The 139428-nt window shown below is 41.7% G+C and overlaps 1 protein-coding gene across 5 annotated transcripts; it reads right to left on the bottom strand.

Annotated features, from left to right (window-relative positions):
- Positions 1-15931: 15931 nt before the first annotated feature.
- Positions 15932-111541, bottom strand: LOC108704606 (disks large-associated protein 4-like). Of its 5 annotated transcripts, none has more exons than XM_041577581.1 (13): positions 111191-111541; positions 84317-84369; positions 83187-83246; positions 76122-77181; positions 75712-75923; positions 72446-72560; positions 69921-70605; positions 29640-29716; positions 24194-24282; positions 23093-23466; positions 21402-21493; positions 18444-18596; positions 15932-17439 (listed from the first exon to the last, which is right to left on the bottom strand). In XM_041577581.1, exons 4-13 carry the CDS (start codon positions 77121-77123, stop codon positions 17215-17217), a joined length of 3024 nt encoding a protein of 1007 aa, XP_041433515.1. In that variant the 5' UTR covers positions 77124-77181; positions 83187-83246; positions 84317-84369; positions 111191-111541; the 3' UTR covers positions 15932-17214. The 5 variants fall into 5 exon arrangements, with proteins under 5 accessions (XP_041433515.1, XP_041433514.1, XP_018096722.1 ...); XM_041577580.1 differs by having other exon boundaries at positions 29364-29716; positions 111191-111540; XM_018241233.2 differs by lacking the exons at positions 69921-70605; positions 72446-72560; positions 75712-75923; ... (2 more) ...; positions 84317-84369; positions 111191-111541 and adding an exon at positions 48178-48317.
- Positions 111542-139428: the final 27887 nt, after the last annotated feature.

The following is a 139428-nucleotide window of genomic DNA, read 5'->3' on the forward strand; positions in this document are numbered from 1 at the left end:
TTAAAGTCATATACCAAACCAAAGTGGCTTTGAAACCACAAATCCAAGCATTCTCTGCACATTTTCCAAAATACCAAGGGTTAAAAAAGTTCTCTCCTCTTCTCATTGTTTCTACAGTATCTGGGGTACTCACTTACATGTGTTGTGTATAGTAAGGCAAAATGGTGTCACGGAATGAGCCAAACCTGAGGGATTGTGTATGTCATATATAAGTTATACGTGTCATAGGGCAGAGGCCTTTAGCTGAGCTTTCCTGCAGAGCAGACATATCAATCTGTATTAGAGTTCTGTATGGGGTCAGATAGCCTGGCTCCTAATTAAATCAACTTGTCTAATGATTTGTTTAAATAAGTATATTGGAAAAATATTCTGCATCCCTCGGAGATCACAGATTCCTCCCTCGGAGACAGATTCCGACGTTCCTCTCCCAAAGAAGAACTGCTTGGGGCAGAGGTAAAAGTGTGTAGGAAACAAGTAGGATCAGTTTGGGTAACACCGGTGGTGTAACTAAAGAGGAAGCAGACCCCGCAGTCGCAGGGGGGCTCGAACTGTGGGGTCTGCTTCGTCTATAGCTAATAAAAAAAACCCTCCTCCCCAGCCTCTCTCTCTTACTGGCGAGGAAGGGGGAAGCGAGTTGGGGCGGGATGTGGGTGAGACAGAGGTGGGGTGGGATTTGGGTGGGACAGGGCGGGATGTGGGTGAGACAGGGGAGGGATGGGGGTGGGACAGGGGAGGGATGGGGGTGGGACAGGGGCGGGATATGGGTGACAGGGGCGGGATGTGGGTGGAACAGAGGTGGGGCGGGATGTGGGTGGTGAGATGGGAATCAGAGTGCGCCTGGCCCGGCACACTCTAGTTGCACCACTGTGTAACACAGTGAATTTATACATACGCACCTTCCCCATATATTTCTGGGATGTAGCAGCATGCTAACCTGGATGGCAACATGTTATCGTCTTAATGTTATTGTTTATTAGAACCAAACCAGGTTATAAATGATTTTTGGCAGCAGTTAAACCTCCTTGTTTCATATCATGGACTAAACCAGTGGTATTTACCAGGCTGTTTCCCTTAAAGGACCACTAACATCAGTTTTAATTCCGTGTGGAATTAAAGCCATATACCAAACCAAAGTGGCTTTGAAACAGGGCCCGAACTACAAATCCAAGCATTCTCTGCACATTTTCCGAAATAAAGGACCACTAACATCAATTTAAAAAAAAAAAAAAAAAATTGTAAGTATAGAATGAAAAAAAAACACAAAGACAAATTAAATTTTTTAAATCGGTAAGTCTTTATTAAGAAATAACCGAAACTCTGCTGGTGCTCCTCTTCAGAAAAGGCGACACGGCGACGATCCATCATGCAGCGCTCGATTTCTCCTCCCTGGCTATCTCCTATAAGGAAAGCAGGGAGGAGAAATCGAGCAACGCACAATGGATCGTCGGAGTGCCTTTTCTGAAGGGGAGTGCAAGTGGAGTTTCGGTAAGTTATTTCTTAATAAAGACTTAGCAATTTAAAAGTTGAATTTGTCTTTGTGTTTTCTTTTTCGTTCTATGCTAACAAATTTTTATTTTTTTTTAAATGATGTCACTGGTCCTTTAATCCCTTGATGAATGCTGCCAAATGGGCTGCTCCCTCCCCAGTGCTTCAACACCTGTAGGAGAGGTAAGATCTCTGTCACAGTTTTGTTCATGAAAAAGTGTTGTATTCAGGTCTAAGCATTCATTTGTCCTCTGCAAGAAGTTCTGTATCCACCGATATAAGCATTGTTTGCTCTGTAGCAACTTTACTGACTTTTGCATTGCATAATAGCTGAAGTTTTTTTTAGTGAAGCCCTGCAGGGCACATGGTGCATTCCAAGATGGCTGCTGTAATCTCCACAGGCTTTTTTGTTGTTAATGGATGTTTAATGTATTTTACCTTTTACTGAATGATTTTAGGGTATAAAACTCCTGTAATATGCTGTATATGTTGTAATAACTGCCTGTTGTAAAAACTGCCTGTTGTAATGTAGGTGGGCTGGTGGCCTTGCAGTATCTGGACAGTCTGCTTCACAGGTATGCCATTTGAATTATATTTATTTTGTATATTTTGTTTTGTATAGACTGTGTATCCACCACACAATCACTGGTCCTGTTCTGTTAAACCAAGTGCATGATTTAGATCTGTGGGAAAGGAGAGGCTTGCAGTTTTACTTGGCAGTGTGTTTCCCTTCTAGTGTACAGGGCTCCAGCCAAATGCACCCCAACTTTAATAAAAACCAAGAACATCTGTTTACAAATAAAGCCGTTTATTCAGCAACTATGTGCCCATATGCTAAAGTTACCTGATTTGGAGATTAAACAAAAGGAACACCAAGAGCCCCAATAGTGTAATATGTATTGGTAAGGGATAATGAAATAAGAGTAGATAACATATACTCACAAAACAGGGTTACCAATAGGCAACCACTGAAAAGGCAGGTGGGGAGATTGTCCTGACCCCACTCAGGATTAAGAAGTCGCTCTCTGTAGATAGAAAAAGGGTATCAACCCTCCACCCAGGGTGGACTTAGTATTGTATAAAAAGAACAGAGGCGCCAAAAGAATAAAAGGATATAAACGAGTTTAAAAACCAAAACTTGGTAATCAGAGGAGGCAGTAGTGGACTTACCTCCTCCAAGCAGACACAAAACGACTGTAATTAAGCAGTCAAAATTTATTAACGAACTCCAATCAGTGCAACGCGTTTCACGGGCTCAGACCCGCTTCTTCAGGCAATAAACATAGGAGTTACAGCATATGGCAGTAGTATACACACTTAGCGCCTCTGTTTTGGAGATTGGAATCTGGGGACAGATGTCAAGAATCAGTACAAAAAATGGTGTAACACATGCCTACTCTCCACCACACACACTTCACACCACAGCCACATATGTTTTTCTTTGTGTATTTCCCAGTCACAGGTACAATACACTGGCACAGTGCGACCCATCCCCAGGATTTCATAATAGGAGCCCCAGCATTTCATGACACAAATATTGTATAACTGACACCTTGTGGTCCCTAGAATTTCACAATGACTGACACAGTGTGGCCCCTAGCATTTCAGAGCACAGATGTCAGACCAGCATTTTATGACACAGCCTGGCCACCAGCATTTCATGTCTGTAGAAAAAACCCAATGGCACCCAGGACTGCGTGAATACTTCTAGTATTTATTAAAGCGCAGTGCAATGCAGCGTTTCGGGGTAAACTCCTTTGTCAAGCATACGTTGCATTGCACTCCACTTTAATAAATACTAGACATATTCACACAGTCCTGGGTGCCATTGTATATTCAGTTCCTTTTTCTGTTTATAAAACAATTCTTTGCAACGATCATCTACTGTGGGGGCCCCACTTAAGGGAAGTTCATTATCACCAACCTCTTCCAGTATTTTAGCAATTTCTTGATCGCTGTAGGCAAAGGTAGATGTAATACAAGTATGTGGGGTGGATTCGGTAGCCATACCTGTAAATCCACGAACCACTTGAAACCTCTTGGACGTAATTTAAAGACAGAATAGAGTGGATTCGACCAGACTGTTCAATCACTAAGCCTCCGTCCAATGAAGCCAATATCAAATAGAACAAGAAAGTGATGAATTTCAGTCCAACGCAGTGGGTTGCTGCAAAATCAGTGCTTTATTCGACACAACAACTATACTGTGGGCACATGTGTAGGGCATTATAACAACTTTATATCATTTTATTAAGGTTCCCTTGCCTTGTGTAGTGTAATGTATTTGCTGCAATATATACGGGCATTGTACTTGCACGCTGTATGCAAATTAGCCAACGCTAGCGTAACTTCGAACTGCTGAGCGTAATTTCGCTAGCGTTCGTTGGCCTGTGCGCATTTTCAGATCTTCGTAAATTACCATTGTCCAGGCGAATTTACGTCTGGCAAAGTGTTGTGGCGATGTGCGCCAAGCCAGCGATGGCGAATTTTCACTGGTTAGTGAATTTGCCCCATTGAGCAGATTTCTGTACTTATAAGCAGGCCGAGAAACAGCCCATTGTGGAAATTTGTCTGTTTCAGGAATGTGCACTGAAGTGAATATGTTTGCTATTGGTCTATTGCTGGTACAGACAGCTCAGAACACCTATGACTTGAGACTTCAAAGTAAACTTTATTGTCACCTCAGCAATATACGAATACACAGTGAGACGAGACGACGTGGCTCCAACTAGTACATATCAGAAAAAGGCACTTAGAATTCACAACAAATATGTAAACATTTGAAATGTGCAATATATTGTCAGAAATTGGATATATACATGTGTAAACCTTTAGAATTGTGCAAATAAATTAACAGTTCACAAAGTTAAATTCACAGTTCAGGTGTGTCTGGAATGTAGTGGGAGGGCAGGCAGTGAGTTGAGGAGTCTGATCGCTTGCGGAAAAAAGCTTTCGCGCAGCCTGCTTGTTCGGCTTTAATGCTGCGAAAGCGTCTGCCGAATGGGAGCAGTATGAACCGTCTGTGGGAGGGGTGTGTGGAGTCCAGTGCAATGCAGGAGGCCTTTCTTGCACAGCGCTTGTGGAAGATGTCCTGCAGTGATGGAAGAGCCGCTCCAATGATGTTGCCAGGGGCGCTCCGCCAATGAGGCGAGCTGAGCCGCTCGCCTCAGGCGGCAGCGCCAGACAGGATTCCAGGGGCGGCAAAAAGCCGCTCCTGCACCTTTAAGAGCCGAATTTCCGGTTTTTAAACCGGAAATTCGGCTGCGCTATTGCGAGACGCAATCGTGTTCCTGCCTCCCCTCGCCGACAGGTAAGTCGGGTGCGGGGGGCGGCATTGCAGGAGCCGCCTCAGGCGGCTCCTTCCCCAGAAACGGCGCTGGATGTTGCCAGCTGCTCTGACAGTCCGCTGTAGACTTTTCTGGTCAGCAACGTCAGGACGCTCTCTATGGTGCCCCTGTAGAACACTGTGAGGGTGGGAGGTGGAAGGCTGGCCCGTTTCAGTCGTCTTAGGAAGTGAAGACGCTGCTGAGCCTTTTTGGTGATGGAAGCGGTGTTGGTGGTCCAGGTGAGGTCATCAGAGATGTGGACTCCCAAGAATTTGGTGTTCTTTACTGTCTCTACTTTGGAGCCATTGATATTGAGTGGTGTGTGAGCAGGGCGAGTTCTCCTGAAGTCGACGATCGTCTCTTTCGTTTTATCCACATTCAGTGACAGGTTGTTCTCGCTGCACCAGACTGCCAGCTGCTGAACCTCATCTCTGTACGCCGACTCGTCGTTGTGGCTGATGAGCCCCACCACAGTCATGTCATCGGCAAACTTGATGATGTGGTTTGAGCTGTGTCTAGCTATGCAGTCATGTGTCAGCAATGTGTACAACAATGGGCTGAGAACACATCCTTGAGGAGCTCCTGTGCTCAATCTGATGGTGCTGGAAACGTTGTCGCCGATACGAACAGACTGGGGCCTCTCTGACAGAAAGTCCAAGATCCAATTGCACAAAGAGGTGCTCAATCCCAGCTCGCTTAGTTTCCCACTCAGCTTTTGAGGGATGATGGTATTGAATGCTGAGCCTATAAACAGCATTCTCACATAACTGTTTTTCTTGTCCAGATGAGTTAGTGAGAGCAGTAACATAACTAGAGGGGGGCAGGCACTGGCGCAGGACGTTCAGCCGGGGCCCCCGCCCCCCCTCTGTATGGCCGGAACCCCGTCGAAGTCAGTGGCGCGCAAGCTGCCGGGGGGCCCTGAGGGGCTGCGGGCCCTGGCCCAATCGCTCCCCCTGCTCCCCCGGTAGATACGCCACTGAGTGAGAGATCGAGTACAGAAGATATGGCATCCTCAGTTGACCTGTTTGTCACTTCAGTGACAATATGATTTAAAAGTGCCGGTTCACCTTTTAAGTTACTGCTTAGTATGTTATAGAATGGGTGATTCTAATCAACTTTTGGATTGCCCTTCATTTTTTTTCTTTTTTATAGTTTTTGAATTATTTGCCTCCTGCTGATTCTTTCAAGCTTTTAAATGGAGGTCACTGACCCCATCTTAAAAAAACGAAAGTTCTCTGTAAGGCTACAAATGTATTGATAATTTGTATTACTTATCTTTCTATTCAGACTTTCTTATTCAAATCAGTGCATGGTTGCTAGGGTAATTTGGACCCTAACAACCCGATTGCTGAAATTGCAAACTGGAGAGCTGCTGAATTAAAAGCTTATATTTTACTCAAAAACACAAATAATAAAAAACGAATACTTATGGCAAATTGTCTCTCAATATCACTCTCTATCATACTAAAATTACATTTAAAGGTGAACACCCCCTTTTTAAAGTATTGCAAAACAGGAAACGGCAAGAAACAGATGATTATTCCTTCATTTGTCTTCTCAATATATCAGTGATTGGTAAGGTGGGTGGTGCAGATGGGGTCAGTGCCTGGGAAATGGGGATGGATCCAGTGCAGGATGGTGCAAAATAAGGTTGGCTACAATTGCATTACACAGCAAGATGCCTTTAACATTTGAATCCCTTGTATCAGCCATGACCCAGATATAGCCGATTTTATTTTGTAATGGGGAGTTCATTTTGTGCAGCTGGGTGCCATAAAGAATGGGGGCTCCAGATTCGCTGTTATACTTCTATGTAAACGCTTGAAAACATATACAGGTATGGGATCCATTACCTGGAAACCCGTTATGCAGAAAGCTCTGAATTACGGAATAGCCATCTCCCATAGACTCCATTTTATCCAAATAATCCAAATAATTTTCAAACATGATTTCCTTTTTCTCTGTTATAATAAAACAGTAGCTTGTTCTTGATCCCAACTAAGATATAATTAATCCAGCCTATTGGGTTTATTTAATGTTTACATGATTTTCTAGTAGACTTAAAGGGATACTGTCATGGGAAAAAAAAATCAAAATGGATCACTTAATAGTGCTGCTGCAGCAGAATTCTGCACTGAAATCCGTTTCTCAAAAGAGCAAACAGATATTTTTATATTTAATTTTGAAATCTGACATGGGGCTAGACAAATTCAGTTTCCCAGCTGCCTCAAGTCATGTGACTTGTGCTCTGATAAACTTTAGTCACTCTTTGCTGCTATACTGCAAATTGGAGTGATATCAACCTCCCCCCCCCCCCCCGCAGCCTAACTGGAAGGTAATGAAATAGCCGCTCCCTAACACAAGATAACAGCTGCCTGGTAGATCTAAGAACCGCACTCAATAGTAAAATCCAGGTCCCACTGTGTCACATTCAGTTACATTGAGTGGGAGAAACAACAGCCTGCCAGAAAGCATTTCTATCCTAAAGTGCTGGCCCTTTCTGAAAGCACATGACCAGGCAAAATGACCTGAGATGGCTGCCTACACACCAATATTACAACTAAAAAAAATACACTTGTTGGTTCGGGAATTAAATTTTATATTGTTGAGTGAATTATTTGCAGTGTAATTTAGAAATAAAAAAATACATCATAAAAATCATGACAGAATCCCTTTCAGGTATGATGATCGAAATTATGGAAAGATCTGTTATCCAGAAAAACCCAAGTCCCGGGCATTCTGGATAACAGGTCCCGTACCCGTGGGCACAGGGGGTAACACCTCCCTCCCACTGGGCAGCTCGACTGGGTGGGGTGACCAAGGCCCAGCTCTGGTGGAAGGTAAGAGACTGACATGAGCTATGGCTTGTGTTTCAGATAAAGGGAGCTCTGAACCTTACAGACTATGCATAAGAGGGTTCCCTCTGCACTGTTTTGCTTCAGGTGCTATTAATGTGCTGCTTGTACTAACGCATATGATTTGGAGTAGCCATTTGTTGCTATGCTTTGATGACAGGGCAATATTTATGTGGAAAGTCACCAACGTGGCCCTGTCAGATTGTGGCGTTGTGCTGACTAGGGGATATACATTGGTTTTAACTGACGTCACAATGAGTGTTTTTTGTATTAAGGTCCAGAGTGCATCAACATTGTGATCGATGAGTACCTTTTCATTCCCCCCTACCCTTTTATATGGGAGCAGCCATTTTAACTAAATAGGAGACTTGCCAGTACCATAAAAAAATAAAAATTTGTTTGTACTTAACGGGAAAAAAAAAACACCAAGACACTTTTCTTACTTTAAAAAAGCAAAGTCTTTATTAAGAAATAACTTACCGATACTCCGCTTGCGCTCCTCTTCAGAAATGGCGACGATCCATCGTGCAGCGCTTGATTTAGACTTCCTGGCTATCTCCTATAGAAGGCAGGGAGGACAAATGGACCGCCGCACAATAGATCTTCGCCCTGTCGCCATTTCTTAACGCCGTTTCTTCGCCCTGTATTATTTCTTAATAAAGACTTTGTGATTTTAAAGTTAAAATTGTCTTTGTGTGTTTTTTTTTGTTTAGTATAAACAAATTTGTTTTTACTTTTTTTTTTGTTACGGGTCCTTTAAGGAAGCTTTAGCTTGATTCACGGAGGAGCAAGCTAAACATTAAAGGGGTGGTTCACCTTTATGTTAACTTTTGGTATATTCTTAAATGTCTAATTCTAAGCAACTTTTCAGTTGGCCATCATTGTTGTGTATAGTTTTTGAATTATTTGCCTTCTTATTCTGACTCTTTACAGTTTTCAAATGAGGGTCACTGTAAGGCTTCTTTTCAGGGTCTCTCCTATTTATATTCCAGTCTCTTATTCAAATCAATGCATGGTTGTTAGGGTAATTTGAACACTAGCAAATAGATTGCTGAAATTGTGACCTGGAGAGGTGCAGAATAAAAAGCTAAATAATTCAAAACCTCAAATAATAAAACATGAAAACCATTTGCAAATTGTCTCAGGATATCACTCTGTACATCATACTAAAAGATAATTAAAGGTGAACCACCCCTTGAACTACTGAGCAGGCAAACCCCGGCTATATGAGGGAAGCTTTGTAAACCAATCAGCTGTGGCTTTAGTTTAATGCAGACTGGGGACCAGGGGGGAGAGTTGTAGGGGGACCCGAGGGTAAGGGGGGCCCGGCCATGCCACACTTACTTGATTAGCCGGGCTCCCCATCTTTCTGAGACTGCTGACTTCGGGAAGGCATGGACGTTTAAGGGGCCCTGGCCACCAATTTTCTTATAATGTGGGGGGGGTGGGGGCCCTGGCCACCAATTTTTTTCTCATGTGGGGTCCTAGCCACCAATATTTTATAATGGGGAGGCCTTGGCCACAAATGTTTTTTTATGGGGGGCCCTGACCACCAATATCTCTTTATTTTTTATTAACATGTGGGAACCTTAGCCACCAATATTTTTTTTGTTTTTTTACTGTGTGGTGGGGGCGGACCTATGGGGTGGGGAGGGTAGGGCCTATCCGGTAAAATACCTGCCCGGGCCGGTATTACAAATTTACTGGCAATGTAGCTACCGGTAATTCGTAATACCTATAACAAAAGCCCTTGGCCCTCCCGCAGAAACCTCTCCTTCGTCTTCTGCCCCTCTTGCGATGGGGCCCCGTCCCCTTTTGCACCACGACACACGCGGCTCCGCTCCTTTTTACGTCACAGCCCACCCATTTACCCGTGGCTCCGCCCCTTCTTACGTCACGTCGTTACTGCCCCCCATCACTGGCCGGTACATTTTTTTAAAAAAGGTGGCAATCCTAGGGGAGGGCCCAGGAAATTTTGTTGTATGGGGCCCTGCGATTTCTGATGGCGGTCCTGCTGGGGACCATCAGCCACAAGCTACTTTTGCTAGCTGGCACTCTCTTGTGCGACACAGAATTTTCTGCCAGTTTTAAGCTGGCACTGGAAGCCTATTAGGTAGTGGGCTTAGTGAACAGGCTGTTGGCTTCCCATTACATAAACCGTATAAAAACGAATGGCTTCTGCTATAAAAGGCAATGATCCGTGCCATATCGCTGCACAAGTTTTCCGACACAGGAAGGTAATGCTAATTACAGCACAAGCATGACTGGCTGCCTGGGGAAACAACCCGCTCTGCAAGATGGGGTTTCTATGGAGATCATTTACATTACCGAGGGCAATAATTAGTACGGTGACTGTAATATTACTCACCGGGCCTCACTACCGACTCCTTTCATCACATGTGCTGCTTTGTTGGCTTGGCTCTGTACTGAGCTTTATCGATTGCAGGTGCATTAAAGCATAATCTTTGTGAGATTCCCCCATTATAATATGATTAACGTGAGCATTACAGGACATTGTTACACACAAGCTGCTGATTGTGATTGCACTGGTTATACTCGCCTCTTACTGACTTAATTATAATGCATATCAGTCACAAGCCTAAAAATCTTCATATACTTGGTCAGGTTGCCACCCCAGCAAATCTTGGCCACCCCAGTGGAGAGCTAAATGGAGACAGCTGTCAAGAGTAGCTGCTCGTGTATAGTATGCTTAACTGTGCTCACCAGTAAGTGAAGCAATAAACATAGAGATATGAAGCGCAGCCGGGCCCTGCTCCCCTCCGTACACGACTGATTTCACTGCCGAGCGGGCTGCCGGGGGGCCCTGAGGGGGGTGCAGGCCCTGGTCCGCTCGCACCCCCTGCTCCCCCGGTAGTTCTGCCACTGGCGAGTTATTATGTATACGACAAGGATCAAAAAATGTGAGTGATCTGCCATGTTTTTTTGCACTATGTCCTTCCAATGAATACAGCACTGCCTCTTTGGTAGCACTGTTATGTTTTGGTAGCCGAGGATGAGTAGAATATAACCGTGCTTTATTAGCAGGTTCATGCCATTACACTTCAACTCTAATACTTTAAAACAGTCTAGAAAGTACTATGTACACAGTATAACTCTTGTGCACAGTGACACCTATAGGCCCTTTGTATAAACAGCACATACTGTATTCATAAAGGATGGGGCACTTAGGCTTGCTGCCACCTTAAAGGGATCCTGTCATCGGAAAACATGTTTTTTTTCAAAACGCATCAGTTAATAGTGCTACTCCAGCAGAATTCTGCACTGAAATCCATTTCTCAAAAGAGCAAACAGATTTTTTTATATTCAATTTTGAAATCTGACATGGGGCTAGACATTTTGTCAATTTCCCAGCTGCCCCAAGTCATGTGACTTGTGCCTGCACTTTAGGAGAGAAATGCTTATTGGCAGGCTGCTGTTTTTCCTTCTCAATGTAACTGAATGTGTCTCAGTGGGACATGGGTTTTTACTATTGAGTGTTGTTCTTAGATCTACCAGGCAGCTGTTATCTTGTGTTCGGGAGCTGCTATCTGGTTACCTTCCCATTGTTCTTTTGTTTGGCTGCTGGGGGGAAAAAGGGAGGGGGCGATATCACTCTAACTTAAAGAGTGATCGAAGTTTATCAGAGCACAAGTCACATGATTTGGGGCAGCTGGGAAATTGACAATATGTCTAGCCCCATGTCAGATTTTAAAATTGTATATAAAAAAAATCTGTTTGCTCTTTTGAGAAATGGATTTCAGTGCAGAATTCTGCTGAGGCAGCACTATTAACTGATTTTTTTTCCCCCCATGACAGTATCCCTTTAAACTTGTGTTCATTTAGACGCAGAAGTTTGAGAGCGTTGGCAAATGCAGGCCACAATGGGGTCCTTTACTTACTACCTGCTGTAAGACAGGGAATTGAGACTTCTGGCGCTGCATTCTACAGCAAGCGCTTTTAGTGTCATAGTAAGTGGCCCCTATAGTTGTATACCAGATCAGGAAATTGAGCAGAAAGGAAAGCTGTATAGTGGAAAAATACTACCATAGTTCATATGAACAAGCTGCTGTGTAACAATGGCAGAAATTGAAAAAAGACTATATGGCACAGGTTAACCAATGGATAACAGATAACACCATTATGTTCTACAGAGCTTATCTGCTGTGTAACCTGAGCTTTTTCTCCTTTGAATGGCTGTCCCCATTAATACACAGCAGCTTATTTATATAAACAATAGTAGTGTTTCTGAAGCAAACACAGCAGTTTTACCAGTGCAGGGAAACACTACATTATATTTTTATTATTTAAAAAAAAAATAGATTTTTTGATGTAAGTGTTCCTTTAACTATTCCTGTGTACATTAGCTCCTGTCATGCTGTACTTCTATGGTAGGCAATCTTAAACATACCCAAACACTGACCATGGATTTGTCATTTTTAGATCGTAAGCCCTGCGGCAGAGATGTCGGGTGTTTCAGTCAACAATGTTATGACCCGTCACAACCTAGGGCCGCCACACAGACTCATTTTTGTGGGTTAAGGGCAGGTCTGCACTAGGGCATAGTTATAGGGGAAAGGCAAAGACTAGAGGGCCCAGAAGCTATAGGGGCTAAGCAATTTCAGTATATTTCTATGAAATATATTGCATTCTCAAAGCTTGGGGGGCCCCTTAAATGATTTTCCTGTGGGGTCTAGAAACCTCTAGTTACACCACTGTATGGAAGTACTTTTGATGTGGATGCTGCTAAAGGCCAGTGAATTAGATCTTTGCCAGTATAAAGCTGCTCTGGATATTATGAAACAAAGTAGAGGGATCAATTTATGGCTACGGAGCCATTCCTCCATCTCTCCAGATTATAGTACCATCAGTGGTGGATTGATCGCAAATCTTAAAGAAACAGCAACACCAAAAAAAGTTTTAAAGTAATGAACATGTAATGTACTTTTGCGCTGCGCTGGTACAATGGGTTTATATAAGAAACATTATTATAATTTATATAAACAAGCTGCTGTGTAGCCATGGGGGCAGCCATTCAAAGCTGAAAAAGGAGATAACGGATAAGCTCTGTAGTGTACAATGGATTTTTATGCACTTATCTGTTATCTACTGCTTGTTATATAAACTATAGCCGTGTTTCTGAAGCTAACACACCAGTTTTACTAGTGCACTTACCATATTTGGTGTTATTCATCCTTTGAAGGAGAAGGAAAGTCATATCTACTTGGGGTTGCCAAAGTGAATGTATTTACTTACCTGACACCCGGGCCAGTGCTCCTATCAACAGAAAACTGCAATGGCCCAGGGTTATTCCATCGAGCTATCATCTTCCCGCTTCTTCTTTCTCCTCGTGGCTGAGCATGCTTTTTAATGAAAAAGTCAGCTATTTCATTCTACTGCACATGCGTCTGCCCCGGGGAATTTGAAGAAAGATTTGGCACCCCCAAGTGGCATAGTAGTTTCTTCTCCTTTAAGGGTAAGGCCAGAGGAGGAGATTCGGGGAGATTTTGTCGCCTGATGACTTATCGCCACTTCTTTTGCGCGACTATCTCCCCGAACTGCCTCAGCGTCTTTTCCCCATAGGCTGCAGTGCAAAATCACCTGCGCTAATGCACACGCAGCGATGCGTTTTCAATAGTCGCCCAAAGTTGCCTCACTGATTCGCCAGGTGACAAAATCTCCCCGAATCTCCTCGTCTGGCCATACCCTTAGTGTCTTTGAGTGTGCCAGAATCCCTAAGCATGGCATAGGTGCTCATGGCATAGGTGCTCTGCCATTGTTTTCAATTAAGATATTCTAAGGTAATCATGTCAGTGACGTCTACAGATTTTGTTCCGAGGGTTACATCAGCAGCAGCAAGGACTTCTAGTATATTGGGCAAGTAGCGATATGTGGGCACATCTGTTGCATGTGGGCACATGATGACTTTGGTACCCATGGTTGACACTAGACATGGATTTTCAGTAGCCCCTTTTTTGAGTAGAATAATAAAACAATGCTACTTAGAAACCAGATTGCTTATTGCGGCACCTAATTATGGAAAGTAACATGCGGCAGCTTCAGAGATACAACCTTTCATACTGTGATTCTATACGTTAAAGGACAAGGAAAGTGTACTGTATATAGAGGGATAGCAATTTACAGCATATTCTAGATGGGACCTTACCTTGCTCTCTACAGTGAAAGATTGACCCTCTCCTCCAGTGAATCAATGGCCCTTTTAATAAAGCTCAAGACCTTATTTGCCCTTGATGCTGCTGACTGGCATTGCTTGCTACTGCCAAGTTTATCATCTACAAGGACTCCAAGGTAGATTGTAGTGAAGTCCCATTAAGGGTATAAGTGGCTTGGATATTTTTACATCCCATGTGCATGACTTTACATTGATCAACATTGAATCTCATTTGCCACTTAGCTGCCCAGATTGCCAGATCCTGTTGCAAGGATGCCACATCCTGGATGGAATTTGAACAGAATGATATGAACAGTTGACATTCAAGCAATGTTAGAGGCGACATATTATGTTATTTGTATGTAAGGTTTTGGTTCTTTAAATAATAGTACACCATTGACCAGCAGCCCTATTTATGCTGTGTATAGTGTATTACATTATTATACACAGGCTGATGTGTACCATTGTAGCAGCTGCCAACTTCCTTGACCAGTAGGGGGAACTCCTGCTATACACCACTGCTTGGAGACTATAGTTTGTACAATAACTGCCCCATTAAAGATCCTATCTATGTCAAGGGTATGTGTTGCACAAGTGCTTACTGAGGCCCTGGTTTTTCTTGGACGCCTAAAGGTATCAAGTTCTTTAGACCGAGTCGGCATCTTATCTGTCGTGTATGGGGCCCTCCAACAGGGCTACCTGACCGATATCTGGTCAGAAATTGGGCAACTGTTGATTGGGCAGATTGATTTTCACTTTGGATCAAGGAACATGTTGGCTCATTGATATGGTCCTCGTCCCCGACAGCCCTTATTCCAATTATTGTAATCCAATTGTTTGGCCCTAGGACCCTTGGTGGGCATATCAGTCCAACATTTGCTCAGGACTGGCTTACTTAATATAAGGTTACAGATATATTAACACATAACATATTATCCAATGAGCTTTCCTTTTCCTATACATATTACTGCTCTTCTGAGCACCAATATCCAACCAATCAGCAGACAGCACTCACTGAATATTAGTACTGCAGCCAGCTTATGTCTGTTATCTAACTAGTGTTCTTAATTACAATTAATGCAAATAACTTCTCCTCCATTGTAGGGGTTTACGGTGTTCTTATTATTAAGTATCATGTTTCATATAGTAAAATATTCTTCATTTCCAGAATTGTAATAATGACTTATATTTAGCGACTTCTTACCGTCCGGAACCAATCAAAACTGCTCATTAGGTCTATTACTATCTGTAATATGTGAGTATGCCTGAGTGGTCAGTGTGGCCGGCTGTAGGTCAGTTGAGTGGCGACTTTGAGCAGGCAGTAGGGCATATTTATTAACACTGGAGAAAAACATCACCCCTAGCAACCAATCAGATCTGTGCTTTTGTTTTCTATCATTGTAGATGACTGTTCAAATCTAATTGTTTGTCACCAATGTTAATAAATACGTCCTGTGGGTACTTCTGTATGAGTAACATTCTCAGGTCAAGCTTGAAGACTGGAAATGTTTATATGGTCCTGTAACCACGGGATTCAGCTTGCATGCAGTTAAACTAAATGCAGACCGTGGCTTAACTAGATGTCATTGGGCCCACAGCTAGGGTTGCCACCCGGCCGGAATTTTTCAATGTAGTTGCCGGTAAATTTGTAATACGTTTAAAAAGACACCTCGGCCCGCCCCCAATCCCCTGGAATTTAACTTTTGTTCTCCTTCTTGAAATGTCTGTGACGCAGCCCCACCCCCATTTACAACATCACCAGCCCCCTTTGACATCACAACCCGCCCCTTTTTGTTCCCGCCCCCTACCAGCCGGTAAAAAATTTAGGAAAAGGTGGCAACCCTACCCACAGCAAATTAATTTTAGGGCCCCCAACATATCCAGAGGTTGTGCTGTTTTAACAATACATGTTGAAATTGTTCTTTATTTGGGCCTTATGGGGCTGCAGGGTTTGCTTCCTCTGTAGTTGCACCCCTGAATGCAGAGGTCTGATTGGTTGCTGTGAGTTAATGAGAACTTTACCCATGTGCAATTTCCTATGAGGCTAGCATAAATGCACTCAATTTCCCCATCGCAGACTGCTTTTATTGGTTGCATCCCTAGGAATAATTTTTTTTCTCCAAAATTCATCAAAACATGTTTCCTTTTTTTTTTTAAATTTATTTTTTGTCCTAAAAATGCTGTTTCCACGTGTGTAATACGTGAAATTCAGTCCTGTTTATTGTCATGTGGGGAAGAAACCAGTGATCCTTAGTGATGTCATCGATCAGCGGGGGCAAGGGAGCTCATGATGTCATCAATGTATACAGATACTCTGCATCAATATACAGCATGAAGAGTTCTTGCTCAGTGTATAAGGACACTCCATATCTTTATACACAGCTAGTGTACAGAGATACTCCACCTCATGTTACAGTGACGTGTGTGCATATTAGTGGTGTAGTAATTGCACGGCATGTTCATTATCAGTGTATAGCAACATGTAGTAGAGTTTGGTTGGTTCATCCGTATAGTTTAGTGGTACTCTGCTTTACTATATAGTGCAGTGTGCTTTATATACCAATTTGGTGCCGGCCTGTCTAGCAGATAAGGGTTTAAAATCACCGATATTCTAACATATTGCAACCAAGTAGAAAGGGGCTGGCCCACATCTTTAATTCTAAGGATAGAACCCTGTCAACCCTAAGCCACCAAAATCAGTATAAAACTTGTGTCTATGTCAAAAATAAATAATCATTATCTGCCAGTAGGGCCAGGAACCTACACAGAGCAGGATGGCTCCATCTTACGCACCTTGGTGCAGAGCATTGGGTAAGTGCAGAACATAACAGGTCACTGCCTAGAGGTGAATGGTTCCAAAATGGAACACTTAGGACAAGATGAGCATTGTATTGCCCAGTACCAATTAATAAAGCCACATGCTCCTTCTCCAATAGGAAGGGCTGGGGGAGTTTCCTTATTGCAATGGGTGCTACTGACACAGACAAATGCTAAAAAAATACGGGATACAGTCCAATACTGGGGAGGGTCAAGGGTACTCTGTATTGATGAGACTTACTGGGTGCCTTATTGCCATTGCTCTGGGCATAGAGAGGACTGGCGGGAGGCTATATCACATGATTTTCCCTCCCACACACTTCCTTCTGAGATCTCTTCCCCACAAAGACCTGATAAGCTCCTTAATATTAATGAGAATAATTAGATAAGAAATAGTCCTGGCTTGCTCTCGAGAGCTCTGCGGTCAGACTGCCAAGCACTAGTGACCTAAAGAGTGCTCTTGTGCCCAACTCCCTGTGTCTCCCGCTTGAGTCTGTCAGTTTCTGGTTGAATACCGCGGCCCCTCTGTTCATCTCACGCAGCTCAACCAAAGCTCGTACACTCAGAGCCGCGTCTGTGCCTCGGGCACATAGATCTCGATGCTGTCCGCACTCTCAGTGGCAGAGTTCTGGCGAACGGAGGCAGCTCGCTTGGCTGCCATTAGCCTCTTCCGTGCTTCTTGTCTCTGCTTGTCACTGTTGGAAGGGCCTGGCGCTTTGTCACGGCTCAGAGGGGGCTTGGGCCGGGCTGGCTTCTTTGGCACTGGGGGAGGGGCCCTCTTTATCTCCTGTGGTTGAAGGAGACAGGAAAGAATTTTACTCGGAGACCCGAAATTCCATAGTTACACATTTTAACATTTTTGTTAAAGGGGAAGTCCAGTCTAAAAAAATAAATCTGTTATATGCACTAACATTCTAATAAGCCTTTTTTTATTCATTTCTGACGAGTCTCACTGCTAGTAACATCTTATATCATAACCACAAAAAATTATATATTCAGATGTTTGTGAAGATTCTTATTCATTCGGGTCATGGTATATGGTGCGGGGGGTGCGACATCTATTGTCGGCCACATACAATGCTCTTTTAGCACCTCTCCCTGGAAGGTTTAATAACACATCAAAGCTCCAATCTTGTTAATACAATCAACACCTAACTTCATGACATCCTTGCGGATTATAATAAACAGATTATGCTGATTGGAGCAACATTCCAGAGGTTATATTTCTGAAGAAAGATCCTATGTACAAGTTATTCTGAATTGAGGAAGCCAGTTTGATGACTGGCGAAATGTCTTCGAGAAAAAACACAGCACGTCCAGTTGATTTGGCACTTTTGCATTTACAGTCATTTTCTATTTTTAGTGGTTTCTGAGACGTTTGCAGTTTTATACTGCTGATATCTGGCCTTTGGCTAAAATGCTCCCTTTGAAGGTGTGCATGCCAGTGAACATAACTGTCTATGCTCTTCCTATATATTCAGTTAATCTTTGATTGCTGACTCTCAGTTGGGTAGAAAATTAATGTAAAAAAAAAAGTCCCCAGAGAAGCTCCTGAGAAAGTCTGCCTGAATTAATATTTTGGATGTAGACCCCTTCTGTTCCAACAGTGACTTAACTAACTGGAAGTCTGAAATTTTTAATTATGAAGTTGCAATGATCGCTATTTTATCTGCCTGGCAGTACAAGGGTGCATTACCATCCTGCAGTCTTGAGCAGATAGCAAACCTGTTCTAAGCTGTCACTTAAGGTGTTATCACGGGCATCAATTCAGCAGCAAGACGTCCCACTCACATTTCTGTCCGGCGTTTCACTCGGTGCCCATCCATTAGTCTTGAGCTGGAAGAGTTCATCGAACTTCATACTGATATCCTCTATGGAGAGCTGCAGCAGGTCCCAGAAACCAGCCAAATCCTGTGCAGAGGGGCGTGGGTTGGAATTTGGATTCTGGCGGTAAAAAAAAAAAAAAAAAGTGTAAATATTTTAATAGGCCATTTACAATGGTAGCCAATGACAGCTGCCCTGCTTAATTTGGACGATTTGGTCAACAAATATGATAGTTTGCACATTTCTTGTCCAAGTCAATTTTATATGATAAAAACAATTTCAGAATTCAATGAACCATATTGGCTACTGGCCATATTTCTTTTACAACGGTGCCAGGGCCCGTGTCCAGTACTCCCTGCTACTGAGCTCTGTGAGCATCAGGTCCGATCCACTTTGAATGTCTGAATGCACAGAAATACATTTAAACTGCCCTGGCACAGCAGTTCATGAGTCATGGCTGAATAGGACATGAACAAATGCTCCACGCTGACTAATTTCCTCCTACATACATAGAGAAATATTCTTGTTTTATACTCATAATACAGACGGTAGGTGTGTTTATCATACGCCAAGTGTGTGCAGATTGTACACCAAAGATGTGAATCCATATATATAAGATATAAGTATTTAAAGGACAAGGAAAGTCTGAAGACAATAATCTGATCAGGGAAAGGCTTACCATAATGCTGTGTATTAATGCTGTCATTTCGCTCTAGTTCCAAGTCATTTAGTAAATCCATAGCAGTTTGTTTCACAAAAACACTTAGTATAGAAAAAGGTAAATCCACAATGCATCGGTCTGTCTTCAAGACCAAGACTGCAACACATGCGCAAACGTACTCTGTTATGTAATACATTGCACGACTATTATGAGCAGGAGTTCGGACGGTGAAATTTCTCGCATGCGCAGTTAGCTCTTTGTGACATAGGTATTTCAAAGATGGCGGACGTGAAGGATCTTGGTAAAGAAAATCTCAAAGGGGAAGTTACTACTTTTAAAAAAGATATTTGTGAAAATAAAGGTAGCAATAAGAGAGCGCAAGGGGGTAGTATTTGAATGATGAAGTATGGGAAAAAATGGTTTCCTTGTCCTTTAAAGGAGAATTCAACCCTTTAAGAAATAAATCCGTACCCTCCATACTTTATACTTACTCCTCGGTACAGATTCTGGCATCCTAGTTCCACGCAGCCATCTTGGTCTTCCTCAGGCGTTTGGGCAATTGCCGTGAGTTTCGCCGCATGCGCAGATGTCGCAGACTGGCAAATTTCTCCAACTGCGCATGCGCCGACATGGCGGTCTCCCACTCAGCTTGCTGAAGACCCGGAAGATGGTTGCGTGGATCTCAGATGCCAGAATTTGTGCCGAGGGGTAAGTATAAATTATGGGACATTTCCCTGGGGGGGGGCTGTTAGCCAGGGGAGGGGGGTCTACGTGGGGTGGGGGTGTGGTTTATTTCTTAAAAGGTTGAATTCTCCTTTAAGAAAGCATTGTTATATCAAGTGATTCAGCCTTACTTTCAAGAATATATCAATTCTCACCTTCACTGAACCTCAGCCTGAACTTTCAGATCTAGCTATGAGACATTCATATTTTGTTCTGCATCTCTCAAGTTTGGAATTTAAATGGTTACTTGGTTGTTAGGGTATCGCTTACCTTCACAACCAAGCAGCAGATTTAATGGCAGACTAAAGAAGGAGTAGGAGAAGGTCTAAATAGAGCAGGCGGGAGCGGAATGTATTATGCAGAGAGATATATATATATATATATATATATATATATATATATATATATATATATATATATATATATATATACATACATACATACATACATACATACATACATACATACATACATACATACATACATACATACATACATACATATATATATATATATACACATACATACATACATACATACATACATACACATTTTTTTTGGGGGGGGGATTGTGTCCCCCCTATAGCTATACTCTAGGCAACTGCCTTTTTTGCGTATCCCTTGTTCAGGCCCTGATGCTTTACCCCACCCCTTTTTGGAGAGATTTGGTTTGCGTTCAGATACAGATAGCCCGTATCAGATATCACTATTGTAAGTAGAACACAGCAAGACAATGTAACAGGAATACAATAATTATAAAAACAAAATCCAAGTAATATCGGTATCAAGTGATAGACTGTATACACGGGGATTTTCTAATAGTTATAAACTTTCAGCGATATTACTGAAACGGGTTGAATGCCAACAGGAGCTGGCGTGGTCCACTAGTCTGTATAAAAGGCCAGCTGAAAGCTTTGGCACTGCCCATAACTAGAATCATGGCTGAGCCTGTCAAGGAGCCACGGAACTAAAAAGGTTCTTGTTTTGCTTTCTGAGGAAAAATCATATGCTACTTTTATTGTTCTTCTTTTGCAGTCTGTGCTATACCAAAACATGGTGTAATAACTCAGGCAAGCCAACAAAGCCAGCCATCCTAAACAAGGGCAGCTAAGGGATGATCCGGGACACAGAACATTTACTTTAGTCAGGAACTACAATTATTATCGGAACAATAAATACATGCAAAGTAGTTTTCTCACTGCAGTCAATGTAAGGCCCATAGGTTGATTAATTCGACACTTGAAATACATCTTTGTGGCCATGTTTCTGCACTGCTCCCCAATACAAATGTCAAGAGGCTGACCCAACCCTAAATTAGGATTTTAAGTTGCCAGCATCACAGTGTCCATGATAGCCTTTCCCCAAGATGGAAAACAGCGCATACGGTAAAAGTTATAGCTGCACTTCAAGCAGTATTACTTATGCTGTTTTGTTTTTACCATATACACATTCATATAAAGGCACACTATAGGGTAATCTATCTTCCCTGCACAGATACAATCAACGCACTGCCTATCCCTGCACCGGCAATCACAACTTACCAGGTTTTGCTCACACAAGCCGCGGAACTGCTGGAATTTCTGTGATGTTAAAAGCTGGGCACTTCCAACTGCACTGAGCACCTTCCCGATCACTGAAAGCAGAAAGAAACCGTTAACAAATGTACTGCTCTTATGTCAATATCCCTCTCTTTTAGTCAGCATAAACAGATGGTGCTACTGTACTCTACTAATGATTAGTCCAGAAACCGGGACAATCAATATAGGATTTCCAATGGTCTGAGCCAACAGTAGCTTATACCTCGCAACATATTTTCTATTGACAAAAAATAAATCCTACTTATAACTGGTATATTTATTTATGTAAAGTCATAATATGTTTTGTAATAAAGATGAGGCAATTTCGTGTTAATATTTTTAACTGCTTAAAGGAGAATGAAACCCAAGGCCCGGTAGAGCCCTTTCTTTCCCACTCATTAATCCCATGCTCATTAATCCTGTCAACTCAGCTCGCTGTCTGGGGGTAATCTTTGACTCCTCTCTCTCCTTCTCTGATCATATTAACACCACTGTCAAAACCTGTCACCTGTCTTACGCAATATTGCCAAAATCCGTCCCTTCCTTTCACCTGATACATCCAAGACGCTCATGCGTGCTCTCATCCTATCCAGACTAGAATACTGTAACCTTCTACTAACTGGCCTCCCTAACTCCCATCTCTCCCCTCTACAGTCTATATTAAACACTGCTGCCAGAATTATCCTCCTCTCATCCAAAAGGGTACAGGCCCCTCCGCTGCTGAAGTCCTTATCATGGCTTCCTATAAAACAAAGAATAACTTATAAACTCCTCCTCATAACCTTCAAAGCCCTTCATTCCTCTGCACCTAACTACATCTCATCTCTTGTCTCTCTATATGTTCCTGCCCGAAACCTCCCCTCCTCTCAGAGCAACTGCTTGGTTGTACCCCCCCCCCCACTACTACTGCTGTTTACCGTATCAAACCCTTCTCTCTTGCGACTCCTTATATTTGGAATGCCATTCCTGAATCTCTCAGGAGAGAATCCTCCTTCAATGTTTTTAAAACAAAACTCAAAGACTACCTCTGGGAGCACCTGGATAACACCTGAACTGGCACTTATATAACAGTGTAACAAACTGTAACCCCCAGCACTTTAATACCCCTCTGAATTGTGTCTGTATGTTACCCTCCCATTTAGACTGTAAGCCCTAAGGGGTAGGGTCCTCTAGCCTTTTGTTTCCTTGACACTGAGCACTTAATCTGCATTGTAATTATATTTTATATTTGTGTGAATTGTATTCTAATAATGCACTTATTGTTACTTTTTATTCCAATGACCCCTTGTTTGTTACTACTAATTTATTGTTTTGTTGTACAGTGCTTTGCCCTCAAGGAGAGCTTTACAAATAAAAATATACATACATACATACATACATACATACATACATACTCCCAAACCGTACCATTTGGGACTCACTAAACAGCAGCTATAACATTTCCTGGCTAAACAGTGATCGCTGATGTTTTGTGAGTTGCCACTAGTGCAGTTCGGGAGAGATGAGGGAGGCCGCTAAAGTCCACCATGGGGTCAAGTGGTCATGGTTTCACGCATAAAGTCCTGCCTGGGTCAGTTGCAAGCTCCCATCCCTTTCGCCTCCCTAAGACAAACACTAAGGTTTAGTTCTCCTTTAACAACAAAAATAAAGAGTACCTTCTTCACACAGGTTGTTATCGCCGGTCTCTCTCTGCATCTGTCTGCACCAGCCATCCAGTCTCTCTGTCTCAGCTTGTAGCAGCTTTAGAAACCAGTGTCCATCCCTGCGGCATGCGGCTACCTGGGCTGGCTCAGAAGAAGGAGGAGAGGCTGCAGAGTCCAGCCATGGATCGGGGGGTGGAAGGGCAGAGGCCTCTGGGTCCCCTCCATCTCCATAGGAGAGGTGCTTCTTAGGAAGGGGAACAGGAGGGCATGGGTTAGGCTGGCGAGGTGTGGGGCAGTCTGTGAGGCTTTTGTCGGAGGAATTACTCGGCTCTTGTGTGTCGGAGTCTGTCTCCTGCTTAGACGTCATGCTGCTAGAGCGGCTGTTTCTGTAAAAAATATAGCCGAGCTAGTAACACCAAAACATTAAACTTTCTTATCAATGTACTCTATAAAAACTAATTTACCATTATACACACACCTTGTTTAATAAAAAAAAAATTCTGTAAGTGCTGCTGTCCAGTATTATAACTTTATAATACACAAAAGCCATGAATATCTTGTAAATGATATCCTTATAAACGGGGAGTTCTGATGTCATCAGTTATAAACGGTGAGTTCTGATGTAATTTCCGTCACATGACTCACTGAAATTTATGTATTATAATATTGTTCCATAAACCAGTCCTTACAACTCATTCTATTGCTCCATAGCATCCTTCCATATTACTTCTTATTACTCCCCATATAATTTCTTATTTCTCCACCTATTGCTCCATATAACCCTCCCTATAACTTCTCCTATTGCTCCATATAACCCTCCCTATAACTCCTCCTATTGCTCCATATAACCCTCCCTATAACTCCTCCTATTGCTCCATATAACCCTCCCTATAATTCCTCCTATTGCTCCATATAACCCTCCCTATAACTCCTCCCATTGCTCTGTATAACCCTCTCTGTAACTCCTCCTATTGCTCCATATAACCCTCCCTATAAATCCTCATATTGCTCCACATAACCCTTCATATAACTTTACAAATATTAGGTTCTGCTGTTACATACCATTCATGCTATCATTTTATATAACCCGACAACCCAGAAGTTTTATTTTACCTCCACTCCTCCTCCACCTGGACTCCAATGGACTGGAATTTGGCAGGTGGGGGCAGCTCAGGAATAGGCACTGGCTGTATACTGTCCACCTGTAGAAAGAGATAATCATCATTATTATATAGCAGAACATGCCTCTTGGTGGAGCTTTCACACATCAATGTTCACAACTATTTGTTATCAGCATTATTCATAGGAAGATACTCCTCATCATATATTGCAAATATATTGTACTATGTAGAATCCTAAGCAAACGTTTATAGACCAATAGAAGTATATACCAGTAGGCTCATATATATAACTATTTATCAGTGTTATCCATAGGAAGATATTCATCATCAGTATATTTTACCATGTAGAATACTAAGCATACATTTATAGACCAGTAGGCTCATATATATAGAATAAATATATTCAGTGTTTCATATGCTTCTGGAACTGCATGGCACTTACAGTGACCCTACACCCGACTTATCCAGAATAATAAGTATGAGGCTAATTAAAATGACCGTCTTTTTTTTCAGATTCAGAACATTTTCCTGTGGGGAGGGCAGACAAACCACAAGCACAGAGTGAGAGAGGGACAAGTATATACGATGCAGTATAGTCACACACAGTGCAGTGAATCTACACAAGCTTGCATGGAGGCACATACACACATATATACATACATACATACACATACATACATATACACATACATACATACATACATACGGTACATATACACATACATACGGTACATACTGTACACACATACATACGGTACATATACACATACATACATATACAGTGCCGTATTAACGTTTAGCGCATGCGGCACTGCTACAGAAAGAGACATCCATGCGTCACGCTGTACGGAGAAACACACAGTTGCGTGCAGAGCGACACACACACATTCCAGACACAAATTCCAATACATGCACAGCGCTGAACACACTTGCAAGGATTTGACAATTCACACAAGTAACCCTAGCCAGATTCAGACTGGGATGCCAGGGGCCCACCACAAAACCCCTTTGACCACCGCCTTTAAATCCGTTCTCCTTCCACATTATCATGTCTCCTCCCTCCATTTCGTCCCCTTGTAATGGGGAATGGTCATTGTTAAGGGTTAGCTCGAGGACCCCCTGACACCTAGATAAGCCCTTCTGTGGTTAAACATCAGAAGCCGCACATACATGCAATACACACAGTGTAACATGCACTGCACTGTGCACAGACATACTGCCGCACATACACTTAGTCTCTCTCTTACCTCTCATGTGGCTCCTACAGTCTGCTCCCTCTTCTGCTCAATTTCAGTTGCCCAGTGCAATGCTGGGCAGCTGGAATCCTTCTGGGTTAAAAGCTTAGTAGGATGCACTTTTGTCTGTGTCCTGCTGCTAATATTATATGAACATGTCATTATTGGGCAGATTGTCCCTGTAGGAACACACCTGGTTCTGTGCTACTGCCAAGGACTAGGCCAGCCATAAACACCTGCCTGACAGTAGGCGACATTCTGACAGGGAATAACAGGTGGAAATTACCCAGGCAGTAAAAATTCCAGCCTTGGGCCATTAGTTATTAAATGGCAGAGAACAATGTAGGGGTTGGGGGATGGATTGCCACTTATTAGCCATACCGTTAAAGGAATGCTGCTTACAGGAAACAAAAAGTCATAGATATTATCCTTGCATAATTAACCCCCCTCTTTCCATTATTCCAGTTTTTACAACATATATAAAGTACAGTTAGTCTCTGCCTAATAAGAGAGATGTGGTTTATTTATTAACTTTGGCTAAACTGTCCGTGATTAGCTTTCATCAGCCAGTAGCAAATAGAACACTGAAAGCAGAAATCCGATTGGTTGCCGCAGGATTCCGCCCACAGGCAAATTTGCCTTGTGTTGATAAACGAGCAGTTATAGGTTTTATTTGCTCATATCTTCCATTGTATCTTCCACTTGAATCTATTAAAGGTGGAGTCCACCCCTTTCAACATGAGCTCAATCAATAAGGCATGGGCAGAACATAACTTTTATCTATTGTTTTAATTAAGATATATCTATGGTTTTTGTTGTAGCCACTTTCAGTTTCTAACGTCTGGTTCTTTTAAGTCAGGTTTTGTGGAGGAGTAGATAGCAAAACAAATAACTAGTTCATAGTCAAGCACTGCGTATAATGTGCTGTTCCTTATATCAAAGCTTTACAAAGGCTGCAGGTTAGGGTGGGTGGTAGTTTGTTTATACAGAGCTCATGTTCAACACATCCTGATCTTATTTTCAGGTGTATATACAGGTATATTATACCCCTACTGTAAACAATGGAATCATTAAAAGGGGTTATTTACCTTCAAGTAACTAGTTGTTTTCCGATAGATCTCCAGAAATAACAACCTTTTCCAATTACTTTCCATTTTCTATGTGTCACCGTTTTTCTAATATTGAAGTCTAAAGTGTAATTTTCCACCTTCTAAAGCAGCTCTGGGAAGGGGTTCACCGACCCTGTAAACTGTTCTAAATTGATACATTTCTTATCTTTGTCCCTGCTGAGCAGAATCTCTGGGTTTCATTACAGGCAGCTGTTACAATTGATACAATAGTTGCTAATACTCCGGAGATGCTGCTGTGAAATGTATCAACTAAATGTTGAAAAATTGTAACCGTTCAGAATTTGCACCTGAATTACTGAGCTGCCAGACTCAAACACCAGAGATACGAACATTCAACTTTAAACAGTAAAAAATAAAAAATGGAAAGTGATTGAAAAAAGTTTTTGTTTTTGGGGAACAACTGAACTGAAAAAAGTATTTGGAAGTTCAACAACCCCTTTAAGGGTAATGGCACACAGGGTCATTACTGGCACTTTTACATTCCAAGTTTTTACAAACCTTTCCACTAGAGGTTTTATGCACTAACCACAGTCTCTTCCTCATCGGCTAATCAAAATTTTAAGCCTGCTTAATTGACAAACGGGCTGATATCTATAGTACACATGTTACAGTCGGGACTGTCAAGCTGTACTTTGTTTCATACAATTGTATCACTATGTGTGGTCAGTTTTAGACTATATGTAACACAATAGAACATATATGACATCAGAAAACAAAGAAAAAGAAGGCCAAACACAGCACCGCTAAGAGCAAACAAACGCTACAGCCTGTTGAAAAATGGGAACACTTAAGGGGGTTGTATACTAAACTCTGAATGCAAAAATCATGAAAAATTTGTGATTTTTTTTTTTTTTTTTTCAAATAAAATCTGACTTTTAAAAAATCACGAATTTTTCGGAATTTATTAAACCCCGAGGATGGAAAAGTCCGGATCAGAAAATTCGGCATCTCAGACCTGTAGAGGGTGGATATAAGTCAATGGGAGAAGTCCCAATGATTTTTCGATGTGCGCTAGGTTTCGTGAACTACCCTGAAGTTTTCGGGTGAAAAATCCCAAAAAATTTGATGAAAAATCGTGAAAATAGGATTTTTTTTCCTGCAAAGCAAAATATCAGGAAAATGTAATAATAAATTACTGCAAAAATCACAAATTTTTTCGTAATTTATAAAACCCCAAGGATGGAAAAGTCCGGATCAGAAAATCCAGCATCTCAGACCTGTGGAGGGTGGAGACAGGGCAGCTATCGGGGGGACGGGGGGAGAGTTGTAGGGGGCCCCGAGGGTAATGGGGGGTCACACCACACTTACTTGATTAGCCGGGCCCCCCATCTTTCTGAGAGCTGCTGACTTTGGGTAGTCATGGAAGTTTAAGGGGCCCTGGCTACCAATTTTCTTATAATGTGGGGTCCTAGTCTCATGTGGGGTCCTAGCCACCAATATTTTTTAATGGGGGGGCCCTGGCCACAAATGTTTTTTTATGGGGGGCCCTGACCACCAATATCTTTTTATTTTTTATTAACATGTGGGAACCCTAGCCACCAATATTTTTTTTGTTATTTTACTGTGTGGTGGGGGGCGGACCTGTGGATGTGTGCTGGGTTTCGTGTAATACCCTGAAGTTTCCGGTTGAAAAATTGTGAAAATCTGAATTTTTCCCGCAAAGCATATTTTTGGGAAAATGTAATAATAAATTAGTGTAAAAAACCCGAACGGATTTCATCGGAGTTTGTAACAGAAAATATTGATATAAATTCGTACTTTGATAAATAACCCCCTTAGCCTTTACATAGAGGTACACCAATCTAGCTACGAGCCTTGAAAAATTATTCCATTGACTCACTATTGAGACTGCTGACTTTTTCACTACCACGACTACAGATAAATCCCCCCCTCCAAATATTTTTGCACTGCGGCTTTCCATTTCAGCACCTGATATAGAGCTCACTATTCTACTCAGCATTACTATACAGGGCAAGTTATTTATTTTCAATACACAGCATTTAAACACAAGCATAACCAGTTGTACATATTACACCTCACGCTGAGCAGAGTGTTTATTAACCATGAATGGGGTTTACATCATTAATATACAGGACAATGCGGTTTGTCTAGAGATCACTTCATAACACAGTACAGTGTTGTCATTATTAATATTCAGCAATTCCATACAGTATAGATTATTCAATGTTAGCGTGCAGAGGTTTAACGGCATCTTAGGGCTGGGTGCCTTCTAATTTGTATCTACTATCTATACATCACAATATGATGCAATGTGTTAATTAGCAATAGCTAATGAACCCCTCAAATCCAAGCAGTGGAGATGAAATGTAGAGCTGAGGGGCTACAGTATGTGCTTTATTTTTATGGTCTAATCATTAGGAGTACCCTATAAGTAGCACACATACACAAACTAACTAAGGAACCCATGCCATGGATATCACGTGGCTGAACTTATAGGTTAAACTTGCAAGACTGGCCTTACCATACTCATATTAATTGTTGGAGGGGGCACTGGAGTGTCTAGATGTAAAACAGAGAAAAATACTCCAGCTGCATCCGGTCCATAAGGGAATGCTGGAATTTGTAATTCTATAACAGCTGAAGTGCAAGATGCTACTTTTCCCCTGTGTTATATGATATTTTGCTGTGTGTGAGCCTGTGTATACTCTGTATCATCATATAGTGTTTGAGATCAGGGCATAGATATTGAGTATATTCAGCATCATTAGACTGCAAAGTGCATTGATTTCTGGGAGCATCAGGTGATACTCAGCGGAGATTTCTGCTGCGCTCTCACCTGGATGCCGATGGATGACAGCTTGCGTTTGGGGAGGGGCTCTGGGGCACGTGGCTCTTCCTTGTTAATTCTCACAGATGCATTTTTAGGGGGTATCTCGGGGGGGACCTGTCTGATAGGGGTGGGGGGTCCAATGCGTGTCACGCTGGGTGCACGGGTGCTCTCCAGGCTCTCAGTGGAAGTGCTGAGCCCTGATTGGCTGTTGCCCTCACTCTGCCCCTCCTGTGCATCCAGGTAGGAGTCTTGGGCAGATTCAGTACTACTCTGTACAATTACCGATATGAAGGGTTTGGAGGTGGTGCGAGGGGGCACTGGTGGAGGGGTCTTCTTGTAGCCCACCAGACACGAGGAGCCTGTGGAATGCAGAAAAGGAGACAGGTCAGCACATCCCACAACTCGCAATTTAATGCTAAGCAAAACATATATACAATGATAATAAATGAATCTGTCATTAATGCAAGGGAAAGAAATCCCACTAATTGAGCCCTCTTATGTACTGAAGGCAGCTGTATATATATCTTTATAATGCACAAAAGCTTGTAAATTATATCCTTATAAACGGTGAGTTCTGATGTCATTTCTGTCACATGACTCACTGAAACTTGTGTATTATAATAAGTAAAGTACCCCCGGTTGCAAAATATGAGGATATTAGAAGTTACCTTGGAGTTCATGACCTGTATAAAAACATGAAACTCCTCTGTAACTTATAATATCCTTATCATTTACAAGAGGGGGTACATTATTCACTATATATCGCACAGATATCTGATTCAGTTAAAATGCTAATGATCACATTACACTAGTGCATTTAAGTCCATTCCTGCATACTGCACAATCCAATCCTATCACAATCTAACTGAATGCATTACTGGCTGTCACTGTGATTCAAAAGGATAAAAACTCCTAAAACCACACATAAAGATTACTTTTCATTCTACAGAATGAAAGTGCCGACCAAATAGCACCCACCCAAGAGCAAGGGGAAGTCACCCTAAGCTTATTGACATAAAACCACAGGGACACTAGGGATAGGGTAGAAAAGCTCAGATATTTAGCAGCTTTTGGACAAATCACCCAAAACAAATTTACAGGCAAACATTTACCTGCACATCTCCTTTAAAGGGAAACTGACATCCACATTATTTGCACTAGAAACCACTGTTTAATATTGACAAAGCCGAGCAAAAACTGGTTGGTGTCACATGGAATAAACAGCATTTCCACTTACTGACCTGAAGCAAATTCTGTGATACTTCTAAGATTATTTTATAGGGTCATAACTCTCAGAGGCACATTTATCAAGGGTTGAATTTCGAATTCATGTGAGTTTTTTAAAACTCTATCAAATTCGAATATACTCGAAATTCAACTGGGGGCTTATTTATTTTATAAAAACTTATAACTAAAAATCTGACAAATTTTACGAATTCGAATTCAACTAAACTCGATTAGAGTTTTTTCTCCAAAAAAACTTGGATATCAGGAATTCTACTAATGTCCATTGACTTAAACATGAACTCGGCAGGCTTTAGGTGCTGAATAGTCAAATTAGAGTTCTTAAGGGGCCAGAGTATGATAAATTTTGAAATTTGAATCAAATTGATTTTGGATAATTCACAATACGAATTTAATAGTTTTGACCATAAAAAAAACTTGAATTTGTGTTTTCAATGTAACCCATAATAAATCTGCCCATTATTATGCTACGCTCGGACAAAGGTGCCTGTGCATACACGGATTTGGAAGGGTGATTTGGGGTTAGTCATTATTTACCAACTATAGGGCTTGTAAGCATTGCAGGGCTTCATGAAAGCTTAAGTGTTCAGGCATGGGATCCGTTCTCTGGAAACCCGTTATCCAGAAAGTTCCGCATCACATTACATTTACTCCATTTTATCCAAACAATCAATTTTTTTTTTTAATATTTTCTTTTTCTCTGTAATAATAAAACCGTACCTTGTACTTGATCCCAACTAAGATAGCTTTAATCCTTATTGAAAGCAAAACTAAACTATTGGGTTTATTTAATGTTGACATGATTTTCTAGAAGATGTAAGGTATGAAGATCCAAAATACATTATGCCGAAACCCTAGGTCCCGAGCATTCTGGATAACTGGCCCCATACCTGTATTTTCTCTTTACGAATCACACACAAGCCTTGCTTACATTGAGAGCTGCTATTAATCAGGACAAGGCTTTGCACACGCATGGCCCCTAAGCAGCTGGCTATGGGTATCCAAGGACTTCCATACAATTGACATTATTATCAGAAAAATAGATCCGCCTTGAAAGTTGAATTGGAAAATAATGGGACACTGTTAATTCCAGCCATAATAGGCATTTAACCGTCTCCTGTAACAGCGCTGCACATGAAATTCTACTCCTAAACAGACCCAGGATAAATGAAGATTAGCTGCCAGTGTCTGGATTGTGACGTCAACCAATGTATCAAATCAGACAGCCACCAACAAAAAAAGTAATGTTTTCTAGATAAATGCATTCTAGCATGATTTTTTGCCTTTCCACTAACTTAGGGACAGAAATTCTAAATGAATACACGGACATATGAAAAACGAAATGCCTTTCCCATACCGCATAAAAAAACCAAGTGATATCATTGTTTGCACAGTGTTGTTTAAACACAGGGAGACTTTTTTTTTTTTTTCCATTTGTACTTTGAAGTTGTGTTGACAGAATGATATTACATTGTTATACACAGTAGTCAAAAAGATGTATGCCACATTTTAATGGCAATGTTCTTGCATTATCCAGGGAAATACTTATGCTCAGGGCCGTAACTATGGGTAGGCAGAAGAGGCACATTCCTGGGGCGCTTGGCACATACCTCTTCTTTCGCCTACCCCTTCTCCGAGTCCTCCTCCCCTCACTGGTCTGACTAAATATTGGCCATATATCCATTACCCAGGACTCCTTGCGAATAAGCTTTACTTACCCTTTAACACCTGCCATAGAAAAGCAGCACAGGGCTTCATCGTTCATTGCATCCATTGCCAATACTCTATTCATGATAAACATGTATCTTTGTATTTTAAATGCAGGGTTTTAGGGGCAAAAAAATTCTCCTTACTGACAGTGTCCATGTCAGAACTGAACTCAGGACCCCAGCACTACTACTACTAAGTGTTAAACAGTCCTACTTAAATCTAATGGGGCCCCTAGCCCTGCCACAACTAAAGCCAGCCGGAGATCAAGGTTCCAGAGGAGTCACAGGAGTTACTGTTGTAAGGATCAGGGAGATGTCGGGCCATTGGAAGAGAGTAGTAGACCAATCATGCGGCTTCAGGGAGGTTATATAATAGGGAGAGGCAGAAAATGCATTAGTGGAAAATATGAAGAAAGGAAAGGGGGGGTGGAGATGTTCAAACTCTTGCAAATGACTTCTTGGAATTTCAGTCCAGCCTGTGATTATAGGAACACACACAGAGCACTAACTCCCCGCCTGCATACTAGCTACTAACAGCCGGCAACTTACACCCATCACTGGCCCCGTATTAGAATCCCAAGTGCTCTAAGCAGGACAGACACATCCTCATAGCAAGAGGGCTCAGCAGACATACACATTGCATACCAGACACCTCACTCGGTATTCTGCATAACACACATACACACACACACACACACACACACACACTTGGAGGGATTACTGCCTGTCTGATAGCTTGCCTTGATGTATGACCTACATTTCCTGCTGCTTATACTGACCGACTCATGCTGCTGCTCCCCGCTCACACACAACCCTATAACTCACACCATGAGGTGTAAAGTCAGGGCTGGTTAAGGGCAGTGGCTGACAGGGAGATTTGTTGCCAATGATTATTAAATCTCCCAAAAATTTGTCTCTGTTGCAAATATCTGATATTGCTGGCAGTAAAACCAATATATCTCAAAGCCACCCAAAGTTTCCTCCCCGTCGGCCACTGCCCTTAGTTGAGGCCAGAGAAAGGGTAATGCCTTAACTAATAATTGTCCTTGGACTAAGTACAATTTAGATTTTTCTTTTAAATGTATGACAGGCATCAACACGAAGCCTTAAGTTATACAATACCAAATGCACAGATGCCATCTGCGTGGCCCTTACTGACATACAGGGTTCATCTCCATAAATCAGATCATTTCCCTTGTTTAGATAACACATCAGCACCTGGCGTTGTATGATACATACCATAAATTAGGTAAGGAAAATGTGGCGACACTCTGAACAGCTGAGAAAACGCAACAAGTTTTTCTCCCCAATTCCTTTTTTGGTCACATTCAGTGAAAGACAAAAAACAAAATGAAAGAAGGGCAGGCTCCCCTTGTGTAATCCTTTCTTAAAAGTGTCTTTATTAGAATATTTTGCACTTACAATTTTGACGAATATCAATGGCTCATTAGTTAGCAGTGTAAAGCTGGCCATAGATCTTTAAAAGATCTTTTCTTCGTGAGACCACGATTATCTCGAAACGATTGTTTAAATGTACGATGTTAGAGTCCTGCGCGGGTCCATTTTTTGGGACCCGTACCCACAACCCACATTCTTACCCGCTTGGAACCACTACCCGACCCTACCCGCAAGTACCTTATCTGCAACCCGGACCCGCTGACCATCAAGAATCAGGAAGTGCTGTCATTGTAAATCGGAAGTGTCCTCATTGGAAGTAGCCGTGACAAGAAAAAAAGAATAAATATCGCTATTGAGAAGGCTCGACCGACAAACCCGCAGAACCGCCGACCCGCATCTTTACCCGCACCCAGAACTTCTCCCCTCAACCCGCAAGGTACCGCAGGTTTTTGCGGGTAACCAGCGGGTATCCGACCCGCTACAGGACTCTATCCGATGTGTCCATCAATTAAAAAGACCATTTCAGGCGATATTCCCAGGAAAACTGAGGGGAGCTGCCTGCTTGGCCCTGCAAACAGATAGATTGCCCTGGGACCAATAAAGATTTTTAAACCTGGCCGATCAATTTTCTGACAGATGTCGGACGAAAAATCGTAAGATGTACGATCGTTGGAATCCCACTAACTTCACAATAATTTGACGGATTTGACGGATTTCGCTAAAATCGGTCGTTCGGCAAAGAAAAATCTTTGCGTCTATGGGGAACTTAACAGTGATAATCAAGCCCAACACGTTTTATCGCTCCTTCGTGACTTCCTCAAAGGCACCCAATCGTGATTACAGTCAGGTAAGAAATCTTTTTAAAAAAAAAAACACCACCATCCTCTAAAAAGGCAGTTCTAGCATCAGTTCAAGTGTCCAATACCCCAAAGAGAATAAAACAGGCTGAAAATTTTCAGGCAGCTCCTTCTCTCTCACCTTTCAAATTCAGTGAGAGGCCACACAGCAGTGTCACTATGGCAGTCACATATTTTATATATGAGGGACTGAGTTGGACACTATGTCATGTTCAGGAGTCCAACTGAAAGCGGTTTCAGCTTCGCTACTTTCCCTGACTACTCCTGCTGCTGAAACATTGTATCGCTACTCCCATTCCAATTCCCACAGTGCAAATTCTGAGATTAACAGGCGGAGCAGAGTATGCAAGGTATTGTGGGAATTGGAGCCTCTCCTAGAGCAGCGCTGATCTCTGATACATTGTTTCTATAGTTTGGCAAATTTAGAAGGAAATGGTTAAAAAGTATATATTAATGAGTAGTGGAAAGTTACTTAAAGGGGATGTAAAGTCAAAAATTAAAACCCCCTGATATAAGCCTTTTTCTAATTGCCCAACTACCAATGAAAACAGCAGAGACGGCCACGGGCCGTCAAGGTTTTGCGGTTTTGCTGAAAGAGCAGGTATGTGGGGGAACGGACTGCGCTCAACTGCACAAACCACTAATAAAAAATAGATTGCAATCAGAAAAAGGCTTATATTGGTTTCCCATTGGCAAAGGGGGATTTTATTTTTTCACTTTACATCCCCTTTAAGTTACTTACACTATAAAGCCATAAGTATCTGGACATGTACCTGTCCCAACATATTATTTCCAAACCAAGGGGATTAATGTGAAGTTGTACCTCCCTTTACTGCTCTTGCAGCCCCTACTCTTCCGAGGAGCTTTCCACTAGATGTTTGAATAGAAGCAAATCCAACCAACAACATTCCATAGAAGATAGGCCTGATGCCCAACCTTACCAATGCAATTGTGGCTGAATAGAAGCAAATCCAACCAACAACATTCCGCCACAATTGCATTGGTAAAGTTGGGCATCAGGCCTATCTTCTATTCTATCCCACAAGGGTTACGTTGAGTTAGGGTCAGTGCTCAACGCAGGCTTTTCAAGTTGATCAAACCTGCTCCCATGCTGCGATTTGAACCCATCACAGGACTTTTTCTGTTTTTTTTAATCAACGCTAGGTGCAGGGCATAGACAGACCAGGGGAATAAGGCCTACCTGAATGAGCACTAAAGTGTGCGCTTATAATACCCTTCCTTTTCTTCCCCTGCTCTTGTTAAAGAATCCTTGAGAAACCTAGTTTGTAATGTAGTGGTAACACACCCTGAGCTATGGGAAAATCCCTTAAAGCAGTGCTGTCTCACCCCCCCCCCCATGTGTGGCCCCCTGCATAAAAGTCTGCCTGCTGTGTCTGCTTACTATGTGTAAAATGTAAAAGGTATCACTACAGAGATTATCTGGCCCCTGCATTGTTTAGACATCAAATTAAGACTGTAATCTCCTATTTTTCACTCATGTAATCCCCTCTTGTAACACCTCTATTGTTCACACCTCTAAAGGCCTGTACTGTTCACACCTGAGACCTAGACTGAAAGTGCCCACATTGTTCACCTGTTCACACTCATACTAATTTCTGAAGGGACACCAGCACTTTGTCACTGTATGAAGTACATCTTAGAGTGGTTATAATAGGTTTCCCTGTCTCCTGCTCTGTTCTGCCTGCCCTATGCTTCCTGTGTGTGCCATACTCTGCCCACCCCATGCTCCCTGGGTGTGCCATACTCTGCCTGCCCTATGGTCCTTTGGTGTGCCATACTCTGCCAGTCTGCTCTGCCTGTGGAACATATGCCTGCAGGGGTGCTTCGCCAATGAGGCGAGTTGAGGCTGTCGCCTCAGGCGGCAGCACCCCACTAGGTACCAGGGGCAGCAAAAATGCTGCTCCTGGAACTTTAAGAGTGACTTTCCGGGGGAGGGGGGGCAGCAGCAACGGCTGCTGCCTCAGGCAGCGGAGGGGCCAGGATCGCCCCTGTATGCCTGGTATTTGTTTTGGGGGTTTGTTAGCATTTAAACAATTTTGTTAGGGGCCCTTAAATTGTTGGGAGGGGGGTATGGTGTTATCCACAGGGGAGGAGGAGGCATATGGATTTAAAGGTATGTCTTAATATAACTGTTTTCACATATGAGTGATATCCCTGCAGTGAGCACCAACCATTTGGTTTTTTGGTTTGCTACCACCATTAATATGGACATGGTCTTGTGGAAACATGGGTGTGGTTTAAAGTGGGTGTGGCTTAACAGGTAGTGGTCAACACTGGCTTCCATTATCGGCCCTCCACCATGTAGGCCAGAAAAATTCCGTCCCTCGGTACCACAGAAGTTGAACAACACTGCCATAAAGGATTATACGAAATGACCAGTTGCCAGTCAACATCTTATTTATAAGAAGCCATCTAATTTATAATATACAATTACAGATGATTGACAGTAACATATTTGTAGGTACCTGTACAGGAAACCTTGGAGTTTCCTGTTCTATAAAATGAGAATTGCCTTTTAATGGCTGCAGTGTTGCAAGACGGGATGCTATTAGCGGAACGACATACGCATACACTGCACAAGCAGCACTCCTTATTGTTAATAATGTATGGAAATAAGTGAAGGATGACTGGGCTGAGGAAATGATATATTATTAATGTTTTGGAACCCAGCTCTTAAAGGGCAAGTACCACTAGAAAGAAAAAAAATCTGAAAAAATACAACAAACCATTGCACCTACTTATTGCATGTAACAATGTTGTTTTTGGAGATTAGGGGCTGCAACACAGGGGGAATCTAATCTCATCATGGAAAAATGTGGAAAGCAGTTATAGTCAACAGGTTATGGGACTTCAGTTCCAATGTTGTGTTGAAGAGTATTCATTATAATACACAAATGCTGGATGTACATAGCACACACGTTGTGTCTGTATCATTATCAGCCCTTGTACATTATAAGGACTTAACAATGCAGGAGCGTGAGAGGAACTGATACAAGAAGAGATGTGGGTGTTAACAGGGAGGTGATGAATTCCAGCCATCACTATGTTATGTGTGAATTAAGGGGGGTTGGATTATATTTAGACAGAGATTCATTACATCTTGTGGCTGAGTCAAGAGAAGTTGGAGCAAAGATCTGATTTGACAAGTGCTGTCTGAGGCAAGCTGTCACTGGCAGGCAGCATGGGTGCGTGTGGCCTGCAGGATAGACAGGTATTGCTGTGGGCTGTACATTAGACTCTTCCCGAGATTAACACGACCATCGTTATGCAGAACCAGAAATGATGCATTCCTAATGCTTAATTAATAACAAGTAACATGTAAGCATGCTTAGCAATGTCAATTGTGTCATTTGATGTGCTGAGGCTCGTGTGTGACAATGTACCTGTATATAATTTCTTACTATCATTCTTGTGCATAGCCACACACTGCATTCTTCCTAGCATATAACACAATGTGCCTATATCTCCTGTCTTCCTCACTCTCCAGGAAATGGCCGCCAGGCCTCAGATGGCAGTTACTAGGCAACGGCCCATTTTTCTCCTCACCGTTGCCAAGGTGACGCCCTTTCAAGTGGCCTCCCATTAACCCCTTAGCGACTGTGGCAACTAAATTAGGCCCAAAAGCCTGTCTGGGCACATTCTCGTTGCAGCCACACCAACTATGACTTTAAAATAATATAATCAGATTGCAGTAAAATAAAGTAAGATGGGAGGTTAACATTAAATGGATAAGTTACTATAATTCATAGCAATGTGTCACTTTTATAACTAATTGAAGGCAACATAATACATTTTTTTTTTAATGCATTCACACTGGGGGTAGGCCATCCTTCTATATGCTGGAGTGCAAACGTGAACAGCAATCCACCCTGCTGAAAGATCTCGCTATCCCCAGTCAAGAGTAAGTGACTGAACTAGTGCTAGGGCTTGTACATACCACTGGGCTGGGTGGGCAGGGCTCTCAATGTGTAGTAGGGGTGCAGCACAGAATCCCGTGATGGAAAAGAGAAATTCTTATGTTGCAAAAGGGTGGGACCTGTGGAGGTGGGCAGAATTGGGTGCAATGGACATTTTTTCTATTGGAGTCCCATTTTACTTATAGAGAGGCCAACCACCCAGGGTCATCATCTCACCCTGCTATACCCACAGCCACAGTCCCTTCCCAGAGACTATTACCCCACTGCTACTATAGGCACCATCTCTGCCTACTATACCTGCTATCCCACAGTCACACTCCCTTCCCAGAGACTATTATCCCACTGTTACTATAGGTACCATCTCTCCCTACTATACCTGCTAAACCACAGTCGCAGTCCCTTCCCAGAGACTATTATCCCACTGCTACTATAGGCACCATCTCTCCCTGCTATACCTATACCCACAGCCACAGTCCCTTCCCAGAGACTATTACCCCACAGCTACTATAGGCACCATCTCTCCCTACTATACCTGCTATGATAGCAGGTATAGTAGGGAGAGATGGTGCCTATAGTAGCTGTGGGGTAATAGTCTCTGGGAAGGGACTGTGGCTGTGGGTATAGGTATAGCAGGGAGAGATGGTGCCTATAGTAGCAGTGGGATAATAGTCTCTGGGAAGGGACTGCGACTGTGGTTTAGCAGGTATAGTAGGGAGAGATGGTACCTATAGTAACAGTGGGATAATAGTCTCTGGGAAGGGAGTGTGACTGTGGGATAGCAGTGCTATCCCACAGTCACACTCCCTTCCCAGAGACTATTATTCCACTGTTACTATAGGCACCATCTCTCCCTGCTATACCTATACCCACAGCCACAGTCCCTTCCCAGAGACTATTACCCCACTGCTACTATAGGCACCATCTCTCCCTACTATACCTGCTATCCCACAGCCACACTCCCTTCCCAGAGACTATTATCCCACTGTTACTATAGGTACCATCTCTCCCTACTATACCTGCTAAACCACAGTCGCAGTCCCTTCCCAGAGACTATTATCCCACTGCTACTATAGGCACCATCTCTCTACAATAGCCAAAACAGTCAGCCCTGCTTGCAAAACATCTGTTTATTATCACAATGAGGAAGATGTGTATATGTAGCAACACTATCACTGTACAATATGCTGCAAGTCAAACTTCTGTCTTTAGCCTAGTCTGTCTCTTATGCTTGTTTACATGAGCTGAGATGACTGGCTCCGGAATCCTGCTGTGCAATGTGGTACCATAAAAATATACTTGGTCTCCTAAAATAGTTCGGCATCCGCCCTCCCTTTTTATTGTCCTCAGTAATAACTGGTGCAACTGTGTGCAAGCAGAGCAAAGGAACTGACTTAAGGGTGAACGCCACTCCCAGTTGTCACCACATTCACGTGCCCTGCTGACAGCAAGGAGAGTAAACTGTTGACATAATTATTTTGTCGCTCCCTGTGAAACAAAATATAGCACACGAGTCATAGCATCAGATGCTGCTGATTGATGCATTTCTACTAAAATGTGCATGGTATTTATAGCTACCTGCTTTCCTGTCTGTGAATCTGACTGGCTTATGCCATTGATTAAAGATTAGTATAAACATGCCCCCCCCAGATCCAGATACCCAGCTGTTAAAACCAATGAGTAGGGAAAATTGTCTGCTTAAAACAGATAGTGCTATGATGTCTGTTATTAGCAACAGGCAGACCAGTCTGTAGAAGGGTGGAACCATTAGACAATGCTCATTATTAGTATAATATAGATATTCATAATCAAAACATGGACATGGGATGTATAATCCGGACCTTGTTTGAATAAGCAGTATTCTAAATAGGGATAAGGGGTTTCTTGTGTGCATGCTGTTCCAACACACACGGGAAGCACGCTCTGGCTGGCAAATTAACCCCCCAGTGATGGGTCACAGACTGCCTTCCCCAATGGGGACCAGCATTGATATGATACATGCCCCGTCCTGCTCCTTCAGTGATGGTTTGGCTTTGCCCAGCCCTTCTGTAATGTCAATGAAGGAGGCTAGTTGGGTATGGATTTACAAACGTTGGAGGAGGAGCACGTCCATTAGGCACAATAGTCGACCCACACATCACTAGTTTGGGATCTATTATGCAGAAACCCCTTATTCCTTTTTTTTGAAAGCTATCATCTCAAAATAAAAATAAAATATGTATCTATATTCTACCTCCTTACAATCATAGGAGTCTAGTTGTCTCTAAAGCAGAAAATGAGGCATGATCAATGCCCCCCCTGAAGTCACATGTGGTCACTTGTATCTTGGGTATTGCGTATACTGTATAAGGGCAGTGAAGCCTTGCCAAGAAGACTCCCATTGTTAATATATGAGCTACATTTCTGAATTATAAAGTGAATAAAGTACACCCTCTTGTAAAATAGAAAAATATTATAAGTTACCGAGGAGTTCCATGTTTTTATACAGGTCATGGAACGCCGAGGTGACTTCTAATTTCCGCATATTTTGCAACAGGGTTTTTATTTATTATAATACACAAGTTTCAGTCAGTCATGTGACAGAAATGACATCACTAAGCTGTGATTATAACCAATGACATCACTAAGGATATTCAGTAATTTACAGGATATTCATGGCTCTTGTGTATTATATGACGGTAAAGTACAAGTGAAGTCTTGCCGACAATACTCCTGTTTTAGGAATCGTCACATCTCAGAAGGATTTCAACATAGATACAACAGTGACAGATCATAAGAATGTGTTATGTATGTGTAAAAGTAGTAATTGACATATGGCGCTGCGTAACCACAATGAATACGTCTATTCTCTGCCCATGAATGCACAGCGATGTCATGCGCGGGATGACAAAGATTTGACACTAAATTCACTTTCCAATGATGTGCCACAGTGATGAACAAGCCAGAACAAGCCTGGTTGTGTAATGTCACACAATAACTGCCCTCCATTGGGGAATACACTAGGTTACTGTGTGCAAAGATGCTGAGCAATCAGAACACGGCACGAAAGCAGTGATTTTTGAGTATCAGTACATAATAATAAACTCACAGCATCCCACCAGACCCAGTCTGCAGCTTATTGGCCTGCCAGACCAATATCAGGCTGAAAATTGGCCAGATATGAACTGGGCAGGTTTGAAAATCCAGTTAGATGAGAAGCGTATCTGCTAAGTCCTCGTCCAACAGGTCTCTCTAGGCCAGGGATCCCCAACCTTTAGAACCCGTGAGCAACATTCAGAAGGAAAAGGAGTTGGGGAGCAACACAAGCATGAAAAATGTTCTTGGGGTGCCAAATAAGTGCTGTGATTGGCCATTTGGTAGCCTCTATGTGGATTGTCAACCTACACTAAGGCTCTGTTTGGCAGTACAACTGGTTTTTATACAACCAAAACTTGCCTCCAAGCCTGGAATTCAAAAATAAGCTCCTGCTTTGAGGCCACTGAGAGCAACATCTAAGGGGTTGGAGAGCAACATGTTGCTCACGAGCTACTGGTTGGGGATAACTGCTCTAGGCCCATTTATAGAATGCGATAGTTGGCCATTCATCAGATCAGCCTAATTTGACTAAGAAATTTGTTCCCTGCATAACAGGAGATGACCCCACTTGATTGTCAGGGATCTGAAACCAGCTGAGATCCAATTGGACTCAGAGAAAGATAAATGATAAGGCAAAGCCCCAGTCCCTTGCCCCCCCAAATAAATACTTCTATGGCATAGCACAGGTTAAACACCCCCCCCATATGTCATGTATGGTACAGCACATGTTAAAATACCCACCATGGCAAGCGAGGACAGAGGCAGTTGCCCCATCCCTGTGTTTTTTTATAAATGTTACTCTATATGCAATAGACTTTTATTATGGTTGTGTTTTCCCAACACAAAGGGAAGTGTCATGTTTTGTGGGATGTTGGAATGGGCGTATACAGGGTACCACCCGACTGCATCATACATTACTAAGGGTTACATAATAGCAAGAGTTGCCGCACCCCGTGCCCTAACTCCTCAACTGCCTTGCACCATTAACTTATACTGAATAAGCAACTACAACTATCAAATCAGAAAATATTGGGTGAAAAGGAAAATGACACATTCTGTGGAGCTAATGGGTTAAGCAAAGCAGTGTTACACCCTACAGTCCCATCCCTTTTATATTTTAAAGAGACAGCATCATCTAAAAGGAATCTTTGCCATGAGTCAGAACGGCATCACTACACATACTCAGACTATGTTGTGTGTGTGTGAGTCTGTGTGTGTTGGTTATGCATTATTTGCATTAATTTCTGCACAGGCAGCATACTGCCCCATTGTATCTGACTCTCCATTCATTCATTCCCCTCTTCCTCCCCCTTTATCCTGTCTGGACCTTTTTAAGTGAATGCAAATGGGAAGGAGGTTAGAGAATGCGTGCGCTCTCGCTCGCTCAGTGAGCTTGTTGTACCTCGCACCATTTCCAGGAAATGATTGTAAGTCACAAACCCCAGCTTTACACAGCAGGACAAAGTATCAACGTATTGAGAGAGTAAAAATGGAAAAAAAAAGCAATACCTTCACGTCCAACCGGCTGTCCTGACTAATGAACACTGGGACAGATGTGGGACAGCTGCTTATGTGACAGTTTATGTACAGAAGGGTAAGGCTTTTATTGCTGGGTGGAATCATTTGTGCACATGTCAGCAAGGGTTGCACCCATTTATTAAATCCACATGCTGCACAGCTAATAAGCAATTAATTTAGATGCAGACTGCACTACAGTTTGCATAAAATGAATGACTAATTTAGCCGTTTAAAAAAGAGATCTCACGTGTACCCAGTATTACAGGAGGGGAATTGCAGCCCTAAAGTGAACTAGCCCATAGCAGCATCAAATTGGGGTGTACAAGGGCCGCAGGGTCCTCCAGATTTTTTTTCCTGGTGTCCCGCCAGTCCAGTCTAACCCTGACCCAGTTAAGGCTTTTTCTAGGCCAATTACGGTTCCTGTTTGTCTATCTGGGGATGCTGGGCCAACAACAGCTGCACCGACAAAAAACCAAACAGGGATTCACCGAATCCTGGATTTGGCTCAGAATTCTGCCAGAGTAAATTTTTTTTGCCTATGCAAATTAGGGCTCCGATCCTAAAAATAGGGATTCAGTGTATCCCTACCAGTGATCCCCAACCAGTTGCTCGTGAGCAAAATGTTGCTCTCAGACCCTTTGGATGTTGCTCCCAGTGGCCTCAACACAAGTGTTTACTTTTGAATTTCTGGCTTAAAGGCACGCATAAATTGCATAAAAACCATTTGTACTGCCAGCAGAGCCTCCCGTAGGCTACAAGTCCACATAGGGCTACCAGTAGTCAATCAAATCAAATATTTTGGCACCCCTAGGAATGATTATGTTGCTCTCCAACATTTTTTACATAGTAGTATGGCTAAAAAAAAAAAAGGTTGGGGTTCCCTACTCTAGGACCAAGTGTTTACCACTGCGCCTGCACCATGGGTGCAATTTCATGTGTTTTGCCACACAGTAATGCATGGGATTAAATAACTAATTATTCGCTGCTGTTCTGTCCCTGCAGGAAGGAGACTATGGCCAGGCAGAGAGAAATTGATCATATACTGGATCATATACTAGTCATAACACTAGTCTTATTACTAAAACATTTTAGATAAGAGCCGCGCTGGTTTCCATGAAAACCAATAACATGCATCTGAACTGATCAGTCACAGCATGTGGGGAGGAACAATCCTCTGCAATATGCACGTGTGTTGTGTCGTGACTAGTGGATTATGGTACATAAGTAAAAGATCAGAGTATCAATAGTGACTGTGGCTGAAGCTGGTGTAGGAGTGCAAATCTACAACTGAAGTATTTAAAGGAGAAGGAATAGCATTTAACAATTGGGGTGCCAAAAGTAAGGCACCCCAAGTGACTATTTTTACTTACCTGACACCCCAGGCTGGTGCTCTGATCAGCAGAAAACCGCACTGGCCCGGGGTTTTTCTAGTGAGCACCTCAGAGAGATCCTCTTCCTGCGTCATCGTTTTTCAAATTTCCGGGGCAGACCCACACGCAGTAGAGCGAAATATCTGCCTTTTTTGTTAAAGTCCGGCTTTCTGCTTTACTACACATGCGCAACTGCGAGAAGACCCGAAGAAGCAGGAAGAGGATCTCTCCATGTTGGTCGCTAGAAGAACCCTGGGCCGGTGCGGTTTTCTGCTGATAGGAGCGTCGGCCCGGGGTGTAAGGTAAATTAAAGTAGTCACTTGAGGGTGCCTAACTTTTGGCACCCTCAAGTGTAAAATGCTATTCCTTCTCCTTTAATGGGCATGTTTACGTTTCTAAGGGACAAAGCCTTTGTCACAATGGGGCTAATTTCTCAACTCCAGGTAAATTTGCATCAGGGCAATTGCTGATTTGCTTTTTGTCCGTCAGCTGTAGGGAGAACAGTGAAAGCAAAAATAAAAAATAAATTGTTTGCAAAACTGGGCATACAAAATTTGCCCAGTGAAGTGTGTGTGTGTGTGTGTGTATATATTTGTCCAATCGAAAAAAATGCATACACGTATGAACAGGGAGGGCCCATAGGTTTACCTGCCCATGCCCCTGTTTGGTTGCTATGTGTTACATGGGCCATAGGAAACTGACTTGTGACCTCCTGGCCACGCCCCTGATTGGTTGGTCTGGGTTACAGGGATTGCAGGAAATGATGGCAGGTTCTTATTAGTCACAAACTTGAGTAGAACAAAAGTGCAATAAATAGAATTATAATTATCATAATGTTATTGCAAATGCCTGTTCCTGGTATTGGTTTTAAGACTGCACCTTATGGGCCTTCAGACATCATTAGCATGCCTAAAGCCAGCCTGTCAATCCACAGCCACAGTATATGATGCCAACTACTGCCCAGGCAATACGTGGTGCATTACCAGTCGGCTTTGCTTAGTCCCACTAAACACAGCGTTGGAATCACAATCCCCTTCATGTGACTGATTAGAAAAACAGTGTGCTTTTTTTTTTTTTACGCCTATTCTAATTAGCATCCAATTATATCCATCCTCTTGCAGTGAATAAATATATAGGAAATGCAGAGCTTGTGCTACAGATTTATAAGAACAAGGACTGCAAATACACAAGGCTGATATCACGTTTATGGGATTTACTTGGCATTACATAGGCATTGCAAACAGAACTTTGCACACAAGCCTCATGGGATTGTGTGTGTGTGACTGTGTGTGCAGGGAGACGGGTGCCACACTAGTGTGTTGTTATGTCACTAGGGCAGCAGAGTCAGCCTACACAGTAACCATGGAAACAACCCCCCAGCCTCTCTCTATATCCCCAACAGCCATTCATTATCAGGACGCATACTCTGTTTGTATGATGTGGGAAGATAAATGCCACGGCTGTCATTCATTGGGTGCATCTAATCCGTTTATTAACTGGATATTCACATATCACACACACATATATGGGAGAAAGAATCCCTTATATGGCATAGAAAATGCCAGCTTGTAAGGAGACGCAGATTTGTGTCTATTTAAAGAGACATCATAAATTATAAATCAAGGTTTTCCTTTTTTTTTTTTATTTAGATATAGACAGAATTCATATTCTAGATATTTCATATTTTCTCCAGCTACATGGCAGCTCTCACACTTAAAATGCAGAGTGCTTTTGCTACAATTGATGCACACTTTATTGCCATGGTTTTTTTTTTTTAAAGGGAAACTTTTCCTACTTATAAACAGGATATGATGTGCCTTTAATAATAGATTCATATTGGCCTTGATCCAAATCAGGAATGTATTATGCATTTTTTCCACTCCTGGCCACAATACCAAATGTGGAGATTAGGTACAGCACACATATAGGGACATATTAATCCATCCATCATAAGCCAATACACAACGTGTTTCTAGGCAATAGCACAGGAAGGATGTGTTCTGAATGGGGGGCTGACAAGGGGGATAGATACCTGGAACAGCATCCCTGCAGATGTGGCAGGAACTGATAACTGTGAAGAAATGAGTTGGTTCCCCAACTATGACCTGTACACTCCATTCCGTCCTGGGTTCCTGACCATAAAGTATATGTATATATAGCATTATTTATATAGTGCTACTATTGTCACAATAAATGAACTGTAAAATCAAGGGAAACAAACAGGGCGATAAATAAAAATAAATATCCAAAGATTAAAAGGCACGTGTAAAGAGACACAAGCGTGAAGAGATCCTTGTCCCTAGAGCTTACAATCTAAACAGTATACAAATGTAAATAATCCTTAACCAGATACCACAACCTGACCTTATAAGCACCCCACATCTAATAAACATCTAGGGAGATCCATAGAGGGGTGGTTCGAAATCCAGTATCAAATATAATTTGGCACCACATCCAGAATATGAAGCCTAGTAATATTTCACTGAAGTCACCGTACACCCAGCTGTAGACAGATCCCATCAAATACGCTGCATTATACTGGCCGCATAGGCAATCTACAGTCAGATCACGACTGTGACTCTCATTCATGGGTTAAGTTATTGGCTACTGCAGCTGACCTGCGAAACGCCGGCTTCCCTCATGGCACCACAATGCTACTGAGATTGTGTGAAAAGAACGTTTGGCACTTGGCGGGACACACACTATCATTAGAAAACTTGAATCGCCCTGCCACAATCGAAGAGGGTGGCAGTGGGTGTGCCATAAGCTCAGAGATTCCCATTAAATATTTTGAGTTTGGCAATACAAAACGCCACGTGCCCAATAAGAAAAAAAACAAAAAAAAAACTTCAGGCATCTGCAGAGCATTGCATCAGCACCAAACCTGAATACGGCATCTCCCTCCCCAGGATCATACGGCATCCCCACTGAGCAGAACAATGCTGTTATATTGACTACCGGTAAACATGGCAGAGCATCAGAGCAAAGAAAGGAACAGATGCGAGCATTCCTGCAGGGCATCACACAGGCGTGCTACCTGCTTCCTAGCCGGCTATTCAAAGAGTTCAACTGGTAACAGGAAGACTGGCAGTGAGCCTGCAGAGAGAGATACAAACTCCCACGGAAATAACATAGTATCAAAGGAATAATCACAAGGGTAACTGAACCTGCAGAGCGCTATTCAGAAGGAGAAATATAGTTAGCGCCACTTACAACCAATATAGTATATAGTACTCATCCGCCGTATTGTGCCAGCAAAGTAACTCTGAAGGGTTATCAATGCCCAGACTCATTAATGACAGTGCCAACCCAAGCTCTATGCGCCTACATAGATGGGTGCCAGCTGGCAGCAGGGTGCACACCCATTCCATGCAGGACCGCAAAAAGCAAAGCCGCTCTGGGTCTGACCCTTGTTAACTCCTTGAATGCTAAAAGCTTGTGCCCATTTCATGGCATTATACTACCCCCACCTCCATCCAGTGATCACAGGCAGCCACAGCTTGTGATATCAGCAGCTCTCTCTCCAGATATAGATGTAAAATCACATCCCAAGAAAGGGATTGGTGGCACAAAGCCTGGTACCTCTTGCCAGCACTACACACAATCTACACGATTAAAGGGGACGTATTGCATCCCCCAGTATTAGATGCCCCTCTTCTTTAACTGTATAGTACCCCAGAAATAAAAAGAAATGGTTTAAATTTTGTTCTTACCTTGTGAAAATGTCAGTATATCAGAGCTGCAAAGAGATCCTTTCTGCTCAGTGTCTGGGCTGAAATGAGGACTGGGCGTGTCCTTTCATTCTCCCACAGGAAGTAGTCATGACAGGATCACGTTACCACAAAGAAAAAGGCTTTTTTTTTTCTTTTAGCTGTGACTGACTGTCAGCCCATGTCCCACCCCAGTCTCTCAGCTGCCAGCTTTATGCTAGCCTGTGTTCTTGCTCGTGGTGGCTAGCGGAGCTGCAGGTCGCCCTCAAATGTAAACTTCTATTGTGTCCTTTGTTCTCAACAGGGAACTGTATATTTGCAGTGCTTACCCTTACCTTGTCTGCTATGTTACTGGTTAGGCTAGTGACATAGCACCAGGTGGCCCCCTCCGTTATATTAGTAGCTGTGGCCAGTGTCGGACTGGGATGCCTGGGGCCGACCAGAAAACCTTAGACCGTTGGCCCACCAGAAAACCTTAACCCATGGTCCATAAAACCTTAGACCGTGGCCCACTTTCCAAACTATTACTCCTCCTCTTCTCACTCAACCTTTTTATTTTCCTAGTCTTTTATATCAACTTTCTATATTCTTCTAATATTTTTTCCCATGAAAAAATAGGGAATGACAATGAAATAGACCAAATGGTTAGAAGGAAGAGGCCCACTGACACCTGGGCCCACCAGGAGTTTTCCTGGTATCCAGGTGGGCCAGTCCAACACTGGCTGTGCCCTTTCTGCTGTCAGATAGCCATAACTCCCTTAAACCTAGAGCTGGCCATAGATGTGTAGATTTACCTTCATATCAGACGAACAATCGTTTGGTGCCATCTCCCGACCTGCTACTAACCATTCAGATCAAATAAAGTAGTAAAGAACAGATCAGACAATGTTCTGCCCCTGTCATACGAAAGTTATGTCCGACAAAAGTTGGTGATAGTCTCCTACTGATATCGGCAATACATGTAGAGATATTATCGGTAGCCGACAGAAAATTTCTAACCTGTTCAATCAACTGAATGACCGATCACCATCTCACGAAAAAAGTCGGGACTCTCCACACACGGCCCGGAAATTGTACGAAAACAGAAATTTGTACGATCAAATCTTTGCGTCTATGGTAATCACATCCAGAAGGCTACCTCCTTATGTCACTACTGTGACTAGGTGGCACTCCAGCTGCCACATAACAACTGCTTCCAGTCAAGGGTGCAAGTAATTCTGGAAAGGGTAGCCATACACAGACAGATTTTGTTGTGTGAAATGACTGATTTTAGCATGATCTGATAAAGTTGCCTACTTTTTGTTACACTGGGGTGCAACCGATTGTATTGTTACGACAAAGTTGTCCCAACAGTCAATTGGACAGGTTTAAACATTTTCATTGTGAGATGATGAAATCGTTCAGTGGATGGTAAATTAGATAATCACTGTTAATCTATTGTTCATTGCGCATGCCTTTTGCGGAAGTCAGACAGCCATCGGTTAATATATGTGAGCTCTTGCAGCCAACATGACACACAATACACAGATACAAACACAGTCTCCTTATATATTGCTTACCATGGATGGGTGAATCGTTTCTTTAAACAATTGTTAAAATGATTGGATCGCCAATTAAGGCTGGCCATATGTACGGAGATCCGCTCGTTTGGCAAGGTTGCCAGACAAGCGGATCTCTAACTGATATGCCCACCCTGAGGTGGGTGATATTAAGCTGATCCAATTGTGGGCCGTAGGGCCCAACGATCGGATCACAATTAGACGAATATGGGCGGTCAAAACGAACCAATTTGGTCCTCAATCTGACTTGTGGCCAGATATTGATCATGGAAGCCCAACAGAGGGCCCCATAAACTGCCCAATAAGTTGCAGACTTAATCTGCCGGCAGTTTATATATGTCTGTGTATGGGGACCTTTATAGTACTCTTGTATGGCCAGTTTAACAGCTGGTGGGTCACCAACAGATCTGTGGTACTGGATAATAAACGAGCGGATCTCTCCCCGATATGCCCACCTTGAGGTGGGCAATATCTGGCTGATCCGATCGTGGGTCCTAGGGCCCAACGATCGGATCCTAACGGTGGCTTTACGGGCGTTCGGAACGCGGAACCGCATCAACGAACAGATGCGGCCGCGATCCGACGGGATTTTTAGTCCCATCCGATCGAGATCTGGCTGACTTTCGGCCAGTTCTCGATCAGGGAAGCCCGTTGGGGGGCCCCATACACTGGCCAATAAGCTGCCGACTCGGTCTGTCGGCAGCTTTTATCGGCCTGTGTATGGCCACCTTAAGCCTCCCATGGCAGACTGTTATAGAAAAAGATGTGCAAATAAAGTGCTGGGAAAGACATCTAAGGTGATAAGGAGGTGCAATAGAGCATTCTGAGGAAAGGTGCAGCACCACTAACCTCCAATAATCAGCTTTCGCTTTCAAAACTAGCTACGGACAGCATTAATAAAAAAAAGCCATTTCAAAAATAGACTAATTTGGTTGATGGGGAAAAAAGCAAAACATATCAAAATACACCTCCTATACCCAGCCTTCGCAAACCTGGAATCACAAAGCACACCCAGGCCCGGATTTGTGGAAAAGTCACCTAGGCCTGGGCTTAGGGTGGCAGGATTTTAGTGGGGCGGCAGGCATGCTGCCCAACCAAACCCACATTGGTTCAAAAACACTGGGGTTGCGCTGGAGATACAATAATTTTTTAAATTTCCCATGCACCAATCCACATTGCTCCAGTCCAGAGGAGCCCACTGTATAAATCCGGCCCTGAGGACATCTCCAGTGGTACCCACCCTCTGAAAATGTTTTGGTTAGTTATCATTGATTTGAGTAGAGCCGATTTCTGCTTACATCATTCGCTCTCAATTTGTGGAACATTTTGCGCCGAAATCCTCCATGCACCTTCAGCACAAGGGAAATAGCGGGGCACTTGACTCTCCGCCTGCAGAGAGTTTGCATTCATAAAGTGTCATCTTACCCTAGCCTAAGGGAGGCTGCAGGCCAAAAATCTGCCACGTGTGGCACTGACCTTATACTCAAAGGGTTGGTTCACCTTCAAATAACTAGTTGTTTTCAGATAGATCACCAGAAATAATGACTTTTTTTCAATTACTGTCTACTTTCTATGTGTGACAGTTTTTCTAATATTGAAGGATAAAGTGTAATTTTTCACTTTCTGAAGCAGCTCTGGGAGGGGTGTCGCCGACCCTGTAAACTGTTCTAAATGGATACAATACATTTCTTATCTTTGTCTCTGCTGAGCAGAATCTCTGGGTTTCATTACAGGAAGCTGTTTTGATACAAAAGTTGCTAATACTCCAGAGATGCTGCTGAGAAATGTATCAACTAAATGTTGCAAAATTGTAACTGTTTCAAATCTGCACCTGAATTACTGAATGCTAAACTACATGCGATAAAACTGCCACTATCTTGTAAGTAGGCAATTCTACTAAAATTTGGTGAAGGACTCAGAAAACACCAATTTTGCTTCTATACACTTTGGGAAAGGAAGACCACTTTAAAGGGAAAACAACACATTTAAAACCCTTTCTGATTTTTATTTTTCATTTTTTTATTTTTTATACTTTTTCATCACAGGGTGTTCTAACAAATTGAAAATACTACACCATATTATGCCCCTGTTTTTTTGCTCTCTCCGTTTGCTTTAGGCGCTGTTCTACAAGAAAACATATATATTGTTTCAATTGGAATATATATATATTCTTTTCACTTTTTCCTGAAGTACTGAGCTGCCAGACTGAAACACCAGAGACACTAACATTAAACTTTAAACTTAGATTTTGGAAAAAAAAAAAAAAAAATAATGGAAAGAAATTGAAAAAAGTCTTTATTTCTGAGGAACAATCTAAAAACAACTGAATTGAGACAAGTGTTTTGAAGGTGAACAACCCCTTTAAAAGATAAGTAAAACTTAAAAATAAGTGAATATAGAATTAGTTAGGATGCTATTCTAAGTTCATTATTTTTTTAATTCCAAGATATTAAAGGATACATGTACTATTAACAGATTTGAAAAAAAATTCAATTTTTTTTCCTAACCAGAAGAACATCGGAGCAGCCCTCTTTCTTTTTCCTGACAATGTCCTTGACTTCTTGGTGGTCAGACTGGTCAGAAAATGACCAGCAGGTGGTGGTGTTGTAACAAAATTCATTCATGTTAACAATACATGTATCCTTTACTATCTTGTAATTAAAAAGGAAAGAAATAATGAATGTACATTGTAAAAGTGCTTAGAATAGCATTAATGTTACATTAATTTTTAGGTTTACTTATCCTTTAACAGAAGTTGTACTGTCTTGTGTACTGTTGACCATTTATTTCCCTTTAATGGTGGTGGCAGACGGGGAGATTAGTTGCCCAGGCCAGCAACGAATCTTCACTACTTCAGGCGACTAATCTCCCCGAAATGCCTTTCGTATTTTGATTAGTATTCTTGCTGGCCGGATGGCATATGAATTGATTCGGGTTTCTGAAGTTGCTCGAAGTTCCCTCGTGAGGCGAAGCGATTCATATGCCATCCCGACGGCTATTCATATTCTTGCCGGCGGGAAGGCATTTTGGCAGTAACGTAACTAGAGGGGGCGGGCCCTGGTGCGGGACGTGCAGCCGGGCCCCCCGCCCCCCTCCGTACACCCGGAACCACCCAGAATTCGCCAGAGTCTGTGGCGTGCAAGCTGCCGGGGGGGCCCTGAGGGGATGCGGGCCCTGGCCCAATCGCACCCCCTGCTAGTTACGCCACTGCATTTTGGGGAGATTAGTCGCCTGAAGTAGTGAAGATTTGTCATCCCACGTAGATCAGTCGTTTGGTCGATCAACCAGGTTAAAAGATTTTTGTCGGCTGCCGATGATTTCTCTGCGTGTATTGCCGATCGGACGATTTTCAGTGGAAGACTGTCACCAGCTTTGTCGGACATAACTTTCATACGATTGCTGTCAGGGGCAGAACATCGGCTGATCTGTTCTTTTACTACTTTATTTGATCTGAATGGTTAGTGACAGGTCGGGAGATGGGGAAGTTTGAGAATTCGAACGATCGGATCTTTGCTAGGGATGGGCAAATTTTTTGCCTTGTTTCGCTGCGAAAATGATGCCCATAGACTTGAATGGTGTCTTGCGTCCAAAAAAAAAATTAGTCACGCGACAAAATTCTTTTGACATTTCGCCTGCGCAAATTTTTGGTGAAGCGAAACGAGTCAAATTTACCCATCCCTAATCTTTGTGTCTATGGCCAGCTTTAGAGCAACCTTCTATTGGCGCAGTTTATTAGTTGTTTCTAAAGAGAACTCCCACTGAAGGGTCAATAGGCCTAGGTTAGAAGACCCATAACTTTCACCCTAAAAGTTGCCATAGACGTTACAATTTCCTGGAAAAGATCTTTCTTTCTCTTTGTTTATTTCAATACACACGTGTAGAGCTGAATCATCAGATATACAGGTAGAAACTAGGGATGCACCGAATCCACTATTTTGGATTCGGCTGAATCCATCTTGGAAGATTCAGCCGAATACCGAACCGAATCTGAATCCTAATTTGCGTATGCAAATTAGGGTCGGGAAAAGAAAAAGTGGGAAAAAATTGGTTTACTTCCTTGTTTTGTAACAAAAAGTCATGTGAAATCCTGCCCTCCCCACAATTTACATATGCAAATTAGGATTCGGATTTGGTTCGGCCAGGCACAAGGATTGGCCGAATCCGAACCCTGCTGAAAAAGGCCGAATCACGAACCGAATCCTTGATTCGGTGCATCCCTAGTAGAAATAATAGAATTCTACCTGTATCTGACGATTCAGCACTAACAGTGGTTGATGTTTGGGGGCCTTCAAAGGCGCCCTATCCAAATTTTCCGGCCAGGCCAATCGACGAGCCAACTGATATCCAAGTCTTCTGCCGATATCTGTTGGCTCGTCTCCCACCATACACGCAATGAATATCGTACAGAAATTTGTTTTGTATGATATTATCGGTGGGTCTATGGCCAACTTAAGGCTCTTGCAATGGCAGCTTTGTTGTGATGCTGCCAAGAATGCTGACATTGTTGCTTGAAAACGTGGCATTTTCAGAGGCAGGTTTTCAGGCAGTTGCTGTTGTGCATAATAGGGTTATAAGGGATCCCCAGCTTTAGCCACAGGTCAGAAGGGTTTAGGTACCAAGATGGGTCAATGGCCACAATACTTCCCTCTATATGCAGTTCTGTGCTATTCCCACTCACCACATCCCAGCCCTATCCAGTGACAAAGCCATGGTGGGCCCTGAAGCCCCTTCTCAATTCCTGACCTAGATATTACTGTGACGTTGCCCCCTGAACTACTGTAAATTACAGGCACCAAAGTGCCTGATACTGTCCCATGTCATTACCCTTTGGAGCACAGAGGTATTTGTCATTAGGTCACTTTGCATTTCAGTGAGGCAGTCTAAATACCAAATGGAATGACTGTACTATTGAACAGCGATAAGAACCCAGCGTTCAGCAGCAGGGATAGCTTTCAGTCACTCACATAGCCACATACATTATCATGTTGCAAAGCTTGTAATGTGACTGCATATGGTGAAAGACAAAAGATGCAGATGGAGGGTAAGCTGGTCATACACAGGCATATCAGGCAGGGGCGCTGCTGTTATGTGTCGAATTGAGAAGCTTGGCAGGCGCCAGCAGCCCGCAAATTACTAGGGGTGGCAAAGTCTCTCCTGGTTACTTCAAGAGGAACAATTCCATATTTTGACTTGTACTCTTGCATTAGTTATACGAAACCCGCCTCACCCTGCTTCAATGCTGTTAAGTTAAGCACAGAGTTTTGAAGAGCAGCAGCATGACTATGGCCGCTTCAGGGGGTCACCGGGGTCGGACACCCCTCCCATCAGGTACTCTCTCAGATCAGAACATTTAAACTGCCCTTTACAAACGAGACCATTGTCATCCGTAATCCTGCTGCAGAACACAGGGCAAGATTTGGGAACTACTATAATTGTGCTCCTGAGTAATAAAAGCAGAAGCCAGGACATACCAATTGCAGGGTAATTTTACATCTCAAAAACAGACACATAAATTGTTGTTTTGGGCGACAAAGTTAGAAAATCAATGTGGCAAAAGCTGTTCTGGAAAGCCAGCAGCAGGATATCAGGTTATGGGAAGACATATTAATAGAAAGTAGACAGAAGCGGTGGTAGCGTTCTGCTCAGTTGCCATCAAGAACGTTGTGTTCAGAAGATGTCATTTCCAGAAAGAAATTAATGGGACATAAACAATTCATTGAAGTGCTGCTATAACAGTGCAGAGAGGCTAAGGGAATGAAGAGTTAAGAGTATGTTGTACTTTGTATTCCCAGTGTCACCTCCCCTGCTCAGAATGGTCCCCATAGTGTTAGAATTTTCCTTTTCAGATCTTGTTTTGATCCTGTACATTTGTAGGTATTTCTGGAGGATAAACACATCTCTTCAAGCAGCTTATAATGTCTTTTTTTTTTTTTTTGCTCACCGTCACTTATCTGGGGGCATTATATATGCAATTATAGTGTTTTAGATATGACTAATTGCTACCTAGCTGACAGCTAATTGTGTTACCTGTATCTCCTTTTCCAGGTTTTGCAGTAAGTAGGGCAAGGTTCCTTTAAACAGAATCTAAAAATAGGATTAGCAACATAGCTTTGGTACAGTATGTAAAGGAATTACACATATGGTTGGGAAGTTGGGGTTTGGCTGATTCTGGCATCAGTGCCTAATCATTTGTGCTTTATGGGAAGTGGCCGACATGGAGATTTGTCACCCACGATTTTTTATGTGCAACAAATCTACCGAAAATGTGTCTCCATTGGAAATAACTGAAATCGCTGGAAAACCAACATATCGGCCGAAATCACCTCAGGCGGAAACTTCAGGCGATGTCGCAATATGTTGGTTTTACCGCCAGCGATTTTTAGTTGTTTCCAATGGAGACAAATTTTCTGGAGATTTGTCACTCGCAGTCGTGGATAAATAATCATGGTCAACAAACCACCCTGTTGGCCACTGCCCTAAAGGGGCAGTTTGGGTAGACTGATATGCAGTCCCATCATACTACAGTTGATCTGTGTTGACATATAATGTGATTTTTCTTGGCCGCTCTGAAAAAAAAGGAGGTTGATGTTTTTAATCCTTTTGACAGACTTAAAGTAAGTCTGATAAAGTACAAGGTTGGATTCCTGGAGACCTACGAAGTTCTGACCATTTGAGAGCACTATTTATAAAGTATTGCTATAATCTAGATAAGGAAGCTGAACTGATGGTTACGTTCATGGCTAACTTCTAACTTTACATCATGATATTAAATTGGGGTTCCAAAATGCCTCAATCAAAACTATTAAGGTATCATCAGAAAGTTATCAGATGCTAACCTGACTTTTACACAAATAGGATAGCTGATCCCCCCACCAGGACGGAGGAGAGGGGGTACGGTTATGCCAGGAAAAATCTGCATCTGAAGGGGAACCAGCTGCATCACGTAAGTTACACAAATTGCATAAAGTTATGGTAAAACTTACTAACTTCAACAAAAACTGATGTATGTGACCCCAAAGTTTATGATGGCTGCCCAGTCCTCCACAGTACTATTTATTGCTTTTCAGGGGCCTGATGATGAGATGGGCCCAACAGTGTCAAACTGGGGGGGGGGGGGGGGTCTGGGGCTGCCAGATCAGGGACCCGCTACCCCCTTCTCGCCTGCACATACCTTCTTATGGTGGCGCACAATCTTAGGAGGCCATGGGGAGCTTTTTGAATAGATGTGTTATTTCAATCACACTACTACTACTAAATCCCAATATAAACAGCTGATGTTACTCTAGAATAATCAGTTCATATAAACAGTTAATAAAATAATTCATGCTCTAATAACAAGTGAGAAAAAAGAGGTTATTCCATTTCTCTTGATCTACCCCTAGCATTATCTCACAAAACCACAAAATGAAGACATAATTATCAGTGAAGCCTTGCAAATCTTTCAGTCTGTCCCTTTAATCTTCTAGCAACTGCCTTGCCTATAGGTGTTTAAGAGAATATTATTGCTTAAGGCATTAATATTCACAGCAGTTTAGCTGTATTAGATATATCATTAACTATTGCCCTGGTCCTGTGTGTCCTGCATTACCATGGCCAGCCATTGTAATAACGCAAGAACAAAAATGTAACCAAGTGAGAGCGATTAGATCCTGTACAGACATGTTAAATGTTAAATTACGGGGGCCCAACATCTGCAACACTGCTGCCCCCTAGCTGATCTCTGTAGAGAGACAGTGAGCATGGCAGAAGAAGGTGGTTTCGCTGCAGAAGATCAGAGCACATTTGCTTATCAATACTTTTTTCCTACTTCTTGCTTACTAGTAGTCAGTAGGGTTGCGACCAGCCTTAATATATTTTATCTTTCTTCCCTATTAATAACAGTGGCATCAAGTATTGTTTTACAGGCCATAACGGTAAAATATCGGCCAGTCGTAACCTATTTAAAAATAATTTCTTATTGGTTGCTATGGGCAAATAAACTGGTTTTACTAAGCAGCCAGGTTAGTAAATCAGACCCAGAGAATTGTAAAATTTCTTTCCAGAACATTTGGCAGAAAATATAAAAGTGTATCTATAGGCAGTAGCTGTCTCAAGCAATCCATACAAAACTATGGCATAAGCCTCTAAACTCCCATGGACTAATTCCTAATGACAGACCTATAGCAATAAAAGTGGTTGGTGTCCCAATTCCTCACATTAAAATGTCCCAGGGGGCTTACATTTATGCTTTCAGCATTCTCTTCCCTGAATGCCATAAATATTGGCTGTAAAAATATCCTTGCAGGATACACTGCTACAGCTTTCATACGGGTCCATATTAAGACCCTGTCTGCTGTGTGAGAGAGAAGCCTGTGCATTCTCCTCATTTCATTTGATATTAAGGAGTAACCAGCTTTATCTGTTATTCAGGCACTTTCTAAAAATATCTGCAAAATTAGAACACTTGGAAAGAGGATCGTCTTCTGTCTGCAGTTGCTGTGCAGAATGTTTCCATATTATCAGACACTGCACCTCTGTTTTGTACTTTATATTTTACTAGTTATCCATAAAGATATGGGGCATTCCACACAGGGGGCCTTTATTTATATGTATATTTGTTGTTGTCTGTCAGAGCTGGGGTACTGGGGTTGATCCTGTCCAGGGTACTATCTGCCACCCTGGAAAAAGACAGGTAGATAGTCTTAGGGCCATGGCACCCCAATGGCTTCCTGCTTAAGGGAGGATTCCTAAAGCTAAAACTTTGCTCTTCTAAGAGTTTCATTGTAATCAGTCTGTCTTCTATATAGGCACCCAAGCAGGTGCAATTCTGGGTCTTGCTGATGCAGCCTCCCGAGCACCTTGAGCTCACAAATTTGGAGGTGAAGCAGGTTCCTCATTGCTATTGTAGAAAGCACGGTTACACTCTCTGTCCTCAAAGAGCTGAATTTCTGCTTCTATAACTGGAATTTTGTCTCTTAAAGTTACCAGGTGTGGCTTTTTGCTCTCTGGTAATGTGCTGGGCACTGCATCCCGAGGCAAAATTCTTTGAAAAAGTTTTCCCCCCAGCATACTGCCTGGTAATGTACCCCTTGTTTCCTTGATCAGCGCATGTGCACTGTCCTGGCAATACAGTGATCGGCATGAGTTGTGGTGACTGAGGGAGCCAAATCTAAATATAGTTCTGCAGAGATGTCAATCTGGAGGATCTGCGGCACATGTAGGGTACTGTCCAAAATTTTTTGCTGTGCTCCGTGTCGCCACTGGAATTGCCGTCACTTTGCTGATGCTAAATACAAATGCTCAACTCTCACCAATTATAAACGGTTCGAGATACAATGTATAAAAAAGTGGTTTTAGTCATCATGGTTCTAAATCCAGGGCAGGAATGTCACTGCAAATGTAGCCCTCATTGGCCTTCAGTCCTGACTTCTAGGCCCCCACAGTAATGTATAGGGCCCCTTAAACCATAGCTATGGTGATCTATTTTGCCCAAACTCTAGTGAAAGATTTTAACTTTTAATCAGCATCCCTCTCCCTATGACTATTTTTCCATATGGGAAATCGCTCTAGTGGCAAATGATGGGCTCTGTACAGTTTCCCTGAGCTCCGTCTCTTATTTAGTGATGAAGTTAAAGGGAATTGGCAAGGCGGTCTGGGCTCCTAGCAGCTTTGATAAGTGAAAGCAGCAGGCTCTCAAGAGAAATGCCTTTACACCTGTCTGGGAGGCCTCAAACCACAATTACAGGCTCCGGTTCTGAGCGGTGACCTGACGAGAGAATTTAATCACAGGCACAAATAACCTTCCGTATTTTTCAAAAATCTGATATATTCTACATGACTTCCATGCTCATACCTAATATATTGCACCGCTAGCTTGTTGCTTTGTGTCTGGTCACAGGCCCATTTAAGCTATGTGATGAGGGGAGCTGTATCACCATTTCAGGGGACCCTGCCAGCAAGGTAGAATGTGTACCCCTCTCTTAAAAATTCTCCTAGCAACCAAGAGACATATTGTATATCGTGAAAAGGAGGATTAAAAACGAGAGGCACCATTCTGTCTGCGCCATTTTAAATACAGACACGGTTATTTTGCTGCTGGATTTCAAGTATCAATCTTAATGGTAATCTACTGACAAGTTAGTCCATGATCATGCCAGTTTGGCAATGCTTACGAATGATCAAGAAAAAAACCTAAGCAGTCATCCAGTTATTTTCCATTCCAAGTATATAACTTATTGGGTGAATGCTACGTTATGGGGCACATTTATCAAGGGTCGAATTTCGAATTCATGTGAGTTTTTTTTTAAACTCCCTTAAATTCAATTGAATTCGAAATCCAACTTCGGGAAATGTATTTAAAAAATCGAATTGTTAAAACTCGGTATAATTTTACTGATCCGAAAACTTTAATCCAATTCGATTTGAATTAAAAAAACTTGATTAGAATTTTTTCTCCAAAAAGAATTGGATGTCAGGAAGGCTACAAACATCACCAAATTGATCCCTGGACCCTGGACCCATTAACTTATACAGTAATTAGGTGGCGAATAGTCTAATTCAAGTTCTTCAGGGCCAGAATTCAAGTTTTCAATTCGACCCTTAATAAATCTGCCCCTATATATCTGTATTAGCAGAGGAGCTTTAATCAAGAAGTAGGAAGGGCTAGATACTGCTTTTGGACTTAAAATATTTACAATCCACATACCTGTCCATGAAAAGGGTAGACCTGTTCTGTGCACAATAGCAATATTTTATTACATCTGCTTCGGGAAGGAGTATGTAGTATGTTGGAGACTCTAGGGGGCACATTTACTAAGTTCGAGTGAAGGATTAGAATAAAAAATACTTCGAATTTCAAAGTTTTTTTTTTGGCTACTCCGACCATCGAATTGGCTACTTCGACTACGACTTCAAATCGAACGATTCGAAATAAAAAACATTCGACTATTCGACCATTCGATAGTCGAAGTACTGTCTCTTTAAAAAAAACTTCGCCCACCTACTTCGCCACCTAAAACCTACCGAGCACCAATGTTAGCCTATGGGGAAGGTCCATGTGAAACGATACATTCATAGATTATTATTATCAACCAATAATAATGGCAGTTGTTTGGGCTTAGCATTCATGGCAGAATTCAGCACTCTGTACAAGTAATCAATATGACTCTAAAGAGAAACATTAAACGTTCTGACAGCGAACACACAGAAATATGCTTTAAGGTACTGGGTTGTTAATAGTTAGACATGGCAGAAAGAGAATATCCACAGAAAATGAATAGTGACACAGAAACAAACCTTCCCCTTGTACAAAGGAAACATCCCAATATATACAGTAAAAGACTCCACTGGTCAATAATTCAGCAGCACGCTATCATTTTTTATTAGAGACACTGATCCCTTGTCAACCACACACACACTACATTTATAAACGCTATTGAGAAAAGATAATATAAGGAATAACACCAGTTACCAGTGACAACACCACAACTGAATAGGTTTCCCAGAGACTATTATGACCAGATTTCTTACAGCTCAGAGCTGGGGTGGTTCTTTTTGGGGTTTGCCAAAGATATAAACACCTATGATCACTCATTCTACATGGCCATCCACAATCCTGTCCCTCCTCTTCTCACTCTGGCAGGCAGTGCCATATTTGCCATATAGGTACTTAAGCGTCTATGCCAGGGGTCAGGGCCGGGCACCCTAGGCAACCTGGCCCTCCCACCATGTGCGCCTAACAGAGAGAGAGTAGACGGAGGGAAGGGAAATCAACAGAGAGGAGGGAGGGGGGCCCGCTTATAAGTTTAAAAAAAAATTGGTGGTCAGGGCCCTCCTACAAGTTAGAAAAAATAATTGGTGACCAGGGCCCCCCTATAAGTTAAAAAAAAACATTGGCGCCAGGGCCCCCCTTACAAGTAAAAAAAAAAATGGGGCCCCAAAGAATATTTTTTAAAAAAACATTGGTGGCAGGGGCCTATAGAATATTAAAATAATACATTGGTTGTCAGGGGATTAAAAAAAACCCCACAAATTGGTGTTCAGTACAATTGAACTCATGGCTTCAGGACTTCAACTTCGCCTCCTTTCATAACTTCGGGTCTTTTCAATGCTTCAGGACTTAAATTTTGACTGTTTTCGTGACTTTGGGTCTTTTCGCCACTTTGGGACTTCGGCTTTTCGGCACTTCCAAATTTCGGCTGTTCGGGACTTCGGAAATGGCTGCAGGCTTCGGCGTTGTCAAGGGGGTCCAGCTCTTTTGCAAGTGCAGCACTGTCGGGCCCCCCTTCAGGCCTGGGCCCGGGGCACTCGTAGCCCCTGTTCCCCTCTGATGGTGGCCCTGCCTATCGCCCCCCCTATTATTGCACTCTAGGCAGCTGCCTCTTCCAAGTTTTTATTGAAGCCCCTTTTTCAGCATTAGACTCTCTTGCTGGTATATGTATTGTGAGTTATTATACTGAGTGGCAGAGTTTGCCTATTCCCTGCTCTTGGTGGAAGGCACATATAAAGCAATTGTTCCGAGTTCAGTTTTTGAGAAAGAAGCTATTTTCAATAAAATAAAAGCAAATATGAAAGCCGTTTGACAGCTGACATCTAGAAAACCCCAATCATTGCTGCGATCAGTTCCATTCACAAATTCCAGAAAGTAATCATGGGAAAGCCACATTTCTGTTTCATTAATAAAATTACCTTACCATCTGTCTGTTATTGTACCAACACTTCATTCAGGCTCTTCTTGCAGCATAATAATTACAGGGCGGTTACACTATGGATCTAATCACACATCCTTAAATATGATATTGTTCATACGTGGCTCTGCATGTTCACCCTATTTAATAATATTATTGGCAAAGGAAAAGGACTGGGCAGAACAGACAAAGCAGGGCCCAATTTCTTTCATAAATGAGTACTGTCCAATCTATGGGAAATTTACTACTGTTACAGGTATGGGATTGGTTATCTGGAAATCCGTTATACAGAACGTTTCGAATTACGGAAAGGCTGTCTCCTTTAGACTCCATTTTATCCAAAAATCCAAATTTCGTAAAATGATTTCCCTTTTCTCTGTAATAATAAAACAGTAGCTTGTACTTGATCCCAACTAAGATATAATCAATCCTTATTGGAGGCAGAACCAGCCTATTGGGTTCATTTAATCTTTACAAGATCCAAATAATGGAAATATCCATTATCCGGTAAACCCAAAGTCGCAAGCATTTTGGATAACAGGTACCGTACCTCTACTATATTGCTATAATGTCATCTCTTTGGCCCACAGACCTGGTGTTGAAAACAGATTGAAATTATTATATTTACAGACTGAAGTTACTGAAATGTCCTATAAGCAGCAGCGGTAGCTATGCTTTAAACTAAATATGGGTAAAATCAGTGTCGGACTGGCCCACCGGGATACCAGGAAAATTCCTGGTGGGCCAAGGTGTCAGTGGGCCCTCATGGTGCTAAACTTTTGGCCAATTTCATGGCCATTCCCTTTTTCTATGAGAACAAAGAGGCTAAATAGATGGAATAATTGATTATAGTATGTAAATAAAACAGACTAGGAGAATAGAGGTTGATTGAGGAGATGAAGAATAATAGTACTGAGAGGGGCCCCTGGTCTAAGGTTTTTGGGTGGGCCCCTGGTGTCCCAGTCCGACACTGGTAGAATATGTATATACTTACTACTCCAGCCCAGAGGGTTGACATCTTTATAACTGTAATGACCAAGGCCTATAACAGTGTGCCCAGAAGCTCCCCATCTTGGATTTTGCTGGTAGTGTCAGTGACACTGCACATACTCGCTCTGGGCAACTGTTGAAAAGCTAAACTTAGGGGTTGTTGCAAATCATGTAGCAGGAAATGAAATGAGGAGCAGAGACCACAGTGTAACAAAGGCAACCACACTGCAAGTTTGTGTAGATTAAACTACTAATCACAAAAGAAGAAAAAGAAGAAGTGAAATCAAAGCACTATTAGTCCATAAACACTAACTTCAAAGCAAACTAGTTCAGTGTGGCGCCTATGTAGTATGATTGGCAAAACTGCCTTAAGTAAAACTTAACTTTTAATAAATTAGGCTAAAAAGAGAGGAGCGCCCACAACAAAGACAAACCCACTGCTAAAAGCCCATAAGGCCGCAGTGCCGGAACAATATCCTTAAAAAACATTCATTTAAAAACCAGCAAATGGTGGAAACGGTGGTATCTTAATCAGCCAACAAAAATACTTCGACGGTAGTAGTATAAACCATTGGTTACAGTGCAAGCACTACCCGCTCCCACCCTTCCATTTCGCTGACTACATCAGCTTCCTCAGGGGCATAAGTTGAGGAAGCTGATGTAGTCAGCGAAACGCGTTGGGCGGCATAGGTGGACGGTGGCAGCCTAGCTCCCACTTTGTCCCTACGTAGACAGGCAGGTTCTTGCTGACTAACTTGGGGCACAAATGGAAGGGTGGGAGCCTAATTTATTAAAAGTTAAGTTTTACTTAAGGCAGTTTTGCCAATCATACTACATAGAAACTGAGCTAGTTTGCTTTGAAGTGAGTGTTTATGGACTAATAGTGCTTTGATTTCAAATCATGTAGCAGAAAACAAGTTGATCTGTTATAGAAGGCGATGCTACAAGGCTGATTCTATTAAATTCTAATTCAGAATACACTGGTTTCTGAGCAGTCGTAATACTCAGGCTTGTATCGTGACTTTTATATTCTACATATACAGTATATAATGAGTTGGTCACTAAACTCGGGTAAGAGACAGCAGCCCAGAGAATGTGCAGTGAATCCATAGAAAAGTAGATGGGGAGCTACTGGGTGCATTTTTAGAGGCACAGATCTTCCCTGCTAAAGGGCTGTGGGTAATTGGGCTGGCAAAGAAGCCCAAAACATAATGTTCAGCATTTCTAGGCTACTTCTTTGTTAAGCTTTAGTTCAAGGGCTATGGAATACAAAGCTTTTTGATGGGACCTTCCAGTGGCACATCTTGATTTTTGCTGGACCCCCCCTCCACATTGATTTTCTGCTAACGCCTACCCCCTGCACCTCCAAATACACATAGGTAGTTCCTCCACTGAGACCTGTAGTTATTGCCTGAAGAACATGCACTGGGGACATGTGGATATCAAACTATTTGTAGATTTTTGCTTTTATTGTAGATGGAAAGCACTCTGTGGTTGCTGCTACTTCTAGAGGAGATTGCATACTAGAGTACACCAAAGCCCTGAAGCTGTGGCTATCACTTTCAGCCATTCTGTGTCTAGTCTAGTTCCCTTGGGAGGTGTATCACAGTGGAGCAAAGCAAATATCTGCTTCAGTTTGGAGCAAACCAGCACTTTTTCTCCAAATGACAACGACCATCAAACAATTACCCACAACAAGATAATACAGTTATAATACTTTCAAAAATTCTGAAATGCTGTACAAAACATGACCCTTCATACCTTAAGGTGCCCATACACGATATACAAGATACCCAAACAAGCAGATCTTTCCCTGATATGCCCACCAACAGCTGGGAGATATTGGGTTAATCCGAGTGTTTGGCCTTAGACCCAAATGACCAGGAAATGGTCACCAATGGGTCATAGGACTGCATCAACTAACAGATGCGGTCCTTGATCACAGGAAAAATCTAAAAACCTGCCCGATCCATATCTAGATAAACTGCCAAATCGGTCTAAAGGACTGATATTGACAGCTTTAATACCTTTTTACATTTCAAATTGGAATTATGATTAAACAAGCTCTTAAAAATTTAATTTTTCAGAATCAATAAAAACAAAAAAAGTCAAACGCAGTGGCATAACTACTGGAGGGCCACCTAACACCACTTTGGGCCTGCCAGAGCCGCAATAGTTATCATGGGTGGCACAGAAGTCTTTCCAGTGTATCTGGAGGCTGGGGAAGTGCGAATCCTGAAGGGGGGGCCTAGCAGGGGTCCTGCACATCCTGCACCCGGCCCAGCCACCAATAGTTTACCCCACCCCACCATTGGAAATATATAATTAATTTCTATCGGAAACACTTACAGTTATTTTTTCTTTCGCTATGCAAAACATCATTTTTGGACCCCATTAAAAAGTCTTTGGTGCTTATGGTTATAAGCTTATGGCTTATTAACATCTGAGCTCATTACAAGGTTACAGATATATAGAAACATTTGTGTCACCCTGCTATAGATCCAGGGGCATCCAGGGCTGCAAATAAGCACTCATACCAGTGGTGTAACTTAGGGGACGTCCCTGCAAATTTTTTTGCCCCTGGTGCATCACAGGTTACTCACAGGTCCTCCTGAGCCCCCTGAGCTATAAATTTACAGATATATAGAAACATTGAGGTATCACCCTGTCATAGTCCCTAGGAAACCCAGGGCACAAATAAGCACTCACCCCAAATATCATCCTAATTGGCCTTCAGGCTGGACCCCATTAGCTCATAACAAGTTTACATATATATATATTTAGAAACATTGGGTAACACACAACCTGCTATAGTTCCATGGGTACACAGGGCACAAATAAGCACTCACCCCAAATCTCACCCTAACTGGCCTACAGACTGTGTCCCCTTAGCTCATAAGGTTACAGATATATAGAAACATTGGGGTAACAGTCACCCTGCTATAGTTCCAGAGGTACCCAGGGCACAAATAAGCATCACCCCAAATCTTACCCTAACTGGCCTTCAGGCTGGAACAAGGTTACAGATATATAGAAACATTGGGGTAACAGTCACCCTGCTATAGTTCCAGAGGTACCCAGGGCACAAATAAGCATCACCCCAAATCTTACCCTAACTGGCCTTCAGGCTGGAACCCCTTAGCTCATAACAAGGTTACAGGTATATGGAAAGACTGAGGTAACACACACCCTGCTATAGTTCAAGGGAAAATCAGGGCACAAATAAGCACTCACTCTAAATCTCACCCTAACTGGCCTACAGGCTGGGCCCCCTTAGCTCATAACAAGGTAACAGATATATAGAATCATGGGATTAACAGACACCCTGCTATAGATCCAGGGAAACTCAGGGCACAAATAAGCACTCACACCAAATCTCACCCTAGCTGGACTTCAGGCTGGGCCCCCTTAGCTCATAACAAGGTTACAGATATATAGAAGCCCAACCCATTCCTTATGCCTTTCTAAAGACAGAGTATGGGGCAGGAGGGTGTAATCAAGTGTTGCCTGATGGAGTCAGTGCTCAATTCAAGGCACAGTCCACAGTTCTAATTGTGGCTGTTATTTGCACTTTTCATTGTTAATGTTCTTTAGTACTGTATGTTCTACAGTTAGCAACAAGGACATTACTGCATTAACAATTACTTCTTCTGCACAGCAGGTGGAAATGTGGTTATTTTACTTTCAATAGTGGAACATTATATTAGAAGGAGAGGAAGAGGAGGAGCAGTGTCCATTTTGGCAGTGCGTGAAAGACAGCCGAAAAGTACAGATTCAGAATTAGTGCAACTGTGTAAGTACATGGAGCAAAGTGGAGATTGGGCCAACCTCCGCTCCACTCCGTGTACCTGCACTCAAGTAGAAGCTGTACTTTCAGTGGATTTAGGTGGCCAAATCTATAGAGAAGACAGTAGAATGCAGTCGGCTTATTTTACAGTCGATGTTCATCATCATACCATAAGTTACCTTTATATTCATTTATATATAGTTATTATCTTTATATTCCGATATATTTATATTTATTTATATATAGTTATTCTGCACAGCCTTATTAATTTGTGTTTGTATTTATTAGTATAAAAGGGAAGCAGCCATGATTGTTCTGATGAGAGCACCACATTCAAGGACTCTTAAGACAGTTCCCTCCAGAAGGAAGACACCACAACGCTTGCTCTAATTATCTCTCAGGCTTGGAAGGTGCCCTTGTGCTACACGCCGAGAAATCCAAGTACAATATTTATTACTTTTTAACTGATGATTAATTGTTTAAATGTTTTTTTTCTTCAAAGATACTACTTGTCATCTACAAAATGACATCAATATACCATCATCAATGCATGCATAGAATTGAAGTATGTGTTGTTGATAAAGATTATCCAAATCATGCGTACTTCAGACTAGTAACCCCACGAAAATGACAGGCAGAATAACACAGGAAAAACAAGGCACTGTTCAATATGATTGACTATAAAAGGCAGAAAACAGCCTGGCTCAGGGACAAGGCTCATAAATGTGCAATACGCTCCAGATTTGTGTGTCCCAGATACTGTTTATATCCTTTGGGCTTATGGCACATGTGCTTTTGTGATCACTTTGGTCCTCGCTTCATGAACCGTGACGGCTGACCTTGAAATCACTGCAGTGATAACATACAGTGAACCTTACAGTACGGCTGAATGGAGTTTGGAACAACTGTTTAAAAACCTGTACTCTAGGGACAAAAAACATGCAATAGATGCGGTAGGCCATTTACAGACAGAGTGGTCAGGAGCTCTACAAACCACCAACCTTTAGTTACTCCCACTAATGTAACAAAACAATGTTTGTTTTAGGATGTAATTATAGGGGTGAAGAAGATGCTGTCCTGAATACATTTGGTTTTGGGTGTATCTAAAGGGAAGGGTGAAGAAAATGTTATTCCGTATGTAGTTGGTTTTAGAGTGTGACTACAGAGGGGTGAAGAAGATGCTATCCTGTATTGAAGTTGGTTTTGGGATGCAACTGCAGGTGGGTAAAAAAGATGCTATCCTGTATGGCAGTTGGTTTAAGGTGTAACTAATTAGAATGAAATATTGTGGAATCTGAGAAAGCCTAATTGCAGAAAACTGTATGCCCACATGCAAATGCCTTTAACCATACCTCTGAGTAGTTATACTTTATCTTGTGCTCGCCTTTTAAAATTTGGGGTCTCGTGAAATCGGTGTAGTTAAGATGACCATCCACAAACACACAAAGTAGTGCTACATCACTCTCACAGCTTTTTGCAGCATCAGGTACCGACTGTGACTCTGTCTGCTCAGGTCCATAGGCCAACATATATTTCAGCAGCACTTCGATGTAGTGAAAAAATAATTTATTTAGTTTCGGGCTTGGCCAGCCCATTATCAAGCTTCACTTAAATAAATTATTTTATGACTACATCAGAATGCTGCTGAAACATATGTTATAAGATGGCCACCCATGCACTGATATAAACTGTATGCTGGCCTGATGATGCCAACAGATTGTACAAGTACAATGAATACACGTCAGTCCAGAAACAGGACAGGTTAAAAAAATATTATCTGCTGATGTTGGCCAGTGTATGGTGCATTGGTTGATGTGGAAATGAAGTCAAAGCTCCACTTTACTTGCTACTGTTGTAATCAAGCAAACAGAACAGTAGGAAGATGGCCACACTGGATATGGCCTGTGGGGTCAAAGATCAGGCCGTTTATGGTCGCCTTTTTTTGAACAAGGCATGCATTTCACAAGGAGTTTTGGGTAAAAAAATGTCAAGCTGGGGGGATAAAAAGCACAAATAAATTGCATCTGCTAATTGTCAGCACAATTATGCATTTTGAAAACTGATGGAATTGTGGTTTGATGTTAAGGATTTATGCCTTGCAGCTATCTGAAAGTGAATGTACAATTAGTAAAGTAGATGCCCAGCACTCTTTTAGGCGGGCAAGATAAATGGACTTTATTAGAAGATCGATGATTTTAGCTCTCACTGGACTAAAGCTTCAATCCTTTAACAAAGCACATTCATCACGAAACTGCACAAGTGATTTACCTTTACCCATGCAAGAGATCTATTTAATGTGTATACCTGCTGGAATATATAGAGAGCACAAACAGTGACCCCCTTTGTATGAAACTGCTTTATACAAAAACATTTGCATGTATTCATAAGCAGAAACCAAGGCCTTTGCATTTAATCACAACCCCACATTATGTATATGTGTGTATTTATGTATAAAATCCCAAAGCACAACAAAGGATCTAAAGTAGACTCCATGTGCAGACAAATTTGACTCTTGCTAGGGTGTATGCTTGCAGATTATGATGCCTAATTAGCCAATGTAGAAGCAACAAGGGCAGAATTAATCTGCAGATGGAGTCCGATTCAGAGATTGCCTGAGCTGTACTTCAAGCTGCATTGGTCTAACACTGGCTTTAAGGGATTCCATAAAAACATGGAAGGCCCAGATGGTTACACCTTATCTCTGAGCCAGCTAGTTTTCCAAGCATTGACTGTGTTCACACTCACCGATATGTCTGGGTAGGGTCCGGCTGGTGACTGGCAGTGGGGGGGACATAGACTGCAGGGATGTAGTGTCGTCGTCCTCTGAGCAGCCAGCCTGGATAGCACGGAGGTAGCTGTGGCTGCGTGAGCGGAAGTAGTTGGGCAGATTGAGGTCAAATGCCTCATTTTTGACAGGACCAGAATCTTCAAAAACTGATGGAACCATTGGGAACCTGTCACTTTGCTCTTCTTCTGCCTGGCACATTGGGTAGCGCTCTCTTTGCTCCTCCGGCACTGTACACAGTGGGTACCGTTCTCTTTTTTCTTCGGGGACCTGATTTAATGGAAATCTTTCCCTGGGATCTTCAGGCGAGTATCGTTCTATCTGTTCCTCCACCACCTGGCACAGCTGAAACCTGTTTTGCTCTTCGGGGACTTGGCAAAGGGTGAACCTCTCTATCTGCTCCTCTGGAACTTGGCACAACTGAAAACGATCCCTTTGTTCCTCTACAGTCTGACTCAGTTGGTACCTCTCCCTCTGTTCCTCTACTGCCTGGCTCAGTTGGTACCTCTCCCTCTGTTCCTCTACTGCCTGGCTCAGTTGGTACCTCTCCCTCTGTTCCTCTATCGCCTGGTTTAGGTGATACCTATCCCTTTGATCTTCTACTTCTGGAATTTGGTACTGTATCAGGCAGCGAGGTACACTATCCTGTGCAGCAATGGAAGAGAAATCACCTTGGTATGGAAGCAACTTATGATGGTCACATACAAATATCTGTGGGCGAATAACCCTTGAAAAGCACCAATCTGGTCTTTGAACTAGGGATGCACCAAATCCAGGATTCGGTTGGGGGTGCGGCCAGGATTCTGCCTTTTTCAGCAGGATTTGGCTTAATCCTTCTGCCCGGCCAAACCAAATTCGAATTTGCATATGCATATGGGTGTAGACTGTAGAGGGAAATTGTGTGACTTTTTGTCACAAAACAAGGAAGCAAAAAATGCTTTCCGATTCCCACCCTTAATTTGCATATGCAAATTAGGATTTGGTTCAGTATTTGGCAGAATCATTCGTGATGGATTCGGGGGTTCAGCCGAATCCAAAATAGTGGATTTGGTGCATCCCTACTTTGAACAGTTGACCAAAGTACCAGACCATAAAAACCAGCCAACATTATAATATATAATGATATATATGATATTATTATATCACATTATAAATATTATAATACTTTTTATTATATTATTAATATAATAATAAATATTATTCCTATGTTTTTCCAATTATGTTTTTTCTTTCTTTTTATTATTATGAGGATACACTTTCCCCCCAATATGTCAGCCCCCACAAATAAACAGATGACAACTGTGGACAATCAGCTTAGGCTACATTTTTTACTTAGTAATTGCAATTAGAAGATAAACATTGCTCAGGCACAGGGTATATTTCCCTTTAAACCTCAGAAAGTATCAAACAAGAGCATTTATTAATACATATGGCACAGATGCCTTGCAGTGTATTTGCTCCATCTGCGTGTGCTGAGATTGATATGCCCCCAGGAATCACAGTGAAGGAGACAAGTTAGTGAATTTGTGCAGTTCAGTGCACATTCCTCTAACCAGATGGTGATAGAGAAAACATGCAGAATCTTCTCCCAGGGCTAGCAGATGCTATACAGCAACCCTTTCCCCATCCTTTCCTCACCTTCACCTCAATACAGCCTGCTCTTGTGATAGCTTCCAGGAGCACAGGTGGGTCAATAACTGAGTGAGTGATTGTAAAACATCAGGATGCTCTACCCACCTGTCATTTTATAAGGATATATTCCTGTAAGAGTGTGTACAGCTAGACTGGTCAATTGAGCAAAATCTGCAACCTGTAGCTTGTACAGCTGTGGGCTTAGCTTTCCTTTATTAGCTTCCACTAGGTGGAGCTGTGATCTAAGGGTACTTGGAATTAGGACCTAGCCATCATCATGGAGTAGAACACTTTAGAGCTTGCATTCAACAGTTGCCTTTAGCTAAGCGTTTACTTTAATTTTTTAATGTGTAATAGACTAAAACATAATGCAATTCGCAGTTTTGCATGATAACACTGGTGCAGTCTACCAACTATAAAGGAAAACTACCCTTCTAGTGTTTAAAGGGTTGCTTCCAGGACCCCAAAAGCCTTATTTCTTTGCATCAAAGTACCAACGATTAAGTCCACATATCCCACTGTGTTATGGTTTCCAAACTAGATCTTAAACAGGATCTAAACTCAAAAATGGGACGTATGTAAACCTGCGCAGAGTAGTCCTCTGAGCACTTCACATTTTACATACATTTTTATAATTTTTGCTTTTTCTGCGATATTAGCAGTTATAAACCTTTTTAAACTTGTAATACCAAGCTTTCTATGCACACTATCCTGCTATACCATTAATTCACACCTACTTATAGTCATTATTTCTGAATGAGCGGCCTGGATCAAGAACTCCAAACTGAGCAGGGAAATTGGGGGGATTGGCCAATAGCTAAGTGATAATCAGTTATTCTTCTGCCCTGCTCACCTGGCACACACTGCTGTCTTCTGCTACACTCTCAGTCATCTGGTTATAGTCCTCTTCCCAGCTCTGAAACTTCGGAGGGGAGAGAATCTCCATAGAATCCACACGGTCCAGGCTCCTAGAAACATAACCCAAAACATAAATCCGGAGAGTTAAAATCATGGGGAAACATGGATTAGTTAAAGATGAGGCAATGAGCAAAAGGAGGTTGGTGAGCAGACTGTATGATCACAAGTGGACCTAGAAATGACCAGTTATGTGCAGTATGAGCAACAAAGGGCTACAGTGAAAAATGTACTGTATATGAAGCTATTGGAGGAATTTTTTTAATTAAAAAAATACATTTTACAATTTTCAAAAACAATTCAAATAATTGGGCTTGAGGCCTCCCTGCCCCCCAGCAGGAACACACTCACATAAGAGTTATAGGGAGGGTTATATGAAGGGTTATACAGAGCAATAGGAGGGGTTATACTACAACACCAAAAAAAGTTTCATTCTTTAAAACACTAAATCAGCTCCCAACTTACAAAAGTGCTAACACCGTTTATATTAAATGAGCTGATCCTTAGTCATTGGAACCTACTTCCTATTGTTTTTTCTCTTACCCGGATTGTCACCTTGTGAAGCCCCATCTTTAAACTGAAAAGACAAAGGCTTCTCATGTCTCTCAAGCAATTCCTCAAAAGACTGTGATCTCTTAAGCAGCTGCTCATGTTCAGCTTGTGCTTCAGTTTTAGTACAGGATTCCAACACATCAAATTTGACGAAAAGTTATTCTATAGGGTAATGGTCCATCATCATCACTGGTACTTTTTCTTTTCTCCTGTATATTTTGAATATTCATATTATTTTGCTTTGCTTTTTTTTCTTTTTCCTCCGTACAACCTGGTACCCATCGAGGCCCAGACTGGCAATCTGTAGGTTCTGGCAAATGCCAGAGGGCTGCTGTAAGGTGCCATAGACAGTCACTATTTATTGGGCTGGTGGGAGGCTATCTGGCCCTCTGGGTAGTGAATTGCCAGGGCCTATTTTGAATCCCAGTCCAGACCTGTACTCATCATTCGCTCGGGCTGCTAGTGTATGAGACAGCTCTTGCTTAGGTGGCATCTCAGCAACTTCCATCACATAATCATCTGTCATATCAGTCTGCTGAGTTACTTGGGAAACAGCTTCATTTTGTGCCAAATCTCTGCTTTCAACAAATACCAATTCTGTTTCAATAAATAATTTTAGTACCTCATTCATTATAATGTTAAGATTCAGCTCTTCATCCACCCTATGAGAAGTTTAAGGCAGCTGCTGAAATAGTGACCCACAGCAGAACACAAGTTACACAACATTTTTCTGATGTTTTCTTCTTGGTGTCTCCCATGCTGTTACACTGTGAGCATCTGATATTATCACAGCTGTAGGCAAGATGCCTGTTGGACCCACACAGGTTCTGGGCTGGCCAGAATAAAAACAAGCACCTTTATCTGACCCAATGAAGAAACTATGGGGCAAATGCTGCGTTCTGCCCACATCTTTTGAAAATCTGAATTTTCCAGTGCCAATCCAACAGTCTCTGATGCTCTTCCATAATCTGACATTGTTTCTTAAGCCAGAGCAAGACATTAGTTAAAACTCAGAATGCAATAGAATTGTGATGACCACAGTGCTCTGTTTGGATAGCTGAATCAGCTTTGAGTTTTCCCATATAGGTCTCTCTTTGTTTTATGGAATATTTCCCAGATAAGATCTAGATTCTGGGGCAATTTAAAGCAGATATCAACCTGCCTTGTGCCAGGGAATGAAAGCATAAACATAATTGGCTATTTGTCTGAGAAGCCAGTAAAGTACTTGAGAACTTTCTGTCTGGCATATCAGACTCAGGCCCAGTATAGATGAACCACACAGCATTGTTCCTTCTGTTGGCTTCGCACACAGGTCTTACTGTATTAAAGAACTATTTCTTTCTCTCACATCCATTTATAGCACTTTGAGCTGCACCTCTTGGACCTGAGAGAAATAGAACTTATTTTCCCGCTACAGCCTGTGGGGTATCACCAGGGGTGCTTCGCCAATGAGGCAAGTTGAGGCTCCCGCCTCAGGCGGCAGCGCCCAACTTGGTACCAGGGGGCAGCAAAAATGCTACTCCTGGTACTTTAAGAGCAAATTTCCAGGGGAGGGGGGGCAGCAGCAACTGCTGCTGCCTCAGGCGGCAGAGGGGCCAGGATCGCCCCTGGGTATCACCTCTAGGCTTTACTTGTGCCCCTACTTTGCAAATTGCCGGCTCCATGTTTTCCTGTGGTGGCTTTCTCAGTGCTTCCCATTCCAGCTTTGCACATTGCCAGCTCTGGGTTTTGTACTTTCAGCACCTTCCATTCCAGCATACAGGCTGCCAGTTCCAGGTTTTCTTTCTTTTAATTAAGCTTTCCATTACATAAGTAATGCTTCTGGATCTCAAGTTCAGCAGACATGGGCACAGTTTTGCTGACAGAAAGCACTGTGGAGGGAATGTGATACAGTTTATCAGATATTTTACTGCTCACCTTTTCAGCTTTCTTCTCCTTGGGAGACTGGATTGGGCACTTCACCTTTAATGGGCTGTGTTTCTTTAACTGGTTGAGCTTCATCTCCTCAAGTTGCATTTCCCATGTCAGTCTTTCGAATACTTCAATTTGTTCCCCGATTTCTCTTTTTAGAGAGAGGAGCTCAGCATCCACTTGGCTAATCTGGCTCTGGGTCTTTTCTTACTCTGCTTCACTTGCATTTTTCTGCAGTTCCAGTTCCAGAAGCAATTTCTGCCTTATGAAACATCCACAGAGTTTAAATGTGGCATCTTTACTTTCCCGAACTGCATTCAGCTTCTCTTCCAAGCAAATAAGCCTCTTCCTTATGAAGCCATCTTTAAAGGCCTCACTTCCAGCAGGTTTTGGGTCAGGGCCTTCCAACTGCTTCAGGCCTGGGACTGGGCTAGAAACATTTCCCAACTCAACTCCACCCTGCCCTGGGCTTGAAGCCACATGTCCCTGTGTGACATAACTCATAGAGAATGTGAGTTTAGAGGCAATAATAATAAAGTGCTATCAGTACTCTAATATTCCTGAACTGACTGTGCAGTTAATCCTACCGTTGTATTAATTGCACACTCATTTCAGTAAAGTTTCCTCATTGCTTGTGAATCTCTGGTGCCAAAGGAGTATTTGTTAAAGCTAAGTGCTTTATTGTTTGTCAGCACACCACTTTAGTTGATATGTTTGTGTTGTACCATGTGTCCACATTACCTCTGGGTGGTGCTCTGCTCGCTGAGCGACAGCTGTGTGGCCTTGAGGTAGCTCTGCCTCCTCGCTGCAGTTTTGGGGGATGGTTGAGGGCTGCCCTCCGACTCATCACTATCGACATCCCCCATGGCCTTGATATAGCTGCCACTCCGCATCCGCCTGCAAGGGATATCATCATCTTTAACTGGTGGTCCATTCCAGTCCCCACTTGGTACCTGCAAAACAAAATACATAAATACCTTCTACAAACAAGGGTGGCCAACTCAAGAAACCCAATAGCTAACAGTCAGAATTCATTGTCTAACTTACATAAGACTGATGAAAGCTAATGGCTGAATATTTTCTGTTATAGGCACAAGTTAGGGGATGGGCAAGGGTAGCATTTGTAATCTGGCCGTAGTTAAGCCACCTACCTGCAAATACTGATAGCTGAGATCCTGATGACAGGACTTGGACTTGAGAAAAGCTTTGTCTATGGTAGCCGAAGCCTTTTGGCACACCTCACGGGCGTGGCTCAGAGTCAGCGTGGACCAAGATCCTCTTTTTAACGTGGATGTTGAGCTGGCAGGGAGCATCTCTTGTGGGGTTGGCAGAGGAGACAATGTGAGGGATGGAGGCTGGAAGGGTGTGAACTTGAGGTCATTATTGCTTTTGGATGCCTTCAGCATGCTCTCACTGATAGTGTTGTATCCACTAATGAAATGTCGAGCTGCATGCTCTGGTCTTCTTCCCAAAGTCATCATCCCTGCTGGGTTGCGGTAACCCCCTGTGTCACTGTCCAAATTGTCATCTGAACTCCACCACCCAGATACCCCACTCCCCCTAGTTTGCCCTTTTCCATCTCCTTTGCCACGCTCTTTGCTTTTGCTTCGTCTTGTCCCCTTAGAGTCCTCTGATGATCCCTTTTTGCCATTCACACTGGCTCTGCCTCCACCTTCCAGGGACTGTGATTTGTTAAACAGCTTCTGCACGGAGTTGACCAGGTGGCGTATACGTCCAGGACTCTCACTTCGGTCCTTGCCCTCTGGTGCCCCCCTCTGGAACTGCAAGGTGCTGAAGCCATCCTTGTGGACTGGCAGTTGTTTCTCAAACTGATCCAGGAGGCTAGCAGGAAGCCTATTGATTTTAGCAGGTGGAACATGGGGGGTTGGGTAGGATGGAGTGTCCTCTGGTGGTTCATAATGAGAATTAAAGTGGATCCGTGGAAAGGTGCTACTGTTGGAGAGCTGATTGTTGAGTGGATATAGGCAGTCTGGGTGCAGGGAATTCTCAGGTGTATACCGAGGCTCCGGGGGGTAGGAGTCTGTGGAGCTGATTAAATATGGTGTCCGTTCCTGTTGGATATACAGGGAATCTGGATGGGAATCCAGGGTTCCCGAGAGGTGCCGTACACGGGCGTCCCCCAAACCCTTCATTGCAGTCGGCACCTGTTAACCATCTCGTCACAGCATTGGTATATGGTTTTCATAAGCCCTGATAGAAAGGCAAAAGTAAACATTACCATTTGTATAAGAAATGGAACAGATTATACATTGTCATTTCAAGCTAGAATTAGGAAAGATGGATAGATGTATCCCAACCTTTAAAGGGAAGTTCACATTGAAATGTTATGGCCCTATTTATAAAGCATTCATAGCTTTGCATAGCTCTACCAAGAGTTCAGGAATGAGCCAGTTAAATGGTGAAGATTTGGAAAGGTACCAGCAGGTCAGATGAAACCCAGTTGCATAAAAGACTTAGAGCAGGGATCCCCAACCTTTTGAACTTGTGAGCAACATTCAGATGTAAAAGGAGATGGGGAGAAACACAAGCATGAAAAATGTTCTTGGGGTGACAAATAAGAGCTGTGATTGGCCATTTAGTAGCCCCTATGTGGATTGTCAACCTACATTGAGACTCTGTTTAGCAGTACACCTGGTTTTTATACAACCAAAACTTGCCTCCAAGCCTGGAATTCAATAATATGACCTGCTTTGAGGCCACTGGGAGCAACATCCAAGGGGTTGGAGAGCAACATGTTGCTCACGAGCTACTGGTTGGGGATCACTGACTTAGAGAGTTAAGCTGTTGCTCTGATTCTCCTCATTGTGGAGGGAGAATGTCTGTTTTGTGCAGGCTGGTGCAAAAGTCAAGCCACAAAGAGGAGGTGAGAGTAGGGATAGAGTTTTTGTATGCTACAGTAGCACCACATGGGGCTTGGGAACTGGGAAGCTTCTCAGTGGTTATTACTGGAGCTATAGGTGCAGATTTGCTAAAGGGTGAATTGGCCGATGCATGCGAAAATTCACCAGAAATCTCATCCGCACGGACATCACCAATTTACTCACAGGTGTAGACGACAATTCGCTAGCAAAAGAGACTGTTGCTAGCGCGCATTTTACAGAATATTCTCTCTTTCGCCAGAGTTTCCTTTGCCACCTTAGCTGGCGAACTGATAACATTAAGCTACATCTTCCTCAATATTATGTCAGTGACATCATATCCTGTGCCAGAAACTCATAAAAGTTGTAAAAAAACGCTGGTGCCTTCTCATTTTTTAAAGCGGGATTGTCTTCAAATGCCCTAACAATGAAAGATTTTTGTGCTGACCAATTTGAGGGGCATGCCACATTTGTTTTAGGGTGGGCTCATGTCTAGGGCGTTAGAGGATCTCTTTTGTCTTTATTTTGCTTCCTTGGACATAATAAGTGGCCACTTCAAGCATTTGCACCAACATCTCTAATAAAGACCCTATAAGACCTATATGTACCCCCCTATTCAAATTGACCTAAGTGTAAGAGTACTAACAAAGTTTTGCCAGGCAGAAATGAACGCTAGCGAAAGATCACTTAGAAATGGTCTCACTGACAAATTAACGCTAGTGAAACTTCTCTAGCGTTCGGCTGCTGAGACGCATATACATTTTACATTTTAGTGGATTAGGATAGTGGTAACAAATTTACACCTCGGGAAGCTTCGCTGGCAAAAATTTGCCCTTTAGTGAATTTGCCCCATAGTTTGGACTTATAAATAAATAAATGGGCCTGCAAAATGTTGTTGTTGATTTTTCATATCAACTGCTTCTCTTAGGCCAGGGGTGTCCAAACTTTTTGCAACGAGGGCCAGATTTAGTGAGGTGAAAATGTGTGAGGGCCGACCATTCAGCCTGACATCAAGTAGCTAGCTTGTGATCAGGATCATTCACTCCTGGCGATGGAAGCGTACACAGCGTTTAGGAAGTGGAAAGTGGAGTTCTGTTTGAACTTATTCTCCGCGCCTCAATTAAACAAGAAATCGCGTAGCCGTAGCAGTAATATTTGGGCACATGATTAGTGAAATGATCTGCCACTTGGTCTATACTTCTGCCTGTGTGCTGAAGGTGTTAGCAGTAGACACGTACTGGCACGTAGTGACGCACTGCTCTCGCATACGTCTTTAGTTAACTGTACTGGCACGTCAGTACGTCTATTTCACCTTCAGCCCTAAAAAAGTATACGAGAGCAACGTGTCACTACGTGCCATTACTTGTCTATTGCTTAAACCTTCAGCACACAGACAGCAATATAGACCAAGTGGCAGATCATTTCACTAATGTGCCCAAATATTATTGCTACGGCTACGTGATTTCTGATCGCACTGTGCTGGGGGGGCCACATTATTATTAATTTCATGATGGAAGCTGAGGGCCGGTGTAAATTTGAAAACGGGCCACAATTGGCCCATGGGACTGACTTTAGACATGCCTGTTTTAGGCTGATGGTGCACATGGTCATTTCTCCAATATTCCCCTGGTGGTGTAAATAGACCCAAATCCAAATATGCTGCTTATCATTGATTATAATGCAAATCCTGGTAGCGAGGGCTTTCTTCCCGAAAAGCAATTTAGCTGAAGTGTGCCAGTGCCAGCATTGCCAGGCTGATTTCCATTACAGTCAATGAGAGGTGGCATTGCAGAATTGAAAAATGTGTGCCATGTACCCTTACTAACTTGTCACCATGTCTTTCCTCCATCCCTGTCTTAAGGTGACATACACGGGCAGATAAAGCTGCTGATATCGGTCGTTTGGACCAATTTGACAGCTTATCTGCCCGTGTATGGGCCGAATGTTCGAATTACCCCCGATATAGCCATGCCGTTAGTGGCATATCGGGGAAAGATCCGCTCGTTTGGCGATGTCGCCAAATGAGCGGATCTTTGAGTCTATGGCCAGCTTTACTTCCACAGATACTAACACTATGGGGTAAATTTATCAAAGAGTGAAGTTCCGCCACTTGAGTGAAATTCCACAGCTCTCAATTCATTTCTATGGGATTTTGAAAGGCGTATTTATCAATGGGTGAAAGTGAAAGTTCACCCTTTGATAAATACGCCTATAAAAATCCCATAGAAATGAATGGAGAGTGGTGGAATTTCACTCTAGTGGCGGAACTTCACCATTAACTTCACTCTTTGATAAATATACCCCTATATGTTTTACTACAGAGAGAAGAAAGGGGCTGATATGAACCATCCCCAACACTGCAGATCATTAACACGAATCCTAAGGACTTAAATCTCCATAATCATCTTTATAGTTTAACTCCTCTCATTGAAATACTTAGCTATATCAAATCTTAATCCAGCTTTACCTAATGTATGATGCACATGTCTCCCTCTCCTCACTCTTTCTAATTTACACAATTGTCTGTCACTCTCTCTCTCTCTCTCTCTATAATACATATCTGTGTCTCACTCTCCTCTCTGTAAGATACACATCTGTCTCTCACTCCTTCTCTCTCTCTATAAGATACACAGCTATCTCTCAATCTTCCCTCTCTCTATAAGATATACTGCTATCTCTCACTCCCTCTCTATAAGATACACAGCTATCTCTCACTCTCCTCTCTCTCTATAAGATACACAGCTATCTCTCACTCTCCTCTCTCTCTATAATATACACAGCTATATGTCACTCTCCCCCCTTTCTCTATAAGATACACAGCTATCTCTCACTCTCCTCTCTCTCTATAATATAAACAGCTATATGTCACTCTCCCCCCTCTCTCTATAAGATACACAGCTATCTCTCACTCTCTCTCTATAAGATACACAGCTATCTCTCACTCTCTCTTTATAAGATACACAACTATCTCTCACTCTCCTCTCTCTCTATAATATACACAGCTATATGTCACTCTCCCCCTCTCTCTATAAGATACACAGCTATCTCTCACTCTCTCACTATAAGATACACAGCTATCTCTCACTCTCTCTCTATAAGATACACAACTATCTCTCACTCTCCTCTCTCTCTATAAGATACACAGCTATATGTCACTCTCCCCCCTCTCTCTATAAGATACACAGCTATCTCTCACTCTCCCCTCTCTATAAGATATACAACTATCTCTCACTCTCCCCTCTCTCTATATAAGATACACAACTATCTCTCACTCTCCCCCCTCTCTCTATAAGATACACAGCTATCTCTCACTCTCCCCTCTCTATAAGATATACAACTATCTCTCACTCTCCCCTCTCTCTATATAAGATACACAACTATCTCTCACTCTCCCCCCTCTCTCTATAAGATACACAGCTATCTCTCACTCTCTCTCTATAATATACACAGCTATCTCTCACTCTCTCTCTATAAAATACACAGCTATCTCTCACTCTCTCTCTATAAAATACACAGCTATCTCTCACTCTCTCTCTATAATATACACAGCTATCTCTCACTCTCTCTCTATAATATACACAGCTATCTCTCACGCTCTCTACACTGCTAACTTCATGGGAATAACTTGTGGCACCTGGGCCCCATCCAGCCCCAAGGCACAGACATCTTGGAAGGCATTGGTTGTACATTGTTATTAGTGAAATACATGAAATCCCTACTAACATCTAATTTTGGATTATGCTCTAGATGACAGTGTCAAGGGAGATAACCTTGTCCTAATTAGCACATTGTGTACCCCCACTTCTGTTTCAGAATTTTCAGCTAATACTCAATCTATGACATGAAGTATCTGCTGAATTCAGTCTCCATACTGTGGATGATTGCAACCAGGGCCACAACCCCTTGGGGCCCTCAGAAGATGCAATGGCATCTCACAGCGGGCAGAGATATTTGCACACCTGCGTGTGCTTTCAGCACCTGGGCTTGCTCAACAGCATCTATGCAGAATGTTGTTACTTGAGAACTGGGCAACAAACTGGCCAACAAACTGGCCAATGAAGTTCTGTATTGACAAATGCAAAATTATGCACTTTGGTAGAAATAGCATAAAAGCTAGTTATAGTTATACAGTAAATGGTAGCGTTTGAGGGGTTTCCACTATTGAGAAGGATCTGGGGATTTCTGTGGCGAACAGACTGTATAAGTATAGGCAGAGCCAATCAGTGCCTACTAAAGCAATTAATGTGCTGCTTTTCATAAAAAGGGCATTGACTCAAGGAGGAAAATACAAGATTTATATATCCCTGCTTCACCTTGAGCATGCAGTGCAATTATAGGCCCCACTTTATAAGGATATTAATGAGCTGGAAATAATCTGGTAAGAGGAATGGAAGAGTTAAACTAAAGGAGAACAATATCAAAGTTACATAGTTAAATTTGGTTGAAAAAGTCAAGTTCAACCCCTCCAAATGAAACCCATCATCCATACACACACCCCTCCATACCTTCACATAAATTACATACTGTATACCCATATCTATACTAACTATAGCGTTTATCACAATAGCCTTTGAAATCATCCAAGTCATTCTTAAAGGCATTAACTGAATCAGCCATCACAACATCACCCGGCAGTGCATTCCACAACCTCACTGTCCTGACTGTGAAGAACCCACTACGTTGCTTCAAATGAAAGTTCTTTTCTTCTAGTCTAAAGGGGTGGCCTCTGGTACGGTGATCCACTTTATGGGTAAAAAGGTCCCCTGCTATTTGTCTATAATGTCCTCTAATGTACTTGTAAAGTATAAACATGTCCCCTTGTTTCCAGAGAAAAAACCCCAACCTTGACAGTCTACCCTCATAATTTGTCTTCCCTCCCAAAGTTGGGTGTGATTTCTCTGGAGAGACGATTGGGACATGTTTCTTTTTACAAGTACATTAGAGGACATTATAAACAGATAGAAAATACATAGAAAACAACAAAGAACAAGAGCCCTCCTTTACAGAAGTTGCATTTGAAGCAATGCCATTGGTTGTTCATGGTGAGGGCAGTGATGTTGTAGAATTCCCTGCCAAGGGATGTTGTGCTGTACAGATTACATTAATAAGAGTTTTGAGGACTTCTTGGACAAGCATAATATACCAAGCTATAGTAAGAATAATATCTACAGCTTGTTTTGTATAGGTGTGTGTGTTTGTATATATGTATAGGTGTGTATATGGGCTGAAGATCATTTGAACAGGTTGGACTTGTGAACCCAAATTAAAACTATATTAAACATACTGAACTGTTCTCTAACACCAAAAAGATTCGCCTTTAAATGCAAACCCTGTTACCTTTGTCTGATGGATTGTCCCATCCTTGTCTTTACAATGACTCCATCTTTATTTCTTACCCTAAAATAAAAGAGGAAGTGAATAAAATGTTTTTGAAAGGGACAGGGGCAGATGGAGAAATATATAGAAACAAAAAAGAATATTAGATATCGTAATATACTAATATCACAGGGGTCTCGTCTTTATTCACCCGATTTCAACTTAAAATGTGGTGCGTAGTAGAACGGGTATCCCTACAAAAAAGCCCCCTCCTTTGCAGTACGGTGCTTTTTGTCGTTTATTTAGGCTCAAATAGCTGGTGAAGAGTTTTAGGATAACCACCACTGTTGTACTCTTTTAGGAAGATTGGAGTCCAGCTTTTACTGGCTCTTCTTTTTACATAAAGTTGGGAGAATGTGTGTAAAGAGCTTGGTGTGCTTCAAGACGTGGTGAAGCCTGACAGGGGACCAGCAGGTTCTGTTACAGGTATTGTAGGGGTACACCACAAATTGGCCTAGAAGGCTAGGTAGACTTGAGCTGCAACAAAGAGTATACAACCATTAGACCACAACCTGATGGAAGGACATGAGTTGAGGTCTAGATAGAAATCTAGTTATTGCTTGAAGTTTTTGCCAGAGGCTGTCCATTTATCAATACCTCAAAAGATTCTTTGTTGGATGATTATGTGCTTTTACATAAGACGTATATTATGTGCCACACCATTCTCTGTTGTATTTTATGCTTACTTCCTCCTCAAGCCTTAGGATATCTATGTGCATTATTATAATTTTAGAAGCAGGCATAAGCGAACCAACAGTTATGCTCCCAGTAACATTTCCTTTTAAATCCAAGCAAAATCATAGCGCTTTTCTGCTCTTGAGTAAATCTTTAATCAGCTAATCTCATCTGATGTTCTGTTTGGGTGGCTTGTAGCATATTAGTCAAATGTAGACAACTTCTGAGAGAGACACTGAAATACCTGTAGGAGGGTCCCAGACTAATCAATCGTATTTCACTAGACTGACATGAAATGGAGTGGGTAAGACCAGTAAGAAACCACACCGTCTAGTCTTCATGGGTAACATAAAACCAGTAAAGGGGAAAACAAGTAACAAAATAAATAACAGTAAAAACATCTACTTATTCAGTACCTTTGTAACGTGAACCATGATATGGGACATTCCAGGAGTTCTGATCCTTGGAGCTGAAAAGAAAAGGAGAGAAATGTTAGATGGATGGCTGGATATATAGATAGATAAGGGGTTATTTGGAAATTAGTTCTTATATTCATCTACTACCAGAGGCACAATCTTAGCCTTCAAACCCTGCTATCCCACAGCCACAGTCCCTTCCCAGAGACTATTATCCCACTGCTACTGTAGGCACCATCTTCCCCTACTATACCTGATATCCCACAGTCACACTCCCTTCCCAGAGACTATTATCCCACTGTTACTATAGGCACCATCTCTCCCTACTATACCTGCTATCCCACAGCCACAGTCCCTTCCCAGAGACTATTATCCCACTGCTACTGTAGGCACCATCTTCCCCTACTATACCTGATATCCCACAGTCACACTCCCTTCCCAGAGACTATTATCCCACTGTTACTATAGGCACCATCTCTCCCTACTATACCTGCTATCCCACAGCCACAGTCCCTTCCCAGAGACTATTATCCCACTGCTACTGTAGGCACCATCTCTCCCTACTATACCTGCTATCCCACAGCCACACTCCCTTCCCAGAGACTATTATCCCACTGTTACTATAGACACCATCTCTCCCTACTATACCCACAGCCACAGTCCCTTACCAGAGACTATTATCCCACCATCTTTCCATACTTTACCTGCTATCCCACAGTCACAGTCCCTTCCAAGAGACTATTATACCACTGCTACTATAGGCACCATATCTCCCTACTATACCTGCTATCCCACAGTCACACTCCCTTCCCAGAGACTATTATCCCACTGCTACTATAGGCACCATCTCTCCCTACTATACCTGCTATCCCACAGTCACACTCCCTTCCCAGAGACTATTATCCCACTGTTACTATAGGCACCATCTCTCCTTACTATACCTGCTATCCCACAGTCACACTCCCTTCCCAGAGACTATTATCTCACTGTTACTATAGGCACCATCTCTCCCTACTATACCTGCTATCCCACAGTTACACTCCCTTCCCAGAGACTTTTATACCACTGCTACTATAGGCACCATATCTCCCTACTATACCTGCTATCCCACAGTCACACTCCCTTCCCAGAGACTATTATCCCACTGTTACTATAGGCACCATCTCTCCCTACTATACCTGCTATCCCACAGTCACCGTCCCTTCCCAGAGATGATTATCCCACTGCTACTATAGGCACCATTTCTCCCTACTATACCTGCTATCCCACATCCACAGTCCCTTCCAAGAGACTACTATCTCACTGCTACTATAGACACCATCTCTCCCTACTATACCTGCTATCCCACAGTCACGCTCCCTTCCAAGAGACTACTATCTCACTGCTACTATAGGCACCATAGTAAAAAGATCTGATAGTACGAATCGTGGATTTTTACGATTTTCAGACTGTGTGTGGAGAGTCCCGACATTTTCCGTCAGGCAGAGATCGGCCGTTTGGTCGATCGGCCAGGTTAAAAATTTCTGTTGGCTGCCAATGATATCTCTGCATGTATTGCCGATCGTACGATTTTTCAGCTGGAGACTGTCACTAGCTTTGGTCGGACATAACATTCGTACGATTGCTGTCAGAGACAGAACATCGGCTGATCTGTTCTTTTGTACTTTATTTGATTGGAATGGTTAGTGGCAGGTCGGGAGATGGCAAAGTCTGATCGTACAATGATTTGTACGATTGGATCTTTGCGTCTATGACCAGCTTTACAGTCACTTCCAAGATGCTACTCACTCTACTCACTGTTACTGTAGGCACCATCTCTCCCTACTATACCTGCTATTGCACAGCCACAGTCCCTTCCCAGAGACTAGTGTCCCGCTGCTACTATAGGCACCATCTCTCCCTACTATACCTGCTATCCCACAGTCACACTCCCTTCCCAGAGACTATTATCCCACTGTTACTATAGGCACCATCTCTCCCTACTATACCTGCTATCCCACAGCCACAGTCCCTTCCCAGAGATTATTGTCCTGCTGCTACTATAGGTACCATCTCTCCCTACTATACCTGCTATCCCACAGCCACACTCCCTTCCCAGAGACTATTATCCCCACTGTTACTATAGGCACCATCTCTCCCTACTATACCTGCTATCCCACAGTCACACTCCCTTCCCAGAGACTATTATCCCACTGTTACTATAGGCTCCATCTCTCCCTACTATATCTGCTATCCCACAGCCACAGTCCCTTCCCAGAGACTATTATCCCACTAACGGCTCTGTACTGCCTGAACAGTGGTTTACTGTTCATTCCAACACTCAGCCTTACTAGCTATGTGACAATTTCCTATGCTTAGACGCCCTAAAGACAATTTTAAATTCACCCTATAACATTGTACAATACATGGTGACAGAGCTAATCTGTCTGCTCTCACGTAGCTCCAGCTCTGCAATGTAGCTCCCACTCACATATCATTCTCAGCCCTTCCTTATCGTTAGCTCAGGATCTTCCTCTGCAGTTGCCTTCTGCTCTACTGCTTGTCTTTCCCTTCTCTCTCTCTCTTTCATCTCTCTCTCTCCATCTCCCTCCTTCATTCAGACTTCTCAGCTCTTTGCAGAAATCAGAACCCTAATTAGCACCAGTAACCAGATTAAATGTATCTGGTGAGCTTGTCTCTCTGTGCTTTCTGTCCTGTCCATCCTCAACAACTGCAATTTCATTCACTGGCTTTACTCATATTAATCTAGTAGTATAATCTCCTACATTTTCTTATGCCCCATATATTTTTACATCATCCAGCAAAACAGCCTTTGCTACCCTCTAATATGTGCTCTGTTACATTGCCCCTAGCAACACCTCTCACTACTATCTAATATTAGCACTAAATGCACACTGCCACAAGTAATACCCCTTCCTATACTCCAGTACTAGTCCCATGTTATCTCTACACCCTGCTCTCAGCAATACCTCTACCCTTTAATATTTGCCCGTAACCTAGATATATTGCCCCTGTGCCACCCCCTATTACCTTATACACAGTCCTTGGTAGTATGCCTTTCTAATTTCAAACCCTACCCCTGTTATCCATATGCACTACCCACCGGCCATCAAATAAGCTCACAGAAAGTGACATTTTACCACAATACATTTAAATTTCTCAATAATTAGTATCTTATTGGACCCTCTACACTCCTGGGCAGCCCTGCAGCCACAGGGTTTGCCAGGCCTAGATTGACAATCTGTAGATTCTTGCTAATGCCAGAGGGATTGCTATAAAATGCCATAGGCAGCCACTATGTATTGGACCTGTGGAGGACTGTTTGGACCTCAGTGTCTGTGGAATGCCAGCAACTATTTTTAATATCAGTCTGGACATGCTTCAACTATTATTCCTGATGGCCCCGTTACCTAATAAACAGATCTGTTCAGTGGTTTAAGCCTCAGGCTCCCTGGTGTAATCTACTCATCTTACATCAGCCAAAGATATGGTGGCCCACTCCTATAAAGTGGCTAGAAAATTCCCCTCTTAGGTTTCACAGAGGAGAACTTGCTCTAGAACATACTCAAGGGGGTTCCTTACCGAACAGTACCATCTAGTGACCGGAATAACTGTTTATATGAAATATATTATAAACTCTTTCTACCTCTTACACTGTTAAATATCTATATACCAGCATTGCCCGTCCTTCCATCCTAATACTGGCCCTGTTACCTACACAAATTGTTATTTACACTGCCATCTCTTACCATCAACACAATCTCCTATATTCACTCTAACTAGCCTTAATGCTCCCATGCTTAATAGTGACTGTGTTACCTAAATACACTACTCCTCTCTATTCTGTAATACAGTCTGTGTTATTGCTATTCACTGCCCTTTTACCTGTATACGTTGACACCCATCCACTCCTTGTCATTGCACTTCTGTCTCCTCCCACAATCTAATTGTGTACCCCAGATCTGATAAAGAGCATTACTCATATCACAGAGTTACTGCTTGTGCGCCCACCTTTTTGCTTTATTTAGTGACTGCATTCTAATTCTTTAATTCTGTGCCTACTATACTTGATTAATTCCAGCATGAACTATAGTAACCTTTCTTGATAACTACTACTTATGGCTGAGAAGCCATAAGGTCTGAAATAATAAAAGTGAATTACCAAGATTCTATAAAAGACTCTGGATAATCACAAACCAGGAACCACAGGATTGGGATACACTCTACCCTGTGTCACCTGATCATCCCTAGGCCTATCAGAGGTTTGGAGATCATTCTAAATGGTTCTTCTTATACTACAAATCACATCTATTACTTTCTAGGACAGATCGTCCCTACAACTAGGTTGCACATGGCTTTTTCTACCATTTTTAGCAATACTGAGATAAGTCGTCAGCCCTTCTCTCCAAATCGATAGCTTACTCCTCTGGTTAGTAGTAAAGAAGCATGGTTTGGATATTCCTGGCACCCACACTCTACTTATGGAAAGCGTAGTATACAGTGCAACCTGGTATCCCCGGTGGGACCCATAGTGCATTTACCCCACAGAAGTTCCACCAAGGACACAGATTATACCCCCTAATTGTCCTGGCAATTAAACTAAATACAGATAAGTTAGGGGATGACCCTGCTTAAAGGAACAGTAACACCCAAAAATCAAAGTGTTTGAAAGGCATGAAGATACTGTATAATGTACTGTTGCCCTGTACTCGTACAACTGGTGTGTTTGCTCTACTGTGTATCTGTGCCTTTTCTCCTTTTTCAGGTTTGAATGGCTGCCCCATGGCTACACAGCAGCTTATTTATATAAAGTATAGTTGTGTTTGTGAAGCAAACACACAGCTTTTAGGGTTTGACTCTGGCCACCCCCAAGTGGAAGAAGATTTTCCTTCTCCTTTAATACAAAAATGAAAACTTTGCAAATTGTCTTCGAATATCACTCTCTACATCATAATAAAAGTTAATTGAAAGGTGAACAACCCCTTTAAAAAACACTGCCACGTGCGCTGGCTTTTCCAGGCAGAAGAAGAGTTCAGATTTGGTTCAGTATTCAGTCATGTCTGCACCCGTGGACCTGGAGATTCAGGCGAACCCTGGAAAGCAGGGTTAGGTGCATCCCTAGTAATGTCACACATTATTCAGTGGAAAAACTATCTATATAGTCGTTCCACCCTGTGTGGCAACAGCACTAACAGATATGACACCTGCCTCTTGGTGCATGCAAGGGGCAGATTTCAGTGTAAAAATGCAGAGATATATGTTTTTGTACCAAAATACCGACCTGATGAGAACTGACTGGCTGATGCTATTCATGTGAGTGCTGCTACAACATGAGCATATATACAGTCTACGGTATGTTTTCTCTGCCAGTTTAAAACAGTGCGTGTGTGTGTTTGTGTGTCATTATCCTAAAATTATTGGCATGCTCAATCAAGACACCCCAGTTCAGCCTTGTGGTTGGAAGAAATCCCAGGGCTGGAACTAGAGCAAGGCAGCAGAGCAAATGCTTTGGGTGCAACTGGAAGGTGTCATAATTATAGGGGAAGTGATTGGTAGGAATGGGAGCAAACTGAGAGTGGCAGTGGTGAGCAAACAGGGTGCTGGGACAAGTAGTGTTGCCTTGGGTGCCAATACAGCTTGGCCTGAATCTGACAAATAAAACAATACTTAGCCTATTTAGAATATCTCATCACCAAGAAGCATAATTACATGTCAAATTTGAGATTTTCAGCCAGTCTTGCTGCTATTATAAGCTACTGTGATTCTGTAATGTCACCTTCAGCAGCGTGCTACTGTAATTTAATATACTGTATTAAATTACTGTTTGTACCTTTTCTATATTATTGCTGTATTATGGTGCCTATTCATGAAGCCTTGCCAAATAATTATGCTGGAAAACAGTAGTATTTTACTTTATTTATTTGACAACATTCCCGTCCTTGTGTAACCCACTAATGTCAAGAACAGTCGAGCAGCAATGGTTAATGTCAGATTGTACGCAGCATTTTTCAGACTGTGTACTGCGGTATTAGCACCCCCGTTCTTATCTTGCACTCTTGTTTCCAATTTCCAACATCTGCCTTGCATGCAATAAATATCCCTTAAAAACAAAGAAGTTATTACTTCAGGCACAGACATCCCAGTGTCTGCTCCTTAAAATAAATACCAACAGAAAGGCGAGACATTGTGCGAAACATTAAATGGGACTGCTGTTGCTGTCTATAATAAACACAATAGGGTTTGCTATTGACACCATTCAGTGGCGTAACTAAATGTTACTGGGCCCAACAGCAAATTAATTTTAGGGCCCCCAACATATCCAGAGATTGCTCTGTTTTATCAGTAAATGTTGAAATTGCTCATTATTTGGGCCTCATAGTGCCCCCTTAGGGTTGCCACCTTTTCTAGAAAAAAAATGCCAGCCTTCTGATTTATATTTATCTTTTTCCCCTATTAATAACATTGGGGTTACCCATAATTTTTACCGGCCAGGTGGCAACCCTAGGCCCCTCTGCAGCTGCAAGGTCTGCTTCCTCTATAGTAACGTCCCTGATGCCATTCATTAAAGCGATTCTTTCATAATTTTTATGATGTCGTTTTTATTTCTAAATTACAATGGTTACACTGCAAATAATTCACTCTACAATATAAAATTTCATTCCTGTACCAGCAAGTGTATTTTTTTTGTGTAGGAGCTATCTCAGGTCATTTTGCCTGGTCATGTGCTTTCAGAAAGAGCCAGCACTTAAGGATGGAACTGCTTTCTGGCAGGATGTTGTTTCTCCCACTCAATGTAACTGAATGTGTCACAGTGGGACCTGGATTTTACTATTGAGTGCTGTTCTTAGATCTACCAGGCAGCTGTTATCTTGTGTTAGGGAGTTGTTATCCGGTTACCTTCCCATTGTTCTTTTGTTATGCTGCTGTGGGGGGGGGGAGATATCGCTCCAACTTGCAGTACAGCAGTAGAAAGTGACTGACGTTTATCAGAGCACAAGTCACATGACTGGGGGCAGCTGGGAAACTGTCTAGCCCCATGTCAGATTTCAAAATTAAATATAAAATAATGTGTTGGCTCTTTTCGAGAAATGGTTTTCTGTGCAGAATTCTGCTGGAGCAGCACTATTAACTGATGCATTTTGAAAAAAAACATTTTTCCCATGACAGTATTCCTTTAAAGATACTTGCATCCGAACATGCTCCTTGCACTTTTACATAGATGCACAGGCTCTCACAGCAGGTTATAACAAACCCCACTCTAAGGCTAAGGCCACACTAGGCGATAGCGCCGCGTTTTGACTCGCGGCGACTTTTCGCCGCGACTTTTAATCCGCAATCGCTGGGGAAACTTTTGCGCTAGCGAGGCGATCTCGAGCGACAATAGAAAAAAGATCGCCGCGTGTGTTTTTACGCTGGCGATTTGTCGCGATTCCCCATAGACGCCAGCGCAAAAGTTTCCCCAGCGATTGCGGATTAAAAGTCGCGGCGAAAAGTCGCCGCGAGTCAAATCGCGGCGCTATCGCCTAGTGTGGCCTTACTCTTAAGATTTTCTGTACATGTCCTTGTGTTTAAAGAGTATGTTTAATTACCCCTATAATGGAGGTTAGTGATGTTGGGGATATAAGGAAGGATTGAACTTGCCAGGAATAACTTTGTTTTCAACCCCAATTACTATGTAAAATACATATAAACGTCATCTTCCATAGTAAATTGCCAGAGACAACCCAGGTTATATTTTATTTACCCTATTACTCGCCAGTCACCCTATTATGATCACAAGCCAGCTCTGCCTAATGCTGCCTCTATGTCAGCTTAATTGTAAAGGGTTTATAGGCATTTCAAATGATTCCGGGGGCGGGGAATGTATGAATTAATATGGGTGCGGAGGAAGGAGATTGGTTACTAGAGGAGAAAGGGATGGGGGGCCAAAACCATGTTTACAAATTCTTCCAAATTTTCCAATTTGCTCCCCCCCTCTCCAAATTCTTCTTGGAACCTTATATTCTTCCTTTCATACATTATGCAGAACCTACTGCTAGCTAGATTTAAATTAAATAGGTCAGTGATAATCACTATCTTCAATATGACCAACTACTACATTCTAGTCACATTCATATTCTATAATAATTCTACGCGGTTGTCCATTCCAACCTGTGATATAGTCGATACTAAGATGGAACATTTTGGCTGTCCTAACATTGCCATATACTAATGCTAATCCCACCATTTTAATGGAAGCAACTACATTCCTGTTTGTCAGTCCAGCTCCACTGACCAGTAGCACCTACAGTATATGTTGCCCCCTTGCAGCAAATCAGTATATCAAGCATTACCCCAAAGCCTTACACCTTCTCTTGTCATATCATATGTTTCTATTTGACCTTCTGCCTTTTTCTGGAATCATGTTACTTTATATATTTCCTTACTGTTTATAACAAAAACATAACAAGCAGTTTTCTATATATAGAAAGAACACAGCTCTGTGTATAAAGAAACATGGCCAAGCACAACAGTGCATTGAAAGGTAAAATAACTTTAATTATACAATAATGATAGTCCATAAAATGGCTTTATAGTTGCTATGGGTTACTGCCCAGGTGCATATCTGATAAATAAGCCCAGTATGCTCAGCTGGAGTTAAGATTTCCTTAGTCAAAGCAGAGGCATAATAACAATGGCTCCCTACATGTTTTTGCAATCAGTCAAAGCCTTGATGGCTGGGATTGCCAACCATCCACTCTTCTTTATTGTTAATAATGTTGTCATGAAATAGAATCGTTACCATCCAGGCCTTTATAATACTGGTCAGGGGTGGTCATCCAAAATCATATGGTTTGGATTGTCCAAACATTGTTTCCTGCTTTGACCAATCGAGGGCCAGCTTCAACTGTTTGTCTTGAAATCCAGTAAGATTGCAGCGTGGTGAAAACTCTAGCCTGGCAATGCTCACATCCCATCAGCATGTTTAAGGGATTATAACTCAAGGGCCAAACCTTTCTCCCTGTTGTCTTGTGAAAGCCAAACTGGGGATTACAAGGGGACTTATGGGTAGTCAATTAAAAAGTCAAAGACCCACCTTCCCTCCAGTTCCAGCTGGAATAATTAATAAAAATCTTCCACTTATACAGCTGACATATCTAGCTAGAGGTTGCCCGGATAAATACGGGAAAATCTGGGACGAGTGGACGGAGGCCAATTCCTAATGAGTGCTATAGGCCCACCAAGGTAACCCTAGTTAAACCCAACCCACTTCTAATGTACCCATGAAAACTTGAACTTGAATGCAAGTTAATGTTGAATACTGTATCAACTACTGATGATTAAAACTGTACCCGATAACCCCCCCTTCTTTCTTCTGTATCCCCTAAGTTGAAAATAAAATAAACACTGTTAAAAAAAAAAAAAAAAAGATGAGCAAACAAAACCATAATAGTAGCTTACATGTGGGCCTACACCACAAGATCCACTAGTTTGACAACCTCGATTTGGCCAACAACATACTGGGACAACAAACAGATTATAATGGAGGCCTAGGTAGACCTACTGGGAGAGACCGTTTAAATCCACCGATATTATGAGATCTTAGTTTCAAGCTCTCGTTTCACTCTTTGATAAATATGCCCCTATGGCAATGATCCCCAACCAATAGCTTGTGAGTAACATGTTGCTCTCCAACCCCTTGGTTGTTGCTCCCAGTGGCCTCAAAGCAGGAGCTTATTTTTGAATTCCAGGCAGGTTTTGGCTGCATAAAAATCAGGTGTACTGCCAAACAGAGACTCAATGTAGGTTGACAATCCACATAGGGGCTATTAAATGGCCAATCACAGCACTTATTTGGCACCCGGGAACATTTTTCATGCTTGTGTTGCTCCCCAACTCCTTCTATTTCTGAATGTTGCTCACGGGTTCAAAAGGTTGGGGATCCCTACCCTATGGCATAACTAGAAGCCACAGGAATCCCCCCCCCCATTAAAACATTTTGTTGGATAGCTTATTTTGCACATATTAAAATACGAGGTCCATATTGTCTTTAATTCTCTTGGGTCACCAACAATCTACTAGGCCTGATGACAATTGTTGTTTGACATAACTATACTGGTTTTTTTTTTATCTACGTATCTTATTAACTGGTCTGGACTCCCTTCTGCTTTCATTCTTCTACTACTGTCACCTCTTATTATCTGAAATGTATCTGCACTGCTGCTGGATTTGATTATAGTAAAAGAATTTATGTCCATTGCATAAACAGAAATTTTATATCATCACCGATGCAGAATCCCTGTCCTGCCCCCTCCCCTATACTGGTCATCTGCCATCTTTTGGTGCTGTATCTGTTGACACTGACTCTTTCTCCCCCCCCCCTGTAAGAAGTCACAATTCCGAGACAACAAGATGTCACTGTGCATTAATTCTTTCCTAGGATACAGTGAAATGTAAAATGCAGCCTCATTGGCTGCAGCCGAATGCCTGTGAACAGATGGAAGCCTATTATTGGCCGCCTGATCTCTCATTCATAAAAGCACTGCTGTGGCGTCTAAGACGAAAACAAGGAAAAGCGCTCAATTTAACACAATAGTCCCCAAGGCGAAACACAGGCTGACACCAAATAATCCTGTCATCACTAAAAGGAACCTGAATGCAATAATGTATTATCTGCCTTCTGTGCAACCCGAGCACATATCAATTCCGTTCCAGTGCTAAATTGTTCATTAATGCTGTAACCTTACTCCATGATTCCTCTGCCCTGTCGGGAAAAATACTGTAATGGTTCTTCAGAATAAACTCTCACAAGCTAATGGGGAGATGTACCCTGTTTTTAAGATCACATATACTCTATTTTCATACAAATACAGTTCATCCATTTAGGCATTGGTGTTTATTTATCAGTGGGATTGCTCTAAAGCGCTAAATTCATCCTAAGATTCTAATGCAATAGCACCCTCCAGTGGCCAAATTATCAACCCCCCCAAAAAACAGTAGTGCCTAAATGCTAGATTGATTTTTCTGAGCAATAACTTTCAACACAAATCCATGCAGTATTTGTGAATCTATAAATTACAAGTATAATGCTTCTTTGAGAAAGAGCACACAGGCCAATGGATTTCATGGGAAATACAGTAGAACCCCCATTTTACGTTTTTCAGGGGGACCAGAAAAAAATGGTGTAAAATCCAGGGAAATGTATTATGCGTTATATGTAGGTGGGACCACAAAACAACAATGTAAAATGAGGGAAAACTTAAAATCTGGGGATGTAAAATGGAGATACTTGGCATGTTTTCAGCACAGTTCACGCCGCTAGCTGATCGCAGTGTAAATGCGCTAGCGTAGCATGCCATTGCCGAAAGTTGAAACCACAAGCGTATTAACGCCATGGTTGGCTTTTTTTTTTTTTAAAAAAAACCACGACGCGAACCGCGCTGAAAACACAGCAAGTATCCGCATGTGTGTCCATAGCCTTAGTCCCACTTATACATTACAACTATCCAGCTAAAGCAACTCTGAGATTTTGAAAAGTGTTACCTTCATTGGTGTCCAGAGAAAAAAATTTCAGAGGGGGGCAGGTAGGAAAAAGTTATACGTTTGCCAATGTTTTTGTTGGTTAGACACAAAGCTAAAATATAATTAATTGCAGATGGAGTGCTTTCATTTTTTGATAGCCAATAGATACCATTTTCTTGGCCATGACTAGTGATGGAGGAAGCTGGTACATATAATTTGTAAAAGTCATGATTATACTTGGGGAAAGCAAGAGACTGGGAGGGACTTGAAAGAGAAAAGTATGGGGCAGCTTACGTGGTTATGGGTTTAAATAGCCTAATGGGGGAAAGAAACACCATGCAGAGAAAATGGTGCACTAGTAGAGGTTGGAATATAGGAGAAATAAAGTGGGGGTAATACAGGATTACCAACCTCCCTCAAAATGAATATTTGCAAAAAGGGCATTATGCAAAGTTGTGTTGCATTCTATACAGTACTTTTATTTTTATTAGCTGCCAGCTATTTAATAGCACCTACAGTTTTTTTAATACCCATGGTAAAGGGTGAAGGGTGCCTACACTCCACATTAAAGGGGTTGTTCACCTTCCAAACACTTTTTTCAATTTAGTTGTTTTTAGATTGTTCCCTAGAAATAATGACTTTTTCCAATTACTTTCCATTATTTATTTTTTAAGTTTTTTCCAAAATCTAAGTTTAAAGTTGAATGTTCCTGTCTCTGGTGTTTGAGTCTGACAGCTCAGTAATCCAGGTGCAGATTCTGAACTGTTACAATTTTGCAACATTTAGTTGATACATTTCTCAGCAGCATCTCTGGAGTATTAGCAACTATTGTATCAATTCTAACAGCTGCCTGTAATGAAACCCAGAGATTCTGCTCAGCAGGGACAAAGATAAGAAATGTATCAACTAAATGTATCAATTTAGAACAGTTTACAGGATCGGCGACCCCCCCTCCCAGAGCTGCTTCAGAAGGAGAGAAATGACACTTTATACTTCAATATTAGAAAAACCGTGACACATAGAAAATAGAAAGTCATTGGAAAAAGTCGTTATTTCTGGTGATCTATCTGATAACAACTAGTTGTTTGAAGGTGAACAACCCCTTTAAAATCTGAAAAGTCATGCAGCATAACATTCCCAAACTCTTGAGCCAATGCAGCCATCTTTATCCACTATGCAAGCCAATCAAATTGCCTTGGGCACACACACGGTGGGTTGAGCCAGTCCATCGGGCAATGGTTAGAACTCTGCTAATATGTGAATGGACAAAGCAGCACCTTACCAGTTGCATACCTCCCAACTGTCCCGAGTTTCTGTTTGATCTCCTGCACTGACGCCAGAAAAAGATACAAAGTTTCTGAAACTTAATTAAATAAGAAACTTTTTGGCAGATAGACCAGAATACTCTGCACCTGCACTTAGATACAATTTAAGATTAGCAAAGATCCAATTGTAAATAGTTAAGATAAGCAGGTCTCTTGGGAGAACGGAGATTTACGGCTTAAAGAGCAATTCACCTTTATTAGCAAAACTGTAATAACACACAAAATGTTCCTAAAACCATCAGAAATGTGTTCAAACTTTCCATAACCTGCCAAATTATGTAAAATGGACATGGTATTTATGGGGTGTGGCTACAAAATTGGTGTGGTCAAACAGTTTCACGGCACTATGCTCAGAACTTTTTGTCCCTCTTTCCGATTTTCAAATGTTGGGCGGTATGCATTTGGTTAGTGGGTATAACAGGAGAGGCCCTCGAACTGAAAATTCTACATTTAGGCAGGGTCGGACTGGGGGGCTTGGGGCCCACCGGAGCTACTGGACCAGGGCCCCCCTCCGCCCCCCTGCTGCTCCGGCGCAACGCTTCTGTGCATACGGGTGCCGGGTATGTGCGTATGCGCGTCAGTGTGCATTGCAACATTAGTGCACATACGCGCAGCGCCACACCAGTGCACACGCTCTAAATTTTGATTTTACTGGGACGCCCGACAAAGAGAAGTCGCACCAATGAGAAGCGGATCTGGGCCGGCCCACTCCGACACTACATTCAGATTAACAACATGCCTACAATCTAGAGCCAAACAACCCCCCGGGTCATGAAAGATTCCACCGAATACCGAACCGAATCCGCATATGCAAATTAGTTGAGGGAAAGGAAAAAGTGGGGAAAAAATATTTTACTTACCTGTTTTGTGATGAAAAGTCATGTGATTTCCATTCCCACACCTAATTTGCATATGCATTTTCGGATTTGGTTCAGCCAGGCGCAAGGATTCTCCGAATCTGAATCCTGGATCCGGTGCATCCGTAATTAGCACATATCCTAGTTCTAGGTAAGATACACAAGATCTGTACTACCCATACTTTAGTTCCAGATATGCTCTATGAACCTAGTACTGCCTATATCTGTTCACTGTCTCAAATACAGGGGTGCTCCTTAAGGAGGTTGAGCCAACCCATTGAATAAAGATCTTCAAATGACTTGATTGTTCAGCACAGCCAAATCCTTGTGGCACTTTCCACTCTATGTGATTCCCAAGTTATTGTTTGATGTTTGTTGCAGCTTCCAAAACAAGGTACAGAACAGATTCTATAGATGATCCACAGCTTTAGGCCATACTCCTGGTAACCCTAGCACAACTATCCCAAAAGACATGTTCTGATTCCAACATATATATATAACATTTATGTGCTTGGAATATAAAATGGCAAAAGAGGGCAGCAATTGGGTAGCTGTCACTTAATTTCTACACAGGAAGCCTTATTTATCTGCCTATTAGTGTTCACTCATATGGAACAGCCATGATTGCTCTGATGATGTATCCTCCTCCACAATCTGCTTCCAACAGCAACCACCTGCAACTGTTTCAACACCCTTGCAAACATCTACATAAAGAAAAGTAACCCGTATAATGTTTTGCTCACCTTTATTTTAATTAGTCCCTATATGGGTTAATCTAGCCAAAGGCTGGTCCTGTTTTGCAGTTGGGTGGGGAAGCTGTTTCCCTTTCCAGATTAAAGTGTTAATCTAGAAAGCAGTTTTGTAGTTGGCCAGAGGTTTCAGGTTCCCATAACATTTTAAAAGGGAAGTTACCATGTGCTCAGTGTGTTTGGAGTTCACTTGCTGGAGGAGGTGGTCAGTGCTGGAGAGCCTGAGGTAGAGGTAGGCCTCAGCTGGAGAAGGTAGTAAAAGGGAAGATTTCTAATAGCTCACTCTAGCAGTGAGAGATAGGATGAGGGTAGTTAGTATAGTAACAAGGTACTCCAAGGAGGAAACCAGGAGGTATAGTACACCAGTGTATCACCCACCAGTATAGGACTCTGTAAGTGAGTACTACCTCTGGGTTGTTGCCAACACTATGCATTTGTAACATCAAGCAGTAGAAATTGTTTGAAGAATCTATGAAGTGCATGTTTATGGTACAGTTCCACCAAAGAGATTGTGTAAGATTCATTATTAACTGTTTGCAAGAACCATTGATGAGGGATCAGTTCTATGTGTATATACCTGAGAAAAGGGATACTGTCATGGGAAAAAATGTTTTTTTTTCAAAACGCACCAGTTAATAGTGCTGCTCCAGCAGATTTCTGCACTGAAATAAATTTCTCAAAAGAGCAAACAGATTTTTTTATATTTAATTTTGAAATCTGACGTGGGGCTAGACATATTGCCAGTTTCCCAGGAGCCCCCAGTCATGTGACTTGTGCTCTGATAAATTTCAGTCACTCTTTACTGCTGTACTGCAAATAAATCACCCCCCCCCCAGCAGCCTAACAACAGAACAATGTGAAGGTAAGCAGATATCAGCTCCCTAACACAAGATAACAGCTGCCTGGTAGATCTAAGAACAGCACTCAATAGTAAAATCTAGGTCCCACTAAGACACATTCAGTTCACTGAGTAGGAGAAATAACAGCCTGCCAGAAAGAAGGTCCATCCTAAAGTGCTGTCTCTTTCTGAAAGCACATGACCAGGCAAAATGACCTGAGATGGCTCCTACACACCACTAAAAACTACACTTGCTGGTTCAGGAATGAAATGTTATATTGTAGAGTGAATTATTTGCTGTGTAAACAGTATAATTTAGAAATAAAAACGACTTCATAAAAATCACGACAGAATCCCTTTAATAACAAGGAAGGTCCAAGGTACTAAAGAGTACCCCATGTTCTAAACAGTGTTACATGTATAGTATAGGTGTGTGTCTCTCACAAGCAAGTGGGTTCTCTTTCAGGAATATCCAAACTGCAGTCGGCAGTTGCATCTGATCTACAAACACCAGAATCCCACAAAAGCCAATGCATGGAAGCATAATAAGAACTTGATGGATAGACACTGGACATAGGGTTGCCAACTGGCTGGTATTTTACCGGCCTGGCCGGTAAAAATGATGCTTGATGCCCATGTAATTAATAGGAAAAAACTGCAAGAATATGGGAAGGCCGGTATTTTTTTCCAGAAAAGGTGGCAACCCTAACTGGACATTATCGGAACATTCAGAACTGCACAATGATGCAGTATTTATGCCTACAGTGAACTCACTGTTCTGTATAAATGGGGTGGTATGTGTATATTTTTATATACTACTCACTTTAGTACTGCCTTGCGCCTGCTCTCTCAGCCTGAGCATGGCTTATTTTTGAAAATGAGGTCAGTACGAGAATGCCAAGCTGTGATGCCCATTTTCTGCACCTTGCAGCAAAATCTTTATGGGGCGCTCCAAAAATTGGAACCATGCCTCAGTCAGGACCCCCACCATGCTATTGATACTCTTGGGGCTTCCTAGCAGCTGCTGGGTCTGCTGCTGATTTTGCTACTCCCCATGAGCTTTTTTTATCTGTTTTTCGTATAGGTCACCCTGCTTGGTACATTTACCTTTACCTTATGTAATCAGCTTTAAAGAAGGAACTGCAATGTTCTGAAAGCTTACTGTGATTATCATCTTAGTTAGCCAATAAAGGTATCACCTTTACACCACTTTTATTATGCTTCATATCAAAAGTTCTTCCCTATTACTTCCTATGTACACTACTAATCATAACAATAATTATCACTTTATCATTTATGGTATTATATATTCTCTACATAATTAAGGTTGTGAAGTTGTGACCCGTTAAAACATAACATGGCCTTAAAGGGGTGGTTCACCTTTAAGTTTACTTTAAGTGTGTTATAGAATGGCTAATTCTAAGCAACTTTTCTCTTGGTCTTTACTTTCCAGCTATCAAATGGGGGTCACTGACCCCATCTTAAAAAATGCTCTGTTAGGCTACAGATGTATTGTTATTGGTACTTTTTATTACTTGTATTTCTATTCAGGCCTCTCCTATTCATATTCCAGTCTCTTATTCAAATCAATGCATGGTGGCTAGGTTAATTTGACCCTATAAAAACACAAATAATTAAAAATCATACAATAGAGGGTTGTGATGTGGTTGAATCTGCCCTGTTTCACTTTGCCGAAATGCACTGAAGTCTATGAGCAAAAATAATATTTTGATGCGCGACAAATTTTTGATGCGCAACACGTAAAAAATTTCGCTCATCACTAATAGGGGGATCGTATTTTACAGGATCGTACATGGTGTTGCATGGCAAGATAAGATAAAATCTGACCCACAAAATCTGATCAAAATCTGATATTCAAGGCCGTAAAGAAGCAACGGTCCACAATCTTGCACAATATGACTGCACTGAATTGTGATAATAGCATTGGGCCTCATTTATTGTTATAGATAGCTACTAAATACACAATTGCATGCTAATTTGCACAAAGCCATTTGTGGATGCTTTCTTGTCCCTAAAACCATTTACTTGTTATATATATAATCATGTGAATGAAGCGCAAAGGTCCCTTTGCCTCTGAGTAGATTCCCAAGCACATTCATTGCTTGTGTATCAACTGAACTGGCCAGCCAGGACACTGGAGTAAACCTGATGGGCCCCAGTCCTGTTGGTGGCCTTTGGTGGTGCCAGATTGCAGTTGGCCAGTAATCATCAGTGAGGGCAGGGGGGTGAAATCCAGTCTGATACTGCACACAGTCTTATGCCTTTTTGTTGCGGGTAAAAATTGCTTTCATTCTTGCACCCTAATCGTAAGACACCACATTTTATGCCAGCTTCAGTAAATTCACTTATGCAAACATGCATGCTGCTTTGTTGGAAAATGGCAGATTACTCCAAGGAGGCCCATTATATTATTTATTTGATGCGTGGAATTCTACACTAATATAATTTAACATTTCTTAGTTGTATGAGTCTGTGTTTCAGGTTAAGTAACCTGTTGGCCTGCAGCTTCATGCTTTTTATACATATAAGGATTTTGATATGCAGGCACGGATTTGTGGAAAGGCCACCAAGGCCCGGGCCTACGACACCCAACCACACCCACGTTGGTTCAGAAACACTGGGGAAGCACAGGCGATACAATAGTTTTTTTTAATTTCCGGTGCGCATATCCCCATTGCTCTGGTCCCGATTATGAAAATTTGTGAGAATAAAGGGGAGGGGACAGGGGGCAATGAACAGCAGCAGGCCTAGAGACACCCGCTATGTAAATCTGGCCCTATTGATATGACCTATATCACAGGAGTCCTCAGTCCAGCATTAACCTAACCATGAACTTTGAGCAGAGACAGAGAATTGTAGTTCAGTTCCCCTTCAGCATCCAGTCTAGACCACAATAGGTTGCCAAGCTCATAACTCGGGACGGCCCGAGTTATGGCGCCGAAACGTCGAGAATAAAATACTACTTTTTTCACTTAAAAGCCCTTGGAGTGCGGTCTGTTTTTTGATATTTAAATTGTTTGTTTTGACCAGCACCTAGGCAATTTGTCAGACTGTTGTGAGTGCACCAGGTTGAATACAGTTTATATATATATATATATAGGCAGTGTCATTCTGTGGCTACTAAAGCAAATAAAGTTCTGTCTTGCATAAAAAAGGGCATTAACTCAAGGGATGAAAACATAATTATGCCTCTTTATAGGTCCCTGGTGAGGCCTCATCTGGAGTATGCAGTGCAGTTTTGGACTCCAGTCCTTAAGAGGGATATAAATGAGCTGGAGAGAGTGCAGAGACTAAGTGCAACTAAATTGGTTAGAGGGATGGAAGACTTAAATTATGAGGGGAGACTGTCAAGGTTGGGGTTGTTTTCTCTGGAAAAAAGGCGCTTGCGAGGGGACATGATTACACTTTACAAGTACATTAGAGGACATTATAGACAAATAGCAGGGGACCTTTTTACCCATGAAGTGGATCACCGTACCAGAGGCCACCCCTTCAGACTAGAAGAAAAGAACTTTCATTTGAAGCAATGTAGGGGGTTCTTCACAGTCAGGACAGTGAGGTTGTGGAATGCACTGCCGGGTGATGTTGTGATGGCTGATTCAGTTAATGCCTTTAAGAATGGCTTGGATGATTTTTTGGACAGACATAATATCAAAGGCTATTGTGATACTAAGCTCTATAGTTAGTATAGGTATGGGTATATAGAATTTAATTAAAAGTAGGGATGGGTGTATGTATGGATGCTGGGTTTTCATTTGGAGGGGTTGAACTTGATGGACTTTGTCTTTTTTCAACCCAATTTAACTATGTAACTATATATATATATATATATATATATATATATATATATATATATATATATATATATATATATATATATAGCACAGGGCTCAAGTATGGGCTCATGGTAACCATGACATCACCAGAATGACATCAGTTTACTATACATAAATATGTGGGCTTTTACATGGCAGTATTAATTTTAAACATCACTGTGCAGAAGATCCCCAGGAAAACTGAATCCCATGCCATAATACTTGCGATTTCATTTGGGCGCGTGAGACAGTCTTGCATATAGCTATGGACTCAAACCCAGTCCTCTGTAGATTTATTATAAAGATTATCAATACTCCAAATGGTAGAAAACTAAAACTGTCAGCTGCCATTGCCAGTTAATATCTGAATACTGTGAAAGCAAAACCAGGCGGGTTTATGGACTCCTGATATAATCGACCACGGGGAATGTGGTAGGGACCTTAGATTGTAATCTCTACTGGGCCAGGGAATGATATATAATGTCTGCTGCGGAATATTTTGGCACTATGAAACAAATGCTAATAATAATTCCTGTTCTAAATGTAATTTTCCATAGTAGCTTCTAGAACTGTCCCTCCAATAGTATTTTGACAGTTATTACATTGTCCTAAAACTTTGCTGCCCCAGATACTAGGGTTTAAAATATTTAAAAAGGGGGATATGAGGATTTTTATTATTCTTTTTTTCCTCCTGATTATTTTTTTGGGGAATGAAAGGAATAATATGAAAGGGCATCAGTGATATTTCAGTACCAAGGACAGATCAGCACTAAGAGACCAGTCTAGGCCAGTCCCTCTGTGATTTACTAAAGGGAGACTGGAGGCAGGCTTGAGGGCCGAGTGGGTGGTATACCAAGTTCCCAGCATGCATTGAGCTTGACCAGACCTGATTTATCTATAGACAGAGAGAGTTAAAGTTGGGGCATCCCTCTGTTAGATATAGGAACGTGTGACATGCTATTTGGTATAAACTACAGCTCCCAGAATCCCCTAAGAGAAGTTATAGTCCACAGCAGCCGAGGGGCTTTGACTTGATTTCTCTGACACAGAACATATCTCCCCACAATCTGTGACTGCCTTCCCCCACCCCCCCTACTATATGAATCTCTCTCTTCTTTATCCTTCGCTCTGTGCTCCCATTTCTTCCCTCTGTCCCCTGAGAAGGCAGAAAGTCAAGATTCTTTAACCCCTCGAGAGCCGGAGAACTGTACACGCTGCTCCACTTTAATCGTTCCTCTCTCAGAACATTCATTTGCAATAGTCCCATAGTGTCTCGAATTCTGCAAGAATCCAGATGACCTTGTGATGTCCTTGTCATACTGGGATGTCACTGCATGAGCCTTTTTGCCCCACATCTAGAGCCCAGCTCTCCCATTGCCTTTGCCCATATGCCAATTAACTCTTTTTTGCCCCAAGAAAGTATCCACTGTACTCTAGTAGCAATAAAATAAGTTACACAGGTCAAATGGCCCATTGTGTTTAGAGTATTACATTCACGGCATATTTGTTTGCTTGTTGTTAGTATCATAGTGAATGCCACTTATTGGACGGGCACTGATACAGCCAGGCCAGCCATCTGATATCCAAGGACGTTATGCCACCAGGGAACTCAGAATCCAAATTGTGTACAGCAGAGCTATCCAATCTTTTTTCTTTTTTAAAGTGGACTAATTATATATAATAACTAGGATATGCATGTATTAAAAAGTACCTTTCTGCACCCTGGCTGAAAAAAATCCATAAAATTGCATTAAATTTATTGCATCTGCCAAATTGTTTGTGCCAATAGCCTGCAAGTTTCCATTCACCTACAGCCAAGCAAAGTTATTTCTGAATGTTTGTTCAGCAAAACAAATGACCAGACAAAATCCCTGCATCCCAAGTTCACTTTCCGGCCCTGACAAAAAAAAAAAAGCTGTCAATCTAATATTTCTAATTTATTTACCCTGAGCTCTGCAGGGGGCCATATCCTCCCATTTTTTAATAGAGATTTATTTCTTTACCGCAGAACCATACACAAGTTATTTAGGCAACAAGACCTGGTTCTGTCAATCAAATGATGGTTATATATGGGCAGATCATTGGCCAATTTTGCTACACACTTGCCATTATAAGTCTGGATATGGTCATTCAGGCAGTTGCCCAAAGGATCAGATTAGGTGGATGGTCCATTAATCCATTCAGACGATGGTTGTACATCAGCAATGTGCCACAGATATATTACTTGGCCTACTGCTCTCATCTTGCTATTGAGGCTGCTTTCTCACAGCAACAGGCCCCCAGTAGCAGACCCCACTGCTACTGTAAGCACTATCTTTCCCTACTATACCAGTACTATCCCACAGCCCCTTCACAGAGACGGTTATCACCACTGCTAATATAGGCACCATCTTGCCTTACTATACCTGCTATCCCACAGCCTCTTCCAGAAACTATTTTCCCCACTTCTACTATAGGCACGATCTCTCCCTACTATACCTACTATCTCACAGCCACAGTCCCTTCCTAGAGAATAGTATCCCACTGCTACTGTAGGCTCTGTCTTTCCCTACTATACCATTGAGTTGTTGAAAACGTTATTCCTTCTCCCTAAAAACGCTGCTTTAAAGAACCCATTAAGTGTAGTGAGGAGTCCCAGCACAGCATTTTTTCAATACTCCCCTTCATCATGACCCTGGATATGAAATCTATACAGCAACTGAACATAAAGATCAAGTTCCTGACAATGAGAGGACACTTGATTCTGGAACATTGACTTCCTTACACCCTATGTCAGCATTAAGCTGGCAGATATAAAAGGACTGTATGGGTTATGGCAACATCACAGCATATAAATCTAAAGTGTGAGCAGTGGAAATAATAAATGAAAATGTTAAACCTTCCCAGGAGAGTAGAGGGAGCTGGAACAGGGAAGGGAGGGGAATGGCTTTACTAGGCCAGGATGGAGGGTGGAGAGGCACTTTCTAAATGAGGAAAAGGCAACTGCACTTGGGAAAACTGCCGGCAGAGTCACAAGGTAAGAGTGAGATTACAGGAAAGTCTGCATGATAGGTGTGGACTGGGGTGTAATCTCAGTGAACAGGAATCTGATGCCAGGAGCTGATTTGGAGAAGAGAAGCCAGGGGATAGCAGGAGAGAGAAATTCTTCTATGTGAGCCCTATTTTGCAGAGGGGTGCAACATCCCAACCACCATCTGGTACAGAACTACAATAAATTACTAGATGAGTATTGTACTTCTTTAATATCTGGGGCAGTGGGCAGCTTAGCAGTGTCCAATTCATTCAGTCATCCCACTATACTTGTCAGCCACCAATGCTTATAGACAAGTTCTAGGCCACCGGCTCTTACGAACATCACCACAATAACAAATATCCTATATTTGCTAAAATCATTTAATCATTACATAAACCCAAAATAATTATTTTGCCACCAGTATAGATTCGTGCAGCTTAGTTAATATCAAGTACAAGCTACTCTATTACAGAGAGAAAAGAAATGTTAATTATTTGCTTAAAATGAATTCTATGGCCTTCCCTTCATTCTGAGTTGGGGATCCTTGGCTAGAATCAAATACAGGACCTCGGCATTGAAAGCCACTGCAATGTTATATAGTCAGTCACTCAGAAAAGGTGATAACTTCAACTTTCAAATGCTATTTACAGCTAAGGCATTTTCACGGTTTCCTCTCTCACGTGACCATGAGACTGTGATTCGAGAGCAGTGAGCATAGCTGTGAGTAAGCATAATTATGTGGGTTCATTAGGGACCTCCAATTAGCTATGCACCAAATCTCAAATTTTAGGAGTGGGACAAATATGGAATACTCTGTGAGGGATCAGTCTGAACACCTAACCAAACCCTAAATGGTGTCTCTGCAAATCAGTGTGATAAACACCCTAACAAAACAGGACATAGATCAGCTGTGGTCCTGCAGCTGTGGTTGAACTACAACTCCCCAGATCCACTGAGAGTTGGCTCACATTATTGAGAGTCTATTAGGGTAAAGGTGGAATGTAGGCCAAATCTCACACTTTAAGTATATAGCTATCCCTGGTTTGAGGCAATGCTGTTTGGGCTGAATATGTGTCCATCCTACTGGTTAGCTAGACCACAATCTGGTGACAAATTGTTTCACACTCTCTTAATATGCTTTGACAGCAAATGGCCAGAGCCTATCGCTACATTTCTGCCATATGAACAGAGCCGTATTTCTATATAGACACCCCAGGGCCTGTGCCTAGGGCGGGCGGCAGCTTTAGGGAGGACAGACCTTGGGTGCCTATATAATAGATTATTTTCTTTCTAAGAAACATAGAAAATCTCCCCAGCTGCCACCAGAGACTTTCTATTCAAATCTGTTGGCGCAGAGGGAGTATTGGGCGCGTTGTTGGCGAAAGTGATGTCACATGCTGTCGTGTGTGTGACATCACTTCTGCAAGGTGGGGGGTGCTGGACCTAAATACAGTGCTGTATATGGAATCAGGCTGTTTAAACTTTTATTTTATTTATTTTTTAGAAGTACTTTGACTTTAATTATTAGTATGACTTAATATTAATTAGAATAATATTCTAAATGCAGTTGGTCTTCTTTTATTTTTGTGGTTTCTGTATTGTTTTATTTTGCAGCTCACAAATTTGAACAATATATGGCTTTTTCCTTTGGCTAAAGGGTATTTTAAAGGTCAAGTAACCTTTAAATTAGCTTAAGTGGGTTAAAGTCCATTGCTTCTATGACTATGACAGATTTTTTTAATATACTTAACATTACATTTTGGGAAGGAAAAAACCTGCTGTCCCATAAGAGTGGCTGAAAGAGGAAAAGTTGGAGAGATGGTGGGTAAACCTGGGCTGGAGCCAGCTATGAGACAGATGCAGGGGCAGGACAGCAGCAGATGATAGCGAGCAGGATTAACCTGAGGGAACAGCACAGTGAAGATTACAGAGGGGAGCAAAAGAAGAAAATGTGGAATAAGGGGGTAGGGGAAGCTGGTGTATAAGAGAAAAGTGAGGTGAAGGGCAGGAAAGTGAGATATGAACCAATATAGAAAAATAAGGAGGTTCCAGTATACAGCAGTGAGCCGAAGCACCGGAATAAGAAAGACGGGTAGGTAGCAATGTCAGGTACCACGTGGCATCTATTAATGGCCTAAGGATTCTAACCATAAATCAGGCTGGGGGTTTACCAGAGGGCAAGGAAAGGACAGAGTAAAGGGTGGTATCAACACAGATGGCAGAAACTGAGACCACTCTGAGGCACTCAATAAGGCAGAAAACAGCAAAGCTTCAGCCACAGAAGAAAACAAATGCCAGTGTAATGGGTCATGAAACAGCACAAGTGGAAGGAGTAACGGATGGCAGGGGGCATAAAGAGACAACTGTTGATTAGGCCTATGGGCTTCTGGGTTACCTACAGGACCAAACATGAAGGAAGACTAAAGGGCTAAAGTAAGGTTTTTTAGATCCAGCAAGTTATTTTTGTGTACTGGGTCATTGGCTAAGAATGGCCTACACATCTGGGACTGTTTAGAAAGCATTACAGAAAGAGTCATACATACTTGGAAATATCTTCCAGCACATTATAGTTAGTACATTTATATATGTGTGTATATATATATATATATATATATATATATATATATATATATATATATATATATATATATATATATATATATATATATATGACTGAGCATTAAATAGGCCATGGCATTTCAGGTACACAGAAACCCAATCAGCCCGCATAGAGGCCCAAACACCAGCCCACTAATTAGTGATTTTCTATGGCACCTTATAGCAGCCCCTCTGGCATTTGCCAGAACCCACAGATTGCCAGTCCAGGCCTGATATATATATATATATATATATATATATATATATATATATATATATATATATATATATATATATATATATATATATATATATATATATATATATATATAAAGAATGGAAAGAATTCTATGGACAGTAAGAGACTCCTCTAGCTGTTGTGAACTACAGCTCCTGACATCCCCCCTTGCCCTTAGGGTGGTGGTTACATTTAAAGTACCACAGACTTTGCTCTTTACTTATAGAAGCTCTTTAAGACCTATGGCCCTTGGGCATTTGCTAAAGCACAACTCACAGCACCCCCTTTCAACCTTCATATGTTGGTGGGTACTGGCTGTTGTATTTTTACAATGACTGAAGGCTGCATGGTTGGCAACACTCATGTAATGCAATCTTGGCCTACTGCCACCATCTTGCTTTCCTACCCTACCTACTGTGTTTGGGGCCCAGATTAGTTTCCCCCTTTTATGGCATCCTCCCTTCTACCAAACATACAAGTCACACAGAAATACCTAGAGATACAGGAGGTAAAGAGGGCCCTACTCAGAGCTTACAATCTTAAAAGTGAAGGGGAGAGCTTACAGGGAAAGGTTAACAAAGTTTGTGTAGGAATATTAGAAGATGCCGTGCAGTTCTGCAGATTCGGAGAGAATGGGTTAGCAAACAACAAGGAATTTGGAGAAATCGCCTGGGAGGAAGACGAGGAGAAGTAGGGGTAGGAAGAGGTATTGCAGAACAGGGAAAGGAAGTATAGTCTAAAAAAGGCAAGTGAATGGGAAGAAAAATAGAGCCCGAATATAAAGAGGAAACAAACATGAGAGATAGTTTGGCAGGTCAGTAGATTGGAAAACAAATTCAGGGGGTAGGGGGCTGAAAGGATGACAGAAGCATAATGAGAGCAGGGAAGAAAGCAAGAACTCATTGGCAGGATGTTGAATGATGGGGCAGATAATGACACCATAATGATTAGAAAAATATAGGAGAACAGGGGTCAGGGAGACAAAAGCCTGGAAATGAATAGGTTACAGAACTGGATGTCTAGAGTGCCTCACCCCAGAGTCAACCTAGTAACACAGATACGCTATCTGAAAGTGATAATATGGGAACACTCATGATGGGTATTCATTGCGCCACATAAGGTCATATTCAGATCTTATATGAGAGCTGCCTGTGCATCCTTATAATGGAAATCCTCTGTGATGTCATCAGTGACAGGCAGTGATGTCATGGGAACATGTGACCAAGAAAGGTAAATACTGTCATATACATAATCGGCCATAGACCAGCCATTTGATTTATTGATGAATTGATACCCTGACCGATTAGACTAGTGGATGACTAGGTATATAGACAACAGGTAGACAGCTAGTCATAGACAGGCAGATAATTGACAGGACAGAGCAAGTAAACAGGCCCAGACAGGACACGTCTCTGCTACTCTACAGTACAGTGATACTGAGAACAGCCCTGTCTGCTACTTTGCATTCAAACTGGACTGGGGCAGAGGGGGTTTGGAGACCAAGGCATGAACAGAAGAGGTCAGGAATAGCCGAGGATGGACTGGAATGGCAGGGAGATAGGGGGATGCAGCACACTACTGTCACAGACTTATGTTTATGTATGACGGGAACAGCAGAGTGAGACCACAGCCGAGACTTCATCTTTGCCAGGGGCTGGCCTGACGGCAAAGGGTTTACACTCAATCTTGGAATCCAACCTTAATCACAGATCTCTCTGCTGGGTAAGGGTAAACACTGCCCTACCTGTAATGAATGACAAATATCCCTTTGCCATTACATTTGCCGCATCCTTAGCCAATATGGGAGGTGAGAGGTACCATTCTTCTCCCCACCATTCAATTGGAAATCACTGCCTCCCAAACTAAAAAACATCATAAATGTGGAACACCCCTACATAGACAGGTAAAAACATCTTACCTCTACTCCAATTGAGGAGATGCAACAAGGTTCCTCTCCTCCATTTACTGTTCCGCTTTCTGTTGAACCTTTAGGTGCAAACCGGCTGCACTCCTAACCCCCCCCAGCCGTTGCCACTACCACCTCCTCTCTTCTCCTCTCCCCCCCAACTCCTCCTTCTGCAGCGTTACAAAGGTCCCTCTCTTCTCTGGCTGTCTCCCCTCTTTCACCTGCTTTAGCCCATTCCACTATATTCTATTAGGGTGTCCTCTTTCGTTCAACCCCCCACCCCCTGTATCCCACTCTGATAGATGATGGAGAGCAGAGATGCTAGAAGCTGGTGCTGATGCAGACTCGCTGTGTTCTGCCTCCCCACAGAGGAGAGGGGGGATGTGTGGGGGGGGAGGTTTGGAATAGCAGGGCTGGAATCCTGCAGGGATGAGGGATCTAGGACACAGGATCTGGAGCTGTCTCTGCACAAACATGCACATAGATAGATAGATAGATAGATAGATAGATAGATAGATAGATAGATAGATAGATAGATAGATATTTCTGCAACCAAACATAATTTAGACATTGCATTCCACTTACACAGGTATGACCAACTCACTGATGAACTATAATTCAACAAACCCCTACCATATGGAATTTGGCAGTCATTGATGGGCAAACAGGGGCCTTTCATTTGTTCAGGTAGTTCAATAACAACCTTAGGTTGCCTATTCTACCCGTTAACGCTTATAATTGCTGCAAGTTGCCTACACAGTTTTCAGTATCTACAGACAGATAGGATTAGATTCTGGTTTTGGGGTGGCAGCCCTCAAGCTATTGCTGAATTATGAACTCCAAGCAGCACTTGTAAGACAGAGTTTGGATCTAGTTGAGGGATAAACAAACTGCTACCCCCTCCTATTTTACAGCACTGGATATCAGATGATGCTGGGAAATGTAGTCCATTTGCCGATGGCTTTATGGTTAACAAAAGTTATGCATCATATTGAATTCATCAGGCATTTAATACAAATTTCCACATGGGGCCCAGTATCCTGCTAAGGACCCCAAGTGAATACCCTGCCTGCCCTCAGCCTCCCTGCTTTAAGTTTAATCTAATATAGTAGGAGAATGGGAGTAGGGAAGATTTAATAGTGATATTATATAAACATTGCTCCATTTGTTTGCTATTGACGACATTCAGTACGTTACTCCCTAAGCATTTGTGAATATAAGTATTTTGTATTATTGCACACATGAATAAATGTCTACAAAAGGAATTTGCATGGAGCACCATCAAGCGCACGTTTGGGTAAATATTTATATATACACATAGATTCCCCCTGTAGTTAAATCTGAATGAGAGAATGGATGAATGGGTGAATTAAAGTTCTTTTGCGCGTTCCACATATCCCTTTCTTTCTCATTCACTGCGTTAAATACTTGTCTGTGTGTGCATAAGAATTCTGCCATGCCAAAGTCATCAGAGGGACAAAAAAGAGAAAAAAAAACACCCATCTGGGTCCCCTCTGAAGCTTGAGTAAGAGAGATTCCATCACGTCAGCGGGTTCAACGACTTCCCAATTACGTCCACACAACGTATAATTATTTGCGCTATTCAATTGAGTCATTCAACTCTCCTTATTGTACAGCACTTTGCTCATATAACTGGTCACAAAATTCCTCCTATTGCTCTATATAATCCCACTACATAATTATTCTAAGTGCTCCAAATACTCAGTGACGTAACTAAAGGCCTGTGGGCCTGATCAAAATTTCATCCAGGGCCAGTCTACTTTTTGCCTTTAAATGCCCAGACCTTAGTAGCCTTCAGACTTCTAATCCTAAATCATTCTAGTATCCCATTTCTCTCATCCTCTACATGTAGGATTAGGCAATGCAGTTATTTCGTTTTGTGGTGGTTCCCCCTCAGGTGCAGTCACAATAACTCTTGAAATTGTGTCTCAGCATAGAATACTCCTTATAATCCCTGCTATAACCCTCCCTATAACTCCTCCTATTGCTCCATATAACCCTCCCTATAACTCCTCCTATTGCTCCATATAACCCTCCCTATAACTCCTCCTATTGCTCCATATAACCCTCCCTATAACTCCTATTGCTCCATATAACTCTCCATATAACTCCTCCTATTGCTCCATATAACCCTCCCTATAACTCCTATTGCTCCCTATAACCCTCCCTATAACTCCTCCTATTGCTCCATATAAATCTCCCTATAACTCCTCCTATTGCTCCATATAACCCTCCCTATAACAACTCCTATTGCTTCATATAACCCTCCCTATAACTCCTCCTATTGCTCCATATAACTTCTCCTATTGCTCCATATAACCCTCCCTATAACTCCTCCTATTGCTCCATATAACCCTCCCTATAACTCCTCCTATTGCTCCATATAACCCTCCCTATCACTCCACCTATTGCTCCATATAACCCTCCCTATAACTCCTCCTATTGCTCCATATAACCCTCCCTTTAAAGGAAAACTATACCCCCAAAATGAATAACAGTTAACATCATATTAAGTGGCATATTAAAGAATCTTGCCAAACTGGTATATATATTTAAATAAATATTATCCTTTTACATCTCTTGCCTTGAACCACCATTTTGTGATGTTCGCTCTGCTGCCTCAGAGATCACCTGACCAGAAATACTCAATGGCACATACTACTAAAAACTATATTATTATGAAAATGATGTATTTACATAAAGCAGGGTTTTACATATGAATTATTTTATGCAATATATTTTTCTAGAGACCTACATTGTTTGGGAGGGTATAGTTTTCCTCCTATTGCTCCATATAACACTCCCTATAACTCCTCCTATTGCTCCATATAACCCTCCTTATAACTCCTCCTATTGCTCCATATAACCCTCCCTATAACTCCTCCTATTGCTCCATATAACCCTCCGTATAACTCCTCCTATTGCTCCATATAACCCTCAATATAACTCCTCCAATTGCTCCATATAACCCTCCCTATAACTCTTCCTATTGCTCCATATAACCCTCCCTATAACTCCTCCTATAGCTCCATATAACCCTCCCTATAACTCCTCCTATTGCTTCATATAACCCTCCCTATAACTCCTCTTATTACTCCATATAACCCTCCCTATAACGCCTCCTATTGCTCCATATAAATCTCCCTATAACGCCTCCTATTGCTCCATATAAATCTCCCTATAACTCCTCCTATTGCTCCATATAAATCTCCCTATAACTCCTCCTATTGCTCCATATAGCTAACCCCTCCTATTGCTCTTTATAACCCACCCTATAACTTCTATTTCTCCAGATAACCCTATTCAATCCTCCAAATAACCCCCCTATAACTCCTCTTATTGTGTCAATTAACATTACCTATGATTCTTCCCAGTGTCGGACTGGCCCACCGGGATACCAGGAAAACTCCCGGTGGGCCAAGGTGTCAGTGGGCCCTCCTGCTTCCAAACATTTGGCCTATTTCATGATCATTACTAATTTCTACAAGAACAAAGAGGATAAATAGATGGATTAATAGATTATAATATGAGGAAGAGCAAGAATAATAATACTGAGAGTAGGCCTCTGGTCTAAGGTCTTTGGGTGGCCCCAGTCCGCCACTGTGTGGGGGCCCTTGAGTTAACAGTCCCAGTGGGCCCAGTACCCCCAGTCCGACACTGATTCTTCCCTATAACTCCTCTTATTGCTCCATTTAAACCACATTCACTCTTCCTATTACTACATATACACCTTTTTATAACTCCTCCATATAACCCTTCCTATGGTTCTTCCTTATAATTCTTCCTATTACTCCGTCAAACTCACAAAACCTTCCCTATTAGCCTTCTTACATTCCTTGCTGGAGCTCAGATCTGCTTTCAGATCACCTGCTCATTTATAAACACGGTGCAGATTTGCATCTGGGCAGTAAATGATGCCAACCAATACAATTTTTGCTTTCACTGTTCTTCCTGGAGATGGTTGCTATGGGTTATTGGTGCAAATCGCCATAAATAAGCCTCTCTAGCAAATTCCAGAATTCACCAAGCAAGGGGATTCCATTCCCTAAGGTATAACTGAGGAACGGATATAGAAACAGTTGGTGTTCAAGTTCTTCTGGTCTACACCATCTATGTGCTGAGAACCCACAAATCTGATCCCTCCTTCTCCTTACCCACAATGGGTTAGCCAATCTTGCCTGTCCACAGTACTAATCTTTGCACACTCATGCAGTGCCCCACTAATAATACAATGCAAAATCCCTAGTGGTCATGAGTCCCTCGCCTTCACTGAAAAATGTTAGACGAATAATCCATGAGTATGAAGTACAAAGATAAGAAAGCTTGTGTAGCACTGGAGGGGCTGGTATTTACTTATATATCTAGGGTTTAATGAAGATTTAAATGCCTTTCAACTGAAGTTTTAAAATCTTCTAATAAAATAGTATATGGTCAACAGTAGCAAGGATTTTGGCAGATTTGAATATTCATGTTAAAACACAATTAATCACTTTGCTATGAATAACTACTAGATTTGTGATTCATTGCTGTGCATTGATTTGTGTACTGTGAATTACAAATGGATTCATCATCATTGTTGCCATGAATTCAAAATGCCATGATTTGTTTCTGGAAATACCTTCCCTTGGATCAATTTGTTTCTGGTTCAGAGGCCAATTCATTACGTGAGAAAGGGGCTGTTTTGGTGAATCTGTTTTTTTTTTTTAAGTGATCTATGTCTGACAAACAGTGACCAAAGCTAATTGACTACTTTGTAGAAATGCTGTTTTCTCAATACAATGGACCCTCCTGTTCTTTCAAAAGAAATCCAGTCTTTTGTTCTGATAGGACGATTAAGAAATAGTGAAATCCTGATTTCATTCAACAGAGAGATTTTGCATTTCTACGCTGGCTGAAGTATGAGTAGAGAAACATTAAAGGGGTTGTTTACCTTTAAATTTAGCATGATGTAGCAAGTGATATTCTAAGACAATTTGCAATAGGTTTTCATTTTTTTTATTATTTGTGTTTTTTGAGTTATTTAGCTTTTTATTAAGCAGCTGTCCAGTTTGTAATGTCAGGGTCCATTTTACTCTAGCAACCTTGCATTGATTTGAATAAGAGTCTGGAATGTGAATAGTAGAGGGACTGAATAGAAAGATAAGTAATAAAAAGTAGAACTAACAGTAAAGGTGTAGCCTTACAGAGAATTTGTTTTTAGATGGGGTCGGTGACCCCCATTTGAAAGCTGGAAAGAAAGAAAAAGGTAAACAATTCAAAAACGATATAAAAATAAATAACGAAGACCAATTGAAAAGTTTCTTAGAATTGGCCATTCTATAAGATACTAAAAGTTAACTTGAAGTTGCAGCACCCCTTTAAAGGAACAGTAACACCAAAAAATGAAAGTGTTTAAAAGTAAATATCTGCACTGGTAAAGCTGATCTGTTTGCTTCAGAAACACTACTATAGTTCATAGAAACAAGCTGCTGTGTAGCAACGGTGGAAATTTATTCGTGCACGTCCGCAAATTTTCCTATTGGGTCTGGAGCACTGGGGATTGGTGCACAGGAAATGTATAAAAATGTTTGTATTTACTGCGCATCCCCAGTGTTTCGAACCGATGTGGTTGGGCGCCATGGTGCCCCCTAAAATCCTGCTGCCCTAGGCCCACGCCTTGGTGGCCTTTCCATAAATTCAGGCCTGGGCACAGGTTAAATAGTGGATAACAGATAACACCATTATGTTCTACAGAGCTTATCTGCTTTGTAACCTGAGCCTTTTCTCCTCCTGGAATGGCTGCCCCATTGCTACACAGCAGATCATTTATATAAACAATAGTAGTATTTCTTAAGCAAACACAGCAGTTGTACCAGTTTTACATTATATTTGTATTACTTTAAAACACATTTATTTTTTCATGATTTATGTATTTTTCAAGAAAAACACGGCCATGAAAAATACGCGTGAGTACTTTCTGAAATCTCAAATTGTCGGGATTTATTTACAAAACAATCTTGGCCAGTAAAGAAGTATAGGTTGTATAGAAGTGGGAACAACTTTATTTATGTTTTGTTGCATTTGTTTTCTCTCGACTTCAAAAATTAATAAATAGGCATCTAAGTGTACCATAGGCCTACAAGATGCAAAATAACATTTATTACTGGTACAGGTATGGGATTGCTTATCCTGAAACCCGTTATCCAGAAAGCTCTGAATCATCAGATGGCCATCTCCCATAAAGCCCAGTTTAAGCAAATAATTCTAATTTTTAAAAACAATTTCCTTTGGGATAATAAAACAGTACCTTGTACTTGATACCAGCTAAAATATAATGAAATCTTACTGACAGCAAAACTTAACTACCTTTAAGTAAACGTTTAGTGGAATGTAATTGAATGGCCAATTCTAAGCAACTTTTCTCTTTGTTTTCATTATTTATTTTTGGTAGTTTTAAAATTATTTGCATTTTTCTTCTGACTCTTTCCAGTTTTTAGATGGACGTAGCTGACCCCGTCTAAAAATAAAATGCTCTGTAAGGCTGTGCACTTATTATTCAAGTCTCTTAGTATTATCCAGTTTCTTATTCAAAGCAATGCATGGTTGCTAGGTTAATTTGGACCCTAGCTACCAGATTGTTTATAATGCAAATTGGAGAGCTGCTGAATAAAAAGCAAAATAACTCAAAAACCTTAAATAATAAAAAAAGGAAAGCCAATTGCAAATTGTCTCAGAATATCACTCTCTACATCATACTACAAGTTATCTCAAAGGTGAACAACCCCTTGTCTAAACAATTGTTTAGTAGACTTTAGGTATGGAAATCCAAATTACAGAAAGATTCCATATCCAGAAAACTCCAGGTCCTGATCATTTTGAATCCATTATTTGGAAACCTGTTATCCAGAAAGCTCAGAATTAGGGGAAGCCGATTTCCCATAGACTCCTTTTTATCCAAATAATTTCAAAAAAATGCAATTATTTTCTTTTTCATTGTAATAATAAAACATTAGCTTGTACTTGTTCCAAACTCAAATCTAAATAATTATTGGAGGCAAAACAAGCCTATTGGGTTTATTTAATGTTTAAAATATTTTTTAGTAGATTAAAGGTATGGAGATCCAAATTACGGAAAGAAAAACCCCAGGTCCCGAGCATTCTGGATAACAGGTTCAATACCTTTATATTGAAAATGTTTTCTTCTACACATTAAAATATATTTAGGTTAAGGAACCATTTAGCCATAAAAAGACGTGAGGAATCCTGCTGGAGTTTGGTTCCTTTTATATAGATTTCTCCAATGAGAATACAATATATTACCAGTTCTCACCTCGGGCAGGAATTTAGCAGTGCCTGCATTTATCAAGGCTTTTGTGGAGAGCATTAACTTTTCCACTCACCATGCCAACATACACAGAGAGTAAAGCATGCACACCCAGTAGGGTTACCACTTTTTCTGTAAGAAAATAATTTCTCTGTTATCTTTCCTCCTTATTAATAGCATTGGCACTAAATGTCAATTTCCCTTGCTGGGGGGGGGGACATACCTGTTAGGTGACAGAGAACCTTCTGCATGACTAACAACTGACTTCTAACTTCATCAACTAGCAAAAAATAGAAATAATTGTAATTTGGATATGGAAAGAAGTCTGTGATCTGCTTTTATGTAAGTACTCTCATTCCTATTCCATGCACAAGTAAATTTATGTAGTGTACAGCTGGTTTTAGTATTGACAGAAGACAAGATGTGTATGCACAAGCATCTGGAAGAACATTGCAGTGGCAGAGCAACTTTGGGGCCCTCCCCAATTTATATTAGTTTAAGCAACATCAGGCAATTTAGTGCACACTAAGAAGGAACTGGAAGGGGATTGGGGGCAGAACAATACAGCAAACCTGATGTTCCACAGTCTGGTTAATAAGGGAAATGAAAGGCAGAACCAGAGGGGCTTCATTAATAATGGAGCACCAGTGTAGCATGTTGATTTTATTGTATATAGGATTTTAGCCATAAGGGAATAGAAGAGGTGTTCCTAAGTCTTTAACTTTTTTTATAATGCATCTATTTTCTAGCACTTTTTGCAGGCTGGATGTCAAACCATGTCTAATAAAACCCAATACTCTAAACCCATGTATGTGTGGCCTCTTGATTCCCTAGCATCTTAGTTGTTACCACTCAACTCACCTGATTCTGTTTCCAACAGTTATTCCCTCTTTCTCCTCACACAGTTCCTAGTGCCAGGCAATGCCCCCGCGCAGGCCCAAGCCCTACCCCAGTTCACGCCCACTCCACACAACAGTTAAAAGACCACACAGACATCAGTGCTAAAAAAGGTAACTCCCCCACACACACAAGTTATAAAAAGCTATTGATGGTTAGGGCCCCCTTATAAGTTACAAAAAAAAAAAACTGTGATGCCAGGGCCCCCCTTAAAAGTTTTTTTAAAAAATGTGGTGGTCAGGGCACCCCTACAAGTTAAAAAAAATAATTGGTTACCAGGGCCCCCCTATAAGTTAAAGAAAAAATTGGGGCCCCAAAGAATATTTTTTTAAAAAAAACATTGGGGCCAGGGCCCCCCTTACAAGTTGAAAAAAAATTGGGGTCCTAAAGAATATATTTTTTTTAAAAATTGGCGCCAGGGCCCCCCTTACAAGTAAAAAAAAAAAATGGGGTTCCAAAGAATATTTTTTTAATATAAACATTGGGGCCAGGGCCCCTTACAAGTTGAAAAAAATTGGGGTCCTAAAGAATATATATATTTTTTTTAAAATTGGCGCCAGGGCCCCCCTTACAAGTAAAAAATATATTGGAGCCCCAAAGAATATTTTTTTTAAAAAAAGTTGGCACCAGACCCCCCCCATACATGTTAAAAAAAATTGGGGCCCTAAAGAATATTTTTTTTAAAAAAACATTGGTGGCAGGGGGCTTATAGAATATTAAAATAATACATTGGTGGGCAGGGGATTAAAAAAAAACAAAAAAAAAAACACACATTGGGGTTCAGAGGAATTGAACTCATGGCTTCAGGACTTCAACTTTGCCTCCTTTCGTGACTTTGGGTCTTTTCGCCGCTTCAGGACTTCAATTTCGGTTGTTTTCGTGACTTCGGGTCTTTTTGCAGCTTTGGGACTTCGGCTTTTCGCCACTTTCGCATTTCGGCTGTTCTGGACTTCAGGTCTTTTCGCAGTTTTGGGACTTCGACTTTTCGCCACTTCTGCATTTCGGCTGTTTGTGACTTCAGAAATGGCCGCACGGCTTAGGAGCTGTCAAGGGGGGCCCGGCTTTTTCGAAAGTACAACACTGCCGGCCCCCCTTCAGGCCTGGGACACTTGTACCCCCTGCCCCCCTGATGGCGACCCTGCTAAGGAGGCTTTAATATAATAGATATTGGCCTTAACACAACTGGGTGCCACCCTCCCCCAGATGGTACTCTCTAAAACAGGAAAAACATAAAGAAGTACATTGGATAACTTTGTTAAAACCACAAATACTACTTATAATGTAGGACATCACCTTGAATGGCATCACTTGAGAGACCTTTAGAAAACGTTTCCACTAAAGGGATCATAAAACTGTGGTCTGAGATCCTATCGGAATATATTTTATTAAACAGGATAGGTGGAGGGTGATATTTTTGTTTGGGTAGGCTAAGTCTAATGTATGTTACATCAACAGTTTCTTCACCTGTGATTTTCCACTTGAGGGGGAAACAGACCCATATTATAAGCACTGGCAAATGTTGAAATTCACCTTTTTGTCTAAAAATCTACAATGTGTCCCATACATGGACACTGCATGGTTAAGTACAAAGTCATTTTTCACTTGACATGGACAAAGCCCAGACTATTTTGAAAATAATGCATAAATAAAACATTAAAGCATGTTTATTGGTCTACTTTCACATAGTGATATGTTAACTGTCATTTAAGGGAGATCTTATATATATAAATTATAATGCAGATTTATTTTGGTCTCCTTGCAAAAAACAGTAGCTGCCCTTTTACTGCAGTTTCAAAGTAACACAATATAACAGTAGATGAGGTTGAGAAATCACCTGCATTCAACAAACAACACAGCATTTGTGTGTAAGTGAAAGTAGCCAAAGGGATCTGTTAGCTGCTACAGAGGATGGTAAATTGAATTGATACAATAGTTGCTAATATTCATCATATACTGCTAAGAAATGTGTTAACTAATTGTATCAACAAATTGTAGCAAATTGTAACAGTTCAGATGCTCCTGGATCCCTGAGCTGCCAGACTGAAACCCCAGAGACACGAACATTAAACTCAAAACTTCAATTTGGGGAAAACAGTAAAAAGCAATTAAAGAAAAGTCTTTGTTTATGGTGAACAATCTGAAAACAACTCAACTGAAAAAAAAAAGTGTTTGGAAGATGAACAACCCCTTTAAGGAAACAATCGCCAATATCCAATCACAATGGTTCCATTGAACTATTCAGGTAGGTGTTGTGAAAGTGAGATCTGGTCACAATGGTACCATAACGTCTGCATCACAGTTTCAGATAACACCTACCTGGATAGATCAATAGAACTACCATTGACCATTATTTTTTGTGCAATATAAGTATGAAATAATCGCCACATACCAGACAAGCGGGTGGAGGATTAGCAGCTGCTTTGTTTCTTAGCCCTGATGCCATCCTGGGTAAAGATCAGTTACACCCAGGGCCGGATTTATGTAGTGGGTGCCCCTAGGCCCACTGCCGTTCGTCACCCCTGTCCCCTCCCCTTTATTCATGCAAATTTTCATCATCTGGACTGGAGCAATGGGGATTGGCGCATGGGAATTAAAAAAATTATTGTATACCCAGCGCATCCCCAGTGTTTTTAAACCAATGTGGGTAAGGTTGGGCAGCATCCCGCCCCCCTAAAATCCTGCCGCCCTAGGCCTTTCCACAAATCCGGGCCTAGTCACACCTACTCCCTAACTATGTATGGCACATAGATCAGCTCATAAACTTTCCCATCTGAAATCTCCATTCGGTGGATTTCAGATTTTCAGTGCAAAAGCTCACTGGAGTTACCAGGTAGGGATTTTTATCTAAACAGTCACCAGCACCCCTTGCCCCTCCTCAGACAAGTTCAAATAGACACATATATCATTTAGAGGATTTTTTTTTTTTTTTTTTGCAAACAGGTTTGGGGAGGCTTAGCCTCCCCAAGCCTTAAGCCTCCCCAAACCTTTATGAAAATCCGCCTATGAGTCAGGAATTTATTGAGAAGACCATATGCATTTAAATACGTATATCTTGCCTCTGATTATGTCTTCCACTACTTCATTCTATTCATTTTCTGTCCCAGTTAATTCTAAGATTCTCAAGCAGGATGCTCTGTTCTATATAATCATGTTTTTCGCATTCTTATTTATCTCATTCCTCCTTTCACCATACACCAATGTGTGCCTATTGGTTATAAGAGAAATAATACTTGATAATAGCCTCTAATCTTGTTTATGTTGCTTTATTACTATACTAACAGCAGATAATATTGTGCTTTGATATAGGGTGACGCTTACACAGGAGCATTACAAATCGAGGTTGAGCTATAGGGGAGGGAGAAATGATTAAGGGATTTGCATGTGAGAATTAGAATCCCAAGTCTGATTTTGAAAGGGATGGGAAAAGCCAATGAAGGGATTTGCATCCTGATGCTACTGTACTGACAGTTAGGTGCTGGCAGCAGCATTTCTACAAATTAGGCTAGGGGCATGCAGAATAGTCACCAGAGAAAAGAATTATGATCTCAGGGTAGGGGTTTCTCCCATTAAAGCCGATATATGATTGTACTAAAACTTCCAGTTCTCCCCTACAATATCATGAAGACCACAAGTTGACAAAGAATGCAATATTCTCGATAATGGACAACACCTTTTTATGTAAATAAAAAGCCTTTATTGTTACATGGCTACGACCAACGATACAGTAACGTGTTTGACAAAGAGCCAGGATGTGGCTCGAAACGTTACTGTATCGTTGGTCGTAGCCATGTAACAATAAAGGCTTTTTATTTACATAAAAAGGTGCTGTCCATTATCGAGATTTTTGCTGTACTGAGTGGATTGTGGCCACTATCGGAACGTGCACCTACGGAGTGGAGGAGTGTGTGCTGACTTGTATATCCTTCTAAAGAATGCAATATATCACTTGTCAAATAGATCTCTTCTGTTCCTGGGGCCGGACTCGGCACTAAAGGTCCCCATAGACGCGACGATTCTTCTTTGGTGAACAACCGATTTTAGTGCAGTCCGACCAATCCGTTAAATTATCGTGCGGTTAGTGGGATTTCATTCAAATGTTTCGGGGGGGGGGAACACCCTCCCTTCATCCTGATGAAGGGAGGGTGTTCCCCCCTGAAACGTTGAATGTTTGGTGGCTAAATAAAAGGGGATACTCTCCGACTGCATTAACTTGAGTGTGTGTGGATCCGTTTCTATAGGTATGCGTTAGTGACCCCCCCATTTGAAAGAATCAGGACCAAATAATTAAAAAAACTATACAAAAATAAAAATAAATAATGCAGACTAATTAAAAAGTTCTATAATATAGTAAAAGTGAACTTAAAGGTGAACTAAACCATTAATGTTATAGGCTGGCTCTAACAGCCACCAGGACCTATTGGAAGTACCAGATGATTCCATGTAAATAGCTACACCCTGTGTCAGACTGGGGTACCTGGGTGACTGGAAACCTTGCCACACGGGCCCACACTCCATCAAAAACCACCACCACCCACAGACAAACTGGTCTCCGCATTGACGAGAAGTGGGCCAGGTATGGTCAGGCCCATTGGGATTTCTCTCAGTGTCCTGGTGGGCCATTCTGACCCTGGTTCTCATTACTGAATTAAACCAAGGACCCCAGTGTAGCAATGCTACATACTGTACTGTTTTGTGCTAAACCCAGGGCTGATATAATTTCTGTGCCCAGCCCCCAAGCCCTACCCTAGATCCCACCCACCCCATACCACAGTAAAAAGGCCACACAGACATCAGCACTAGAAATGGTAAACCCCCCCCCCCACACACACACACACACACACACACACACCATAAAAAGCCATTGATGGTCAGGGCCCACTTATAATTAAAAAAAAAAATGTTCACCAGGGCCCCCCCATAAAAGCTTCTTTTTTTTAAAAAAAAAAAAACATTGGTGGCCATGGCCCCTTCTTACAAGTTAAAAAGTAACATTGGGGCCCCAGAGAATATTTTTTTTAAAAAAACATTGGTGGCAGGGACCTATAGAGTATTAAAATAATACATTGGTGGCCAGGGGTTTATTTAAATAATAAAAACACTGGTGTTCAGTAGAACTGAACTCAGGTCTTTGGCTATGGCTCCTTCCATGGCTTCGGGACTTAGGCTCCTTTTGTTGTTTTTCAGTCTTTTCTCGGCTTCAGGATTTCAAAGTTGGCTCCTTTCATTGCTTCGGGTCTCTTCCCGGCTTCAGGACTTTTCCAGGCTTCGGGACTTCAACTGTGGCTCCTTTTGTAGCTTTGGGTCTTTTCACGGCTTCAAGACTTAAACTTTTGGTCTTTTCGATGCTTCATTGCTTCAGGTGTTTTCCCCCTTCAGGACTTCAACTTTAGCTTCTTTCGTGGCTTCGGGTCTTTTCCCGGCTTCGGGACTTTTGCTCCTTTCATAGCTTTGGGTCTTTTTGCAGCTTTAGGACTTCAACATCAGCTCCTTTTGTAGCTTTGGGTCTTTTCCTGGATTCAGGACTTCAACCTTTTGCAGCTTTGTCTCCGTTCGTGGCTTTGGGTCTTCATCTTCAGCTCCTTTCATTGCTTCGGGTCTTTTCCTGGCTTCGGGAGTTTAACTTTTGCTCCTTTCATAGCTTTGGGTCTTTTTGCCCCTGAGAACAATTTAACAGGAAAACTTTATGGTTTAGTGGCCCTTAAGAAACATTAAAGTTCTTTAGCACCCAGACCTGCCATCTCGTCCCTTACTCACAGGCTACTTAGTATATTATACTGTATATGTGTCTCAACTCACAACATTAATTCCAGTCTTCTTTCAATCCCTTAAACTGGCACTAAAAAAGCATAGAGCCCCAGGGTGTGTATTTAGCCATTTATTCCTTTATTTTCAGGTCTCTTGCATTTTCTGCTAAGTGGATTTTTCCCATTCTTCCAGCAGGCAATGATAGAGTTCATTAAATCCATTCAGCAGCTTCCAGCTCTGATCCCCATTGCCCTGCAGCTCAGAGAAGCCCCTTTACTCTCTCTCCTCTCTCTCTCTCTCTCTTTATACAAAAAATACAAAAATAGGACATGGAGAATTTCTGGATTTTTTTTATCAATTCATTCAAATAATGGCCATTCAATTTCCCAGCCTGCCTCTGGGGATTTTTTTTTCAGGCTTGAGGAATCCATAAAGTAGGTCACTAAAATCATACGAGAGGTTTTTGTAAACTACATCCCCCACATCCCCCAGTAGCCAAGGTAGTTCACAAGATTGGTCCAGGGCTAGATTAAGGGTTTGATGAACCTTGAGCAGTATATATATTTCTTAATAAGCCCTTAAAAAAAATATCAATACTGCACAGTGAAACAGGGAGCAATGTAGGAGCAAGGAAGGATGAGGGATATTCTTGAATACCAGTAAGGCAATGTCCTAATTATCTAATGTGGGGTATTCAGCTTTGTATTTGGGTCCATTGCTGCCCCAGGCATCAGACCTCCAAATGCCCTAGTCCTCTCTCTGTAGAGTAGAGTCTGTGCAGACAGTGATGACAGAAGAGATGGGTGCCCTCCTGAGCATTTTATTTCTGCATAGGCACCTGAGGGTTAAAGCTGCCTCTCTACACACAGAGCCTATATAGAAAATACAACTCTGGGGGTATAGTAGAATTGCAGTTGTAGAAAAAGTGGGGGTGGTCAGCATAGTAGGCTACATTAGCACTTTGTATCAGAGCTGCCCATACTACCAGAACCTAGGAGAAATGTGTAGTTCAAAACAGGAATAACAGGTCTGCTTTGCCATGCAACCATCTGATCCCTGGGTATGCGTGCCAAATTCTCAGATAATCGTAATTAGGAACACTCAACCCTCGTTAATAATGCCTGTGTAGGGTTCAGGTGCTAAACTGGAAGACCCTCACCTGCTTTTCGGGTCAACTGATACATCCAGAAGAAGAAATCCAGTAGCACTCTGAAGTTGAAAAATCTTTAGATTTATTTAGCTCATATTCATACAAAACAAGGGCAACGTTTTGGGCCCTACTTGACTCTTTATCAAGCCTAGACTTCTTCTACAGTCTCAGATAAATAGCATGGAGCATTGGCTTAGGCAATACATGCTTACACGTAGACCTGCACTCATACTCTGTAACATACTGAACTATCTGTGTATTATATATTGGCTCCCACTTCCCAGGCTCCATTTCCAGTGTATCTCTATGTACAGGACCAACCCTAAACTGTTATCACTCTGTAGAACTTTGGTACAAAAGGGCGGTAAAGCAATTAGTATGACATGGTCACTAAATGCAGGCTTCCCTTAGACGGAGCCATTCCTACTACATAAACAAGATGAATCTGCCACCACCCATCAGCGCATCTTATATTCCCCCATCTCACTGCCTCTCACTCAGCCATTCCATCCATCAACCCTGTAATTTTCTCTTATTGAATCTATGCATTATTTATTTATTGCCCATGGGTTTCCTTTGATCCTTAAGCACAGCTAGTTCCAGTGCAGTACCGTGATATATTCATCTCCAACCAGTATGGAGTCTGGAAGCCTGCATACTACAAGTCCCACCACCTTTAGCCAACAGCTGGCTTGGGCTGATACCAAGCCTTGAACTAGTTACATATACCAGTCCAATGGAACGTCTGCAGTACAGCTTTCTATTGATCAGTCTGATGCCTTCTGTTTAACCAGGTCAGATACCTTTGGAGCTCCCCAACTAACCACAACCCCTTACTTTAGTTTAATATTGAATACAAGCCTAAATATATATATAAAGTGTCCGACGGTACCAGCACTCAAAACAATGCGAAGCCAGTGGTGCACAATCAAACATAAGGTAAATAGCAAACATAAGGTAAATAATGTTACATGTTAATCTGACGTTTCAGTCCCAAGGAAGGACCGAAACATCGGATTAAAATGTAACATTATATGACAATAAATCACGTTTTCACTTCAACTACAGTGTGTGATGATCCTCCATTTGATATATATATATATATATATATATATATATATATATATATATATATAATCTATAGAATTGTTGAAAAGACCCGCACTCCATTTGTGAAAAAAAATCTAAATTTCTTTATTGTGTACATATATCCGACGTTTCGGCCCACATTGGGGCCTTTATCAAAAATTCATCCTTGAAAAAGGCCCCAATTTTGTCCGAATCGTCGGATATATGTACACAATATTTTTCAACAATTCCATATGTAAATCTTTTGAGCCTGCACCCGAATCGAACCGAGTCCGGATTAGAGTGTATATATATATATATATATATATATATATATATATATATATATATATATATATACACAAATACAAGAGGTCCTCTGCACTCAACCCATTATCAATATATTTAAGACAGAGACATTTTGTGCATACTGCAAAATGCCTTACCCTTTAAACAAAACAGGGATTGTTTGCAATATGTTTAAGCTGGCCAACATTTTTTAGTAGCAGTATGCACAAAATGTCTCTGTCTTAAATATATTGATAATGGGTTGAGTGCAGAGGACTCTTGTATTTGTGTATATGTATTTTGTGGTCACAGCCTCATTGCAATTAGTGGTGAGCACAACTTTCCCTTGTTTGTTATAGTTATACAGGAGCAGTGACCAGCTCCATGTTGTAGCTCCCACCCCTCCCAGCTATAGTCAGGTGATCCCACTGGTGTCTAATAAAAGGGCAGCCAAGTTTGGGAGTTTTACTTTGAAAGTAGCAAGTAAGTTGCAGTTAAAATTTAGTCCCTTTGTAAAATGTATAATGAAGCAATAGAATTCTTAATGAATCAGATGAAAATTCAGTGTAGGACTGGCCAGATATGGGATGACTTTGACGTAGTTGGCCAGCTTAAATATATTGCAATATATGGACAAACAATCCTGGTTTTGTTTAAAGGGTAAGGCATTTTTTAGTAGCAGTATGCACAAAATGTCTCTGTCTTAAATATATTGATAATGGGTTGCAGAGGACTCTTGTAGTTGACTTTATGTATTTTGTGGTCACACCCTCATTGCACCCCCGCCTAATGGTTTTAAAAAATAGTGGTGAGCACAACTTTCCCTTGTTGGTTTTATATATATATATATATATATATATATATATATATATATATATATATATATATATATATATAAATATTAAACATCCTAACATCATAACATCTTCCAAAAGATAGCTCTAGATCTCCAAGAAAACAGCACTTTAAATTGTTTATTATCAACTGATGCTGTCTGCAAACTTGTGTACTGAGAAAGCCTTAAAAAGTACATGCATAATGTATCTTCTTATAAAGTGATGTAAAAATGATAAGATATAGTAAGAAACTTATTACAGTAAAACTGATGCTGTGAGATACTGGAAGGTTAATTGGCTCCTGATAAAATTGCCCATAATGTATGTGTACAAGTGATAGGGACCTGTGGGTTCTGGATAATGCCAGAGGCAGGGGCGCTTCGCCAATGAGGCGACCATAGACTGTCGCCTCAGAGGGCATCACCCCACTAGGTACCAAGGGTGGCAAAAATGCTGCTCCTGGTACTTTAAGAGCCAAATTTCCGGTATTCAAACCTGAAATTCGGCTCTTCTAGCACAGAGAGCGCAGTTAGGATCTCTGCGCTAGTGCACTGGCCCTCTCTGCTGCCCTGGTGGACCCCCACGGACCCAAAAAGGTAAGCGCACGGGGGAGGGGACGGCAGCAACTGCTGCTGCCTCGGTCGCCGAAGGGGCCAGGATCGCCCCTGGCCAGAGGGGTTGCTGTAAGTTTCCATAGACAATCGCTATTTATTGGGCTGATGGGGAATGTTTGGGCCTCTGTGTAATTGAAATGCTAGGGCCTATTTTGAATCCTAGTCCTGAGTTTGACACAGGCAGAAGGGTCTAGGCAGAAGTCTCTGTGCGATGGACCACTCAGAAGTTTTTTTGCAGGGGGGCTAGACACAGACTAGTTATGCCACTGATGTTGGTGCTAAATAAATGGGCCTGACTATGTATATTTTAATAGATTTGCCCTTCTGAATGAAAATGATAAGAAAACAAAAAAAACATGTACAGAAGAACCCAAACTTTCGTAATATCTGGAATCTAAATCTGTAATATGATAGAAAACAACTACAGGTATGGGATCCATTATTTGGAATTCCTTTATCCAGAAAGCTATATTTTATCCAAATAATCCAGATTTTTAAAAATGATTTCATTTTTCTCTGTAAAAATAAAACTGTAACTTTTGCTTGATCATTGGAGGCAAAACAATCCTATTGGGTTTAGTTCATTTTTAAATGACTTTTAAGTAGACCTATGAAGATCCGAATTACGGATCCGTTATCCGGAAAACCCCAGGTCCCGAGCATTCTAAATAACAGGTGTCATACCTGTATTAAAACTTGTGAGCAAAAAGGTAATGGAAGGAATAAGTATGTGGTCCTAGTATTGATGTTAGATTAGAACTTTCTTCGAATGCACGTAATGGACCGGAGTTCTTCGGAAAGTAGTACTGGTGAATGAAGAACAAGAAGATTTATTGTGGAACCCCCTTTTATAACCTTACATAATGATTATTTCTACTGTAATCACTTTTAGAAACCAGCATCAATTATCCTTAATAATGAATCGGAGCAAGTCCTTCATAATACCAGGGTCAAAATTCTGCTATGAAATAAAAGCAGCATAATGAGAAAATGCCCCTGGAAAAATATTCCCGTGTGGATTTCCTTTGGGGATGGTAGTCTTCTGCATAAGGTCATTTTAACATTGAATTAGCTGTTGATGAGAACCAAGAAGGGACTGTTAGATAAAGAAGGAAAGGCCACAGCATTTCCTATAGTGGCGCACAGAATTCTGGGTGAAACACAGCAGAAGGGACGTAAAGGATGAGAGTGTTCCATGGACACAAATAGTGTCTTTTTCTGAAAGATTTCATGTACCTGGTGACGACTGCATGACTTTTGCTTTAGGATTTTTTTTACAGTAGCTGGTTTAAAGCCAAGGCAATGACCTGTCCTATAGAAACATAACTCAGGGCAATACAAGAAGTTATCAGTACATTAACAGGAGGAGCAGGGGGTTAGACTGAGTCAAATGAGCTGGTTATGTGGGTTGGTCAATCCCAATGAGTCCTATGGAGATATTATAAGAACAGCAATAGTATATTTATGGGTCACCACGCATTTACAATTTTAGTGGAATTGAAGATAGTACATGGGATTACCTATAGAAGAAGAGGATTAGTGCTTTGCATGTGAGCTATGGGAAGAGATGCAAAAGGTTTTGGCCAGAAAGCCAGTACACAATGGAACTGCAAGCCAGGAATATCTAATAAACTAGAGAAAGCAAAACTTGTCATGTTTTGATTACACATACACACAATAAATAACATAAGATGTATTTATACATGTAATCAAAGTAATATCAACTTGCAAGTATCCATACTCTAGTGCAGTGGATCCTAGATCTAATCTAGACCCCCTATGGGAGAAAATCTTTGCTTTCCTACACCTGAAAGCTTATATTGATCAATTTGGGTGAGATTTTGGGCAAACATATTTGTTGTCTTAAATAGGCTTAATGACTGATACTGATCAGTATTTTCCTGTATATGCACCTTCTTGTGAGTTAGTGGGAACTGCACTGCTGGGAATTACCCAGCATTTCCAAAATATTTTTATGGCAATAGATATCATACTTTAAAGGCTCAAATTATTGACTTTCTGAGAACGGATGCCATCAACAGCAGGCTTAAGAGAAGAAAAAAAAGCAGGCCCAGATCTGTGGCAAGACTTTAGGGGTCAGAACCACAAACAAGTTAAACATAAAGCAAATGCAGCTTTGTGAAATAACTCACCAAAATAGAAACGTGGCCCAGGTGCTCCAGCCCCAGGCTGTCCTAGTGACACGAAACGCGTCAGGCAAGAGATGATTATTTAAATAAAGCATTTATTCTTATCATGAACTACGGTCTGATCAATAAGTGAGTTACCAGTGTTCCTTGCACCAACATTTTTTGCTTCAAAAGACTTTAGGGGTGGCATGCTGCCCAGCCACATCTGCATTTGAGAACACAAGACATTTAACAATTGCTTCAATCTCTACATGCCAAATATTCAACTGATAAGTGTGCGAAAGTGGGGTGGGGTTGGTTGTCCTTGGGGCATCCACAACGGTCCTGAAAATGTATATTATACTTGGTTCCTTTATAAAAGACGATACATACAGTATATACTTTAAGAGGTTTATTTTCACACAGAGCATTAAAAACCTAGGGGATTTTTTTTTATTATTCTTTGAAATGCTTTGATATGACATTTGCCCTCTAAGGTCAATAAGAAGTTGTTCACACTCGGCAGCAATAGATTGCATTTTTTGTAGCCAGGATTGCCGTTTGTCTCCTTTACTGAGTCTGTTATCTATGCCAGGGAATGTTAACCTGTGCTTCTCCTGCTGGTATTGAGCTCAGAGATGGAATTAGGGGAAGAGCCACATACATTGGCAGGGCTGCCATCAGAAATCACAGGGCACTGTATATGAAAAATCACCGCTTCAGCTCTTTTTGTGACTTTGGGTCTTTTTGCGGCTTCACAACTTCAACTTTGGGTATTTTTGTGGCTTCGGCTCTTTTCGTGGCTTCAGGTCTTTTTGTGGCTTCAGGGCTTCAACTTTGGGTCTTTTCGTGGCTTTGAGTCTTTTCATGGCTTTAGGGCTTCAATGGCTTCGGCTTAGTTTGCGGCTTCAGATCTTCGGCGCTTGAAGGTATTTTTGCGGTGTTGACTCTGTTTGTGTCTTCGGCACAATAGAAATTTTCTGTACAGCACCTTGTAGTATAAAAATGCCTTTATTCAATTTTTCATGGCAGAATCTGGTCAGCAACGTTTCAGGCCTACATGCGGCCTTTTTTCTGTTTGTGTCTTCGGTGCTACAGGTCTTCGGGACTTTTGATTTTTGTGAATTTGGCGGCACGACACTGTCAAGGGGGGGCTTGGCTAATTTGGAAAATGCAACACAGCTTGGGCCCTCCTTTAGGCCCTGATGGCAGACCAGGAAGGGGTGGGACCCTTACTATCAGAGGGGGGTCAGCTGGTTGATGAAAACAAAATAAAAGCGTAGATTCTGAACTCATATTTTTCATCTGTCTACACAAATGAGGAATCAGTAAGTGAAGGTTTCCTTCTTAACAGTCTTGTTATACAATTCTAGTAATACAACTAATGATGCATGGTTCACACATGAAGAGACTAGAACATGTTAAGATTAACAAAGGTCCAGGGCCACATGGTATTCATCCCAGGGTAATTAGCGAGCTTAGCTCTGTGATTGACAAACCTCTTTACTTAATTTTTCAGGATTCATTGAGATCTGGCATAGTGCTGAGAGACTGGCGAATTGCTAATGTGGTGCCTCTATTCAAAAAAGGATAGGCCAGTTAGTCTGACGTCAGTGGTAGGAAAGCTTTTCGAAGGGTTAATAAAGGATAAGATACTGGACTTCATAGCAAATCATAATACTATGAGTTTGTGCCAGTATGGTTTTATGCCTAATAGATCTTGCCAGACTAACTTAATTTCTTTTTATGAGAAGGTAAGTAGAGACCTCGATTCTGGGATGGCAGTGGATGTGATTTACTTAGACTTTGCTAAAGCATTTGCTACAGTGCCACACAAAATGTTACTGGTTAAATTAAGGAATGTTGGCCTGGAACATAGTATTTGTACCTGGATAGAGAACTGGCTAAAAGATAGACTACAAAGAGTGGTGGTAAATGGAACATTTTCTAATTGGATCGGTGTTGTTAGTGGAGTACCGCAGGGCTCTGTACTAGGTCCCTTGCTTTTCAACTTGTTTATTAATGACCTGGAGGTGGGCATTGAAAGTACTGTTTCTATTTTTGCAGATGATACTAAATTGTGCAGAACTATAGGTTCCATGCAGGATGCTGCCACTTTGCAGAGTGATTTGTCTAAACTGGAAAACTGGGCAGCAAACTGGAAAATGAGGTTTAATGTTGATAAATGCAAGGTTATGCACTTTGGCAAAAATAATATAAATGCAAGTTATACACTAAATGGCAGTGTGTTGGGAGTTTCCTTAAATGAGAAGGATCTAGGGGTCTTTGTAGATAACATGTTGTCTAATTCTGGGCAGTGTCATTCTGTGGCTACTAAAGCAAATAAAGTTCTGTCTTGCATAAAAAAGGGCATTAACTCAAGGGATGAAAACATAATTATGCCTCTTTATAGGTCCCTGGTAAGGCCTCATCTGGAGTATGCAGTGCAGTTTTGGACTCCAGTCCTTAAGAGGGATATAAATGAGCTGGAGAAGGTGCAGAGACTAAGTGCAACTAATCTGGTTAGAGGGACGGAAGACTTAAATTATGAGGGTAGACTGTCAAGGTTGGGGTTGTTTTCTCTGGAAAAAAGGCCCTGGCAAAGGGGACATGATTACACTTTACAAGTACATTAGAGGACATTATAGACAAATAGCAGGGGACCTTTTTACCCATAAAGTGGATCACTGTACCAGAGGCCGCCCCTTCAGACTAGAAGAAAAGAACTTTCATTTGAAGCAACGTAGGGGGTTCTTCACAGTCAGGACAGTGAGGTTGTGGAATGCACTGCCGGGTGATGTTGTGATGGCTAATTCAGTTAATGCCTATAAGAATGGCTTGGATGATTTTTTGGACAGACATAATATCAAAGGCTATTGTGATACTAAGCTCTATAGTTAGTATAGGTATGGGTATATAGAATTTAATTAAAAGTAGGGAGGGGTGTGTGTATGGATGCTGGGTTTTCATTCGGAGGGGTTGAACTTGATGGACTTTGTCTTTTTTCAACTCAATTTAACTAACTAACTAACTAACTAACTGTGCATCGGGCATAATTGGCTGGGGGTAATTGCAGAGGGAGTGATGTATGGTAGAGAATGGAAAGCAGCAGAGGAAAGTAGCAGAGGAAAGCAAGTGGTGGGAGTGGCATGCAGACCACAGGGGAGACCTGGCTTTGTTTGCAGTACAGTTACCAGTATGGGTTGGAGTAGGCTCAACAATGCAAACGTTGGAGCATCTCTGAGGTCTAAACCTTAAATATTTTTTCTATAATAGACTATCATTCACTCTGTACATTGAAGGATCTATTTTTCACCAGGATGTGCCTGCATTATCTATACTTTACCTCACCCGACATTTCCTTGTCTGGTCCCCCATTTCCTTAAAATTCCTCTACAGAGAAGAAATGCCACAATCCACTCAAGTTCTTTATTACCGTGCATAGTTTTGCGGTGTCGGCAAACACTGAGAAACGGCCTTTCACACCAATTTTAAGGCGATGAATAAATTATAAGCAATTGCAGGTAGAGCGGAACCCTGAGGAGCTCGCAACAAACCTCAACTGGAAATGTTCCAAATACATGCCTTTTATTCTTATGCTTTTCTTACTAAGAGGATTGCGGTTTATGTGATACCTTTATGGATGTATTGACATTATACCAGCTCTCAAGGCAGCAGATTCCATCTTCAGGCAAATAATATAAAGTGTGCTTCCAACAAAAACACAACTTCTGCAGCTTCCTCAGCTGTTGCTCAACTGCCCCCTTAGAGAGAAAAGAAGGCTCATGAGATCGACTGAAAATAATTTCGGTAACAACTTTGGGAAACTACATGAACCTTTCTAAATACCTGATGTATGGCCAGAGAGAGTCTCTTATAATGCTTGCTATACCCAATAGAAAAAAGAAGAAATGCTTTAAGTTAAACACAAAATTAGGCCTCTCAGGCTGGTCCATTTGTTTGGCTCCATGATCAATGATCAAACCTTAAAGGGATTCTGTCATTCTTTTTATGGTGTCGTTTTTATACCATATAAAACTTCATTCCTAATCTAATAAGTGTATTTTTGTAGTTGTAATATTGGTGTGTAGGCAGCCATCTAATCTCTCATTTTCCCTGGTCATGTGCTTTCAGAAAGAGGCAGTGCTGCACTATGGAACTGTTTCTAAAAGGCTATTGTTTCTCTTAGTCAATGTTACTGATGGAGACACAGTGGGACTTGGGTTTTTACTATTGAGTGCTGTTTTTATATGTACCAGGGAGCTGTTATCTGGATACCTTCCCATTGTTCTACTGATGGGCTGCTGGGGGGGGGGGAGAGTGATTTCACTCCAACTTGCAGTATAGCAGTAAAGAGTGACTGAAGTTTAGTGCGTACCTTCTTATCTCTTCATGCAGCCAAAATCGGGGCTAGGGGAGGTCAAGGAGTAGCGTACAGTCTCAGGCAGCTTTTGGGGAGCGGGTTTGGGCTGGCAGGGCCAACTGGGTCCAAACCCGTACCCTTTATCCTCATTGAGGCTAAATAAACAAATACATTGAACTGATAAACAACAGAAATATATGCTATATGAAATTATTAAACTTTTAATGTTTTCTTTACTTTGTATTTAATCTCTTCTGATGGTTGGGTGCTTTACCTTATCACATTCCCTGTAGCTGCTGTCTCTTCTGCCTTGTATAAGAGCGCACTTCATTCTTTCGATTTATTCAGTACGGTTATATTAAAAGACAATGGGCTTGAATTGTTTATAATATGAATGAATTCATGCGATCAGGACACAGGGAAAAGCAAAACAATAAACACTGATAAGCAATGGAAGAAAATCAAATATCCAGGAGCCAAAATACACTATATCAGTAAGACTGAGCAACCGAGAAAACAAAATAAAAATTTTCAATCAACCTTCACGCTGTGTTGGGAAGTCTGAATTCCGGCTGGGGGGATTTTTCACACTTAAAATGCGCAAGACACCGATGTATAGATTAAATTATGGTTACAAAATTATTTGTAGCAGATTAATTTCCAGATAATCCCATGATCATCCCTGTGGCTACAGGACTGCAAGATTTGGCTGATTACAATTTTGGTATTTCTCCAGGGACAAGATTCTATGGCTATAGTAAAAGACAGAGTGGCTTTGATGTCCGGGCTCAGTTAAATTAGCCCCTACGATAATTAAATGCCCACCCGAAAAGAGTGGCCTTAGACAATAAGGGTAGGACTAAATGGACGATTTCGTAGCGAGCGGACGCGCTGCAACAAAACGCCGGCATCAAATCACATGTGACAGAAATAAGAAAAGTAATGAAAATGTTGTATGACGTTGCTGCGTTGATCCAATGCAACGCGACTGTCGGATGCAGACGCAGTGTGCAGCGTCTGCATCCGACAGTCGTGTCGCGTCAGATCAATGCTGCGACACCATCCGACAATGCATTCACTTACCTTATTTACGTCGCATGTGATTTGACGCCGTTGTTTTGTTGCGTCGTGCGTCGGATTGCGCCGAAAACGTCCATGTAATCATACCCTAACTGACATTTCCCTTACAAGCCGGCAGCTATTTGTTTCTGGTTTCCAACATCCAGAATTACAGGAAGGCCATCTCCCATAGAGTCCATTTGAAGCAAATAGCATTTTTTTTTAAAAAAAAATCCTTTTTCTCTGCAATGATAAAACAGTGCCTTATACTTGTATGGTAACTGTAGGGTTTAATGTTTAAATGTTTTTAGCAGACTTAAGCAAAAGTCACATGACTGGGGGCAGCTGGGAAACTAACAATATGTCTAGCCCCATGTCAGATTTCAAAATTGAATATAATTGAATATAAAAAAATCTGTTTGCCCTTTTGAAAAACGGATTTCAGTGCAGAAGTCTGCTGGAGCAGCACTATTAACTTATGTGTTTTGAAAAAAACATGTTTTCCCATGACAGTATCCCAATATTCGTTAAAAGCAGTGGAGCAGGAGGGTAGAGGGGTAGAGCTGGGTGGAATGAGGGCAAGGTACCGAAATGGACATGCTTTATGAATCTGGAAAACATGAAACCAATATTTTTAGACAAGTCAACAAATGATTCAAAGAAAAGAACTTTCATTTTAAGCAACGTGGTTCTTCACAGTGAGGACAGTGAGGTTGAGGAATGTACTCCCGAATGCCTTTAACAGTAGCTTGGATGATTTCTTTGACAAGCATAATATCAAAGGCTACAGTGGTACTAAAATCTACAAATAATATAGATATTGGTATATATGTGAGCGTATATACAGTAGATAGGTCATTGTGTGTGTGTATATATGTGCACACGGGTTCATTTGGAGCAGTTGACCTTGATGGACTTTGGTCATTTCAACCCAAATTAATTATGTAACTATGAAAAACACTAGGATACTCATAATTGTGTTAGGCTCAAATAAACCCATTTTCTTTTGATTCCTGTGTCCCCTTGGCCTTAATTTGAGTACCACTCCTTCCCCTGGTAATATCATTTTGCAGCTGCATTCACTTTCTCATAATTAACTTGTCGCTTGTTATAAAACTGCTTGTACATTAGATTTTATCCTGATCTCACTTACAACCAGTTCTACTTTTCTATATCATAGTTTGCAATTTCTGTTAACACTGGAGGCTTTATATACACAGAGAGACAAATACAAGAGCTCCTTTGCACTCTACCCTTTATCCATATATTAACGACATTGAAATATTTTGTGCCTTTAAGCTACTAAAAATGCCTTGCCCTTTAAACAAAACAGGGACTGTTTGTCCATATATTGCAATATATTTAAGCTGGCCAACTACATCACCCCCTGTATGGCCAGTCCTACCAGGGCCACATTTAGAAATCACAGGGCCCCGTACAACAAAAACCCCAGACCCCACCCACTCCACATCACAGTTAAAAGACCATACAGACATCAGCATTAAAGGTAACCCACCCCACACACAAGTTATAGAAAGCTATTGGGAACCAGGGCCCCCCTATAAGTTAAAAAAACCACTGGCGCCAGGGCCCCCCCATAACAGTTTTTTTTAAAAAAAAAAACATTGCCGCCAGGGCCCCCCTTACAAGTTAAAAAAAAACTGGGGCCCCAAAGAATATTTTTCAAAAAAAAACATTGGTGGCAGGGGCCTATAGAATATTAAAATAATACATTGGTGGCCGGGAGAATTGGAACTCATGGCTTCAGGACTTCAACTTCGCATCCTTTCGTGACTTTGGGTCTCTTCGTGACTTTGGGTCTTTTCATCGCTTCAGGACTTCAACTTCGGCTGTTTTCGTGACTTTGGGTCTTTTCGCGCTTCAGGACTTCAACTTCGGCTGTTTCCCTGACTTCGGTTCTTTTCGCCGCTTCAGGACTTCAAGTTCGGCTGTTTTCGTGACTTTGGGTCTTTTCGCGCTTCAGGACTTCAACTTCGGCTGTTTTCGTGACTTCGGGTATTTTCGCGGCTTCAGGACTAAAATTTTGTCTGTTTCCGTGGCCTTGGGTCTTTTTGCGCTTCAGGACTTCAATTTCGGCTGTTTCCGTGGCCTTGGGTCTTTTTGCGCTTTATGACTTCAACTTTGGCTGTTTTCATGACTTTGGGTCTTTTCGCCGCTTCAGGACTTCAATTTTGGCTGTTTCCATGACTTTGGGTCTTTTTGCGCTTCATGACTTCAACTTTGGCTGTTTTCGTGACTTTGGGTCTTTTCGCCGCTTTAGGACTTCAATTTCGTCTGTTTCCATGACTTCCGGTCTTTTCGCTCTTCAGGACTTCAGCTTCGGCAGTTTTCGTGATTTAGGGTCTTTTCACCACTTCGGGACTTTGGAACTTTCTAATACCAAATGAACTTTCGGCACTTCTGCATTTCGGCTGTTTGGGACTTCTGTAGGAGGTGGAATGACTTTGGCGCTGTCAAGGGGGGCCCAGCTCTTTTGAAAAGTTCAGCACTGCCCCCCTGATGGCGGCCCTGAGTCCTACACTCAACTTGCATATGATTCATTAATAATTCTATTTCTTCAGTATACATTTTACAAAGGGACTAAGTTTTACCTGCAACTTACTTGCTGCTTTCAAAGTAAAACCCCCAAACTTGGCTGCCCTTTTATTAGACACCAGTGGGATCACCTGACTATAGCTGGGAAGGGTGGGAGCTACAACAAGGAGCTGGTCACTGCTCCTGTATAAACTATAACAAACAAAGGAAAGTTGTGCTCA

The sequence above is a fragment of the Xenopus laevis genome, chromosome 9_10L (genome assembly GCF_017654675.1).
Source record: "Xenopus laevis strain J_2021 chromosome 9_10L, Xenopus_laevis_v10.1, whole genome shotgun sequence".
Classification (NCBI taxonomy): Eukaryota; Metazoa; Chordata; class Amphibia; order Anura; family Pipidae; genus Xenopus; species Xenopus laevis.

Bases quoted from the DNA above. Each gene is read 5' to 3' on its own strand.
- LOC108704606 (XM_041577580.1), bottom strand. From the start codon at position 77,123: ATGAAGGGTTTGGGGGACGCCCGTGTACGGCACCTCTCGGGAACCCTG. The intron at 23,467-24,193 runs GTAAAATAAAAC...TATTTTTTACAG, and splicing joins CAGGTGGAGGAGGAGTGGAG to AAACAGCCGCTCTAGCAGCA. The intron at 17,440-18,443 runs GTGAGTGGGACG...CTTCAACCACAG, and splicing joins GTGAAACGCCGGACAGAAAT to GAGATAAAGAGGGCCCCTCC.